This window comes from Periophthalmus magnuspinnatus, chromosome 4, assembly GCF_009829125.3.
Source record: "Periophthalmus magnuspinnatus isolate fPerMag1 chromosome 4, fPerMag1.2.pri, whole genome shotgun sequence".
In the NCBI taxonomy this organism is placed as follows: Eukaryota; Metazoa; Chordata; class Actinopteri; order Gobiiformes; family Gobiidae; genus Periophthalmus; species Periophthalmus magnuspinnatus.
The window spans coordinates 22258948-22370889 of NC_047129.1; the positions used below are offsets into that span (position 1 = coordinate 22258948).

Sequence of the window (111942 nt, forward strand, 5' to 3'; positions counted from 1 at the left end):
GATCATTTGTTACGATCACATTTTGAGTTTTAAATGCTGGAGAATATCTGACTTTGACTTTTTGTAGCTCTGAAAAAGTCAGTGAATCTCGCAGTGTGAATGTGTCAATGTGTTTTTCTCAGTTTTAACGTTCAAAATTTAAAAAAAGCACCTTGAAAATGTTCAGTGCATATATTTTCAAGCCCTCACATTTGAATTCAGTGTAAATGAATCAGTTGTTGTGAATCTTTGCTGCAAACGTTTTCACAATTCAGACTTGAAATCTGAATATGATTTGTGTTGAACGTTTAAAACTACAGGTCCGTTTTTCTTTTTGAATTTTTAAACTGAGAAGGACGCATGCAATTACATTGTTTTTTCAGGTTAAAATAGAAAAAATCACCAGCATTTAAAATTCTAAATCTGATTAAACAAATTATGTTTCAGGATTTAACTTATAGCTTTACATATTAGTAGCTTTTCAGGACTTTTTGACTGTAAATGTATGGGACTTTTTTTACAGTATGATAATTTTGTTTTGTTTTTGTTTTTGTTTTTTTGACCAGTAGATTTTGGACTTGATATGAAAGCGCAACAGCACAATGCCTTCTGCTGTGACAAGAAATGATTATGAATTATGAATATGGCTTATTTAGGGCTATGGATTCTATCATGTTTATATTATATTGTTTTATTTACTTTTGCTTTTTTTTTTTTTGGATATATATCGCTGTAGCAAAACAGGCACACAGAGATTACACGTAGAGCGGAATATATAATAATGATGAATATAGTGAATGATTTTAATGTAAAAAAAAAACTTTTAAATTGACGATTATTTTAGGGAAGCATGTGATTGGGGTTTCAAGTGTTTTTTTTGTTTTTGTTTTTGTTTTTTTTAAATGAAACTTTACAAATGATACAAGGCTTTTTGTTTCTTACAACTTCTCAGGAAAATCAACTACCTCCCGTTTTGAAGAACAACCAGGAGGGCAAGGCTGAGACGCCACTCAACTTGCACAAAAAAAAAAAAAAAAAAAAGAAAAACCAAAAAACTGAATGCTTTTTTTTCCATTATTATTATTATTTTTATTTTTTATTTTTTATTTGTATTTATTTTATTTTTTTTGCCTAAATTAAATTTTTGTATTTTTATTTTACTGTTTAATTTTTTTTGCCCAAATAAAATAAACAAAAACAAACAAAAAATAAATAAACTAAACTTTTTTTTTTTTTTTCAATTTGGGCAGTTGTGACAAGTGGACATTACGTGGCGCTCTGGCTTGCTAACTCTATGGTCAAATGTTTTTAAAGGACATTTTATACAACAGGTAACCTCCACAACAAACAGTCAATAATGCTTCGAAACCAACGGATCGCCTTCACTCTTTTAATGTGTGCTTATTCCTCATATTTCTTCTTTTTTCTATGATGAATATGAAATGATTTGATAGGATGATGATGATGTTTCCCGGTATCCACGGTAACAGTGAAGTTTCATGGCCGACTGTGCCGGGCAATGCAACCATTTGTGTCTGTTTTTACTTTGACGGGTGAAGAGCTGTTCTTGCCTATTTACTCAATCTGTGTTTGTGTGAATACGTTTATTTGGAATCTGAAATGAATAAAATATCTTCTTTCTTAAATGTAATGGGGGTTCACTTTGTTTTGCTGTGTCTGTGTTTATTCAGACCATGGAAGGCTTCAAATGGGAAATACTAAGTTATTCATGGATGTTCCAATAGCCCACTTTACACGTAATGTCACAACCGTAGAAAACCAATCCGGCACATGGCGCTCATTATATATTTAAACACTCTTTAAAACCAGAATTTGTATAAGAAAAACAAGTCAGTGTTACAGAATGTTAGAACTGGAAAAGAGATCATTTTGATGGGTTTGTTTGTCTAAGGGGGTATCCCATAATGCTTTGCAATGTGATGTCACGGTCTTGTTTAGAAACTCAAAAGCGCAGTCCTATTTCTTCATTACTCTGAAACTCATGGATAGATTAGCCTTAGAGAGTTAGAGAGCTACAGTTCTCATCCATATTACTGTGTTTTAGATGACATCACAATGTTATAGGGCAACAATATTGAATACAAATAGGGGAGAGTGAAAATGAATGGGCCTCAGTATTTATTGTCTATACATTTCCTTTGCCAAAGTGGGGTATTTTTGTTTTAATAAAAATAGACTAGCTCTAAGTATCTTTTATGGCTACTTACTGTATTGTCCAGTTAAAATGGTTTACTGGAATTGCGTCAGTGGCATAAAGTAGTTTGAGCAGCCTATTATTAAGGCTTAGGATACTCTTTATTGTCCCCGTTGGGAAATTTGTCCTCTGCATTATACCCATCCTTCATTGCAGCTTGGCCACCTCATCAGTCCCGCACCTGGGGACCCATCTCCATAACGTTGGTCAGGATTGGTTAGATTTACTTTAGCTGGAGGATTATAACTATGGTACATGTTTTGGGTTGATGGGGGAAACCCACACAGGGAGAACAGGCACACAGAAAGGCCTGGGTGACCCGGGGAGCAATATATCGTGCTTCAAAATTTGTCATTGTGACAGACCTACCCATCTCTGGACCTTCAGCCAAAATCCCGATCAGAACACAGTGAAATATTGTATCATTTAGGATGATGATAGAGACCAACGATGAAGCAAAATGATTAAACAAATACATAAAAGAGAGAAAATATAATATAATACATGATAAAATACCCCCCAAAAAGCTTGTGAATTACAGTAGAGATAGTTAGCCTTAAATCTCCAACAGACACTGACATTTAATTTGGCCTAAACAGCTGCCTAAATATGCATAAAGAATATTTCATGCACAAAGATTATTTGAACACTTTAGCCCAAAGAGGTACAGAAAAAAATGTGACTATGCTGCTCTCTTATCCTGTTTGTACTAAAACAAGGTTATGGTTTGAACTAAATTCAAATTAGATCATTTGAAAAAAATGAAATTGGTTTTACATATATTGGCCCAAAAATATCCACAGAGATTATCAACTATCGGTTTCTCTGCAGTCTATCTGCACCATGAAAAAAAAAAAAAAAACGGACATATAATTAATATAAAATATAAAATATTGTGTCCTTTGAATGGTTTGAATAAGTCCACATAAAATGAGGATATAAGACAAGTGTATTTGTAGAGCACAATTTGTACTATGCACAGTGCTTTACAAAATAAGAAAGACATTAAAACGACAATACAAACAAATAGAATATAAAATTTGTGTAATTTTAAAAGAAAAGATTGGAGATAAAAACCTTTCCGTGCACAGCCATTGTAAGAGGGATAGTCCTGGATCCAAAAACAACATTCACATGCTTTGAGAGACCACTTAGGGTATTTAAGACTAATATACATATTTTCTTTAATCTCAGTTAACAGTGCCCCATTGAATATTATGACTCGCATGTAGTGTAGACAAGCCTCCTCTCAACCTGCCTTTAGTGTGTCAATTATTTAAAATGTGTCAGAACCTCACAACTGTATCAAAGGTCAACAGACATACTGCAGTTGTCCAAGACCGCCATCAAGTGGACTGAAATAATGTACATAACACTCTCACGAAGAATAAGCACAGATCTATAGATGGGCTTTTAATAAATAGTATTTGCATGATGCACTAGGCTACAGTCAGTCTGCAGGCCTGTGTGGTTGGGTTCTGATCTGAACTAGAATCATCTCAAGTTGCATTTAGCTTTTTAATGTATTAATATGTGCCAGAACCTCATAAACTGAGAGGAAACTGTGGCAAAGGTCAACGAAGAGCGCCCCCTGGACTGAAATGAGCACAGCAGGTGAGTGAAACTATGTGGCGCCATCTGGTGGAGGAACAGAAGATGGTACTTTTTGAACACAGATAAATAAATCTGGCTAAACAAACAGGGCCATATGTGATTGCTTTGCGGATGCCAACATTTAACATTGGTTACTTATACCGTACCATTGTTCATTGCATGGCTCTATTCTATGTTTATGTTCCTACGTGGGACGAAGGGGACTATATGTAACTTTTTACCCCCAAAAGATATGTTATTTCTGCATATTTTACCCATGAAGCTATACATTTGTACTAATGAGTTGACTGAAAAGCCTACATGTAAATTGGTCTACAATACAGCCAGAGTTTGCAAAGTGGTAGCTTCCTCCAGTATCGCTTACGTCAGGCATGCCCAAACTGTGGCCCGGGAGCCGAATGCAGCCCTCAGACCATTTTTTCTTGGTCCTCAAGCTTCCAGGTGCATTGGCCCATATTACCTTAAGCAGTACTTTTTACTGTACATTTCTGAAAATCTACTTACTGTCCATATCAAATATTTAATGTGTCCCATTGAGAATGTGAGCATGAATAAAGATCTAGTACAGGGGTGCCCAAAATCTTTTCACCGAGGGCCATATCTGGAAAAATATTCGACACGGAGGGCCAGTGGTCAATACAGTGGATATTTCAGATGGGTGTATTTAACATACTTTTGATTTCATACTTTAAATAAGGCTTGACATATTAATATTAGGTCTGTGTGACAATGCAATGTGATGTTATTTAGGTTATAATGGTAGGATTACTCAAATTTGCCGTAAAAAGTACTGATTATGATCAATTGATCCAGTTCAACTGAAGGACTGAGGGCCACATTTGGGCCCCGGCCCATAGTTTGGACACCCCTGGTCTAGTGGGTCAGTCTAACTTGTAATAATAACACAGATCTGAAGTATTCATTGTATTGTCAACTAGTCTATGGTGCTCAGTGGGCCCTCAGCTTTTTCTGTGTTTTTATATGTGGCCCTTAATGAGAAAAGTTTGGACACACCTGACTTACATGTAGCCCCTAAAAAGGCCTTACTAGTTTTACAAATCTAATCAAGCTAATGAATATTTGCCAGAATATTTGATTATCCAGTTTAGACTAAAAACATACTATAGCTTAGGATGCCAACATATAGGCTAACTTTTACAGTCCCATTATTTATTGTACCGCTTTATCTCTGTTTATGCTCCTATATATGGGACATTTAATCAGCCCCTTCCAGTCAGTATGGCCCACATATGAAGCAAGAGTGAGCGGGTGCACGACGCCCCTCCCCCCGGTCTAACATATGGGCCTGGGTCGGTGCAACGTGACTGCCTCCTCACGTTGACGCCGGCGCTCCACGAAGCACCGCCCAATGGCAGAGGGGGCCGCGGCGGGCCTATGGCAGCCGGGAACATTCAAACGTTGCCCGGCCACTGCAAGCGAGCTCAATCGGGGCGGAGCTACCCACCACTAGCTTTCCGTTCCACTGTTTTTCTTCGCTCTCACAGGGGAAACATACATATTCTGAGTTTGGCTTCAATGGTCGAGAGTTTTAGGATATTTTTGACGAAGCAAAATGAGGCTGAGGTCGAAAAGAAACGTTGAATCTTTAGCGGAGACGCCGAGGACCAACCGCCGACTGCGTAACAAAGCGACGCCGAGGCGGACCCGAGTCTCCGCCGCTGCTGAAAGCCCCACACACGGCCAGGTAACGCGGCATTGTTTTGGGCCGGAGCTCCGGACAAAGGCTGAAAAACGCGTATAGTTTGTTTAAGTTACATTTATCGGGTTATATTCGCCATTTTACCGTTTGTATATTCTCCAAAACCGCGTTAACAGAAGATGGCGTCGTGTTTATCTAGAAATATCTTTATTTTTTTGAATTCATAAAGCGCGTGTAGTGAAAAGAGAGAAACCATAACGGTCTGAACGTTAATTAGCCACACAGTTTTATTATTTGTAAGCAGTGCTCTGTTTTTACCACGTGTTTAACTTGTTTTGTTTTGCTGTTTCCTGAAAGAACGTGAATTGTCCAAATTACCCCTAAAGTTAACACCAGTTCTGAATGTAGCTGAACTTTGAGCTGAACTTTGATGAAAAGACTGGCAGTCTTTTCATCAAAGTTCAGCTATTCTTGTTTTTGACGGGTTTTTTTTCCCCTCAGAATGAGATCAAATCAGGAGTAAACAAGGACTAACACGACTCGAAACTAGAATATGCAAATACTGACTCAAGGCTTAACTAAACCAGGGTTAAACTGGTCTGAAGTAGGTTTAAATTCGAACTAACAGGGTTTAATTTGGTCTACAAAAGGGCTGAAACGAGGCTAGATGGTACCAGGACTAAACGAGGGGGCTAAACTCTGTCTAAACCTGGTCTAGATTAGCCCTTTACTCCACTCTGATACATCCTGCTCTCTGGGTCGCAGTACTTTTCCACCGGGACCACACAAGTGTTTTAAAAACAATCACAAACTAGAATCGGATAGTACTACTTTTTACTAGATCAGTTCATGTCCTGTTGTCAGTAGTAGCTTTAAAGGTGCACTTTGTAACTTTTGTGGCATTGGGTCAGTCACCTGCTTGTCCCTATGGAGTATGGTGGCATACTTTGCACCAGAAAAGTTAGAGTTCAACTTTTAGCATTGGACTTGAGCTATTATCTCTTCTATTGGATACCAACAAACTTGTAACTACTAACCCTTTTAGTGGGTTTAGTGTATAGTTATAGATTTAATTAATTTTTTTGGACAAATATTGTAATGTATGGTAGAATTTAGCATTAGCATAGAATCAGCATTTGAGAGGGAAAAGGACTGTTAAACTAACACAAGAATCCCATGCATTTCAGAACATGTCTGTAGAGGTCTTAAGTGGGTTAACAGGGTTTGTAGCTTTTACACAGAATAACACCCCATGGAGACACAGGGAGGGCAAATGATACACAGTGACATTTGAGGACATGCTTGTTGAGGTCTAAACTACAGGTACATGATATTTTTGTTCTTTATAGTGGGCTTTCTACATCAAATAATTGCAGCCATTATGATTTGGTAGTTGTGTTAACTCAAATTTGGATTGGACTGTGATATATTGTGCGGGTCTAGTTTCTTGGGCTTTGCATGCATTTGTTGCAGTGACGTGCTGTCTGCCTGAGGATTACACTCTCTGGTCTAGTAGCATAGCATGCGAGGGAGGGTCGTACCTTGGTAAGTGGGTCACGCACGGCACATGTATGTTTAGCCCAGTCTCCTCGGAGGAGTGGAGTTTTACTACCACGGTCACGTGTGCTCTGTTTTTTAAAGGGTCATGGAAGGATAAGGAGAGAGGCTTTTGCAAAGAAAAAAGAACCCTGTGGAAATGATTTATCACTTCAGCATATTTTACTTAAATCTAGTGTAACTTTGTCTCCAAAATAGTGTTGTCATGATACTAAAATTTCAAACTATTTTAATACTATGGAATAGACTCGATAGGTAATACCGATTTCCAATACCGCAATGATGATTAAAAACTCTTAAGCAACACAATATATTTTTGACATTAAATATATCATAGTACTTTCTTTTATATTATGATCTGTGGTCTAATCTATGTGGTCTTGTACTATACAGCTCAAAATCATCCTAAAGCTATTCAAGAAAGGTTCATTTCTGTCCTGTGAATGTGGCTTTTTAAATATCGAGGATCTAGTTTTGATACCAGTTTTAGTATCAATTAATATCTTTTTCGATACTTTTGACAACCCTACTAGGAATTATTTGGAAATAATTTATGAAGTCTAATCTAGTATAAATTTGTCTTCGGAGTATGGGTATTGTGGTATTGATTTTCCCTCAATGACGATACTGTGACTATGTAGTTTGGGCTCTCATTAAATGTTTTACTACTTTCTACATGGACATGTTTTGAAATGGGCAACACACATATACATACTCAATGTTTTTACTTTACATATGTCTGAAAAGCCCATGAACTCCAGTCCTATCCCAATCCTATGGTTGTGTGTTCAGGTGGACAGTCCAGCAGACTGCTCGGGGGACTCTGCAGACGAGGTGCCCACTCTGAGGAGGAGAGGCCTCCCCCGAGCACGCCAGCGGAAGAGGCTCATCCCAGTGGAAGACCGTGACAGAGGTCAGGCTAACGGGGGGGATTACGCAAGAGACTTTTTGGAACTTTCTACCTCGTTAACCTCATCAAAACATGTCTGAAGTGGTTTTACATGTCATTTATGCATATTTCAGTAATTTGACCATCGCTCTTGGGCTATATTCAAACCCTCATTATGGTTAGCAGTACGATTCTGTCTGATAGGTTGTGAGAGTAAACTTCTATATTGCTGCTTTTATCATTCAGTGAAACATGAGGAAACGTGAGCATGTGATTCGTGGTTCAGTGTAGGTGTGTTCCAGGTCAGCTATGGCTACACAAGTAAAAAGGGTTTTCTTAGACCAAATGGATTAGAAGAGTGTCAAGTGCAACCTACTGTAATTGGGCTCCATTATTCTGACCATGATGTGTTCAATCAAACTGATCTGTTGAATCTTTCTTCTTCTCCAGACCTGACGTTTAAGACGCCCATCCGATCCATAATTCGTCAGGAGCGTGTGCTGTCTGAGATCGATGCTGTGACCCCCCGAAATACCACGGCCCGCAATATCTATTCCCCCATCGTACGTTTCCTCACCCCCAGCAAAGAAAGTGAGTACGCATGACTAAATATCTGTGGGGATTCTATGAATACTACAGCTCTATGGAATATATTTAAACCTTATCGTCGGGCTTTGTTAGGAAAAAATGCTCTAGTCTGTTGTCACATGAAAGATACATTTGAGATACATTTAGATGAATATGACAAGCATTGCAATTAGATTTATGTTTTCAAAGTTCATTTCAACATGTTTGTACAGATCTAAACTACATTGTTAGCTAAATCTTATTCTGCATAAAAATTGCTGTTTGTAAACATGCAAGTTATTTGATTTCTCTGATTGTTCACACCTGTGCAGGTTTTGACCATTTTGATGAGGATAACTATGGAGAAAAGGCAAACTAATGTGGCAAAGACAAAGATTGAAATGAGATTACAATCCATTGTACCTTGCCTTCCAAATTCAACAGTTCCTCTAAAAATCCACAGCTGAACTGACACATTCCACTTTGTGGTTTTGATGATCAGATTTTTGTTGTGCTGTAAACAAAACTAAATCAGGTCCAATTATTACATGTTCCCAGTGCTTTGCTATGTAGTTTTTGGTTTTGTGTTTTTCTGTTTTTGACTTGAGCTAATACTTGTGTCATTGTCGCAGATGTGAAATGTCCCGGGGCAGCCCATAACATCCTGATGAGCCCAGAGCAGGGCGTGTTCGGCTACGGCTCTATGGAGCTGCTGGTTGGAGACGACGACGACGACGTCTTCAGCCCGTAAGAACTGTAGAGTTGTTGTGGCTGAACCAGTACAATAGTTGTTAATGGTATTCTTGTGTGTTCCAGCTTCACTTTCGTCAAAAACATCCCGTCTCCATCACAACACTCCCAGCCTCAGCTCCGGGACATTCCCCCCAAAACCAGGAGCACCCCAGAAGCTACGCTGGTGCTCGATCTGGTCAGTCTACAATACACTAAAGAGATTGAATGTTTTATAAATTAACTCTAGAATCTTGGTTCTATCCATGCGGCCAGTGTGATGGAAAATGAGCACTGTTGCTATAGCAATTAACAATTGAGAACAAAATATTTTATCTTTTGAAAGTCCTCAATGTCGCCTATAAATGGGAAGCTGAGCAGTGAGGACTGGACCATATTATGTTTTGATCATTTTCAGTGTCAGTGTATTTCTAAAGTGAAAAGGCTACAGTACTAACAAGGCATATCCAAATAAGTGCAACTCTTTTGTGAACCAGGACCTAGTTGAAATTGTATCTGTTACAGTGATTACAGGTTACAGGGTTTCAGCTTCCAGTTAATTTGTGATCATCTGATGACTCTGAATAATTTAAAACAAAAAATATTATCCATTTTGAATGGGAACAGTGCTAGATTTTCCATCACTGAAATCCTTTTAAAATGCTGACAGAATTTTATAAGGGTCTTGCATAGTTAAAGATGTGTGTTGTGTTGTGTCTAGGAGGAGACACTGATGTACAGCTCTCTGACAGAGATTGAGGACGCAGAGTACTCCTTCACCACTGTGTTCCAAGACCATCAGTATAAGGTCAGAGACACATGGGTCCTCTTGAATGTACTCTGAAACACAAAACAAGCACCAAATATCCACATACTCATTAACCTAACTGATTTTAAGAGTAACATTGGAAATATAAACTTGGTTCGTTACAGCGAGTAATTCTTCATTGTGCTGACGCTGTCTGTAGAAATTTGTTACCACCAAGTGAGGGAAAGTTAAAAATTATGCAGTGTAAATCTCCTTCAAGCAGGGCTGTGCAGTTAATCGAAGTTGAATCAAAATGGACAGGGCACCAGACTACGACCACATTTTGTCCTTGAGCTCAGGCCACTCATGCTGTGTCTGCGTGGACGCGCACAGTAACCTTTGTCAAAATCATTCCACACTGTCTCCACAGAGGACAGCAGCTAGGACTGTACTTTCTATGATAAAAGTGAGGCTAAGTGTGTTAGCACAAGGCACTGACTGCATATACACAGTGAATAGCAGTACAGCTGACAACCACTGTCTGCAGTCTGTGCTTTAAGATGATCCTCATACGAAATGAAGAGTACAGAATACACCATTACTCAGGCTATATGTGAAACTACAATTGAATAATGAGAGGGGACATTGAGAGAAATATATTCGTATTCAAGTTTATAGTAAACTTGCATTCACTCAGTGATTTTTCTTGAAGCCAGTTTTACAGATGACTTGCTTCCTGTTCCTAAATAAATCTGCCTGCATTAATCACCCATTAGCTGGTTTGTCATTTGTTTGTACAGGGCACGATTACATAACTAAAAAGGAAAAGTCTTAGAAAATGATTTCAAGTAGTGTGTGGGATTGCTGATCATATATTGCTAACAATACTACACTGTGCACTATGTGCTGACTCAGATGGTCTGTTCACAGGTGTACATGGTGCTCCGTCCATTTGTCAGAGAGTTTCTGCAAGCCGTGTCCAAAAGCTACGAGGTAACACAAACTGTCATTTCTCATTTGACATGTCTGATGTAGATTTCATTTAGCACCAGCGATGCTCTGTACAAACATGCCACTGACTGTTGATGTGTGTTGCAGCTGTTTATTTATACGTGCGCCAAAAGAGAATATGCTGAGAATATCCTGGACATCCTTGACCCACACAAGAAGCTCTTCAGGTGACGCCCGGGTTTCTGGAAGACTGTTGTGTGATATGAAATGTTGATGGCTGTGCTTTCCTCCCGTAGGCACCGTCTGTACCAGGACGACTGCTCCTGTGTGCTGGGACACTACATAAAGGACCTGAGCATCCTGGGACGAGATCTGTCTAAGACCGTGGTGCTAGACAATGCCCCCCACACTTACCCCCACCACGTAAGCACACACTCACAGTAGCACAGGGCATACACACTTTAGTGTTGTCCCCATACTACAGTCTCTAACTCCAGCTAGGTACTCTGGAAAACACTAGGGCTGTAACCATATCCAACTCTTACGGTACGATATTGTCATGCTATTCATCTCACTGTAGGATAGTTATTGTGATATTGTGAAGATGTTAACAGAATTGCTTCTAGTTTTAGTATTGATTACACTGAGTATCAGGTTTTATTTAGCAACCCAATATTAGCATGCACAGTTGGTATATCAACACACATTTTGACTGTAAGAGATTTGTCTTCAGACAAGACAATTTTTACTTTGTTACATGAAAGAAGTGAAAGTGTAATAAAATCGTCAGATTTCAGCTGACTCTGATGATATTCATCATTTTGAGGACTTTTTCCTGTTCAAAAAGTATTATTTTATATTCTTAATTGCTATGGCAACTGTCCAATTGTCCATCATTCTAAAACCAGAATGATGAACTGCTTTGTCTCCTGTAGTGTCCTAAGCCTGTCTGTCTGTTGCAGCTGATGAACACCATTCCCATTAAGAGCTGGAGCGGACAGACAGAGGATCGCGAGCTGCAGAGGCTTATCCCCTACATGGACAAACTGTGCTCTGCGGTAAGTCTAGAGTCTACTGTCTACACCAGGACTACACATGGAGAGGGCTCATACTACTGCTGTCACCATACTAATATTTCAAACTCCATTTTGAAACTAAGGAATAAACTCAATACTGTTTCCGATACCATGATGATAATAAAAAACACTCATTCTTTAGACAATAGAACGTGATTTTCAACACTGCAGTAGTATTAGTACTTTCTTTTATATTGCCATGTGGCCCTTTGATCCCTCAGTCAGCCAGGTATGTTCCATAGTGGTCCATGGGTGTATACTAGTCTATGTGGTCGGGTACTTGTTCTGATACAGCTCAAGGTTGCTCTAAAGCTATTCAGGAATGTATATATATAATGTATGTATGTGTGTATATATATATATATATATATATATATATATATATATATATATATATATATATATATATATATATATATATATATATATATATATATATATATATATATATATATATATATATATATATATATATATAAACAAGACGATTGAGCAGTGACTGTTTTTGCTTTTCATGCACATACTAGCATATAAGCTTCCATTCATTCAAATTGCAATTTTGATTTGACCACCCAAGGGGAACTATAAAATGGCAGCCTTTATGATGTACCTTAATTTTCTTTTTTGTCAATTCTTCTGGATCAGTTTAAAATGGGAACTTTGAACAGAATCCTATTATTAAAACATAAATCGAAAATCTAAACACAATGCTTGTCAGAAAAATCTCAGTACTTTTCCCCAAATCGTTCAATACAAGCTTACCTAGCGGTACTGTTGTAGTGAGTGACCTGCAGGTGGCAGCGCAGGTCCTGACTCTGCTCTATCCTGGGGTGACCCTCTGAGGTGGATAGTGCTGCATTGTGTGTTTACATATGACCTCTGGTTTTAGCTCACATATTTTAGACTGCTCCTGTCCCCCTGCTCCTGTCCCCCTGTCTCTACATCTGTCCTGTCTGTGGATCTACACAGGGCACTTTTACAGTTGCATTCTGGGAATACATCAGTCACTGCCCAAATATGCCACATTCTAGTGAAAAGTGTACAGTAAAATCACCAAATAAAAGTTGAGGGTTTTTTCCAATTAACAATGACAATAAGCATTAATCATATTACTGATATTAATGGTTATGATATTTTACTAGTACCTTGTTCTTGTGCGGTTGTCAGTCTGACAATAACGAAGACATGAAATTATATATTTTAATAATTTCACATATAAGTCACACCTCTAGCCAAACTATGATTAAAAAGTGACTTATAGTCCAGAAAAAACAGTGATTTGATGTTTCTGGCATCGGTGGCAGTCAAAAAATCTTAACTTTTAAAAAGGAACTGAATATAACAATTAAGTAGTTACGTTTTTCTAAAGTCCAATTTCAATCATGCACACAAAATTGTACTACATAAAATGTGGTGGAAATCATTGCAAGTCCAGTTTGATGTTTCTTATATAAACTGAATATTATTCATTTTGTATATTCTTGTCCTTCATACCAGACCCGAGGTGAACGTTTGGGGCTGTAGTGGTGGGTTAGTTCTTTGCCCAACAGCCAAAGGTAGTGGATTCAAACCTTACCACAAGCTTTTTGTTCTACTGTCCCTCTGCACTTCACACAAACTGCACTTCAGCAAACTAATACTTAATGTGACAGGAAGGACATTTGCAGTGATGTGTTTTTTTTTTTCATGCCAAAGCTCTGAAGAAGGCAGCATGAAGAACAATCAGTTTCTCTTTTTGACAGTCCTCTTGTGTTGTTTTTTCAGGAGGACTTTCGGGAGGTGCTGAAGAAGAGGAAGGACCACTTCCACAGACTGCTGTCTGAGGACTAGCCCTGCCCCCCCATGCCCCGCCCTTCTGCCCTCAGCCCTCTCCCCTGTCCCTGCTCTGTGTACATTCCCTGAGAAAGCTGAAGTCTGCTCTCCTTCTGAAGAGCACGGTGCATTTCAAACAGCTCATCCATCACTCCCCATACAGACTCATGCTTTAACCAATAAACCTTACCTTCACCCGTATGGATGTGCAAATATTGTTTATATTATAATTTATTGATTATACTAATCAGCATTTGTTATCTCTGTATATATTTTACATATTTGCTTTTTTATGCAATAAATGTGGCCCAGATCTTGTGGGCAAAGACATGTTTGATCATTTATTTTGAACATTGATCATTTTACACACAGTTGTTTATCTGCAGCTTGAATAAAGAGGCTTCACTCAGATTTAGTGAGCTTCTATGAGGGCAGGGTCACAGATGGCACAGTGGCTGAGTGGTTGGAACCCTCACCACATGGTAAAAAGTTTCTGGTTTTGATTCCTGGACAGTGCTGGCTCAAGGATGGGATAATACAGAGGACACACTGCCCAAAGTGTCCCTTAACCTTTATGAATGACAAGCAAATGTTTAGCAAAAGCAAAAAAAAGTTTCCCTCATATGGTTTGATCACAATTTGAGTTTCTTACTTAAAATTGGTGTCATTATTCAACCCCAAAGATGTGATTATTGTCAGTTAAACAGAAGCCATAAGATTAATGGGGCAAGTTTGTGGAGCCAATCCCAAAGAAATAAACAGCATTTGTGGATCTGAAGTCTGGATATTTTTTTCAAACACAGTGAATCTCAGTTATATAGGCCCCACCCCTCCATCTGAAAGTATTACATCATCAAATTCTAACGTAAACGCAACCAATAGGCTCTGTATTATGTCAGCCGTGTAGAGACAACACCACCCTCTGGCTCAAAGGCACAAAGGCAGCAGTAGCACCCACACAGTACGCAGGTCAATGGGAAAGTCCATTATAGTGAGGTAAACAAATGAGCTGCAGGTGTGCAACAGCTGAACACAAAAGGACAATCTGCCAGAGCCTGGGTTAGGGCTGGACGTGCACTAGGCCGTTACAATGGCTTGGATTTTTATCTGGATTTAGTAGTGTTTGAGTAGCTTGTATATCATATTGCTTGGTTTTAGATGACACTGCAACATTCTATAGGCCAATCATACTTAATACAGATTGAGACAGCTAAAATAACAACAGTTGAAAGGCAGATTGTTGTTGTATAATACCATGTTCCACGGTTTAAGAGAAACGATCAGGTTAAACATTTGTAAATTAATCTTTTGGCTATTTCTTATGTGGCCGTGTAATCGGTTTGGGAAGTGTCTTCTTGCTCCCTCTGCATGATTCTATGGAAAGCTAAAACCATACTTAAAAATGCAATACAAACAAATCAAAACATAAATAATCATAAAATTAACAGTAAAAGAGAATAATGTCACAGCTTCAGGAAGGTTTTCGCTGCATTAAATTGAAATGCCCCATGTTTAGTCTTGATTCTCACACTAGGTTTAAGTTTAAAATGATTCATATGGCACTAACATGTCGGAGATGTACTTTGGTGCTTGGCCATGGAGAGACTTGTACACAAGCAGAGCTGCTTTAAAGTTTATTCTCTGAGCTACAGGAGCCAGTGAAGAGACCTGAGCACAGTACACATGTGTAAAGTACTTCCTGGTTCTAGTCAGGGCCTGAGCAGCAGCGTTCTGGATGTACTGCAGCTGTCTTAAGGCCCATAGTCTAATCTACTGGAGACAAATGCATGGTTTAAACAGTGGACCTTTGATTTTTGCAGTGTTTTTTTAGACAGTAAAAAGCTACATTGATTATTAATTTGATGTAGCTGTTAAATTTCAAGTCTGAGTCCAGTATTAAAGATAGATTTCTAGCCTGACACACTAATGTTTTAGCACCAGAGAATAAATATCTTTAGTACTCTATGTGAAAGTGGATTTCAGAATGGAACATGACTGGGACACAGCTCGACAGTGGTCAAGTGGAGAAGGGATGACCTTAGGGGGAAATACACACAAACACATCACTCATCACAACAGAAAACTGATCCATGAAGAAAAAGGCTGCAGTACACCATAAAATATGATGAAATATGAGCCAAATACTTGCACTCAAATGTCTGTGTCACTGTGTCTGGATTCTGTGTCAGGATTTTGCTCAGAACACTCCACAATGCCTACTTACTACTACATAGTACCAAACCTCCTTTACAGCACAATGTTTTGATTGATAAAACAAAGATTAGATTCCAAAATGTGTAAATAATGCATTTTAATAGGAATAAACTAATTCTAGATTCTATTTTAAAACTGTTGAACAGAATTAGCCTATGTCTAAAGTAGGGAAGGAAATTGGAAATTGTTTAACACATCAAATATAAAAACAGCACAAAGAGAAAAAAGGTGGAAGAAAATAAATCTAAACCAAGTACAAAATCTGGGCTAAAATAGGTTCTGAATCAGGACAAAATATTGATAGAAGGGACTAAACCACTACACACACACACACACACACACACACACACACACACCCCCCCACACACACACACACCCCCACACACCCCCCCCACACCCACACACACACACATTCTCTATTTTGGCGCCTATAAATTCATGTACAGTTCTCATATCCCCACACCTACACTAACATGGACACAAGCATTTTCCTTATGCTTTAATATTATAATTTGTACACTTGGTTCCTAACAGAATATGGTATCTGGACGTTTGATACGTTTATCTCTGTCCATTCGTATGCAGATATAGACAGATACATTATACTGTGTGCACGGAGTTATCTGTACAGGAGCATTTGTGGCCTTTGTCAGATCTCAGAAGCTAAGCAAGGTCAGGCCTGGTTACTAGTACTTGGATGGGAGACCACTGGGAATATCAGGTACCACAGTGGAGCACCAGTGGCAAAAACCACCATTGTGTCTTTAGGCAAGACACTTCACCCACATTGTCTCGTGTAAAAGTGGTGGGAGAGGCTGATGGTGCAGAGTGGGAGCCTCACTTCTGTCTGTTTATAATAGTAACTTATCACCAACGAGTGTGGAGAGAATGAATAATAAGTGTAAAGGACGGTCCAAAAACTCTTTATCATTCCAATGCATTATTATTATTATTATTATTATTGAATATATACGATCTTATGGACATGTGTTACTGTATAAATATAAACTAATAATGAATGCAAAAAGGGACTAAACCATCTGTAAAGCTGGACTCCATATGGTCTAAATATCTGTTCTAAATCAGTGCAAAACAAAATCTAAACCCAGGTCTGGAATAAGATCTAAAAGGTCTAAAGTTTGAACTAGATCTAAACCAGGTCTGGTCCAAGTAAATCAGCATAACAGCCTCACTGCAAAACTAATATTTACTAACTCAGTCCTGGTTTTGTTTGTCAGCGACTCAAGTGTCCACTCTGTTACGCAGTAGCTCTCCAACCATCTGCCTGTTTGGGGTCAATACCGGGATAAACTCCTCCAAGATTCCTGTTTACAGTGGTGGAAAGTAACCAAGTACAAGCTAAATTTACTGTGGCGTTTCCACAGTACTTTTACTTCAGAGCAGGTATATATACTTTTTTGAACTGGACTGAAAAGTAACTGTTGACCAAAATCAGCACCATTTTTTATCAGTATTACCACATTAAGATACTTCAATACTTGTTAAATGTACAGTATGAAACTTACATGTCATACTACATGATACTGATTCCATGAAAATAGAAAGTTAAAACCATACTTCGGAACATTCGAGATCTGTTTTATGCCATACTGTGGACAATTACAGTCAAAGGAACAATTACAGTCAAAGGAACAACATTTGACCATGGAAACAAGGAGGAGGAGGACTTCCTTTAGGCCAAATAAGAGTCAGGTTTGTGGAGATGCAAGCCCTTTTACTGTAAGGACACATGTTTTTTCTGTGTTTTTCATGCAATAAACAAAAAAAGCAAGTTTAAAAAGTTACATACTGTGACTTTAAGTAGATTTTAATGCGATACTTTTACTGGAGTAGCTTCTTGCTTTTGTATCTGTACCTTTACTACCAAAACTGAGTACTTGATCCACCTCTATCTTACCTGTGGCGGATGCTCTGGAGGCGGATGTGCCCGTGTGTCGCTCGGTATCCTCCCGCTGACCCCTCCCTCCGCGCCTCGCTCCGGTTCGCTTTTATTTGCTCCATATGGCGTTTGACATGGTACCCAGGGGAGGGAGGAAAAAACGGGCGTGGGCGGAGGAAAGCCTTGTAGTATTTGTCCGAGTTGAAATTTGATTCACAAGTTCAGAATCCGTGCGAGACAAAAAGCGACGAGGCGAGGGGGAGGGAAGAAACACACGACAATTACGCACGGAGGATCGCTTTTAAAACGCAAGTAAGCCCACATTGTACGCTTTTACGCATGGTTAAACGTGAAATCTGCTAAACCTGGTGTAACTTTCGTAACTCAAAATTGATTATTGATACCTTTATTGATTATGATAAACATATTTGAAAGTGTAAGAGTTTATAGATTGACTTAAAATCGTGTGTGTTACGACTTATTCTTGTCAACGAGCGCGCGTATTTCCCGTGGTTTCATCCAAGACTCGCATACCTTTTGTGGCGTCTGGACTGTAACCTTTTCATTGGAGAGAATAGCGGGATGTTTTTTGTCAAAGGGGGAGTGGAGTGAAAGCGCATTGCCCCCCTTGTGTACGCGCGTTTCCGTAACTAGACAAACGTTTGAACTCGAAATGCCAAAAATCCGGTTTAGGTTAAACTAGTGGATACGTGCTTCATTTTGTTTGGATATAAATACTCGGGCAAACTATGCGTGCTGGCTGCTGGAGAGTTTTGGAAGTGTGCCAAAAATCCACACGAGGAACGCTCTGAGATTCACGCGCTTTGAGGATTCTACGTGGATTTGGATGGGTACGTCGTTCGCGTCTTGGATTTTACGCACGGATTATGTGTAAAGAAGCAACAAGGTATTAAAGAAGGAGAGCGAAACTACGGAGTGAGTGAGTGTCTAATACAGAAGGAGGGCACATGGTAGCTATTATCTATCAGCCCTCGGACGTGGGTAGTACTCAGTTACAATTACTCAGCTATATTTACTTGAGTATTATTTTTAAACAAATTGTTGTTTCCGGAGTACTTTTCTAGGAGCAAACTTTTACTCCTACTTGAGTAATATTTTTATTGAAGTAACAGTACTCTTACTTGAGTAAAAGATTTGGTTATCCTCCTCACTGTGAGTAAGTCTACAAGTGACAAAAGCTTTATGTTGATAATATGAAATGATTTGAACATTTGTATTTCTTGCACCGTTCCTTCAGATATGGTTTAGTTTGTCTCATTTTTGTGCCTATAATTTGAAAATACCAGATTTTGCGCATGTTTTGTTCTTCAATTTGCATTTACGTCAATAAATCAGATGTTACATAGTGTTTTTTCCCAAATACTGACCACTACTTTGTACTTCTACAGGAGTAATATTATTTTGAAGTAGCATTACTGTTGATTACAATATTTGGTTACTCAACCCACCTCTGTTAGTCTTACACAGGTGGTGATACCTACGCAGATTGAAAACAATGTAGACAATTTTTTTTCTTTTTTTTTTTTTTAAAGGGCATTGTGTAATTTTTCTGGTGACTGGTCCGCCACCTGTTATTGCTTTTCCTGAATGTTCCACAGTCTGGCAACTTTTCTATCTCCACGCAGGCAAGGCACCAGACCAAGTTATGGGTCAGTTTTGTGAAGAGGGAAACAATGGATATTTTCAATATATAGCCTAAAAACAAGTAATTGAATACATGCTGGATAGACAAGTTTAATACCATACTGTGGAGTAGTCATGGCTCATCTAAACCAGAAAAACAAAAACAAAAAACAAACAAACAAAAAAACAGATACTAATCAATACTGCCACTTGTATCAAATGTAGACACTCAGTTGAGCAAGTATCAATACTAAAAAAGTTACATTCACAGGACAGAAATGAACCTTTCCTGAATATCTTTAGAATGATCTTGAGCTGTATCAGAACAAGTACAAGACCACATAGACGAGTATACGCCCATGAACCACTATGGAAACTACCTGGACAACTGAGGGATTACACAGGTATGTGGCCACAGGGTAATATAAAAGACAATACTATGATTTAGTGTTGAAAATCACATTCTATTGTCTAAAGAAAGTATTTTTATTAGCACCATGGTATCGGAATCAGTATTGAGTATTGAGTCTATTGTATAATATCAAAATCGCATTTGAAATTTTAGTATTGTGACAACACTAGTGTAACCTCAGCCAGAAAAGTTGCACAGTAGCTTATATTATATGATTTGCAGCTATGGTTGAGCCGAATACTTGTCCTAATCCACAAAGAATTACTGGATGTCTGGTGTTCTTTTTATCCAATCAAAAGTCAGCAAGTATCCTAGGTGTGTACAATAGACAGGTGGACGTGTACTTGTACTGTATTGTGTGTAACAAGAACAAGACCAGGATTAATGTAGGTCTACAATAGGACTGAAGCTCATTTGACCTGGAGTGAATCAGGCCTGGACCAGGGCTGAACCAGGTCTAAAACTAGACTAAAGAGGTATCCAGTTGATTCTCAGAAGGGCCAAAACAGAAACATATTATTTGTGTACCAAAGTGCCAAATGCACTCTTGATTTTTGGTACGTTAAGAACCCTATAATTGTTGTGGTATCTGTTCACTGCACAATTGAATCACAGTCAATAACTTCCACTAGCCTCCCAACCTAAGCTCTCAAGGTTTAAAACAGACAGAGTTTAAACCAGAACTATAACCAGACTAAAAGAAGATTCAACCTGCTGGTTTAAACTGAGCCTAAACCAAGTCTAACTGTGGTCTACTCAGGCTCTAAACCAGGTCTAACCCAAAAGTCCCAGGTCCTGTCATTGCTGTATACATGACACAGTCCACACAGTTGACATTCCTGTGTACAGTAGACTCAACATGGCCACTGAGTTATTAATACTACTTTTATTATTATACAAGTGAACTAACATCTATGGCGTGTAAATAGGAGCCTATAGTAGAAAGAGGTAATCGACTTTTTAATATTACATTGATAACATCAGTGAGAATGACCCGGGCTGAGATTTGATTCAAGTCAAACTCAAAAGTGGGACACGTATGTAGGCTACCCTTTGAAATCCTGTGGGAGTGGGTTGTGAGCATCACATCTCTGACTTCACACACAAAACAGCTGCTTCATAAATGGTAGGTGGCCATATAACCTTGTTAGATTTACGAAGCTAAGCAGGGCTGGGCCTGGTTAGTACCTGGATGGGAGACCACTGGTTTTACCAAGGTACTACAGTGGGACAGCAGTGTGACTATAGTGACAATAGTAGCTTACCACAACTGAATGAATGAACAAGGCATTATAAAGTGCCTTGAGAGTCCATAAAAGCACTTGAGGTCTGGTCAAAACACTCACTGCGATTACACACACTAACTCATCATTTTGTATTGATGATCCCACTGATTACTCACGTCAGATTATGTGGTTTGCATGTCATATAAGAAATCTTAAAGTTCCAGAAATTAAATAATAATCTGATTTTGGTGTGCACGCTACCATAGTGTAGTATTACATAAAGGAGCATCCTGACTTGCATTGGCCAGCAGAATATGTGGAAGTTAATGAATCTCTGACCTTTGAAATGTAGACAGATAAAAATACTTAATAGGCCCCATAATTATCATAGGTTTTCATAAATTATTCCCTGATTGTGGGAAAGATGGACTAGAGTGGGACGAGTTGTGTTTTAGTTTTTTTTTTATTTCCTCAAGTAATGCAGAAAAGAAGATTAAGTAGCATTTTCATTTGATAATTAGACTAGGTTGTACTATAGTAGGTGCCCTGTAACTCAAATTTTAGGTATCTGTACTTTACATAAATAGATTTTAAAGTGCATATTTTTTAGTTTTACTTCACTACATTTGAGAGCAGGTATCTAAGCTTTCTACTCTACTACATTTTTAACAGGACTAAAAAGTACGTTTCATATGATTTGAGGGATTATTTCTACCACGGTCGTGGTAACAGCCCAACTAAAGTTTTCAAGTTCAAACTTTGGCTTTGAGCAAAAATAAATACACAAAATTACTAAGAAAATTAAGAAATTGATTCCTGTTGCAACTACAAATTTTTTAAATCAATATCACTACATTTAACACTTTAACAAATAAACAACACTTGTGGGAAATACTTTTACATTTTTAAACGAGTATTTAAATACTTTTACAAATAAGTATTTGATACTTTTACTTGAGTAACTTTTTACCTCTGTCTGTCACTCTGTCTGTCACTATTCTTATTTCCCTTGTTAAACTCTGTAGTTTGTTTACCACTAGCAGTAGAAAGTTACATGCCTTGTATAAAAGTGAAACACCACAAACTGGTTTATCCTGGACTAAATGTTCCTGACTCATTCTCTTTAAACGTCTCTCCACATCGCACAGGGCTATAAACCCTACGGTGGCCCTGCAGGGACACAACAGCTCTAATGAGGCTTTATGAGAACAAGCATTTACACAGTGGATTGTGCCTGTTTAACTTGTGTTACCTGAGCCATCATAGACCCCCCGTTCACCTTTATGACAATGTTCACCTCAGAATCTCTTAATCTTTACACAAAATTCAATCCAAAGTAGAGGAGTGATTTATGTACAGGCAACAAATTATTCTTCCAGTTTTAATATATTAACATTTTAATATTTAAGAAAATAAGAAGCTGTTATACAATTCTATTTGCCAAGAAGTATAAATTAGACTTAGCTTTGACCCAGGAAGTAAAATTATAAACTTCCCCATAATTGGGCCTCACAGCAAGAGGATCCTTGATTAGACTCCTGGTTCCATTCTGTGTGGAGTTTGCATGTTCATTCATTCAGGGACACTGTTTCCCCCATGAACCCAAAACATGCACAAGAGGTCAAATCCTCCACAGCTAAGGTAGACCTGATCAAGACAATCTGAAAAAGGGGGTATATTGTGAAATCAACTTTTTGGAGTTTTCTATCACGTTATAATGTTCCCTCATCAAAAACATGACTGACTCACTAAAAGTGATTTTAGATGTCATCCGTGCATGTTTGAGTAATCTAAAGATCTCTCCCGAACCCTATTTGAACCCTTTTTATGATTGCACGATTCACCCATGCTCTCGCACGACCATTTCCCATAGATATACAAAAGCATGATACAAAACAATACACTACAACTTCACAAACCTGGCGAGATGTGCAGTAGTTTCATTAGCGGGATGCATGCCAATGATGTTGTTTTTGTCGAATATAGCATTTTCAAAACAATAAACAGTAACATGGTGATCTAAATATAGTATAGCAGTTAGCTCTCCATAGAAGTGCAACAACCTGTCTTCAGAGACTCTTAGTAACTTACCTGACATTGCGTGTGTCGTTCTTACAGAGGCTGAGTGACCATGAGCTCAGGCCGGCAGCTCTCCCCCCCTCCCCTTCACCCAAACCCTCCTCCGAAGGCCAAGGAGCTAGAGAGCATGAAGGAGTCCATCAGTGACATCATCAACCAGCTGCAGGACATCGACCCGTCACGCCTGTCCTTCTCGCCCTTCCTGGACCTGGACACACAGATCGTCCTGGCCCCGGTGTCCGACAGCCCCGAGTCTTCTGTGGAGGAGCTACACTCGCCCTGCTGCTCCGTGTCCGGGTCTACGCCCTCTCTGGAGCCTGTCCCCAACAACCACCACAAGAGTAAGCACCAGGCTGCAACAGAAGTAAACATGATATGCTACAGCTTTAGTTACACTGTTCAAGGTACTGGATCCAAATATGAGGGCAGTCAGAATATTAATATGAGACAGCACAGTTATTATTACATCCTCATGAAGCACATTTTGTGTTTTTGAATGTGTTCTCAGAATGCCGGTGTTTTGTTTAAGAGGAAGAGTCTAAGGCCTGTTTTAATGTGTCCTATTGGAGGTTTTTGATAATAATTATTGTAGAGTAGTAATAGAGCACAGTAGTCTATACTTTAGAGACATTTGCTTATGAGACTTTGTTAGACCAATGATCCTGTTGGTTTGGCCCTCGACCACATGCCTGGATTCTAATATGGCCCTCACCTCGGGAAAAAATAACTGCCCAGCCCTGGTCTATGGAGTCCAACTCACATAGTTTGACCTGATTCATACTCAGTAACATAGTAACTAGAAGTAACTAGAAGCACTGTAACTAAATAAAACATTTTAGTTAATATAATTTTAAACTATGAGGCTTTTAAAAACATTGTGAAAAACACACATAGTACTGAGATGTTGAATCTTTCCAGAACACGAATGTTATTTATTACAAATAATAATAATAATAAAAAACCCTATACTTAAAATGGAGGAGATCTATATGTTTTTGTTTTTTTAAATTTTCTATACGTGTCTCACTATGGTATTCTGTAGCATTAAATTCCCAGCATGTTTTTCTGAAAAATACCAGGTTCAAAGGATTTTTTTTTTTTATGTGATATATTTTCAGTATACAAAGAGTTGAGGTTGGCTCATTTCACCTGAAATTCCCCAGCCCTTTGAGTGAGATTGTATTCAAAACAGAGCACTGATCATCCTGTACAGCTGCAGAGCCTGGGTCACTCATATTTGCATAGAGTCTAACCTCTGTTTTCATTTAATGGGGTGTGTTCAACAGACATGAACAAACAAGACTGCTGCGCAACAATAAAATGTGTTACTATCACATATTTCATTTGAAATATTATACTATTTTTATTTCTACTATGAATCTGTCTATCAGCACTATCTGGTTTATCTTTCATTTATGTCCTATACAAACAAAGAGATAAGATTTTACCAATTGCTTTGAGAGCAGCGGTCCCCCAACCCACAGGTCATAGGATCGATTCGCGCTCAGCTCAGGTTCTGTTGTTGTCCTTAGGCAAGACGCGTCACCCATATTGTCTAGTATGAAAGGGGTTTGTGTGTGTGTGTGTGTGTGTGTGTGTGTGTGTGTGTGTGTGTGTGTGTGTGTGTGTGTGTGTGAGTGACTGGTGAAGGCCGGAGGGACTGATGGCACAGATTGGCAGCCTCACTTTTGTCTGTCTGTCCCAGTGCAGCTATGGATACTATATCATCTCACCACCATCAAGTAGGGAGTAAATGAATAATGCACTGTAAAGCACTGTACATGTATTATTATTATCATTATAAAGATATTAATCTAAGTTTTGACTTCCACAGGTTTACCCCGAAACTACCAGCGCCCCATTAACAACAACACTCTCCCAAAGAGCCCCCCACCAGAGGAGCCCCACTCGGCCCACCCGCGTGCACCCCCTGTCAGCCCCGCCCCCTCCACAGAGAACTGCACCTCCACCCCCCGACAGGACCCTCTCCCTAACGGAACGGACCCAGGCAGGTGGAGCCCAGAGCCCTCCACCCGCCTAGATGGCCCCAGTGACGACTCCACACGCCCCCTCATCAGCCCACCTCCCGAGAGCGTAGAGCTGAGCATGTGGACCTCTCAGGCTCCCATAGAGCCGTGTCCAGCCCCAGAGGAGGGCACAGGCGCAGGTAAGGATGGGAACATTATTTGCTAAAAGTGTGTTAGGAACCATTTAAAGGAACTGCATGTAGCTTGTTAGCCTATAGTTTTAAATAGGCACTACAATCATAACTGGACGTGGGTTGCCAGTATCTTGACCTGCAGATAGAGGTCATGTACATATTTTTCCCATTCTCAGTATATGGACAGGCCATGCCTCATGTGAAAGCTTAGAACCTGCAGAATTCAACCAATGACCTACAGAGGCTACAATAGCACTGATTGGCTGCAAGTTTAGGGTTTAGGTAATGAGGATTCAGATCAGAGAGAGTACTTTGAGGTTTAAACTAACTAGATTTCCGCATTGAACTGGCAACCTAAATGAGAGACTTGTGTGAGGCTCATTCTGCTTTCTGATTGGATAATTATCTTGACAACCAAAACACCAAATTATAACATAAAAAACCTTAGCCATCATTTCCAAAGTTTTTCTAATTAAGAAGAAATCTGCATGAGAATTGTTACCAGTAAAAGCTATATTTCATTTGAGCATGTTTACCTCATATCTAGGGACATAGATAGGCCATGTTTATTCAATTTAAATCATACAGTTCCTTCAAATGACATTAGCTGAAATAAGAAGTCAAAGCTGCCATATGCACTAAGGATTTCACAGTTGTTTGCACAAGCTGCCCATAATCATCAATAGTTGTCTAATGGTGATATTTCTTGTCAACATAAACACTAACATGTGCTATGGTGACGTCCATAGACAGTGTGCGGGGCTGCTGTTGGCGCTGTGCGTGCTGCCGTAGAGGCCGTGTCCCGGCTCTCCTCTCTGTGCTGGGCTCCCTGCTCTGCTCTGTGGGGGTCATGTATGCTCTGTACTTCCACGTGCCCCTGAAGCCGCCCCGCTTCTCTGACGTCACCAGCCGAATGGTGTTCACCTTATGCTGCTGTGCCGTGGCCTCTGTGCCCATCCTGCTGGGTAAGAGCAACAACACTGACAAGGAATGGGCCAATACAACTATTTCAGTTCCAATACTGGTCAATACTTTGGCTTTAAGTTTCTGCGAACAGCCAATATTAAAGATGGGGTATTACACTTCTATGGGGCATCAGTTGTTAACAGGTAATATACACTTTGTTAACAAATTATATAAGCTTCTCTCACTCCTGGTGCTAAATTACTCTCCCTTCAGAGCACTATCACAACATAATTGACATGCATTCCGCTAATAACTCTCAATGTAGTAGTTGTCTTGACTGATTGATTTAAGCCATGTGTCAAACTCAAGGCCCATGGGCCAGATGTGGCCCTCCATGTCATTTTATGTGGCCCGTGACAAGGTAAATTAAAAGATCTGACTGTCTTAAAATATCAGTTTATCAGGAGATACACAGTTACACAGCCATTTTTTTATATCTATGCAAATACATATGCAATATTTGTAACTTGAATAAGTATATAGAAACAGTTAATTAACAAGATTAAAAAGTAGTTGCATTTATTTTACATTACATTTGGTTACATTTAGTTACATTTATATTGTCTTAAAGTTACATCTGGCCCTTTGAGAGCAATCATTTTGTTGATATGGCCCTCTGTGAAAATTAGCTTGTCACCCCTGATTTAAAGTATTGTTTTATTATCAACCAGATTGTAATTTACACCTGACGCCCTTTCTGCTGCTTCATGTTGTAGGTCATTTAGGTGTTTACGTGAAGTGTCTTGCTCAGGGAACAGAGGTGGGTAGACTAGCCAAAAATTGTACTGTTACCTCAAAATCACATTCAATTACCACTGGATTTAACACAGAAATGAGAGTGATTAATATCTGAAGGAGTAGTGTAATTGTCAACATAAAGCTTTTGTCACTTGTAGACTTACTCACAGTGGAAAGATGAGCCAAAACCGTTACTTAAGTAAGAGTACTGTTACACTGTATAATATATCACTCATGAAGGGGGAAAAGTATTCTAGAAAAGTACTCAGAGTTGTTTGTATAGTTGTGACACTGGTTGATCTTTATCCTTCCACTCTTCCACATTCCCGGTGTCTGGGGCCAGTGACAGCTCCAGAGGGCTCAGGGGCCGCTCCTCTGCTTCTGTCTGGGAATGTGGCGCGTTTGGCCCTCTCATTTTCTCCGCCGCCTCCCTGGGCCTGGAGCAGAGCTATTCTCCCATAGTCTACTAAGTCTAGTGCTGAGTTTGAAATGGAAACTCCAGGAGACACTGGCTGGCTGCTCCTGGCTACAGGCGCTGGTCTGATGTTGAGAACTGGAATCTTGTCTCCATGTGGGACTTAACACAAAGCACTGTAGGAAAAGATGACTGAAGTATTTGATTTAAGAAGATATAATATGCTTTTAATCAGATATTTAGTATTAAATATTCCCTGTACCAGATTTTTTTCATATAATTAAATCATATTATTTCTCTCCAATAAAGATATATTACGGCTCTTAGGGTCAAAAAGAGACTGTCTGCATCTAATTAGAAAGTGCGGGAGTGTGACATCACCCATAGTGTTTGGCTCTAGGCAAATGAAGCCAGTTGAGGCTAGAAGCAGTCAGGAGCGAATTTACAATCAAGTCACATATTTGGAAATCCGGGTGCATAACCAAAAAGACAACCAGAAGCAAGGTTGTTGAATGTACTCGTCCCTTCCCGCGCCGTTGGTTTGGCAGAGGGTAGGTGCAACGCTGTCAATCAAACCTATTGCTAAAGCTAACAAGAGCATCGGTCTGTTATCATTGTTAGGCTAAGTATAAATCAACTGTTGCATGTACGTTTTAACTCCTAATTGGGTCATTTCTATGTGCCTTCTCCCCAACTTCTGACCAGAGAGGACAGGGCTTTTTTGATCAGGGCCCCAAAGCTCTGGACCACACTGCCAGAGGAGATTAGACTAGCCAACACTGTGGGTGCTTTTACATCAAATTTAAATACCTACTTTTATAAAATAGCTTACTTGTAATGTATTTTTAAATGTGTTTTTATAGCTTTTACTAGCTTTTGAAAAATGCCTTACAGATTCAATTATTATTATTATTATTATTATTATTATTATTATTATTATTATTATTATTATTATTATTATTATTATTATTATTATTATGAATTTATAAAAAAAAAAATTCTAGGACCACTGCCCGTACTACTTGAGTAATAATATTATGTAATAGCCTCTCACCTCTGATGACAAATGTTTGTAAAATAGTTGTAACATTAATAGATGATAATCTCTCCTCCCCCTCACAGCCATGATGGTGGGGGCTCTGTGCCAGTTCTGTAGTGGTTCTCTGGACCTCCATGACCCATCCTCCACACGCCGCTCTCTGCAGCAGACCTTCATCAGCTCCTCCCTGGAGCTGCTCCTGCTCTATGGCCTCAATATGCTCATCCTCTCTGCCCTCCTGCCCCACGAGTATCTCATGATCGTGCCTGTCATGGCTGTCATGTTTGTGCTGGGACGGTAAGGCTTCCACACACACCTACGACACAACCAGTGGACAGTAGATGATACTTTTCATGTGACGTTATCATTCCTTAGGGGATGAAGCTAACTGCTCTGTCTGAAGCTCTGTTACTGAAGTTAGACTTTAAAGAGGGGACACTACACTTCTATGGGGTATTAATTATTAACACATATTTAGATTGCCATGTTACTTTTATGGTGGCTAATGAAACTACTGCACATCGCATCAAGTTTGGAAAGTTGTAGTGTAGTGTTCTGTATCCTGCTTTGATATATTTATAAAGACCATAAGGAGGGTTCAAATAGTGCCCAGGAGAGATTGCTTAATTATTCAAACATGCATGGATGACATCTAAAACCATCCCTGGCAGGTTTTTGATGAGGGAGCAACGTTATAACATGGTAGAAAGCTCCATAAAGTATTTTTCATAAGAGCCTCTTTTTAAAATGAGCTGATCTGTAAAGTATCAATAGGTTGCGTTCATGTTAGAATTAGCTGAAGTCATAATTTCAGATGGAGGACAACAGCCTATGTAACTCTGTGGGAGATTGGCTGTTTTTGAAAGAATTATCCTAATGATCCATGATGAAGATTAAGGATTGGCTCCACAAACTCATATTAATCTCATAGTTTAAAGTCCTTTCAACTGACAACAGTCACATCTTTGGGGTTGAATAATGGCACCACTTTCTGAAGCTATTGTGAAATAATAATTTGACTTGACTTGATTTGAAGACATGTAACTTTGTCAGTTTTTGTTTTATGTGAATAGACCCAGTAATTACAGAGATATTAACCATAAACCAGGTCAACAAACCTACAATGTGACAGTTAAACCGCAAATCACACCATTCTGAACTATCTCCCAGCTCAGGTTAAACTAGAGGGAGTCTACAATGTTGCGATGCCATGTGAACACAACCCAGATTCAGAGAGGCTTTATATACATAGCACCTGCAGCTCTCATGGGACGAATAAACTGGAACAAACAGAAAGTATGAGCTGAAAACTTAGTGTGTGTGGAGTCTGAGGCAATGCGGTGAACAGTTAACGTGTCAGTGTTTACGCAGAGAGGACAGAGAGCAGGTCTGTTAGTTTCATCTTAAACAGTTCCATCCTGAAGGTGAAGAGTGGGACAGCTGCAGATATTTGTGTTTATGCTCTTTCAAAAGACACAACTGCAGAATGAACAACACTACTTAGGGTGGAGTCACATACAAAACTGGGACGTAACTGGGAGTTAACTTGCCTGCTCCTCCTATGGATAGCTGCAGATCACACTAGCGAATAATCGTTTGAAAAAAGAAATTGTACCAAAATGACAATGTGATCCTGCCCAATACATTGCGTATCATCGATTAAGAAAGCAATATTGAGGAGCGAAGTAAGTACAGAGCAGTGAGCATATGCCAACGGTGGTGAAAACGAGTCTTGATCGGCAATATCTTGAAAAAAAAAGATTAAAGATTGCATGAGTCACTCCAAAAATAACTTTGAGAGGGTAAATGAGAAGGAGAAACAAATATAACATGAGTAAAAGCTGTGAAAAGTCAATTTTGCATAATAGGTCTGCTTTAAATAAGACAATTTACTCCAATAAACTGTTCTGATCACGTGCAGTAGATTCATTAGACAGTGTAAATGATAATCTGAGTTTTTGTTCACAGTTGCTACATAAAATTGAGCGTGTAAAATCTTCTCACAGAAATAACACTGAGATGTCATATTGTCAACGCTCATGCAATAGCCATATAGCCATGACGTAGAATAAAATTAAACTGAGAAAGCTGATAGACTACACAGTACTAGTCCTTCTGTATAGAGAAGTGTCCTGTACATTGTGTGTGGTACAAACTCAGAGCAAGTTTGTTATAATAAACAGGCTCATTGTTCTCAGGGGTTTACTGCCTGGATATAAAGCAGCTGGGTGCCGCTGCCTAGCAACCACCATCAACAACAGCAGCAGCACAGGGTTCGCCAGTAAAACGTTTGTCATGTATAAACTTCCTCCTGCAGCATTATCAACTCCAAGACTCAAATATCCGGTTTGACCATGTACACATGCACTAGGATTTTTATTAATAAGTGACTTGTGAACTTCTGTTTATCCTGCATTTGTGGCCCACGCAATATTCTCTCTCAATGACTAATTTGACTTTTTTGTAGTTAAGATTGGCACCACAAACTTGTATTAATCTTACGGCTTGATGTCCTTTCAACTGACAACAATCACAGCTTTAGGGTTGAATAATGGCACCACTTTATGAAGCTGTTGTGAAAAATAATTCACCTTTTGTTTATTTATACTGACAGAGAAGACGTTGAGCTTTGTGCCAGTTTTTGTTTAATGTGGATAGGCCCAAGAATTACAGCAGTATTAACCATAAACCAGGTAAACAAATCTGTAATCTGACAGGTAAACAGCAAATTCCACCATAACATTCTGATATTTTGACTTACTTTATTTGACTTTAATTACTTTTGAATTTAAATGCTCCAATAAATCATAATAAGGCAGTCATTTTTACAGCAAATTTGAGTATTTCTACCACTATAACCAGTGGTGGAACGTAACAAAGTAGAAGTAGTGATGCACGGTACTTAAAAGTTTAGGTGTCTGTAGTTTACTTGAGTACATTTTAAAGTGAATACTTTTTACTTTTACTTCACTACATTTGAGAGCAAGTTTCTGTACTTTTTACTCCACAACATTTTTGAACAGGACTGAACAATAAAAGTATTTTTTGTTATTTATTATTGTATGAGACCTGCTGAAAAGTCTGAGGGTTTATTTTTTAATACGTTTGTAGTTTGAGCAAACAAAAATATACTACTTAAAACAAATCTGCACAATTTTTTTAAATCAAAATCAGTACATTTGAAGCCTTATAAGACCTCAAAATCTGCACGAAATACTTTTACTTTTTACTCTTTAAGTACATTTTTAAGCAGGTATTTTAATACTTTTAGTAGATTTTTATATGTGATACCTTTAATTAAGTAAGAAAATTGACTACTTCTTCCACCAGTGGCTATAACATAATGTTTGTCTGTCTATCTATCTATCTATCTATCTATCTATCTATCTATCTATCTATCTATCTATCTATCTATCTATCTATCTATCTATCTACCTATCTGTCTGATTGTCTGTCTGTCTATCTATCTATCCATCTGCCTATCTATTTATGTATCTATCTGTCTGTCTATCTATCTGTCTATCTGTCTGTCTATCTATCCATCCGTCTGTCTATGTATCTGTCTGATTGTCTGTCTATCTGTCTATCTATCTATCTATCTATCTATCTATCTATCTATCTATCTATCTATCTGTCTATCTGTCTATCTGTCTATCTGTCTGTCTGTCTGTCTATCCATCTGTCTATCTGTCTATCCATCTGTCTATCTATATGTCTGATTGTCTGTCTATTGGTCTATCTATCTATCTATCTATCTATCTATCTATCTATCTATCTATCTATCTATCTATCTATCTATCTATCTATCTATCTATCTGTCTGTCTGTCTATCCATCTGTCTATATATATGTCTGATTGTCTGTCTATTGGTCTATCTGTCTGTCTGTCTATCTATCTATCTATCTATCTATCTATCTATCTATCTATCTATCTATCTATCTATCTATCTATCTATCTATCTATCTATCCATCCGTCTGTCTATGTGTCTGTCTGATTATCTATCTATCTATCTATCTATCTATCTATCTATCTATCTATCTATCTATCTATCTATCTATCTATCTATCTATCTATCTGTCTATCTGTCTATCTGTCTATCTGTCTGTCTGTCTGTCTATCCATCTGTCTATCTGTCTATCCATCTGTCTATCTATATGTCTGATTGTCTGTCTATTGGTCTATCTATCTATCTATCTATCTATCTATCTATCTATCTATCTATCTATCTATCTATCTATCTATCTATCTATCTGTCTGTCTGTCTGTCTGTCTGTCTGTCTATCCATCTGTCTATATATATGTCTGATTGTCTGTCTATTGGTCTATCTGTCTGTCTATCTATCTATCTATCTATCTATCTATCTATCTATCTATCTATCTATCCATCCGTCTGTCTATGTGTCTGTCTGATTATCTATCTATCTATCTATCTATCTATCTATCTATCTATCTATCTATCTATCTATCTATCTATCTATCTATCTATCTATCTATCTATCTATCTGTCTATCTGTCTATCCATCTGTCTATATATATGTCTGATTGTCTGTCTATTGGTCTATCTGTCTATCTATCTATCTATCTATCTATCTATCTATCTATCTATCTATCTATCTATCTATCTATCCGTCTGTCTATGTGTCTGTCTGATTGTCTATCTATCTATCTATCTATCTATCTATCTATCTATCTATCTATCTATCTATCTATCTATCTATCTATCTATCTATCTATCTGTCTGTCTGTCTGTCTGTCTGTCTGTCTGTCTGTCTGTCTGTCTGTCTGTCTATCTGTCTATCTGTCTATCTGTCTATCTGTCTGTCTGTCTGTCTGTCTGTCTGTCTGTTTATTGATCATCTATATTTTTTATTTTCTCATTATTTTCATTCTGTGGTGCACTTCCTGTATCATACTCCTGACACTTGTGTTGTTGCGTCTCCACAGCCTGGTGTACTGGGTGAGTCTGAACATGTGCAGCCCCTGGAGAGGCTTCGGCTCTGGGCTCACTGTGTTCCCTTTGCTCGCCTCTGTGGCCCTTAACCTGTTCCTCATGTACAACACCCTCCAAACCAAGCAGGCCTTCTTCGGATCATAGGCGCCGGGAATACAGCCGACTCATCCGACCAGGAGAGGGCAACGTATGGGAAAACTCTGCCGCTTCAACCCCACCAGGATAAAGCCTAATGAAGGGACTGAAAAATGGTGAATTTGTTTGGGGGTAATATGTACCCAGAGCCTGATGGTGGTGAAGAGGAGATGGAGAGGCTGAGGGGGGGAGGGGTGGTTCTGCTGCTGCGGTGGAGAAAATGGAGCGTAATGTTGAACGGGAGAGAGAGTGTGTATGTGAATGGTTTGAAAGGGCTGCACAATATGAGATAAAATATATTTCATAACTACGTTTGGTAAATTCTGTATATTTTCAGTTCAGTAAAATGTATTTACTGGTCAAACTGTCAAAATAAAAACATCAGAGAGACGAAAACAAGACCAAAACCAAGCACTATTAAAGGAACTGTAAGATTGTGATTGTAAATTTCATAAACTTGACCTATTTGTGTCCCAAATACAAGGTAAACATGTTCAAATCAAATATAGCTTTGACTGATAACAATTGTAATGCTGATTTAGTCTTAAAAACATTGGGCATGATGGTTGTTTATGTTATAATTTGATGTTTTGGTTCAATCAGAGAGTCCAAACTTTAATCTCTCTCATCTGAATTGTCACTATCCAAACCCCAGCACCTGCAGCCAATGATTAATCAGTGCTAGTGCAGCCTCTGGAGCTCAGTGAGTAAATTCTGGAGGTTCTGAGCTTTAACATGAAGCATATCCTGTCCATATACTGAGAATGAGGAAAACTACATGTGTCTCTATCTGTAGGTTAAGACACTGGCAACTCAGGTTCAGTTGTGATAGTAATACCATTTTTAAAACATTAAGAACACAGGCTACATACAGTTTCTTTAAAAAATCTGTCTTATTTTCCAAAAAAAATGAAAAACCCCTTTCGGATAAAGAAACTTAACATAATAGCAACATATTTAGTTTCTTGCGATATAAAGAAGATATTACACTATTTGCTGATCAGTGTTGTCACAATACTAAAACTTCAAACTCGATAACTCAAACTCACTACTAAGACATAGACTTGATACTCAATACTGATTCCAATACCATGATTATAAAAAGCATTCTTCCTTTAAACAATAGAATGTGATTTTCAACATTATATCGTAGTACTTTCTTTTATATCTGTGTAATTCCTCAGTCGTCCAGGTAGATTCCATAGTGGTCCATGGGTGTGTACAAGTCTATGTGTCTTATACTCCTTCTGATACAGCTCAAGGTCATCCTAAAGCTGTGCAGAAAAGGTTCATTTCTGTCCTGTGAATGTGACTTTTTTAGTATCGATACCTGCTCAAATGAGTATCTAGTTTCAATATTAGTTTTAGCATCGATTAGTATCTGATTTTTGATACTTTTAACAACCATAATGCTGTTAGTCATATTTTGTGTTATATTGTGCAGCTCTAGTTGAAAGATATTTGTCTGTGATGTCAAACAAGGAAGAAACTGAGTCTTCTAGCTTTAGACCTGTTTCTGACCCGGCCTGGATTGGACTCTAAGCGGATTGTAACCGGGCCGAGAGGGGTTTTTATGCTGTTGTTATTTCCAATGGGTACAGCAGAAATAGCCCATTCCTGTGGTCTGGGCTCTCCACATGCTGGGCTGTTTTTATGTGGACTCATGCTAATTATCTGCGATGCACAAGCTAGCTGTCTGCGAACCATGCTGTAGTCTTAGTAAGCTATTCAAGTGCCTTTATTTAATGAAACAAAGTACTTACAGCTCTGTGGTATGAATACATGGATTTGGCTTGACCTTAAAGGAGAAGTAATTGACCCTTAGTTGTTTTAAAGACCCTGCGCATGATTTTTTTTTTTTGGGTGTATTTGAGCAAAATGGTGTCTTGACCCAGTGCAGACATATTGCATAAGCAGCTCTTGAGGTCAAAATAAGTTTCACTGTCCGCAAATCAGAAAGTGCACTGTTAGCATGCTAGTTGCTCTTAGCATTCCTGTGAGAGTTGTGAAAAGCGCTTATAAATTCTACACAGTGAATAATTAGGATGTTCAGATCGCATAAGGTAAGTGAGAACTCTGGACCACTGCAAACCGTTTAAAATGAACTATGAACTTCTGTTTTTCACGTTTTTAAGACAGTAAAGATCAGGTACGGCGCCTTTAAGTTATGAGGATCAACTTTTAATATTTTTTAAAGTTCTTTTCTTGTCAGGAAGGGATTTAGTGTCTTGCCCAAGGGTGATTTGACATAAGGGTGAGCAGGTATCAAACCATCAACCTTTTTATTTTTTGGACAATCTACGTCACTGTTAACATGTGCCATATTTTCAATTTTTTAAAATTTACTTCTCCTTTATAAAACAAGACGAGATTAATTTTTTTAATATGTTTTTTGTCTGTACATTGTAAAAAATAAAATAAATTTGCTGTCAATCGCAGATAAATAGACTCCACCCTCATGTTTGTTGCATTACGTTCAGACGCGGGTTGCTCTAAGACTCTAATTAAAAGCTTACAAGCCGCATCTAATGTTAGCTCGGATATTTTTACATCTGAGGATTCCATGATCTGGATTTATGAAAGAAAAGGATTACTACTTCAACGCGTGGCCCTGTTATTAAAAGGGCATCTTCCTTCTTTGTGCACAGAACAAAGTAAATCCATGTGTCCTTAACTGTCAAGGCTCCCACAGCATTCACAACATGAAGAACATTTTGAAATGTTGACTCCATACATCTTGCTTGATATATTTGATGTCTGCAGTTTGTATCTATAATGTAGAAGACACAGCCTGTCCATATACTGAGAATGAGAAAAACCTGGATGTGTCCTCTATCTGCTGGTTAACTTTTATTGTAGCACCATTTTTAAACTGTAAGATAAGCTATTCTCCCAACATTTTGATACATGTGTGTCATTTTGAATCAGCTCTATGAAACTATCAACCTGGACGTAATCATTGTACTGAATGTGGTGAAACTGGCCTCTGCAGATCTGATCAGGCCACATATTCAAACTGTAAAAAGACAAAAATGCACACATTTTGAATAGGAAAACAAAAACGTCTATTTATCACTGTACAAAAACGTATGTGTTAACCTATAGTTTAGCTGAGGGCAAATAAAGCTGCACTGTTTAATTTTTATGAGGGAGGGTTTGCCACCTCCTTGTCAACATGAAGAAGAGTTATTACTTTGCTTCTTCCACATTGTGACATTAACCTTCTTTATCCCCAGGGAGACAAGCAGATTAATTCCATATTGTGTCATGAACTTTCCAGACAGACCCACCACCAGAAGATTTAGTGCATCTTTAAAGGAAAATATTTAAAATAAAACATATTATTATGGTGTACACTACCAGTCAAAAGTATGGACACACCATCTCGTTCAGTGCTTTTTCTTCTTTATTTTTGCTACTTTACTACTTTATTCACACAGAAGACATCAAATATATGAAGTAAGATAAATTGAGTTGTATAGCAAAGAGGTAAGGTAAATAAACCATACACATTTTTTTTTACTGATTGTGTATGTTTAAACAACACCGGTGTTCTATTGTGTTCTGACATACAAATGATAGAATAATAGAAGAAATAATTTAAAATACTTATAAAATGTAAAAATGAAGCAAGAAATGTAAACCCGGCTGTCTATTTTTCTGATTTATATGTCATATATGTGCAATTTTACACATATTTACATACATATATTTTTTTTAACATATGAAAACAAAAGTTGAATTAATTTAAATTTGTTTTTGTATGTAGGTATGTTCAATATTTTTTCCCATTCTCCTGCAATGTCTCGCCTTACATTGGATTTTAGTTTGAATATGGAAAACATTTAAATTCATTTTTAGACTGGATATATTTCCCTCGTGCGCTGTCCTCGTGCCTTTAGCGCCATCAGCTGCTCGCCTCGCGCTCACACACGCACCGGAAACCCTCTGACGTCATCACTGTCTCAAAGATGGCGGCGTTGGTCGGTGAGTGATGTTTTGGCTACATTTATTTTACTATTCTGTGACTTGCCGTGATTTAACAGCTATATATACCATGTCATCTCGAAGTGAGCCCTCAGACCTTGCATTGTCTGACGTGTCTTCGCTGTCCGTGCCCTTAATGTGCAGCTTTTAACCGCTACGCGCACTGACCTTGTGTTAGCCTCGCTGCTAATCCTGTCCCACAGTCTACTTATTGCCAGACAGTAGTATCTGGACGAAATTATCTGACCGGCACAATGTATGGTTTAGTAATTGTTCATAACTTTCTCTGTTGTGAGTAGAAAATCCTCTATTGTCCAGCTCTGTGCACACATAACAGGCTCGTTGTCTCACTTGTGTAATGTTATTTTGCAGCGCCCCGCCTGGCCATGTTTGGCTCCTTTTCCACAAGGTAAGAGAGAGAAATCATTTTATAGGGCTGTCAGAAAAAGAAACATAAAATCAATACCAAAACTTGTGTTGAACTAGAAACTCATTTGTGCAGCATTTGTATTGAGGCTTTTTTAAACCAGATCAGCTGGGTTTGTTTATTTCAGCTTTTTGTGGAAATAGTCAAAGATGAATTCTGTATAAACTGACAATGCTCAAAAGGAGGCAGGAGTAAAATATGTAATAAACCCCAGTTTCCATTTTTTATAAGTTATACAGCTGTCAACTACTCACATAAACATTACATAACTTTAAGTGAAGATGTAGCTGTACAGTCCATAAACTGGGGAGAGGAGTTATATCTGTTCTACTAATTCCTCAATATGTGCTTTAGCTGATATTGATATTTGATATAGAAGAGCATTATGTGGCTGTATGTTACACAAACAACACATTATTTTACATCCCAGTTAAATACATTTTGTTACTATTTTTACAAATGTGAAACGTGGTCTTTACTTCAACTTAAGACACATTTTTGGGCCTTACTATGGATTTTAAAAGCTAAATATCGGTTATCAGCCACAGCAGCTGGGCAAATGTCCAATATCATATCAGCTCAAAAAATCTATATCAGCTCATCTCTAAATCATACATCAGTTCAGGCTACCATATATTTGAGGTTTTTATTAATTATTAAGTATAAGTAATAAAAAATATTATAGTAACAATTAGTGCCACAAGGGGGCGTAGCAAGCAGTCTGTTAATTTACATAGTTATAGTATTTGGTAATATTTAAGAATCCAGTTTGTTTAAAAATAACGGTGTATTGTATGAGTAAAGGAGTGTTCTTTTGTTTTTTATCAACATGGTATAGAAATCCAAAAAGTAAACAAGTTCGACATGTTGAGGTAAAATGTAGACCAGATTTGTACATTCAATGCATTATAACATGAATCTCTCTTAAGTTATTTAGTATTATCTTAAAGGTGCACCCTGTAACTTTTCTGGTGGAGGTCAGCCACCTCTGTGTCTCCAGGGATATATTAGTTTACCTGGAATGTTCCACAGTATGATATTAAACTTGCTCCATTTACACAAACTGCTGACACCAGGCTAGACCTGTTGAGGTGTGCCCAATGAATCACAGTAAGACTGCACACTTTTCAAGGAATTTGTAAGCAATAGACCTGTTTAATACTCTCTGTCTGCTGTTTATCTCCCATACAGTGGCACATTCCAGTAGACATGTAGTCGACTAAAGAAATTCTTGGCCAACTAAAGAGCGATAGCCGCCTAATAAGGGAGTGAAAAAGCGGGCAAAACTATCTCTGTCTCTCACCCAAAATGCTTTCACAAGACTACATCTCAATGGGAGTTCATGCAAAAACTACTATTTATGCACAAAAAAGCACTTAGAAACAATGTGTTTAAATAGATTCGTATTTCTCTCCAGGTGTTTTCTATTGCCCCCAAACTACTCACTTGTCCTGTTGTGTTTCTCCAGGCCCCTGTCCGCCCTCATAGTTCATCAGAAGAGTTTGCACAGTCATGTCAAGACCGAGAGCACATCCACCAGGTGAGGGATATCAAACTTACTCGGTTAATCAATACTCCAAAATGTAAACCTACATATAAAGTGCTGTCTGTTTAATTTGACTTTCTCATTCAGTCAATCAATAACACTTTTATTTGTCCCTGAGGGGCAATTTAAGCACATTAAAATACAATAATAGTAAAAAACTCAACAGGTAGGGACATCAGATACAGTGTCAGAGCAGTGTGAGGTGTTTAACATCCTCCTCTTCGTCCTGAAGCTCGGGCATCACAACAGTGTCCAGGGGAAGCCAGGTGAACTCTGGCCTCTTCTGCCATATTTGGTGTAGAAAGCCCATTGCATTTTTGTAAAAAGTCTCTAACTGCTCAAATCACACAATCCAAACTTTCTTAACCTGAAAAATTAGGTTAAAAATGTAAGATAAAAATGTAAAAAGTTTAAAAACTGCTCAGTGTGCCAGCCAGTCGGCTGCGAGAGCAGCGAACCACGACCATGGCAACCACAGAAAGATCAGAAAATTAGATTTGATCAAACTGGTCACAGACTAGAGCAGTGATTCTCAACCCTTTTTCAGGACTGTCAACTTTTCACCAAAGCTTGGAATGAGAATCTCAATTATACAAATAAATACAAAAATTGAGTGCTTTTATTATCATCGTCGTATCAGTATTGACTGTTGAGTCTAATGTATTGTGACAATACTATTGTACATACTTAGTAATGTTTTAGAGGATTTTTGGACATCAGTATCATTTAAAACAAGAAAATCTATAGTAATAAATGGTAATATACTATAGTAACAGATTTATTTGTGTGTTAGGGGTAGGGGGCACTTGAGACAAAACAGGTTGGAATCCACTGATTTAATAACTGAAGCATGTGCGGCTGCTCATAAAAAGTAAGAGATGAGAGCGCATTGCGCCTGTGCTGTGCAACCTGTACTGGCTCCCTATTTCATAATGGGTGAAATTTAAAATGTTACTGATTGTATTTAAAGGTCTGCACTGTATGGGTCCTCAATATTTGAGAGAGCTACTGGAGCCCAATACTCGACCCAGAGCCCTGAGGTCAGCTGACCAGCTCCTGCTTGCCGTGGTCAGGGCCAGGCTCAAAACCAGAGGAGACGGAGCATTTTCTGTGGCAGAGCCCACAATATGGAATAGTCTCTCTCTCCCCGTTAGATCCTCTTAGTCTGTAGAGCAATTTAAGGCCAGACTAAAAACCCACCTCTTCTCCCTGGCATTTGGCTCTAGCTGGGCAGGATATCTTGATGCTTTTTATTGTTTTATTGCCTATGTGTCGTATTTTATGTATATCTGTTTTTGTTTGTTGCTGTTTGTGTGAAGCACTTTGGGCAGCTTAAGTTGTATTTCAAATGTGCTATATAAATAAAATTGAGTTGAATTGCATTGAATATGCTGACCCCTGTGTATTTGCCAGTGTGGTTCCAGTACGAGAGAAGAGCATGGCGGTGGCTGCTGCCAAGCCCTCAGCGGTCAGCAGCAAAGGAGAGTACGTCATCACTAAACTGGACGACCTGGTCAACTGGGCCCGTAGGGTGAGTGACCTCTCTGCTCATTATCTACTGTAGACTTCCCAAGTCTTGTGCAATATTTTAATGTAGCATATAAAGTTTTAGGCATGTGAAATCTGGAGTTGAAGTAACATTTGCTAGTGACACTTTCCAATTCTGTGAATTTAGTTTCAATTCAATTTATTTTTGCAAAGCCCAAAATCACAACGGTAGTTGCTTCTTAGGGCTGAACATGAGAATTGATTTAACCAACAGAAAATTTGCAAAATCAACAATGAAAGAGAAACAGACAAGCAAATTAATCAATAGAAAACAAGCAAATTGAGAAATGTCCCAGAACGTCCCGTGTCCTTAGACCCTCATCTCTGCAAGGAAAAACTAAAAACAAACCCAATGGGAAAAACCTTGAGGAGAACCGCAATGAAGGAGAGATCCACTCCCATGGACGGGCAGGCTGCAGATGTGTCCAGGACTAATGTGCATCCATTTACAGATAGAGCTCAAGTCTGTAGGGCCAGAGCCCACTCAACTAAGAGACAGCCAGGCACCAGGTCACCCCAGCCAGGCACCAGGTCATCCAGCCAGGTGAGGGAAGGGAGGGTCCAGATCAGGGGGAATCTAGGGTCCAGTCATCACTGGGCGGTCAGCGGCCAAGCATCTGAAACAGTTGCACTCCCCAGAGGGGGGTGGGACAGGGAACTACATGTGACTAGCAATGAACGAACTCCAGGTGAACTGAATAGTGAATGCTGTTGACATTTTGAGAGCAGAGTGCTCTGTTTGAATAATATGGTACTATAGCATCTTGCAGTTATGATGCGGCCATGCTCTTTATGGCTTTATATGTCAGGAGGATAACTTCAAATTTAATTCTAAACTCGATAGGAAGCCAGTGAACGGACTCCAGCACTGGGGTGATGCGTTCTCTTCTCTTAGTTCCTGTTAAGAGCCTGGCTGCTGCATTTTGAACTGCAAAAACCTTGCATTTACCTTAGGTTGCAAATGAATTAGTCGCACATTTTATCTATACAACATATTGTCTAAAACTGTTGTAGAGCCTATAGGACATCATAACTGTGTCCTTCCTTTTTATGTGGTATAAAGACTAGATAAAAGTTTACATTCTGCCCTGGGGCAGACTGACAGAAGCAAGGCTGCCAATCTCCACCATCGGCCCCTCCGACCACCATTAACACACAAAGACAAAATTAATAATAGACAATGTGGGTGAAGTGTCTTGCCTAAGGACAATGTCAGTGTCAATGATATAGTTGTATATTTCTCTTAAATGCAGTGATCAAATGTGAAGCCTCTCCCCCTTCTGCTTCTCTAACTATCCATGTCTTCCCCCACAGAGCTCCCTATGGCCCATGACGTTTGGGCTCGCCTGCTGTGCTGTGGAGATGATGCACATGGCTGCTCCTCGCTATGACATGGACCGCTTCGGAGTGGTGTTCAGAGCCAGCCCGCGACAGGCTGACGTCATGATCGTAGCTGGGACACTCACAAACAAGATGGCCCCTGCTCTCCGCAAGGTTAGTATGACTCTATCTGCTCATGATGAGTCTAGGGTCTGAGCTTTCAGAAAAGGATTTATTAATAAAGAAGAGGGGTAGGTGTGGAAACAGTTCAGTATATCATTACCTCGGATGTGTTTTGATGTTTGTGAGAAAAATATGCAGGGTTTATGTGTTAAACATGTGTGAATGGAACCAAACAAAACTCTAGGTATGTTTTGATGAGGAAACAACATCATAATAGACCAGAAAATAATGCCATGTTAATTTAATTTGAATATTGCACTATTATAGATTGATTATTATTTATTTTGATCAGAGTAAAGTATCAAGTAAAATCTTAACAATGCCAGCACCCATATTCATCCATCCATCCATTTTCTTCCGCTTATCCGGGGCCGGGTCGCGGGGGCAGCAGTCTAAGCAGGGACTCCCAAACTTCCCTCACCCCAGACACGTCCTCCAGCTCCTCCGGTGGGATCCCAAGGCGTTCCCAGGCCAGCTGAGAGACATAGTCCCTCCAGCGTGTCCTGGGTCTTCCCCGGGGCCTCCTCCCGGTGGGACATGCCCAGAACACCTTCTTAGGGAGGCGTCCAGGAGGCATCCTGAGCAGATGCCCGAGCCACCTCAGCTGGTTCCTCTCAACGTGTAGGAGCAGCGGATCTACTCCGAGCTCCTCCCATGTGACTGAGCTCCTCCTAAGGGTGCGCCCTGCCACTCTGCGGAGGAAACCCATTTCAGCCGCTTGTATCCGCGATCTTGTCCTTTCGGTCATTACCCAGAGCTCATGACCATAGGTGAGGGTAGGAACGTAGATTGACCGGTAAATCGAGAGCTTCGCCTTCCGGCTCAGCTCCTCCTTCACCACAACGGACCGATACAGCGACCGCATCACTGCAGACGCTGCACCGATCCGCCTGTCAATCTCCCGCTCCATCCTTCCCTCACTCGTGAACAAGACCCCGAGATACTTGAACTCCTCCACTTGGGGCAAAGACTCACCACCCACCCGGAGAGAGCAAACCACCTTTTTCCGGTCGAGAACCATGGCCTCGGATTTGGAGGAGCTGATTCTCATCCCAGCCGCTTCACACTCGGCTGCAAACCGCCCCAGTGCCTGCTGCAGGTCCTGGCTCGATGAAGCCATCAGCACCCATATTATACTTTTATAACATATTTTAAGGGTGATATTTTCAAATAACTGTTTATTTAAACCTAAATGAGCATGAGTAATTCCTCGCTGTGCCTCCTTCAGACAGCACACAGTTGGTTGTTGCAGAGCGCAGAATGAACAGTAGATCTGTGTAAACGCAGTAGGATTAGTTGCAGCCGGCGGAGGATTGGCATAGCCGCCTTGGGGCCGTATGCAGCAGCCGTTGCACCTCTGAGTCAGAGTCTACGGTCAAATGCTGTCATCTTAAGAGGGGGCATTATGCAAAATTGCCTTTTTGGAGCTTTTTATCATGTTATAACATTGTTCCCTCATCAAAAACATGCCTAAAGACATTTTCTTATGGTTAGCAATACGAGTCTGTCCAATGCTCAGCTCACAATTCTACATCACCCAGGCTCCTGCACTGCCATTTTACATAAATATACAAAACCAGGCTACAAAACAATATCCAACAACTTCACAAACCTGATATGCTGTAATTTCAGTAGCAAATTGCACACAAATTGTAATGTGATGGCACTTTAAAGGGGGAGTGATGCGGTGGAGAGAGGGGAGACTCAGACTGTCAAAACTGAAAGTGAAACTTATTGAACATGTTAATACGTTGTTTTTGGCAATTACAGCAAGCGTATTTCTCCCACAGGTATACGACCAGATGCCCGAGCCACGCTACGTCATCTCTATGGGCAGGTATGGTTGACCACATGAGATGCACTGTGTATGGCATGATTTGTTGTTATAATATACGGTACATAAACAATAAACCGTGGGGAGCCATGTGGTAAAACTGCATAAGGCAGAGTCTTTTATTGTTTTTATTACAAATGTTAATGATGTGCTAAGTTAGTCTTATGATGTAATTGTAATTAAATGCGTACTTTTAGTATGTTCACCTGCCCAGGGACAGCAGATTTAGGAAAGTAGCAGTAGCTAAATCTGGTGCACTTCATCTTTTCTTTTGTAAGATTAATACATTGTACATGGTCCCTGACAAATAACGTGGATACATGTGTGATTAGGCTATGATGATATCTGTGAAACCATATTATGTAAAAATCTTGTATTGTGCATTGTTCTGTCTGTGCAGCTGTGCCAATGGAGGAGGCTACTACCACTACTCGTATTCTGTAGTCAGGGGATGTGATCGAATCGTACCAGTCGACATTTATGTTCCAGGTAAAGTTAAGACGGTTATAGTTACAGTGCTGACATAATCTGGGTTCTGAGGGTCCAAAGATCTCTGCCAGAGAAGTTTTGTGGGTCCCTGGACTTGCATATTTTGTGCATATTTTGAACAACGGGAGGGGGGTTACTTTTACTAACATGGGGGGATACTTTTAATAACATGAAATGCCACGTTAATACTCAAAGATACTTGAAGATTATAATGATGAATTTATCTCTTAATTCTTCTTAACTGTTTTCTTTACTTTGACTTGACTTTGACTTTTTACCATATTGTTGTGTTCTGGTGTAAGGAAACAAATTACTTCTTGTTGTTTATTTGCTGAACACAAGGGCTTCTTTAGGCCATAATCCATGCCAAAAAGAAGAACAAAACAATAGCAGTGTCAACTCCGCAGAGTAGGTCTCCTAACTGAACAATAACTAACGAATTAAACCCTTGCATGAACTTGTCGGCATAGCAATCAAGTGTCCCATACAAAAGCATTTACATTAACAGCAACGCATAAACAGTTACACAAACAACAAAAAGTGCCAACCCTGAATTTAAGACAAAATATCAGATCATCACACTATTATAACATGGTCCCCTCATCATTCTTTGTTCACCCCATGAGCCCAGGCCATGATCCCATATGGCCATTTTTTATAAATATACAAAAACGGGATACAAAACAATACACTGCAACTTCACAAACTTGATGCAACGTGCAACGGGGGGTGTCTCAAAAATAATTCAACCTTTTTGGCTTGTATAGCATTTTCACAAAAAAGTGCTTTGTATTATGTGTTAACAGTTACGTAATACCTCATAGAAGTGTAATAACTCCTCTTTAAAACCTGCATCTCCTGTATCGTGTTTACATGACATGGTCTTTATCACTGAAGATGCTATTTCCCCCCCCGCTCCTCAGGGTGTCCCCCCACAGCTGAAGCACTTCTCTACGGGACGCTACAGCTCCAGAAGAAAATCAAGCGAGAGAAAAAGATGCGGATCTGGTATCGGAAGTGATTGTGTCTATATATGTATGTGTGTACATTCTGTGTAAATTTATTCTACTTTATTTTGGGCTTTCATGTTCAGAGCAACAACACTCAGCTTCAATAAAGCCTCTATTGTCATTTACTCACTGTCCAGTCTCTTTAAAGTCATACATTTCTTTACAACTGAAAGTGGAACTAAACAATCAACTTTTCTTGTACTAAACTCTACACTAAACTGTGTATATGGTGTTTTAATAGCAATATCTACTGCTCCTAGTCCATTTTTTGTGCAATTTTACAGCAAACTATGTAAATTTGCCGCTTTCTAGTCAACAACTTAGACAACATGTGAGAAATGTGAGCTGCAATAAATAAATAACAGAATGAGCACTTAAGTAATTGGTTTGTATCTATAATAAGCATAGACATTATTTATTTCACTTTTTACAGCTCCAATCTTATCAAAAAATGGAAAAACAACAAAAGGTTCCCCAGTAGTACAAGGGAAAACTACTCACAATAAATATTTACCTTTAAAAAAATTCTTTCATCTGTCATGTATCGATATAGTAATTATCGAGACAGGCTCTGTAATAAGAAAAAGATAAAAAGGCCTTTTTTTTTTCAATTCATATAGATTTCTGTCCGTATTTCCCACTCCGATATCTGTCCTTATATACTTGAAATTCAAGTTAAGGAAAAAAAACTCAAGTGTTCTCACATTGAACACAGGGTCCATCTGACAGACTCTCTGCCACTCCCTGCTGTAACCTGCACACACGGGTCCTTGGGTCACTCCTGTCCTCTCCATGGCCTGTATAAGATCTATGTCTGTGCACTCTAACCTGTTACAGTAGTGATAAACAACACCCTTGGAAGCAATAGTTTAACTCTGGGCTTATCTTAAATTAAACACATTCAAACTTGTGGCCCTATGCTCTCGAGTCAAAGAGGGACCTGAGTTAATCTACAAACATACTGCACACTGGAATGTTAAACTGTAATGTGCAGGTTTAGGCATTGATATTTGTGTAGTACATTGTAGTTTTAACCAGTAGTTGTATTTTCTGAGTGGCTGAGGAGGTCTGAAGGTCTCATGTCATGTCAAACCTTTTAAAATGTAACTGAGTTGACTCACCACTCCACAGAATTGACCTGTATTAGCCTGGTTAGCGTTACTCTTTGTTTCCATTGTCAAAAGTATCGAAATTCAATACTAAAACTAATGTTGAAACTAGATACTTGTTTATGAAAATATCTACACTGAAATTTTAGTATCATGACAAGACTAGATGCTACTGCATGATGTTTTTATTTACTATTTATTTACTTATTTCTCGATTACAAGCAAGTAACGGCACCAGCAGGCCTGTCACGATAATCTTTTAATTTTAGATAGCTGGAACAATATATGTTTGTGCTCAGTAATTGTCGTGAGTACATTTCCTTTGCATTAATGAGGATATTTTTGTTATTTTAGTTGTAGTACTATAATATTTGGGATTATCCTGCTTTATTGTTATTACATCAGTGGCATAAAACACAGTAAGAATGCATGTTTTTCAAGGAACTTTTGAGCAATAAAACAGTATGTTCTGATCTTTAAGGGCCTATGATACAGGACAATAGAATGGTGTGATGTCCTAACTATGGAAGTCACCTTTTCTCAGATCAAGCACTGAAGGTGGAGCAGCTGCTGGTGTCTTCAGCCCAGGTTCAGAGTAGAAGTAGTGTGTAGACTCTATTGCTGTATTTCAGATGACATCACTTCATTCTATCAGCCAAAAATACTTAATACAGATGGGTCATCTACAGTTGAAAGCAGAAGTTTACATACACTATATAAAAAGACACATGTGCTTTTTTTCCTCACTGTCTGACATGAAATCAGACTAAACCTTTCCTGTTTTAGGTCAATTAGGATTACCAGAATTATTTCTGTTTGCTAAATGCCAGAATAATGTGAGAAGGATTTTTTAAGACTTTCATTACTTTCTTCAAAGTCAGAAGTTGACATGTATTTCATTAATATTTGTTACCATTGCCTTTAATCTTACTTTACTTTATCACTTGGGTCAAATGTTTTAGATTTCCTTCCACAAGTTTCTTACAATAGTTGGCAGGAATTTTGGCCCATTCCTCCTGACAGAACTGGTGTAACTGAGCCAAGTTTGTAGGCCGCCTTGCTCGCACATGCCTTTTCAGGTCTGCCCATAAATTTAGAGTAGGCTGTGCGCAGAGTAGACTGTGTGTTGAGTAGGCTCTGTGTAGAGTAGGCTGTGTATAGAATAGGCTGTGTGCAGAGTAGACTGTGTGTAGAGGAGGCTGTGTGGAGACTGTAGACCCAGAGCTGCTGTTGCCTCCTGACTTCTCAGATGATGAATGACTCGGCTCCAGCTGTGACTTATTCCAGCAGGACAGACCTGAACATGCACACTCGGCTAAATGCTGCCACACATCTGCACAAAGCCACATGAGCTACAAATGCTTTCATAAATGATTTCCATTGTGCTAAAGATTTCACATGGTGCCTATTTTAACATTTATCAGTAATACTGTAACCAGGACTGTTCATCTGTGCTGTACCTTCTATATATAGTACAGGTACCTTTAGTTCTGGGTTTGTGTATTTTAAATATACTTTTCTCACAAAATGAACAGCAAAAGAGTAAAAGAGAAGAGTGCAGAATAAAAACCTTTCTGTCGTATGCACAGCTAAACAAAACCGTTTTGAGCCTGGATTTAAACATTGTAGTAGAGGCCTGTCTCACATCTTCAGGAGGATTGTTCCAGGTTTTAGCTGCAGAAAACGGAAATGCTGATTTTCTCATGTTTAGTCCTGACTCTGGGCACCAGCAGGAGGCCTGTCCCTGAAGTCCTCAGAGTGTGAGATGGTTCATATGACACTAACATGTCGGATATGTACTTTGGTGCTTGGCCATGAAGAGACTTGTTCACAAGCAGAGCTGCTTTAAAGTCTATTCTTTGAGCTACAGGAGCCAGTGGAGAGACCTGAGCACAGGACTTATGTGCTCGTACTTCCTGGTTCTAGTCAGGACCCGAGCAGCAGTGTTCTGGATGTACTGCAGCTGTGTTAAGGCTCGTTTGGAGAGGCCAGTGAGCAGGACGTTACAGTAGTCAAACCTACTGGAGACAAATGCATGGATAAGTCTCTCTAAGTCTGGTTAGACAGCATACTTTTAATTTTTGAAATGTTTTTAGATGGTAAAAAACTGCAGATGTTATTGATTTGATGTGGCTGTTAAAGTTCAAGTCTGCATGCAGAGATTGAACAACAGCGGTCCCAGAATGGACTCCTGGGGCATCCCACAGGTCAGGGACATTTTATCTGAGACACATTTTCCAATTTCAATAAAGTATTCCCTGTTTTCTAGTTAGGACTTCAAGACTGAGACTTTGCCTGCATCAGTGTTCGGGTGGATGTAGGGAAATTTGTCCTCTGCATTTGACCACTACTACTACTATTACTTCTACTACAACATAACACAATAAAAACACACATTTGTACATTTGGACGGATGTTTTATTGATAACAGACTTTGCAGGGTGAGGGCAAGGTGAGTGTCATACTGTACAAAATGGCTTCCTCCCTCTTATTCCTTGAGGACGGTGGGCGTGATCATCTTGTGGAAGGCGTAGTACTTGCACTCGGTTGGGGGTGCAATGTCCATGGTGCTGGTGGAGATGTGGTCCTTCTTGAATCCGGCCTGGAGCAGATGGGGCACCTGCGTTTCCTGGAATCATTGACAGAAGATTGGAGGTTTTTATCTTTATCTAACACGTTCGGCTGTTTGAAGATTAACTATAACTGTGCGTGAACTCGGTAAACTCAACTGCAATCATCTGTTTCATAAATGATACAGATGTGTATATTGAGAGGGCTGATAATCTAAGGAATATTTGTCGGTTGAGTTGATAAAAGACATATATACGTAAAAAACAGATGCATAAACCTCTTTAAGTAAGTGCAAATAAAATACATTTCCACAGAAACAAGTAGGAGAAAAAAAAAATGTAACATAGAATTCCTAGCTTTAGATATCTTATGTAACAGAATTTTTTTTTTTTAATATTTAAGTTTTTTCTTTTCTTTTTTCCTCAAATATGTCTAAATTTAAACTCTTAAACTCTTGTAAATGATCTATGTGTCCCAAGTATGTGCATGTCTGGCCAATTTTACACATAAAACAATCTTTTCAAATAAACCATTGAATTATGAAAAATACATATTTACTGAATGAAGGTTAAATACAGAAAAAAATTGATTTTTCATGCGCACGGTCTGATTCTCACCCTGTGGTATATAATACTAACCTCTGTAAAGGCTCATAGTAAGGATGCATGTTTTACACAGTCGGGGTTTAATGGAGTCATTGGACACACTGCGCTAACACACTGAACTCGCTCACCTCAAACATTTTGTCGATGTTGTTGTACTTAGTCTTGAGCAGCTCTCCCCAGGACGTCAGGTTACAGTAGGTGAGCACTCCCCCGGGCTTCAGCAGCCTGTGCGCGTGACCCTGGGGTAACAACAAGCTTAGATACTATATACAAAACACTTACAATCCTATAAGGCTGTAATCGACCAAAGACATATCCTGTAGAACCATTAGTCGATTAAAAAGGGTGTGTGGCAAACTGAACTTACAAGACAAAATCTGCACAGGAGCTCATGCAAAAACTATTTATGCTGAAAAAAGTACTAGAAAACAATATATTTATATAAAGACTGATTCAACTTGTAAGTCATGATTTGAATCTACCTTTTTACATATAAATACCAAAAATTACAACATCTTCAGCCAACTCACTCACTAACTTCTAACTATCTGCTGCTGTCCCATATAAATCCTTCTAATCTAAAAAAAACAAAATTTAGTAGACTAATACAAATTTTGGTCAACTAAGACTCCATCAACCAATTAATCGACTAAAGGGCTACAGTCTTAGAATCCAATTGGACATATGCATCAAGGTTATATGAGGAATATATGTGCATACAACATACATTTGTACAAGGCCACATTTTTACAGTATAGTTTGCATTCGCACTCTAGAAATTGATGACGTTATAGATTGAAATGGAGGGCAGGGGCCTGTATGGGTTTCAGATTCCTATTATATGCATCATTTTGAGGACTTTTTCCCATTTTAAAGATATATTTTTTCTTTTAAATTGTTGATTGCTATGGCAACACTCCTAATTTTTCATCATTTTGAAACCCACAGATACAACTCTATGGGAGATGCACTGTTTTTGCAAAAAATATCCAATACTTTATCATTATTTGTTTGAGATTGGCTCCACAAATTTGCTATGCTAATCTTATGGCTTAAAGTCTTTCAGCTGACAACAATCAAGTTTTTGGGGTTGGTTGCACCACTTTTTGAAGCAAAAGTTTATTTTTTGTTTGTTTATACTGACAGAGAAGATGTTGAAGAACTTTGTGCCAGTTTTTGTTTCATGTGGATAGGCCAAATAACCATAAACCAGGTCAACAAATATGCAATCTGGTAGTTCAACAGAAAATCCACCATAGAATTCTGACCTGTCCTCCAGCTCATGTCAAACTAGAGGGGCTCAACAATGTGCTGATGTCATATGAATGCAGTCTTGAAGTTTACATTTGAGAAGACCGAAATCTGAACTTTAAACTAATCACACATTTCAGAACATGTTTGTAGAGGTCTAAACTACAGGATTAGCAGCTTTTACATGGAATAAGACCCCATGCAGACACTTTAGTTACTTCTCTAGGTAAGTCCAGTCTCTGTGAACACTGAAGCAGCCATCTTGAGACAGTTTTACCTTGATGAAGTCAAACTGGTGTGTGTGCCACTTGTCTTCTGACAGAGGGTAGGTGTCATACAGGATTCCTGCAACAAATGTATGTTCATATAACTCATATAAGGGAAGGGATATTTACATTATAAATATCCAAGACAAGGGTGTTTAGTTGGGTAGTAGTATCATTAGTTAATAATATTTCAAGTACAAGTAGAAGTACGAAGTTGTGGTCCAAGAAATTACTTAAAGGTACAGTATGTAAATTTCTGGAGGTGGCACGTCACCTGCATAGTTCCATGAAAAAAACAGCCATACTCTGGGACATTCTCCGTGGAGATAGATTTGTTTTATGCCATACTGTGGAAGATTAGAGCCAAAGGAACAACATTTTTATGGAAACAAACAGCCTTCCTCCAGGCCAAGTAAAAGTCAGGTTTGTGGAGATGCAAGCCTGTTCACAGTAAGGATGCATGATTTTCAGGTGTTTCAGTGCAATAAAATTAACGAAAATACCAACCAACAAGAACATGCTTTTTGCATGCATATTTTAGTCTATTTTTTAGCTAAAAAGTGACATACTGTGGTTTTTTGCAAGTTGAAAAGTATTTAGGGAAAATAACACTCAAGTAAGAGTAATTGTAAGAGTAACTTGACATAACATTTGATTTATATGTGGAAGTGACTGTAATTGGACAAAACATTAAATAATGAACAAAATCTGGTATTTTCAAAGGATAGACATAAAAATGAAACAAACGAAATCATATCTGAAAGAGCAGTGCAAGAAACACAAATGTTCAAATCATTTTGTATTGTCAACAAAGATTTTGTCACTTGTAGACTCAAACTCAGAAGACTAACCACAACTTTGGTTACAATGTTACACAAATATATTGTCTGATCTATATCTGAGAATTACTCTGACAAGTACAATTTTATTAAAAAGTTACTCCAGCAAATGTGATTGAGTACTACCTATTAATGTAATCTAAAATTTGAAATATTTATGACTATCCATTGTTCACTGTGTGTTATCAGCCAAAGATGTTGACCAAAGATTAACAATGTAGTGCTAAGAGTCAAGGCAAAAGCTACGTTCACACTTGTCTTAGTTTAGTCCTGGTTTAGTACTCTTCTAGACCTGGTTAAGTCCTGGTTTATTTTCTGACAGTGATAGAAAGTAGCAAATAATAAGTAGTTCCTACTACGCTTCATTTTTTAACTCGACTGAAAAGTAAAGCTACTTGAGATGTTATTTTAGAACATTCATGGCATCATGAATGTAGTAGTTCTATTCTATCTGCAAATGGATGCACATTAGTCCTGGACACATCTGCAGCCTGCCCGTCCATGGGAGTGCATCTCTCCTTCACTGTGGTTCGCCTCAAGGTTTCTCTTTTTCCACAGATGTTTTTTTTTTAGTTTTTCCTTGCCAAGAAGGAGGGTCTAAGGACAGGGGATCTTCTGGGACAGTTATCCATTTGCTTGTTTAAGTTGCTTGTCTGTTATTGACTAATGTCTGTTTCATTGTTGATTTTCTAACTTTCTGTTTGTTAAATCAATCATTATGTTCAGTCTTAAGAGGCAACTGCTGTTGTGATTTTGGGCTTTACAAAAAAAAGAGCTCAAATCCTGCCTTTGAGCAAACAAAAAATGTACATGCAAAATTCAGTAGGAAAATTAAGAAACTGATTTGTATTGCTACCAAAAATTTACAATTAAAAAAAAACTTAAGCGAGTACTTCAGTACTTTTACTTAAGTAGAAATTTTAATGCAATACGTTTACTTGAGTAACATTTTACCATTGTAGCTGTACTTTTCCTTAAATAACAAAACAGAGTGTTTCTTCCACCACTAGTTCCTAGTTTAGTCCCAAATTTGATGTGACGTGGGGATGTTGAATGCAGCCTTAGTGGGATGACGTGGTATGTGTGAAGATTGAGTTCCTACCGTCAAAGTGGTTGTCTGGCAGGGTGGGGACGACATCCTCCCATAGGCCTTTAAGAGGGACCACCTGCACCCAGAAGAAGAAGAAGAAGACAAACTATGAGACAAAATGGTGGATCATCTCATGTTTGTGTGGATGGAATCAAAATATAACTGTACGATGAAAAAAATTAGCTTTTTTATGTTTTGTTGTTTTATACCACAATAAGTTCTATCTGCCCCTCTCCTCTGCATCCTCTACTCCACCTGACCTTTGCCTTTGGATCCTCTGCTCCATCTAACACTCTCCTCTCCATCCAATTACCATCCTAGTCTTGGGAGTAAATGAAAAAAAAAAAAAAAAAGACTAGTGTTGCGTTTTGTGATGTAATGACAAATGCAAGTCATTGTAAACACACAGGCCCTTATAATTGAATGTCCACTGCTTTTTTACAATTTTTCAGAAATTTTAGTACCAGGAGACTACAATTTGATCCACTGCAAAAGATAAGTCCCAGATAATACTGCGATATTGCTATCGACTGCTATCTTAAGGAGGCCTTATCTGTAAAATAGTAAACTTTAATGAGCTTGTAACCATGTTGTAATGATGTTCCTTAGCATTAGCTTTCTCAAAGTTTTATTTTGAGTGATTCATGCATGTTTGAGTAAACCTGTACTGTCCTGGATTTGAGGCACAGGTGCTCAGAAATGTTTCACTTTGCCCCTATCTCCTGTACTGTACTTACTTAAGATATACAAACATAATAAAACATAAAGAAGAAGAAGAAATAAACTCCAGCCACAACTAGATTTCAAATAGAGCTGCTAAACTGGGCAGTACCTGGAGGACTAAAGGGGAGAGTGAGAGGAGAGGATGGTGAAGGATGGGAGGAGGAGGGGCAGGGTCTGGAGGACGTGTATCCACACTTCAAACACCACCCCTGCAGCCAGGTGTTTGTAATCAGAAACACCTGGCTGTAATCAAGGTAGTCCTGTGTGATGTCACCAACTACTGTAATTTACAGAAGCCTCTGAAGGCCGCACACACTTTGATTTAGGCATGTTTGACCAGAAAGTTGCAAATGTACCTAGTTTATATTAAAATGGCCAAAAATGACTAGGACTAGGAAGGAGACAATGCTATTCAAACACCATAAACAGTTGGGAAAAAGTGTATTAAGTGTTTAGTTTCACTTTAACATTGCCAGACCATTATAATTCCAGCCCTCATGTACACACCATGTACACGACAGATACACAGAAACAGTATGTTAATATGTACTTTGTGTGGCTGTGTTTTGGCCCAGTTCTCCAGGCGAGCGAAGACTCCGTCATTGCACTCAATGATCCAGTGCTCCTCAATGGGAAATGACTCCACTTTGGTGGCAGCGATGGCCATGCCGAAGCCGATCTCCAGGACCCGCCCACCTGCAGACAGCACCAATCACAGCATGAGAATGCAAAATTGGATGACAATTAATAGAGAAATGCCTTTTTTGTGCTGTGCCAACCCCACACTGAGAGTTCAGCCCTTGTTAACTTGGCCTACGTGATCAGAGGTGTAATAGTCCCTACAACAGAAGCAGAGACTTACTTACTCACAATGTCCAAACTTTTGTCCACTTGTATCATAATGCAATGTGATGGTACTGAGGTTACAGGGGTAAAAATATTTTAATTAGCAGCAAAAAGTACTGCCTATGATCATTTTGGGCAATTCAGCAGGAGGCCTAAGGGCCAACAAAAGTTGGTCTGAGGGCCACATTTGGTCCCCAGGCCATACTTTGGACACCCCTGCTCTCCAATCTCCCCAAAACCTGAACCATATTATTGTTTGTTTGAGATGAGCTCCACAAACTTGCCACTTAAGGCTTAAAATCTTTTCAACTCACAAGCACCACTTTCAAAAACTATTGTGAATGAATAATTTCACTTTTGTTTATCTATATTAAATATCAACAAGGTCAGTAAATTTGCCACTCACTTATAAAATTCCAAAAGTTGTAATGTCGTCTGTGTAAGATCTATTAATCAATCAGTGGGTACTGTTTTGTCTGAAGCTCTGTTACTCTAATTAAGACTTTAACCTGAGCTCTAATTTAACACAATCTGACAATAAAAAACTAATTTAGCTGGAACTACAACAGGTGAGCTAATTTGAACTATTAAAAAAGTACTTCTCAAATAACATTACAGTAACAAGTTAGCTAGGATTAGCCAACAGTTTTTTCAGTTATTCACTCACACCTAAACAGGAGGAACACTCATATTGATCACAGCCTCCTGAAAACGTAATGTTTAAATCGTAATGTATTTTTTATTGAGTTTTCACATCTTCATAAAACTTTTTTGACAGTGTTTGCTAATGTCTGCATTGTGTCACTATAGTAACTGCTGAACATACCATTCCCCCACTGCAAGGTGTCAATAATAACATTCTGTCCCATTTGTTTTAATATTGTCAGCAGGAATTGTGGTGTTGATGAAATAAAAAAAAATATTGACAAACTGTTGTGACCCACTACATTTTATACAATTTTTTTACTACTATTTTTTCAGAGTTTGTGCTGTTTGGAGGCTAACGGTAACTCCCCCATTGAAAATGCATTGGAGCGAATGAATGGAATTGTACCAGGCTTTAGAGCACAGGCATTCTGTTTACAAACACTGGGAGGATCTATATTTGTGACAAAATAGTCATAACTGCATTCTAATAATGGTAATCGTCACCTGGACTATACAGATTTGTAAACACATGCCAAAAGATTATGTTTTATAACAGACAGCAGCATCATTAAATCTGGATGTCAAATAGAATACATAAAATAAATAATACACTACTAAAATAATTGTTAGTTGCAGGTCTGATATTAATCTAATTCTCCAGGCAAAGCAGTACCCCTTTATCACTTTATCACTTTCCTCACTTTGGCTTAAAACTGGGTGTGACAATTACTAAATACACAGAGACTGGTTCTATATTTCCTAACATTAATGAAAGTGGTAAAGTTAGGCCATTCACTTCAACTCATTTTTCGTTGTAGATGTAAGAACAAAAAAATGTCTGTCTTTGTGACTCTACCGTACAAATCTAAGGGCCCTTGAGAACATAGTAGTACACATGGCCCCAGAAGCAGCCCTGCTGGACACACACAGCAGTAGAAAGGTCAGTAGCATTTATTTTCTTGAGAAGCTTATAAATAGACTTGGCATTTAAGCTGCATGTGTACTATAACAGTATAAAGTAGATTAAATATTCTCAGAGCACCACAATATGAAAATATGAAAATTATGCAACAAAAAAAAAACCCAACTAAAACTATGTCTATATGGAGGATCAGGATGCAAAGTCTCCATTTGTTTTCATGGTGCATGTTCCTTTGCACCATGTCTTGTAGAGTGCATGTTCTCATTACGGTGCTCCCTGTCCACACTAGTGTAGTAGGTGAATGTAGGGTGCCAGTTCTCACAAATTTGCCTCGCATGGACCTTTAAGGGTGCTTCATATCTCACATTATGTCTTAGGTGCATGTTCTCATAAGGGTGCACAGGATGGATTATTTTAATGCACTTGATACTGGACTGAAGTAGGTCTCTGTGGCGCAATCGGTTAGCGCGTTCGGCTGTTAACCGAAAGGTTGGAGGTTTGAACCCACCCAGGGACGATCAGTTTTTGCACCACCTCAAGTCCTTCACCTCCCCCCTCCTGGACCCTCTGCAGTTTGCCTACAGAGCCAATCGTTCTGTAGACGACGCCATTAACCTGGCCCTTAACTTCATCCTCCAGCATCTGGACTCCCCGGGAACCTACGCCAGGATCCTGTTTGTGGACTTCAGCTCTGTGCTCAACACCATCCTCCCTGCTCTGCTCCAGGACAAGCTCGCTCTGCTCAATGTGCCTGACTCCACCTGCAGGTGGATCACTGACTTCCTGACGGACAGGAGGCAGCGCGTACGGCTGGGGAAGAATGTCTCGGACACTCGGACTATCAGCACAGGATCTCCACAGGGCTGTGTACTTTCTCCCCTGCTCTTCTCCCTGTACACCAACTGCTGCACCTCCAGCCACGACTACGTCAAACTGGTTAAGTTTGCGGATGACACCACCCTCATTGAACTCATCTCGGACGGTGATGAGTCTGCCTACAGGAGGGAGGTGGACCGGCTGGTGTCCTGGTGCAGCAGCAACAACCTGGAGCTTAACGCTCAGAAGACAGTGGAGATGATTGTGGACTTCAGGAAAGTCACAGCCCTCCTGCCTCCCCTCACCCTGACAGACTCCCCCATCACCACTGTGGACTCTTTCCGCTTCCTGGGCACCTGCATCACCCAGGATTTCAAGTGGGAGCCAACTATCAGCTCCCTCATCAAGAAAGCCCATCACAGGATGTTCCACCTGCGGCAGCTGAGGAAACGCAAGCTGCCGGTCCAGATGATGGTGCAGTTTTACACGGCCATCATTGAGTCCATCCTCACCTCCTCCATCACTGTGTGGTTCGCTGGGGCCACTGCCAGGGACAGACAGAGACTGCAGCGCATTGTGCCTCTGCTGAGAAGGTGATTGGCTGCAGCCTTCCATCGCTACAGGACCTGTACGTCTCCAGGACTCGGGGGTGAGCAGGCCCTGTAGCAGCTGACACTTCTCATCCTGGACATGGACTATTCGAGCAACTTCCCCCTGGCAGGAGGCTACGGTCTATTGGGACCAGAATCGCTCATCATAAGAACAGTTTCTTCCCCTCTGCCGTTTGTGTCATGAACACTTTAGAATATTTGCACAAAACTGGACACTCAACACCGGTCACTTTAATAAGTCATGTTTGCACTGTTGTTCCGATGCTGCTGTTGAATATATTTTCTACCTTTAAGTATTTGATTTGATTTTTAAGCATATCTTTTTTTTCTTTTTTTTTACTTCGTGCATGCCCTTATTTGTATTTGTATTTATTCAGTGTGTTTTTATGTTGCACTTTATCACCAAAATAAGTTCCTAGTTTGTGAACTGTGTTTACAAATGATGGCAATAAAAGGATTATGATTCTGATTCTGAACAAGTTCCTCTGCTTTAGACTTCGGCCTGAATGCGACAGTGCAGCTTCTCTTCAGTGCATCTAAACATGATCAATCCCGCCTGTCTTCCGCTGTCTCCAAGGGCTCCCAGTGCAGTTCAGGGTCTGGCTCAGGCCCACCTCTCACATTGGCTTCCCACCATCCTATCATGGAATTGCACTCCTCTGACCACCGTCAGCACTCCTCTGACCACACCTCTTGGACCACTGTCCAATCACGGCACTGTGCTCCTCTGACCACACCCAGGTGTCCCAGGTGTAAGAAATGGATGATGGTACCTTTTCAGTTTATTCTCCCCTTCCTCCTGAACTACGCTCCATAACTGATTCAAGGGTGCATGTTCGTACACACTTGTCTCGTAGGGTGCATGTTCGAACACACTAATCTCGCAGGGTGCATGTTCATACACACTTGTCTCGTAGAGTGCATGTTCTCACACACTAGTCTCGCAGGGTGCATGTTCGTACACACTTGTCTTGTAGGGTGCATGTTCTCACACTAGTAGGGTGTGTCTGTGTCTGATTTCAAAGAGACAGATGAGCCAGTTCTCTGTAGGGTTCTGGAGGAGTGTCATGAGTGGAGCTGACAGCTGCAGAGAGTCACACCAGAGCCTCACACACACACACACACACCCCCACACACACACACACACACACACACACACACACACACACACACACACACAGAGGAGCGCCCACGTGTCTCCTACTACACGTCGCCTACTACAACTCAGATAACAGCACGTGGTCGGGATATCTCCACTAAAATCTCTTTTTGATTTGTTACATTTGAAACAACATTCAAAAATAAGTAGCTCAACATGAATTCCTGATACACACTTAGGATAGAAAGCAAATAAGCTATTTAACAACATTCAAATATGCTGTGAAATGTAGCATATGTTTGCTTTGTGCCAGCTCTCAGTAAAGAACAACTGGATAGATGAAAGTAAGCCAAGGCATAAAACTGTCAATCATATTCAACTACTTATTAACACTTAATAACAAGTTCTTCTTAAAAGGAACTACTATTCTAAGCAAACAAACAAAAAACAAAAAAACATGCACTAACTTTATTTTGTTACTTGATCAAACTACGTGCTTTATAAGAACACCAATGATTACAACTCGAGGACTGCTGCATAAATTATTTAATAATCTAAGATTTCAATTGCACATTTATAGGTTTTATTATGATCTAAAATTTGCACTAAGCATTTTTATTTGATGAACTGAAGGAAAGAGCCTTACTTACTATTTAAACTTCTTAAGAAACCAAACACTATGCAAAAAATCCGTGCATAATCTATGTAGCCTGCCGTACCATGTTTCCATTCTCGGACTCATAGCAACCCGCAGCCCCGTGTCCGATAATGGAAGTCGCGTGTCCTGAAGTTACACTACCTTTAGACGCAGCTACGGTGGCCAGCGAGTGCATGTACGGAGTCTCCCATCGCTCCATCACGGGCTTGCCCATGATCTCCAGGTGCGTGTCGGCCTCATTGTAGCCGGCGCTCGCGTCGTGCCAGGAGGCTTTGCAGTCCTCTCCCTTGGAGAAAATGGGCTGTGCAGCGGTAGTCATGTTGGAGATTACGGGAAGTCCGGAGCTCCAATCTGGGTGTAGTGGTCCTGTACGGCTCGTGTCCACTCGCAAGAGAGAGACCGAGGGCAGGAGGAGAGTTTTATCGAGCCCAAAGTGCTGACGGGACAAGAACTTAACTACAGGTCAAAAGCGCGCACACGCACGCAGCGCAGCATAGGCACAAACATGCCCGAGTGGGACTGCTGCGACCAAAGATCATCTCTAGATAAGAGGACGACTCACCTGTTGGGGGATTTGGGACTATCCCATTTGTGAAATGGGCAGGCTATGCACTGTAAATATTGAAAAAATAACCCTATGGATTTTATGGATTTGCTGCACTTATTTTTAAAGTCAATAACTAACACTTAAAGCACATACGTTTGCATGAAGGTCAAAGCATTCTTGAATAAACTTCAGTGTTCGACTGGACTCCCCAGTATGATTAATAATAATTAATATATGAAGAGTTGCTGCAGCATATCCACACCGCCAGAATGACAGAACAAAAAGTGTAAAGGCTGACGATGAACCACATGATAAGGATCAATAACCAAACATTTCTAAAGTCCAAGTAAGACGTTCCTTTGCATCTGTGTAAGTGACTACCACGTGTGGGAGTGAGCACTCTGTGTATTTTTGTTAGCTCTGTGGGGGACAGCTGAAGTCACCCATTGCACGGGTCAATAAAGCTTCTGGCAGATGGCACATGTTTGCGGCTTCTTCAGTATTACATTATCAAAAAGAAAAATCAGAAACACGTCTTGAATAGACCATGAATGCAAGTATGACAGGTACACCAGTTTAACAGCTCGGTGGTGCCATGAAACCCCAAATCAACTGTACTTGCCTGTGTCTAACACTGAAGTCATGCTTGTGTTTTATTTTCTTATTACAAACATACAATTGCTTTCAGTATTGATTTCATGACGTTTCCTTTAGTAAGTGGAATTCAATAATGATTTTTAAAAAGCAAATTGATTCACTCAAAGCTTAAAGGTATGTAGCCTGTGCTCTTGCAGTTACAAAAAAGTACTGAAGTCACAACTGAACCTGGGTTGCCAGTGCTTTAAAGGGCCCATGTTATAATGTTGTTTTCTCACCAAAAACAGACCTGGAGTTGTGTTTTGCTTCATTCACATATTCACAAAAAAACCTGCATACTTAGGCTGAGCTCTTCTCTCAAACAGAAAACACTCCGTTCCACCTTGTGATGCCATGTACAGGAAGGACTCCACTGTGTTTTTTTAAACTGCAGAGACTTCCATAATTTTGATAATTTCCACCCTGGAATTGCCAGTCTCTACTGAACAAAATGTAAAATGAGCTGTTAACTTGAAAACTACAGCTTCATCACATCACAAGGTGGAATAGAGCATTTTGAGCTTTGAGGATAATAAATAAGCATAGAATCTTACATACAGTTCTTTTAAAGATGTTTTTCTAATTATGATTTAGTTTGTTGGGATAATACCTGTGCTAAATATTTATCATGATTTTGCATCCGTTAAGTGACAGTTTATGGAAAAAAGTTGAGCAGAAAAGTAAAAAAATCAGCCTCTTTGTCTCATCTTCTTCACCACCAGTGTATGTGTATAGAAATGTTCCCTGTTCCATTCACACTTAATTGTGCATGACTGTTATTTATTCTGTATAATTGACATATCAGTATGGTTTTATACCTTTGGTTTATGATCTTGGGGTCAGGGGTTAGAGCAGGGACGTTTCATCAGGTCACGTAGATAATGCTTTTCTTCAACATCAGCTCAAAGTTCACAAAATGTTGTTACTCATTACCCAAGAATGAAAAATACTTAGTAGCCTAGTTATTTTTTAGACATGACATAATCAAACATATCTATTATGAGTCTCCTCATAATGTCAACAAAACATTAGATTACACAAAAAACATGCTTATTAATATACCTCAGTTTCTTCTATCTGAATTCAGGAATTGCATTCATTTGTTGTATCTGCTTAAACGGTGTTAGGTACGCCTCAGTAAATAGAAATATGTGTGAGTGTGTATGTGTGTGTGCCCTGGTGCCAAAACATTAATCCTACCACATCTAGACTTAAGATGCTCAGGACAGACTTTACAAAGAGCTTTCTACCACCTCAGCTGGATACAGCTTCATCTGCTTCTTCATCAAAGACTTGATCATGGGATTGAGGAGATCCTGAAAGTATTCCTTCCACTGCCTGACAACATCCCCACTGGAGGACAAGAGCTCTCCACCTGCACTGTGAACAGTGTTGGTGGAGCACTGCATCCCTTCCTGGGGCACCAAACTGATGTCCTCCTCCATGACCTCTCTATACACCTACACAACCACATGAGCTCTATTAGACTACATGTTTGCAACTTGCCTGCTTCCTCAGGAGCCCCACAGGTCGATATGGCCTGATAGGACTTCTTCTTCAGCATGTTCTATATAAGCACACAGTGTATAACACATGTACAGTGTTCTATCTATGTATACACGTGTACAGTGTTTCATATACACATGTACAGTCCATCCATCCTTCCATTTTCTTCCGCTTATCTGGAGCCGGGTCACGGGGGCAGCAGTCTAAGAAGGGATTCCCAGACTTCCCTCACCCCAGACACGTCCTCCAGCTCCTCCGGTGGGATCCCAAGGCGTTCCCAGGCCAGCCGAGAGACATAGTCCCTCCAGCGTGTCCTGGGTCTTCCCCGGGGCCTCCTCCCGGTGAGACATGCCCAGAACACCTCCCTAGGGAGGCGTCCAGGAGGCATCCTGAGCAGATGCCCGAGCCACCTCAGCTGGCTCCTCTCAACGTGTAGGAGCAGTGGCTCTACTCCGAGCTCCTCCCGTGTGACCGAGCCCCTCACCCTATCCCTAAGGGTGCGCCCGGCCACTCTGCGGAGGAAACCCATTTCAGCCGCTTGTATCCGCGATCTTGTCCTTTCGGTCATTACCCAGAGCTCATGACCATAGGTGAGGGTAGGAACGTAGATTGACCGGTAAATCGAGAGCTTCGCCTTTGGGCTCAGCTCCTTCTTCACCACAACGGACCGATACAGCGACCGCATCACTGCAGACGCTGCACCGATCCACCTGTCAATCTCACGCTCCATCCTTCCCTCACTCATGAACAAGACCCCGAGATACTTGAACTCCTCCACTTGGGGCAAAGACTCACCACCCACCCGGAGAGGGCAAACCACCTTTTTCCGGTCGAGAACCATGGCCTCGGATTTGGAGGAGCTGATTCTCATCCCAGCCGCTTCACACTCGGCTGCAAACCGCCCCAGTGCCTGCTGCAGGTCCTGCCTCGATGAAGCCATCAGGACAACATCTGCAAACAGCAGAGATGAAATCCTGTGGTTCCCGAACCAGACCCCCTCCGGCCCCCTAGAAATTCTGTCCATAAATGTAACGAACAGAATCGGTGACAAAGGGCAACCCTGGTGGAGTCCAACATGCACCGGAAACAGGTCTGACTTACTGCCGACAATGCGAACACAGCTCCTGCTCCGGTCATACAGGGACCGGACAGCCCTTAGCAAAGGGCCCCGGACCCCATACTGCTAGAGCACCCCCCAAAGGACACCACGAGGGACACGGTCGAATCACGCCCCTCCAGGTGTCACTGTCGTTACCCACATGGGCGTTGAAATCCCCCAGGAGAACAACGGAGTCCCCAGTCGGTGCACTGTCTAGTACCCCTCCCAGGGACTCCAAGAAGGCCGGCTACTCTGCACTGCTGTTTGGCCCGTAGGCCGAGACAACAGTGAGAGACCTGTCCCCGACCCGAAGGCGCAGGGACACAACTCTCTCGTTCACCGGAGTGAACCCCAACACGAAGCGGCTGAGCTGTGGGGCAATGAGCAAGCCCACACCAGCTCGCCGCCTCTCCCCGTGGGCAACGCCAGAGAAATGGAGAGTCCAACCCCTCTCAAGAAGTTGGGTTCCAGAGCCCAAACTGTGCGTGGAGATGAGGCCGACTATATCTAGTCGGTAACGCTCAACCTCCCGCACAAGCTCCGGCTCCTTCCCCCCCAGTGAGGTGACATTCCATGTCCCCAGAGCCAGTCTCCATGTCCAGAGATCCGGTCGTCGAGGCCCCTGCCTTCGACTGCCGCCCAGATCTTCATGCACCGGCCCCTTACAGATCCTCTTGCAGGTGGTGGGTCCACATGAGGACGGCCCCATGTCACTCCTTCGGGCTGAGCCCGGCCGGGCCCCGTGGGGAAAGGCACGACCACCAGGCGCTCGCTGTCAAGCACCCACCCCAGGCCTGGCTCCAGGGTGGGGCCCCGGTAATGCCGGTCCGGGCGACGTAGCTTGCCTTGATTGAACGCTCGTCATAAGGGGCTTCTGAACCGCTCTTCGTCTGACCCATCCTCCTGGACCTGTTTGCCATGGGTGACCCTACCAAGGGCATGAAGCCCCCGACATCATAGCTCCCAGGATCATTCGGGCACTCAAACTTCTCCACCATGTTAAGGTGGCGGTTCAGGGAGGGGCACATGTACAGTGTTCTATATAAACATGTGCAGTGTTAGACAAATGTACAGTGTTTTATATATACAAGTACAATATTCTATATACACATATGTACAGTGTTTCATATACACATCTACAGTGTTCTATATACACATGTACAGTGTTTCATATACACATATACAGTGTTTCATATACACATATACAGTGTTTCATATACACATGTAGAGTGAACTTTCTAAATGCATGTACAGCGTTATATGCATGCACATATGTATATACACAAGCAGTGTTCTTTAGCCTCCTAAGATCTGGAAAAAAAAAAAAAAAAAAAAAATTGGTTTTCTTCATATAAATTAAAAAGAGTATGTGGGTGTAGCATAAGAAAAAACGTATCTTTTTCAACAAAAAAAAAAAAACAAAAACAAAAAAAAAACAGAAACATTACATGTGTTCTGCAATGCACATGACTGTTCTTTGCAAATGTGAAAATAATAACCTAGAGTTTTAAGCAATGCGTCTAAACAATATTGAACATAGTCATAAATGACATGTCAACACAAGTTTACATGTAGTTAACTTGAGCTACAGAATAGTCTCTCAAGAAGCACATGGCTCGAAGGGGATTTTTTTTAACCGAACATGGATCATTTGCACAACCTAGTGGCAGACTGCAGAATATATAATATGCTATAAAGTCTACTGAGGCCTTTTAAGTGTGGCATGTTATTTTCTCGTCTCTTTCAAACTGTAGTCTAGATTTTCTGTCTTTATCCTTGTTCCATAGAGAATCTGCACCAGAACGCCTGTGTATAGACTGATAGTGCAATTTGCGCACTGCACAGATGGCAAATAATAATTATCTCGAATCTCTTAGAGATTTGCCCAGAGACAACTTTGCAGAAATAATGGCTTATATGGTTACTTTTAGCCGTGTAGCCTAATTTAAACTTGGGTGTGTGTTTAGGCAAGGAAAACCAATTTGTCCAATAACGCTCCTTTCTAGTTGGTTGAACGTGTTTCTGAGCAAAGTGAGTGGAGCAGTCCGTCTCCAGCCAATGGGAGCCGGAGTGTCCGCTGAGGTAAAGCCCGTGTGCCTTTAAAACCCGCAGCTCCTCCGCACGGCACCGGCGTCACTGCGCACACGGAGCCAGTTTAAACACGGAGCGGAGTGACCTTCTCGGCTTCAGTCCGAGTCTCCACCGGTCCCACCGACACTAGCGCTCCAGCCTCAGACATGAACAACAACTTAGTGGGAGATGAAGTCGGGTAAGACGCGTTTATTCACCCGCATTACACTCGAGCAGACGCACTGTAAACGCGATGTAATTTAAAGTTTGCGTACTCTGTCATCTGACAGCTAAAGCTAGAGCTATGCTAGCCCGCGTTAGCCCGGTGCAGAAGTAAACTTGTCTGAAGTAGTGGAGTTGGCGGTGACAGTGCGTGGTTTCCCGGGGAAAGACAGTAATGGTGTCCACGCAGCACTGTGCTTGAACCCGAGCTGTGGGGACGTGTCCTTTGAGCTTTCATTGATGTTTTAGTTAGCTCTGAGCTGCGGGCTAGCCTAGCCTCGGTTTGCAGCGAAAGTCTCCTCTTGACTTCCCGGAGCGAGGACATTTAGCGGGCACTGAAGGATGCAGCATCCCGCCGCACGCAGCCTCAGACCGCGCTCCCCTCCTACTCTCCATGCCCCATCACAGTGCACCAGACATGTACGAGAAACCACCGGCCACTCGTATATGTGGCTATTTTAAGTGCCGTGAATGTCCTCGTCCCTCTCCCAGCCTCAGCGCTCTCTCTCCGGCTGCGGAGGAGCCGACAGCCGCTCTGCTCCGGCCGGGACGGGGTTCATACAGCGGGACGTCCTGGAGATAAAGAACACAAAGCGGGACGTGGGCACGCAGATGTGCCGGCAGGAGGTCACCTCTGCTCGGGTTGGAGGGGATGCTGCTGCCCGCTCTGCCCGTGTCGTTCGGAGCCGTGTAGGTGAACGATGCCTGCGTGTGGTGCGCTGCGGTCTGTTTGTCAAAGCTCTTCATTTAGAGAAAGTAGTGCTCGTGCTCAAGGAGAACTGTCAGACATGTGTAATACTAAAGGACTGTCTCTTAGCCCTGTGTGCCTGATGCTGATAACACATCGTTTAAACGACCGCAGCGCTATATCTCATCCCTCTCTCTTTGCAGGAAACTTTTTGTTGGAGGCTTGGACTGGAGTACAACACAAGGTGAGCTCATTTACACTGGCTTTGGATTTAGTTCCAATCGTTTTACAGTCTTCTACACCTACCCCAGTAAATATGAGTTTAGAAAAAGCTGCGCTAAGGAACTTTTCTGGTGGATGGTCTGTCACCTGCTTCTCTCTATGGAGATGCTTTGCGTGGAAGGTTTCACAGTATGACATTAAACTTATCCATCTCCATGGAGGCAGACAAGTAAGCCAAGGTCAGATCTGTGGAGAGGCAAAACTGCAGAGATCCAGCTTCTTCATAGTGGCATTTCACGGTAGTATGCAGTGGACTATTATTTTTTTTTTTTAATGTTTGCTTGATATTTTTAACCCTACATTTATGACCCCGCGAAAGGATTTAAAAAAAAAAGTTATCACAAACAAGTACAGGGCTATGGGGGGATAGACGGCAGGTGAAAACTGACATTTTCTAAGATGATACAGGATTACTCAATCAATTGATATACAATATTAACTAAACTAATAATGTAGGAACACTGTTTTAACATAAAGGCTCATAAAAGTTAATTTGAGATAATACGTCCCCTTTAAGAGCAATGAGCTGCATGCATTTGTTGGAATGTTACATTTGTGTAAAAGCTGTGGTTTCTGAAGTGAACTTTTAATATGAATGCAGAAAAAGTTTGTGAGAGTAATACAAAATTCACACATTTTTAGAGTAAAACTGGACCTATTCATTTTTCTTGAGTGTAATAATAAAGAAAAAGCTAATTTTCTGGAAATGTGTGTTCCATTTTTAGTTTTGTTTTGTTCATGACATTTAGGCCAATGTTTTGTACCAAATATTTGCCTTCACTGAAGCTGATTCAAGATCTCCTTTGGAACTGAAATCTGACAGTAGATTCAGACACATGGGGTGTACTACTACTTAAATCTGCATGGAGAAAAGCAGGTGATTCCACCAAGTCAAGTTACCCAAATTACAGGTCAGATCTGTGGAGAGGCAACCCTGTAACGCTGGTTGCCCTGGCATTATTGAGGGATGGGTCAAATGCAGAGGACAAATTTCCTTATGGGGACAATACATGCTTAAACTAAACTCATAATGCTTTTTTTAAGGTAGTATTTTAACAAAAACAAAACACCTGCAACTGAATAAATGCATGATAGATACATGTAATGCCAGAAAAGTTCCATAGTGCACTGTTAATAATGCTATCAGTCTGTTACATTTTGCCTTTTAATCTTTGTTTGTTATGCTTGATGGTTTTGATGCCATTTGAATAATCTGATAACTCCAGAAATCAGATAATGATCATATTTGTGGAGCCGTTGTAAACATAGCCAATGGCCGTGTTGCCCTGCCTTTTCCATGTTAACAGCTGGTTTAATAACATTAGGAGCAGAGCATGGCCACTGGAGCTGTGTAGCTGAGAGCTCGTGTCCATGCTGCTCCCTGTAGGCTCCCTCCATGAGAAAAGCTATTAGAACATGTACACACAAACATGTACACACAGCTGGTGTGGTGGGACATGCTGTGTCTCTGCGGCCGGGTGTTCAGGGCTCATGCAGCACACAGCTGACTTAGAGGGTGACTCGCTGGGTCTTTACAATACTGATACATTACACTGTTGTTACTATAGTTTATATGCATGGCACCTCTGTTTCCTCTATTTAAAGAAGGTGGTTTAAACCTTGTCCATATGCAAACTGCCATCCTTCAGTGCTGCTGCGAGTAAGTTTAAGGTATTCTTTATTGTCCCTGTAGGGAAATTTAGCCTTAAACCTATCCAACTCTATATCTCATCTGGATCTAGGTTTGGTCAGGACTACCTTGCTGGAGGACTGTGGTGCATGTTTTGGGTTCATAGGGGTGGGTACATACAAACTCTACCAGAATTGAACTTGTTTGTCCTGTAGCTGCATATTCTAAAGGTTTGCTTTACAGAATGACCTTGGAGTTAGCATGTTTTCTTTGTTTCTGGATGCCTTCACCTCAACCTGAAACGTGCACATTAGAGGTTACCCTAGGTCCTCCTGACCCAACTGAAGGAGGAGAACCCATGGGCATAGGGATACAGGTCACCCGACCTTGACTTCAGACTCTCTAGAGACATGTGTAAGACCCTTGTTAGTGTGTCTGTTTTGTTTTGACAGAAACCCTCCGAAACTACTTCTCGCAGTATGGAGAGGTAGTAGACTGTGTCATCATGAAGGACAAAACTACAAATCAGTCACGAGGCTTCGGCTTTGTCAAATTTAAAGACCCAAATTGTGTCCGAAGTGTGCTGGAGACCAAGCCCCACAGTCTAGATGGTAGAAATGTAAGTGTTTTTTATCTTTCTGCATGTGTAGTGGGTTACTTGATGTTTGATGTTGTTTGCCTGGCTTACACCAGACTGATGTGTAGCACTGAAATAAGTTCTACACATTATCAATCTGGAATTGCTCTCGCCGAAAGTGATCGGGACCCATCGGGAGGCATGTTGCCTTTGATTCCACTCAAAACACAATACTGCTCTGTGACTGGTCCACTCTCCTGTCCACCAGTCGCCGAGCCCCACCACATCAGCGAGGGCATGCCAAGATGGATTCTCGTGCGATTGTGAACTCACAAATATGAGAATCCATCTACTGTATGTTTGGATTTTATTGAAACAACAAGTATTCACTTCCATTCTGTTTCATCCATGCTTAATTTCTATCGGTTCCAATGAAGTACAATGTTTCAGTAATACTTTAATGGTTGTGTCACCCCTGTGTAGCATTCTGCAGGTTGTCACAATGTAATTTCTTCAGTTCAGTTTTACAACACTACACTGTTGCTTCTGTTTTCTCCTCTCAAGGTCACAAAAATGCAAACCATTCTTTTCTGATTTCAAAACTGTACAGAAGGGAAGAATTGGTTGGGGAATTAGTATGGCTGATAACTACAATGCTATATTTTAAACAAGGAGGCTTATCATACTTCAGAAATTCTCCAATGAGACCTTAGTGCAGTTGTCATGAGGTAAGACTAAATAAAGTGTCATTTACTCAGCATTTGCCTTCTGAAATGGGCCATATGATGTATTTAGGTCCTACTGCTTGTAGTTACCATGCTGTCGCTGATAAAACAATGGGAGCGTACTCTGTGATATTATTTTTTTTAAACCCAACATTTCCACTACTGCTGTCACAGCCGTCTACTATGTAAAGTGATGTCATTTAAGGAATACATGGTGTTCCACTTCCATGGCGTGTGTGACATGAGACCTCTTTATTCAAATATATGTGCATATCCTAATTGTCCCATTTAGAGCTGTAACCCATTACTGGAGCAGCGCTGAAGGTGCCTTTGATTCAGTCTAATGTCGGGCATTTGTGTCTGTGCCGTCAGATTGACCCGAAGCCATGCACTCCCAGAGGAATGCAGCCGGAAAAGTCTCGTACTAAGGAGGGCTGGGTAAGACAAGCCTGCTCTACTGCTGCTGTATGCCCCACTCTCTCCTCCACTTCTCCTTCTGATACTTCTCTACACTTTTACACCTACTTTTACTTGGATTTAGAGCAATCTTATCTTAGTTAGTTGTAGTAGTCTCACAAATGGTTAAGAATAGTATAAGCATAAAACTAGGCCTGTCACGATAATATGTATATACACACACACACACGCGCATACGCACATGCACACGTTGCAGCCTTTTTATGATACTGTCTATTTAAAAATGGTTGGGGATTATCTCGCATTATTGTTATTGTATCAGTGGCATAAAGTAGTTTCAATATTATTGTTTATCACAGTATATCTCCACCATTATATCATGCTTCAAAATTTGTTATTGTGACAGGCCAACATAAAACATCTTTTTGTGAAATTTAAACAAAACCAAATGAGCATCAGGCAAAGCATCTTGGCATTAAGTGGTCCGTCAGTGACGCACTCATACTCCCATGTTAACTCTATGTGTGAGGAGCAGCAGATTTAAGTGCTCAAAATGTAATGGGGCATTTTGGTTTACAAATCAAAGTGTCACAACCAACCATATTACAGAAAAATGTTCCACATAAAACTTTATACAAAATGATAGGGATAGATGGTACTAAACACTGTAGAAAAGTCAAATGTTCCGTGTGAGCTTTGGGAGTCTTCCTGAGTGGAGCTGGAGTGTAGTGGATAGCAGTAGTGAGTAAATGGGAGCGTGCTCTGTGATGTGTGGAGACTAGTGTCTACATTGACATGACATGTTAAGAATTCTAGCCCAGGGCCAGAGAAGAGCCTGCTCTCTCTGCTCTGTCTGAATAGATGTGGGCTCACTGGCCTCTTCCCTCAGTGATCCTTTAACCACCTTCCAAACCCATCCACTCCCTGTTTTCTTTCAGAAGGGCAGCAAAGCTGATAGCAATAAATCTAAGAAGATATTTGTAGGCGGCATCCCCCATAACTGCGGAGAGCCTGAACTCAGGGACTATTTCAATCGATTCGGAGTGGTAAGTATTGGCTATGCATAGCACAAGCACCATCCTTATTTTGTCATTGGGCTGGTTTCTAGTGGAGCGCCATGGCGGAGGTCAAATCACTGCAATAACCTCTGGGCCCAAAGCACAGTGCAGTCCTTTGGTAATGTAAACGCGCCGCACGAGCCTGACTCGGGCCATAGCGCTCTAGTAGCAACCAAACTGTCATAAGCTCTGTATTTCAGTCAAATGAACAGTGGTCTGGGGGGATATGACACATGATGACACTGTATGAGACATGTGTGCTCCTAAATGCACTCAGAATGTTGAATTGCTTTATGAGCCTGGTGCATCTCTACATGCACTCACTGTTCCCTTTGTCCCATCTCAAGGTCACAGAGGTGGTAATGATCTATGATGCGGAGAAGCAGAGGCCCCGAGGTAAAAGCTGATCCCGCTCCCCCCCCTCTCCTCCTCTCCATCTTAAATCACATGACAAACTATTCTGGCCCAAACGCGCGCGCACACCAAATGTCCTGGTTACCTCTACTTTGGTTTCTCTTCTTAATTACCCTGGAATACAGATATTTTCACTACCAGCTTAACTACTTTCTATATTATACAGTTTTAAATATCTACTTTTAAATAAACCACTCTGTTCCCAGAGAAATAGTGTTTTGGCAGGGTCCTCTGCATCAGAAATGACAGAGTTGATCACAAGCTTCTCAAAGTGCTTTATACTTATATATTTTCCTTCCATGCTCTGGAGATTCTAGGCGACATCTGTGTCTTACTGTTCCCTTACATTCCACATTCACACAGGTAAGCTAAGTGAAGTGTCTTGCTCATGAACACAACATTGCATGTATTGGCCCTTAGGTATAACTGAGTGGTAGTCAGATTAGGGTGGGAAATTAATTTGTGTTTTTAGTGGACAATGTGAACATTAGCAAGCGTTTACCCGTCACTTTATTGTTAGCAGAGCAAGGTTATTATGCAATTAACAATTGGTATTGTAAAAAAAAGTTCTAATCTAACCAATACAATTAGATTACATATTGATACAAATGTTACATTTTTAATTTCTATGATAAGAATGAAAATGTAAAGCGCATCCATTGTTCAAAAAACTAGCAGTCCCTATACTGCCTTAGATTAAAATTGCAATTGTCCGGTATAGGATCCTACGCCCCAGTTTTACTTACACATTGAAAGGTGTTGCTACGCAAGACTAGAACAGTTTTATGGCTTAAGTTTTTTACGCCAATTGAGGTCTTTCAAAAAGCTCCTTTTTAACAAAGTTCGATGTAGTTCAAGTCTCTGTTTGATAGAAATTCAATGATAATGAAGTATCCAGGTTACTGAAAGTAGGTGGTTTCTCTGTGTAGGTAAAGTAACAATGTACTTCATCACAAGTTCACATACAACTGCTGGCATATTGAGAGCAGACTGGCTCTCAGAGGACTACCTCCAGATATTCAGTTTCAGACAAAGCATTTGTCCTGTCAAAGTTTAACTGCTCCACCATGGAAATCACTTACAAACCTGAGAGCTCATTTTGGAATGTATCCTCTACTATGAATGACCCAGTGGCCACAATATCTAAAGCGTCTACTCCACTCATATGTAATTAGAATCCATCCGAATAGTTTGTCATTTGGATTTAACATGACCTTTGCACTTGTTAAACTAGACTATTATTGTATCTATTAAACTAAACTAGTAGCTAAGTTTTCTTTAGCTGTAACCTGATGCATATGTAGTATAGTGTGTGTTCTCCCGCATAGACTGTTAAGTATGTGTAAGTAAGCCCTTTCTGTTTTCTTTCTCCTCTGCCCTCCTCCCTGTGAATGCTTTGGATGTGATTAACCGTGTCTCTTTAAGATGTGTCTCTTCTCCTTTAGGTCACTGCATTGACCAGTGCTACAGAGATACAGGCCAGAGCTCACATTTGTCACGCTCGCTATTACATTGGCCAAAGGGAGTGTACAGATGAGATGCTCTATTGTCACCAAAACTGTTCCTTCAGTCCAATTTCAGAAGCAACAGTATCTGATTTAAATCTATACTTGAATCTACATCAATTTAATTAGAATATCTTTAATTTTACAAAGATGGTCTCATAATGGTATAGTAATCTTATACTGTTTAAAGGACCTGTATTATGCTATTTTCTAATCTATGTTATAATGTTGTTTCCTCATCACAAACAGACCTGGAGTTGTGTTTTGTTTCATTCACACATTTAACACATAAATCCTGTATATTTAGGTTGCGTTCTCTCAAACAGAAAACACTCTGTTCCACCCTGTGATGTCATGTGGTAAAACAGGAAGAGCTCCACAGTGCTTTTAAACTCCACACACTGCCATTAGAACCATTTGGATGATTTTCAGCCCTGTATTTGGCAGCCTCTGCAGAACTATAGTTAAAGATACTTGAAAACTGCATGACATCACAAGGTTGAACAGAGTACTTCGAGCTTATAATAATAATAATAATGATAAAAACTTTTAATAACAGATTAATCAAATATGTGTGAATGAAGGAAAACACAACTCCAGGTATATTTCCATGAGGTAACAGCATTATAACATGGCTTAAAGCTCATAAGAGAAAATTATGTGTAATATTGGACCTTTTATAAATGATTCTTATTGCCAATAATTTGACCTCACTAGTTCAGTCCTCTCAAATGAGGAGTAAACTACAAATTGTACTGATATAGAACTAGTGCCGAGCCCTAGTGAAGCCTATAGAGGACATGTGAGTGTATCAAAGCAACAGCGTAATCTTATATTTGGATATGGGACGGGTCATTGACAGAAGTTATTAATAGAGATGGACCATAAGCATTGGGAGAGGCTGGCATGATACTAGAGGTCTCTGAAAAGGGACTCATCTCTGAGGATGTTTAATTGGATTCAGGTTAGGTCCCCAAGTAGAGAAATGCTCAACCCAGTTCTGCCACAGCGCAAACTTCACCCAATCACATGAAGATCGCTGCAGAGTAGGGCATCCAGGCATTTGTCACATTCAATGAGTCTAGATTTGGTCCTTTGATTGATTAAAGAGGGGATATTATGCATAATCGATCATGTTTAGCTTTCTACCATGTTATAACGTTGTTCCCTCATCATAAACATGCCTGAAGAGGTTTTCGTTGTCATCCATGCATGCTTGAGTATTTTAGCACTCTCTCCTGGGCCATAGTTGAACTGTCGTTTTGCTGTAAGGTTCTGTGCCCATGCTCCCACACGATAATACTCCATATATATATACAAAAATATGATACAGAGCTGTACACATCAACTTGATAAGCCTGATGCTATGTGCAGTAGTTTCATTAGCGAAATGTACACTAATTATGTTGCGATAGCATTCTGAAGGGAGGGGAGACTCAAAGCATCAAAAACGAAAGTGAAATTTATAAAACATGTTAACACGTTGTTTTCAGAAAATATAGCATTTTCAAAACAATAAAAGGTAACATGGTGATCTAAATATGTTATGTGTTAGCAGTTAATCCCCCCTCTTTAAATGACAAAAATGTATATTATTTACTTTGCATTGTCCCAGTAGTAGTACACTCCAAAAATGAAATCTGACTGTTTGGCCTTTATCTCTGTGGTTCTGTATGTATGTATGTATGTATGTATTATTATATTGGTAATATTTCTATTGTCCATTGTTTACCCAGACTGACTCAAAGTAAATATACTATAAACATAACTGTGTGGGAAAGCCCAGAGAAAGATTTGGACATTACATAGTTTTTTTTCCATATTTTGTGATGCATTAACAATGGCTGCTGCGAGTGTGTGCTCCACAGCGATTTACCAAAGGGCAGGTCCAGGTGGGGTTCAGATGAGACGGCACAATGAACAACTCCCACTGATCATCCCAGGAAGTCACACAAACACATTATGTTGAAAATGACAGGAAGCAGAGAAAACATCACAGATGGAGAATTCAATCCAAAAGTTTGTCGCAATTTAAACATAAGAAACACATTTTTTCTGATACTTAAAACATTATTTCTACAAAAAAAGTTGTGTTCTTATATTTTTATTTGTCAAATAATAACTTCTGTGTAAATTAGAAGAGGTTTAGCCAATCAGGAAGTCAAATTTTAAACCTAAAAACTGAGAAAAAAAGTAAGTTTTTATAGAACAGGACACAGTTAGTAATCACATAAGGTCTACTTGGATTGGAAGTTCAGATAAACATGGCTGACTTGAAAACTAAAGTGTTTCATGCTCAGTCCTTTCTGTGTCTGATCAGTGTACATGCGTGTGTGTAATATGTGCAACGTCATGTGGACCGTCACCGGGCTGCCCTCACTGCCGTAGCCCGATACTGTTTCTCATCTTGTGTTGTCACAACCCCCTGCTACCTTGATTCACTCTTGGTCGTTGGCTAGGTTTTGGATTTATTACTTTCGAGGCCGAACAATCAGTGGACCAGGCTGTCAACATGCATTTTCACGACATCATGGGCAAAAAAGTGTGTAGTTGTAGTTTTATTTTACCCTTCGAAATGAACAAAGGCTTGAGCGACCAGCAGTTTCCGACCATTGATCATTGTTTGTCAAAATAAATTTTTTATAGCATCTATGTCACATTTGCGTATAGAAATGTATTTGTTTCCTTACCTACCCTTAAGTCGCTCAAGGCTTTGTTTGAATTGACCTCTCCTTTAGGATGTGATTTTTAAAACAAAAATAAAACAATAATAGGTGTTGAAATAACTAATTATATTAATTAAATAAATGTAACAATTTGCAATATTTGTTAAAACTAGAGTCACCTACAGGATTGGTCAAAATACTTTCTTTTGTGTTTTCTAATGTTCAGTTGGCAGGTCACTTACACGTCAACATTTTTTCTTTACTTTTAAAAAATACCAGTGACCTCAGTTTAAGAATCTCCATACTGTGTCTCCCCATCACAATCCAAAATGACTTTATATCTGAGCAAAGTCCCAAAGTGCTGCTGCGAATGAGACAGGCTCCAGTCAGAATAATATTGACTTATCTGCATTTGTCATCTCACAGCCGAAGCACCAGATGCACAGGCTTTATTGCACAGAGACTATTGAGAAAGTGTCAGGTGAGCCGTTGACATGAACAAACAAGTTTAGTTTAGTTTACTGTCGCCAAAGTACACTCGACAAACCATTCAGGTTTCACTTTCAGTGATCCTCCTCCTATATATGTCCAGTAGCTTTAGCTTGACAGTATGGAATAGGTGGAAAGGATATATTTGCCTAGTTAGTTTGAGTAAATGTTGCTGAAGGTTAGTCTCTTCAACGTAAAGTCCATATGACAGGTTAGACTACATTAAAACATCGTTAACACATTCAACATTCGACTCAAAATCTTGCCTAGTCTTTTCTGTTTTTTAATTTAGGGTAAGTTTATGGTTTTACTTCCTGGTTGGATATGGGCAGCAGATATTACATGTAGAATAACATGTAGAATAAACCTAGCAACCATAATGTGAATAAGGGCCAAATCATATGAACTGCACAATAGTTATGCCACGGCGGCGTCTGGTTTACATGTAAAAGTCTGGGCTAGTCCAACGTTTCTATGGAGTATTTCAAACCTTGATGCGGCGCGCTTGAGTGATGGCACGGCACGTTTGAGCATTGCAAGAATTTAAAAACACAAGAGTTAAATCTGAACATTTGGTTAAATTTGCCATGCGTGTTTTAAACCACCCTCAAATACAAAGGGGTTCTATTTTAGAGCTCACTACGTCCTGTGTTTTATTACTTTACCTCTCAACTTTTTTCCACAAACTGCCTCTTAGCTGAGGTAAAACTATGATAAATATTTACCTACCAAACCAAGTCATAATTAGCAGTTTATCTCCATTGAGGGCTTGAGATGTCTTTTCCCTATTGATTTGTGTTTAAGAAAATGGCCACATATCCAGTCAGATCATATTAGGATAGATCTGGTTTCTGTAATGTCCTTTACTGTCGCGTCTCTATAGAACTTTGTGAATTTTGTGAAGGTCATTGTGAAATCTGATGCTTCAGCTGGCATTTAGATGGAATAGTCTCCTCTCACAATTGTATTTAACCTGGCTGAATGAAATGGATGCTCGAAGCTTATGTTATTTCAGCTTACATTATGAGAACAGACAGTACAAATGATTATAGTAAAACTGCATTATAAGGTCTAGATGTCTTCTGAGAGTAGGACTAGGACTAGTAGATTGAAAATAAAAGGGATTCAGTATTTTTTGCTTCATTAATGTAACATAATTTTCAATTTGATATTTCTTATAAAAAACAATAAATTCCATGCTCATTAATTAACATAAAAACAAGTTGGACTTTGAATTAGTGCCATTTAACAGATTTAGCAGTTTTTTTCCCCTCCACAGTCTGAACTGCTTTTATGAGGACTGGCTGTTGACCTTTCCTTTAAAGCCACAGTATGTAAATTTTTATCTAAAAATTGGCTTAAATAAAAGCATTTTTAAATTTAGTTATTTATTTATTTTTATTTTGGTTGTTTTTATTGCACTGAAAAACTTGTCCTTTACACATATCCTTATTGTGAGCAAGCTTGCACCTCCATAGACCTGACTTATTTGGTCTGGAGGAGGGCCTCCTGCTTGTTTCCATGGAAATGTTCCTTTGGCTCTAATCTTCCACAGTATGACATAAAATGTATCTATCTCCATGGAAAATGTTCTGAAGTATGGTTTCAACTTTCTGTTTCCAAGGAATCATGCAGTTGATGTGCCACCTCCAGAAAGTTGCATACTGTGCCTTTAAAAAGACCCAAACTAACCATCGATGATTTGAAATGATTTGATCTCAGTTTGATGAAAATTGTATTACTTATACAGCCCTATCTATAATTTGAACCAAACTAATGCTGTCACAATACAAAAATTTCAAATTAGATTTTGATACTAAGGAATTGACTCAGTCCCGATTAAAATACCACCAAGAAGATAAAACGTGGTCCTTTTTTAGTAATAGCATGTAATTTAATTTTTAAATGTTACTATGAGATCTTATAGTAGTTCTGATAAGGCTCAGAATGACAGTAAAACTGTTCAGGAAAGCTCAAATTGTATTATTTATTTACAATATTAGTTTTAGTATCAATTAGTATGTTACTTTCAATACTTTTGACAGCCCTAAACCAAACTCCACAAATACAACAGTTGAACCACCACTGACCACCTCACTGTTTTACCCCCCTTGACTTTGTGCTGGTCGACTTAATCCATTGTTCTTGACTTGACATTACCTTACACACCAGGACTTGAGGGAGCCGGGGAGATCGGAGTTACAAAATTAGAAATTGGAGCACATCAAACTGCGCAACAAATCCCAGTTCAGTTGTTGGGGACTGTACAGAAGTCACGGTATCCATCACCGTGAGGTGCGATGCCCAGGGGAGGGGGGCCAGGTAGCTGCCGGAAACATGTGCATGTAATTAGGTCGACAGAGAAGGAGGATGGGAGCCTACACCTTAAAGCGCCCAGGAATTTGTGATTCGTTTTCCTCCTGCAAGGTGACCCCAATAGCTCAAGCCCTCAGTCTATTTCGGGTTGGCTCTCCCTCAGTAGCAGGCTCTGGTTCTTTGCTCTGGTTAACGGCGGGAAGCTTTGCCTAGTTACAGACTCAAGTTTTTTGCAACCATTTATTTAAAAGCATGACTTATTCTCGCACCTTTACAAGGCTAAACTGCATTAAAGGTGCTGTGTAGTAAAATACCTTAGGGCAAAGAGACGTTCACCAGAATTGCATCGTTAAAGGCGCTGTACCTGATTTCTACAGTTTTAAAAGTGTGACATTTTGAAGGGCCCATATCACGTTGTTTTCTGATTTATGTTATAATCTTATTTCCTTCTCAAAAACATACCTGGAGTTGTGTTTTGTTTAAATCACGGTTAACACAAACCCTGCATATTTAGGCTGAGTTATTCACAGTGATGAGTTAGTAAGCACTTTGCTCAACTCTTATAGACCAAAGCGGGTTTTTTTTTGTTTTGCCGGTAAAGCTAACAACTAGCATGCTAACGCAATAAAACCCTTTTTAATTAGAGGCATACAGCACGCAGTGGACATATTTTGACCTCAAGAGCTCCTTATATGATATATCTGTACTGGGGCAAAACAAATTTAACTCAAATACATTGGCAAAAAGTGGGTACATGACCTATAAATTCAATTGAAATCAATTTTTCAATACAAGACACAGTATGAAGATGATGAATTTTCTGTTTTATGAAACACATTTCTTTTACTATCTGCATGTTTACCTTATAATCTATCAGATCTGAGATACAAATTTCTCTCTATTTGTCCATCCCCTGCTAAAACTTAAGTGACAGTTAAAATGGAATTTTAAAAGCGTTAGCTGAAGAGAGGTAAGTCTTGACCTTCATTAGATGCCTTTAAATAAATAGTGTAGTTTTCAAGGACCTACCCTGTGTTTCTCGGGTACAGCTTACTCTTCAGGATTTCTTCTTTTTTTAATGGTAATATCAGTTTTCTCCTAATACTTCAGTAGTACCTGCGAAACACAGTTATAGACTTTCTTAGTTAGTCAGAAATAAAGTAAACGTTACTGACCCTGGCCCACATAAAGATCTAAAGATAAATGTGTGATATTTTGGCCCAAACGTTGAGTATAAATAAGGAGGGAGCTCAGGTGTGTGTGTTCTGCAGGGCTGTGGTTATGGTGTTACCAAATGTGCTTTGTGTCCTTTGTCCAGGTGGAAGTGAAAAAAGCCGAACCTCGTGACAGTAAAGCTCCAGGGCAGCTGGGCCCGGGCCAGTGGGCTCCCAGGGGCATCCTGACTGCAGCCAATGGGTGGACAGCACAACCTGCCCAGAGCTGGACACAGGCGTACGGTCCACAGGGTAAGTGGGCACCGGGCCACATGCTCAAACTGTGGCTAGCCTACTTTATATCAACCCGCTGGCTTTGCAACTAACCTTCTGTGTGTACAAGATCACTGCTGGACATTATTTATGCTGTCAGTGAGCCAGTATTTTAACACAAATCCAAACTTGCTAATTTCACTAGAATTAGAGTTATGTGTTATATTTGCTGTTTTTAAATTGTACAGCCTTAAAGGGCCCACATTTTGTTATTTTCTCATGCATGTTTAACACACAAATCCTGCATATTTAGGCTGAGTTCTTCTCTCAAACTGAAAACACTTTGGTCCACCTTGTGATGTCATATGGTAATACAAGAAGTGCTCCATTGTGTTTTTAAACTCCATACACCTTCACTAGTATCATATTTTCAGCCCTGGAATTGCTAATCTCTACTGAACAAAAGGTAAAAGGCAGCTGTTAACTTGAAAATGACCAGTACATGTCATTACAAGGTGGAACAGAGCATTTTCAGCTTTGAGTAACCCTTTATTATTAGTCTGTCTACATCTCCAAACATGCATGAATGAAATTCATTCATGACACTGGGGATGAGATAACAACATTATCACATGGCTTAAAGCTCACAAGAGTCAATTATGCTTTAAAGCAATAAGGGAAAATTTCTATTAAAGAATGAAAAAAATGAATTTACCTCCAGTTTGCCTCCATGTAGTCAGTAAATTGAAAGTTCAAATTTTATCAACTAATTTTGTCAGAAGGAACAGAAGATACTTGCTTTTCACTTCTTCATCTTAGTTTAAAGCCCTACTGCGTAAGATTTCAGCCAAAAACATGTTTCTCCACAGATCTGACTTGTAATTGGCCATGGTGGAGGGAACACTACCTAAAACCTAAAACTGCTCTATCTCCATGGTATTGATCATGATAGACTGATATATAGGGTGGTCGATATTTGTACTTTTTAAATCTTGAGCACAGACTGGTATTTAGTTTGGGTCGACTTGCTGCCTAAAGAGTACACACAAAGAGTACAAACACTTTAATGCAAGGTAACTACACAAAACGTGACTACACAGCTCTCTTAAAAGTTTATGGTAAAAAAGGGGTTGTGGGTGAGTTTGTAGTAAAATTAAATTACATAATTTGGGGACATCAAAATTAGTCCTACATATTGCCCCAAAAGTATCGGCAGAGCTCATTGGCCATTGGTTCCTCTAGATTCTAAACAATTGGCATCGGCCATGAGAATAGCCATAAATAACCCCATCAGTTCTGGGAAGAACTGAAGAAGCGGCTTGGATGAGCAGTGAAATATCTTCACTCAAACAACTTTTTGTCCAGTTGACAGATTTGAATTTTTCTTTTACTATGATGGGGGCAGCAGTAGAAAGAAATCCTTCATATTCAGAATGTGACTAATATTTAACCCTGTTTTTCTTTTCTCTAAAGGAGTGTGGGTATCAACTACAGGCCAGCCCATAGGTGAGTGTTACCCCTACCCCGTACAGTCTTGTAATGAGCCGCCTCACTGACTCTGTAGTTATCTGCACTATTGCTTAAGCATGTATTGATGTGGTGTAGATGCTTCCGTGTAGAGTGTTTATCTGGACGGGCCTGTGTCAGAGCGGCTCAAACGGTGCAGCCTGCAGACAGTTAGCGTGTTATCGCTGAGGCTGCTGCTGATAGTGTGCTTCAGAGACAGATGGCAGCCTTGAATGGATCCCGCTCTCCCCCTGCTATTGGTCAGGCTCTGCTTCCTATCAGCACCTCCAGGTCAACACGCAGCCAGGCTCTGCAGTGTCAGCCACAAATACTCACTTCATTCCTGTTTTGGCTCTCAATATACGGTCCTCTACTTATTTCTAGGGCTGTAGTTGACTTCAGAAATTATTTGTTAACTAGACATATCATGTAGATTGATTAATCGGCTAAAAAAAAGTTGTGTGTATCTGCACTCACAAGACCCACGACCCCCCTGCACTACTATTTATCCAGAAAAAGTACTAGGAAACAATGTATTATATAAAAACCTTAATGTGTCTTTTTACATATAAATACCAAAAAAAACTCTCTAACTTCTCCTTTGTGCTGTTATATAATCTAAATAAAATAATTTAGTCGACCAAAATTTGTATTAGTTGACTAGACACCATCAATCGATTAAACAACTAAATGACTTAAGGACTACACCCCGACTAGAATGTTTCCATGGTGTGGCATTGAGCTTATCTCCTTGGAGACAACCAGCAGTGACACCATCAGACCAAGTTACAGATCAGATCTGTGGAGAGGTGACCCTGCTAACTGTAACAATACAATACCAGTAATTAGATATATGGAAGATATACATGTTTAATGCTACACTATGGAATGTTCAGGGCAATGATTTGACAGGGACAATGCAGTCATAGTCAAGACAACCATGCAGTTGATGTGACACATGCAAAGTGTATGGCTCGTGCTAATTCTCAGCTCCTGTCCCTGGTTGGGCTTTTCTCTACACAAAATATTTAATGGGTTGAAATGAAAAGCTGTTTGTAAGACGGTAAATACAATATCTGCAGGCTAAACTGATCAACAGAGCCAATTTTGAGCACTGATAATCAGGACAATTTGGTGAAGATGGTGGAAATGAGCATCTTGGACATATTGTCATATTTACACTGTTAGAGAGAAGTTCATTAATATTCACTGTCCCGATCAAATAAATTAATAGGACATGCTGGTGTAGGGCAGTCACAGGGAGGTGTTCTGAGCTATGGAGAGATTAAATACAGACTAACTAAATATACAGGATTACTGAGATGTGTGTGAATGAAACAAGACAACTCCAGCTATAATTTTTGAAAAGGATACACCATTCAAGCATATATCATAAAGGTCAGTTATATAGACCCTTGCGATTCAACGAGTTATTAGACTGGACAAACACTACATGGAGAGGAACCATATGAATTGTTATTCACTGAGCAGCGTGCAACAACATTAACTAATAGTGTATTGACTGTATGAGAAGTGAGGCTAAGAGGCTGTTTTGTACCAGCACTTAATGAAGCAGGAGGCCAGGACTGTGGTTACTCATTCAAGGTTGAAGAATTGATTTGTCAGAGAGTTAGTGTTTAACACAGAGGATCATTATTGTTCATCAACAGGCCTAAAGTGACGGTACTTGTCTCTTGGCAGGTGGCTACGCTCCAGCACTGACAGCCGCTCGAGGGACCCCCACACAGCCCCCTTCACCTTTCAATGCCTTCCTGGTGACCACTCCAGCGGCCAGCTTCGCACCTCAGGGCTATCCTCAGCAGGGCTACAGCACAGCACCACAGTTCGGTCAGTACTGCTCTCACTACTGTGTACTTTTCAGAGGACATTAGGCCATTGCATCTACACCGTTATATCTCTGTGAATCTGGAGCTGGACAGGCGTTCTGTCAGGGAGGGTCCATCTTATCTCTGAGGGACAGCACTTATTCTATCATAGGCTGAACCAACTATTGTGTAGAGCTGCTTCAGTGAACTTTAGCAAGTACTTTTAGAAAGTAGTTTTAGAATAATCATGATATATGTCAGAATTAGTATACAACTACATGGCAATATTAACAATTCTATTTTTAACATTGAAAATTGGATTTCATCTTTCCTGACCACCAGAGGGTGGTGCAGAAAGTACTGAATATTCCCTTCACGCATGGCGGCGCATGTGTGATTCATAGAACCCTAGTTACATATGTAACTTTAGTTTTTACTATACTTGTAATAACAAAATTATGATGGGGCGTGTCCAAACTATGGCCAGTTGGCCAAATGCAGACCGATTTTTTGTTGGCCCTCAGGCTTCCTGCTGAATTGCCCCTAATGTTCATATGCAATACTTTTTATCATAGATTTAAGTAATTCTGTCCCCAGATAGGCTATAGGTATGGTGGCATAGTCAAAGCTAAATTATTCACTGTATTAATGACATATTGTTAAAATATGTATTGAGCCTTTTCCTTAGATACAGTACTGAAGTAAAATAAAAATTCTGATGCTAAGTGCTGAGTGTTAGACCATGCTATGGCTCTGTGGTATTAAAATATGATGGGGCAACAAAATCATTTAGATTTTCAAGGAGTTGATACATGGACTTGATCATGTTCGACATTTGTGGGTTTTACTTCTGGATATTCTTATAAATATACCAAATAATTCGTGATCTGAAAACAATCAAATATATTCAGTATTTATCTTAACTTGGATAAACAATATAATAGAAAAAATACATACAAATGATTGGTGTAAATTGATTTGTCCCAACAGGAAAATTATTCTTCTGTAACTGTATTTGACATGACTGTATTAAAAATGAACATGTTTGTCTGTTTCAGCAGGTTACAGTTTTGCCACAGCGCAGGCCGAGCAGTTCGCCGCACAGGTCCCTCCTCCCCCCACCACTCCTGGGACCGCTCCTCTGGGCTTTGCTCCGGCCACCACACCAACTCAGGACCTCAGCAAGGCGCCGACCGGCCAACCCGAGTTCCCCTACAGCCAGTATGGTAAGCCCTGCAATGTGGAAGAGCCCTCCGCACTAGGTGTTAGACTCTTTATTTTGTTCCTTGGAGCTCCATGCATACAGCCTGAGCAGCCATCCCCACCTTTTTACAGGCTTGTGCACATGAGCTATGGCTGTGACACTCACTACATTCACATGCACAGAGAACAACCAAATTCAAGTCGTCTTTGCCCCAAAACCTGTCAGACCACTTTTGTCCCAGTATACAGCAGGTCAAAGAACCAAATTGATACTTGGTTTTGACATCACGCTGTGGGTGTTCTACATGTATAACATTTCTATGGAGGAATGTTCAGCAGTTACCATGGTGACACATTAGAAAACACTGACTGACTGATTAATTTTTTAAGCAGACCTACTATGCAGAGCTTTTAACCATGTTATAGTTGTTTCTCATTTACCCTCTCAAAGTTTTTGAGTCATCTTTATACATATATTCTCTATTCAAGACGTAATTTCTCCGATCAACCCTGAGTTTCACCACCAATTTAATTTTCTTTATTGATTATACGCGTAGAACTCAGTAGCGTCACATAGTAATTTTGCTAGTGTGATGTTCAGCTACCCATATGAGATGCCGGCAGCTGCATGGCTCTTTGTTGTGATGACGTTTTATGCTCCCATTGGGCACAGCAGTTTTCTAATGTGTAAATCAGCTGACTTGTTTCTTTTTAGATGAATATTGCAGTTAAAATATCCAAATTCACTGGGAATGTTGATGACATCAGCTGCAAAGTATCAATAGGTGTGAACGGGGGCTACGAGACATTCAGGGGCACCTAGTAATATAGCCTTAGCACTACAACTTTGCAGCTATAAATTGCTCATCGTACATATAACCACACTTTTGGCAGAAAAAGATAATCAACATCTCATTTACATTGATCAAATAAGCAAAATGACGCTCCAGAAGGTTTTGCATTCGCTTTAATATAGTGGACCAAAACAAAACATGTGCTAGTCTGCTATGGAGAGACTGTAATTAATCATCACTGCTAAAATTAGTGAGTAAATGTCCGAAACCAATCTAATCGTGGCTGTTTCTTACCCCGTGCAGTTGAATTCCTCTCCTACTTTGCGCCTAATATAAATCGAACTGTGTACCAGCTTCTCCAGATGTGTTATTGAGATCTCAAAGATTTGTACATATGACTGACTACGTTTAAATGCACGGCAGGAAAACTGGAAAACTGGCCTATTCCAATTTAAACAGAATTTTCAAAATGCATGTAAACCTGGGAACTACGAATGAGGTGTTGAGTTATTGGGATCTTTGAGATTCAATTCACATCTGGAGAAGCCGGTACACAGTCCGATTTATATTCTTCTAAGACTGTCTTGTACTCTGATGCTCACAAATGCAAATATTAGACTTGTATTTGGACATGTACTCACTCATTTTTGATGAGCTGAGATGAACAACTACAGTCCCTCCACTGAGCACGTTTTGTTTTGATCCGCTATATTAAAGTGAAGCAAAACTTACCAGAGCTTCAATGTTATTGTGCTGCAGAGGGCGTGTGATTAACGCAGTTGGTAGCATCTCTGAAAATCAATGAGAGTAAATGAGACGTCTCTTATTTATTTCTGCCAAAAATGTGGTTTTCTGCATGATAGCTGTATTTATTAGCAATTATAGCTGCAAAGTTTTCATTGCGAGACACCTCTGAACGCCTCGGTATCTGTGGCCCTGTAACATCTATTCGAACCCATTTGGTTCTTTATCCTACTGTAGACTGGGACAAGAGTGGTCTGACAGGTTTTGGGGCAAAGACTATTTGAATTCGATTGTTTTGCGCGCTCAGATTTCCCTGTGCATGTAAACATAGTGAGTGTGACACTGCCCCTGGTTCAGCCGTGAACATTAGGGTTACTGTTTGGGGCTGTCCGCCTACCCTTACGTATGTCTCTGGGTTGAATTAGATCATCCTGTGCAGTGTTTTGAATCTGTTTGTGGTATTTGCTTTTCCTTGACTAATTCCAGTTTCTGCCAGCATGAGAGCTCTCCCTCAAACCTTAATTCTGCCTGTTTAGCTGTAAAGCCCTAACCAGCCGTTTCTCCACACTTCAAATACTGCTCCAATGCAAACAGGGTTCCCACTTAGCCTTTAGATTTGAACTTTTTAAAACATTTCATTAACCAAAAGTGTTAAATGTTCATTGTCTATATATATTCATTCTTATGCACTATCATCATCATTTTCTTTTTCAAGACCAAGCTGGGACTAGGCCTGTCACAATAATTACTATCGACTTATCGTTAATATATGAAAGCTGGAACAATATTTTTTGTGTGTGCATTTTCTTTGCACTACTTGGAAATTTTGGCCTATTTCTTGGCTAAATTATAAGATTCAAGATGCAAAAGGTTTAATTGCTAATGAGTCATTACAGATGCAAACTACTAAAGTGCTTTATTCTATTTATTTATTGTAACTCATGATTTTTTAACGATATTGTAAATTTAGAATAGTTTTTGTGTTTTAAATCTGCTTGTTTTATTGTGTCAGTGGCATAAATTAGCTTCAGTATTATCATTTATCTATATTTACTTCTACAATACAGTATATTGAACTTCAGAATATGTTATCATGACAGGCCTAGTTGAGACTTTGTGTTCTGAGTGAGAGCAGAGCAGTAGGGACAGACAGGTGCTGCAATGGCTATAGGGTTATGTAATTTATAACTTTTTATAACTATAAAATATGTGTATGAAAAGAGTATTCAAACTACAAATAAAAAATATTTTAATGTACCTTTTAGTGAAGGCAGATCAAAATTCATTATTTCAGGTTACAATTTCTTTAAACAGAAATGGCAATCCTTCAGAAATGTGTTCAAATGTCACACAGGACATGAATGGACCATCACATTAGAAGGTCCTATATGATACAAAACTGACTTTTGTGTAGGCCTGTCACAATAATAACGATTGATACATCGTTCAATACATGATAGATAGAACAAACATTTTTTATTCTTTCTTGAATATGATAAGATTTGAACTGTTGAAAGTTGAATTATGAACTAAAATTACAACATTAATTAATTAACAATATTGTAGAATTGTAGACTACTTTTTTAGAGATAATTCTGCTTTATGGTTTGGTTTCAATATTATTGTTTAGCTTCTATATTTACTTAATATATTGCACTTCAAAATTTGTTAATTTGTTACATGCCTCTGTTGAATTACTTTATTCTGTAATACTCTAGAATAACCAGAAATTGTTCCTTTTCATTTTTCAATATTTTCTACTTTTTACATAGTTGAGATTGTCATTGATTCTAGTGAAGGTGTACGGATTTTAAAAACACAGTGGAGCACTTCCTGTATTACCACTTTAGAGTGTTTTCAGTTTGAGAGAAGGACTCTTAACCACAAATATGGATATACCTCCCGCCTTTAAATCTAATGCTTCACTAAAGGTTTTGATGAAAAAATAATAATAAAGAGAGTGTAGTTTTTGATTGAATATGAAGAAGCCTCCTTGTATGAAATCAGTTGTTCCATAGCGGCTGTGATAAGACGCTCAGATGTTTGTGCTGCAGCGAGTGGATTTTGCCGAGACGTGCTGTGTACTCAGGCAAGATTAAGAGTCTGAGACCAGGCTGTGCGCACACATGGAGCCTCCAGCCTCTTTTCAGCTCAAGAAAGGGCCCAGGCTGGCTCTTCTTTTACCTCCTCTCCTCCTCTGCATCTCTCAGCCCCTCTCTCTCTTTCTGTGGCCCTCTCTACTACTCTGTCTGCCCCTCCCTCCTCTCTCTCTCTTCCCCTTCCATCCCTTCTCTCCTCTCTTGCTCTCCTCCTCTTTCAGCCCCTCTTTCTCACTTCTTCTTTCCTCCTCTCTGCCTCTTTCACATATTTCTCTCTCTCCTACCCTTAATTTAATTTCTTCTATTAGTCCTTTTCGCTCCCTCTCTCAGCCCCTCTTTCTGCTCTTCTTTTCTCCTTTCTCTACTCCTTTCAGCTTCTCTCTCTGTCAGGCCCTCGCACTCCTCCTCTCTAAGCCTGTCTTTCACTTTCAGCTCCTCTTCTCTTTTCCACTCTCCTCTCTACACATTTTCTGCTCTCAGCCCACCTCTCTCTCCCCTCCTCTCAACCCATCTCTCTCATCCTCTCTCTTCCCTTCTCTCTACTCTGTCTCTCAGCCCATCTCTCTCCTCCTCTGTCCTCTTTATGCCCATCACACCTCCTTTCTTCTCCAGCCTCTCTTTTCCGCTCTCTCCTCGTCTGTTATCCAGTCTCTCTCTTCTTCTTCCTCTTTCAGCCCTTCTCTTCTCCTCTCTCAACCCCTCTCTGCCCGTATCTCTACCCCCCCCCCCTTCTCAGCTCCAGCCCGGTCCGGTCCCCTCCGCTCACAGGCAGATGCTCTCCCTCTCTCTCTCTCTCTCTGCTTGTCTTATTCAGGGCTCTGGGCTCACAGCTGCAACTCCACACGTGCACAGCTTGTTCACTGTTTCCTGCCTCTCCTTTCACCATTCAGCCTGTTCATCCAGTCAGCTGTTCATGTAGATGCCAGCTTTAAAGGAGACACATTAGCAAACTAAATGGACTTTTTTTTTAAAACCGTGAATCGACTCAAAATTAGGCAAAAACTAGAACCAAAGAGGACTCCAGAACAAGCATGCATACCAACGCTTGTACAGAGTGTAGTTTAGATGTTAGGTTGCATTCCTGAATTTGATTTCAGTTGGAGAGCAGGGGCCTATATAACTATGATTCACAGAAGAAATATCCAACAGAAATTTCGCAAATGTTGAATCTCATCATACTTTTTGGGGGATTGGCGCCACAAACTTGGTATATTAATCTTGTGGTTTAAGATCCTTTTAACTCTAATCTGTGGGGTTGGATAATAGCACTGCTTTTTGGAGCTGAAAATTCACTTTTGTTTATTTATACTGGCATGGAAAACAATGAACTTTGCACCCGTTTTTGTTTCATGTGGATAGGCTCAGTAATTGATGGTTTTCAGCTTCTATAACGTGATGTCATACCCCCAGATGGGGGCAAGAGCCAGCTTGTCCTATTGATTGCATTGTACTTTGTCATGAACTATCCAAAAGTAAAGTAAATTCACAGTTGTTGAATCTGATCATTTTTTATCATTGACTCAACTCTTTGAACTCACATTTTTTTAGCTGTAATATTGGCCTATGTAATGTTGTAATGTCAGAGAGTATTAATTACAGATTTATTAACCATATACCAGGTCAACACATCTGCAATCTGCTCTGTTTAAACTACAGGGATTATAAAATGTTTTGATGTTACGTGAATGCACCCTTTTGGCTCTCATGATGCGTCCTCACTGATCTACACTAAAGGGGCACCATCCCGTCTCATTTTGTTCGCTTATCTCCTGATCATTATGTGTTCTATTGCTGTCCCCATCCACACATTCTTCTGTCTTGTTCAAATTGCAGATCCACATGATTGTCCACAGCTTTGTGTCCGCTCTTCATGTGGAAAAGCACACTCCACCACTGTTTGACATTTGTATAACCTATGCATGAAAGATTCAAAACAGCTCAGACTGTCCCATCACACATGCAAAGCCACTCAAGTGTCAGACTTGGGTGCTCCTGCCACGCCCATTCATACTATCTTTTCTGCCACTAAATTATGTTTAGTGGTTATTAGTGGATAACTCACAGTGTAGAGTAATAAACTTAAAGAGGGGATATTATGCAAAATCGACATATTGGAGGTTTCGAACATGTTGTTTCCTCATCAAAAACATGCGGTGGCTTTAGATGTCATTCACGCATGTTTGAGTAATCTTGCAATCTCTACTGGGCCCTGTTTAAACCCCCTTACAGTTACCTATACCTTACCTATACAAGACTCAACATGCAAGCCGGCGTTACCCATGCTCCTGTTCAGCAATTTTACATAAATATACAAAAGCAGGATGCAAAACAGCTACACTACAACTTCACAAACCTGATATGATGTATAGTAGTTTTATTAGCACTCTAAAAGGAGAGGGATTTAGTACAAAGAGCAAGGAGAAGGGGGAACTCAGCATCAAAAACTACAGTGAAACTTATTAAACATATTAATACTTTGTTTTTTCACAAATATAGCATTTTGATAACAATAACAAAAGAAGTGTAATACCTCATTTTTAAACATATATAAAGACGGACAGTTTCTGCACACAATGTATAAAAAACAGTTATGCGATAATGGGAGATGCAGATAATTGTCTGAGAATTTTAGTTTTTGATTCTCTGGGGCTCATGTACTCTACTGTAATGAGCTAAAGCAGAGTTAAATTATCTTTTTTATAAATGGGGAAAAGTCATAAATCCCACAAGACAAAACTAGATATCATATTGGGTTCATAAAGAATATGACCAGACAATTCATATTGTTTCTACTTATTGCTCTTTTTATCATAATATATTATTTATACGTTATTTTCAGTAAAATTATTAATGGGATTATTGCATTCTTTACCTGTCTAATGTAACCTAACCTATATTGGTTGTCAATTGGTATTGGATTTATTCAATTCAATGTATTTTTGTATACTCCAAAATCACAGCAGCAGCGCGTCACACAGATTTAAAATATTTAATCAACAGAAATTTAGAGAAAGCAGTCACATTTAAAACGAAAGATATTACTAAGATAATTTTCCAGATAATCTTTTGATCTCGTCCCATGCTCATGATCTATCCGTGCTTGCCCCCTCTGTGGTTAACGCTTTTTTTTTTTTTTTCAAATTTATGTTATGTCTGCATATTAAATTATTCACATAACTATGCACATGCAAGTTAAGAATTGCTATCAATACATTATCCCCAATTCTTACTGAGTGGGAACCCTGTACAAGCCATCATAAGGTGCTAAATGCAAGTTAGCCTTCAGTTAGCCGTGCGTAGCTTGGCTGGTAGTGTGTGGTCAGTGACAATAGTTGGTTGGGTCCAGTCATCCTTGGTGTGCTCGTCTGTCCTGATAGGCCTTGGTAACTACCCCCAGGACCCCTCGGCCTACGGACCCACACGCCCCACTCACACTTATGGTCAGGAAGAGCAGGGAGGCTATAGCGCAGGTAGGTGATCACTCTAGACTCTGCTCTCTCTGCGTTAGTGCATTAGACTCTGGGTGCTTGGTGTTTTTGTGCATGTCCATTCTGCATGTGCGTCCTAATGACATAATCCTGGTGCAGTGGGCCACAGCCACACCGGGCCGTTCCGCTCCGGTGCGTGTAAAAAAGAGATGAGCCCTCTCAAAAGGCTGGGGTCGGCTGCACTCGGACATGTCCTCCTTCTCCTCCTTCTCTTGCGTTGCTTTGCTGATTACAGACCAAAGGATGATCTAATTGTCAGACACTTGTTCATGGTTGAGTTGTCAGTGCATCATCAGGCATTCATTCACCCATTGTGTTCTCTTCTCCCTGTGCTGTCTCCACATTTCAGCTAAAGGGCTGGCAAAAGAAAGAAGACTTAAGAAAGCCCGAGATGACCGTAAATCCTTCTATTTCAGATTTGTTCTCTACTTCCTGGTTCTAATGGGAACCCTCTTTATCTGTTTTAGTGTGAACTCCATAGCACATTCTCTTTGGCAGCCTTTGCCTTCTCTGCTGTTTCCATGGAGTGGTATGGAAATGAAAGTGGTCAGTCGGATAGGACACCTCAACTGACAAAATGGCATTGGGATGAATTTTGCTAATAAGTTTATAACAAGTTAAACAGTTTATAATATTATATTGAAGCTTGAATGTATTTCATGATGGCCCAAAATGAGATCAACATTCTCACCATTCTGCTCTTCAAAAGAATTAATCTAGCGTTTGTACAATAAACTGATATAAATAAATCAGGGCATCTAAATAACAAAAACATATTTCACTAGCTTATAACTGATAAAAAAAAACTAGTGTGTAGTACAAAGAAAAGCAATTAACTCAAGAGATTTCTTTATGAAAATGCAATTTTAAAAAGTCCTTTTCTAATCGCAAAATAATTTATTCCCATGATTTTCTCCTGTGTGCAGCTTTTATAGTGTCAACAAAAAAATCTGACCGATACCATACCATACTACTCCAGTGAAAACCTTAGTTAGCTCCTCAGTCCAGTAAGCAAATCCATTTTTACTGCTCTCCTCCCTGTGTCTTTCGGGGAAATACTGCCATCTACTGTTCATAGAAAATAATAATTTAATGCCTATAGTTTTCCTTCATAGATTCATATATAGTTTGATATATTTTTTAAAGTTATCTTTTAGGAAAATTAAGAAAAATCCACCATGAAGTGTAAGTTAGCAATGAATCAGAAATGTTCAGGTATGTTCTTTAGAATTTTGAATTAAATGCTATATCTGTTAAACCTCTTAAAATTAAAGCCTGGTCAGCCATCTGCCTCTGTAAACCTTCCCCCAGCTGTGACTGGTCCAGTTCTCCTCCAGAAGAACCTGAATGGAGCGACACCAGACACACTTTGTATTGACAGACAATACAATGAGAAAGCTGTGCCCCAGACCAGGCTATTAAAATGATAATGAATGAGGCTACAAAACTAAACGTTTTCTTAAATATGGTGGATTTTTCCTCATCTTTACATAGGTATCCCTGTTTACCCTGTATTTGCCTGATAATCCCAAAGCTCCTCTGTTGTCTTGTGTCTCGTCCTGTGCAGGTTATGGCCAGGAGCTGACAGCGTTCACCCACAGTTTTGCAGACCCCACACAGCCCCCCGCCTCCTACGGCACACCAACAGCACAGGCACCTGCTCCCGCCCCTCAGCCCGCCCCCAGCGCCTTCGGACGGGGACAGAACCACAACGTACAGGGCTTCCACCCGTACAGGCGCTGACCCCACGCTCCGCCCGCGCCACAGGGACTACTGCAGGAGGCAGGGACATGTGTGACACATGTCTAACACATATGTCACACATGCGGGCTGTTGGCAAACACTGTATGCACAGGTGTGGCGGCGCAGGTGTGTCTCACAGGTGCGCAGTCGCACAGGTGTGGTGGCACAGGTGATGTCACACAGGTGATGTCACACAGGGATCCAGGACTTTTCAGTGGCTCTAAAGACCGTCAGCAGAAAAAGCTTTTCCCCCTCCCCTCCTCCGTGTTTTATAGTAGAACTACTTTGCAATAATTTTGATTGTCTGGTCAAACACTAGCACAGAGAATATATGTGAAGAGACTTGATAAAATGTATGTATATTTATGGTGGACAAAAAGTCAAAACAGGGTCTCAAGTTTTCTCAGCTTTAAATTCTTGGGAAAATGTTTTTATTTTTCATTTGATGAATTTTGTTTACTTTCTGAGCCTTTAAAGTTTGTTTAAAATGGAGATTATGAATATATATTATACACAAACTGTGCAATTTTTTAAAAAGAGAATTTTGTACTATAAATGTACACTTTGCTTGTTTTTTATTTAAAGATGTAGACTTCCCTCAGGTGGCTGTTCGGGTGCATTTTGCACTTATGCAAAAAGAAAAAAGGACAAATTATTACAAAATAAATGTTTTAACAAAGCTATGTCTTTGTCTCATGTTTGTCTGTGAAGTACACAACCTGCTTTTTATGTTCAGAATTTACAGGACATTCACAACATTCACAGCATGACATAGAGCGCTAGGGTAAACTGTTCATGTGTCAGACTTAATTTGACATAAATGACGGTCAGCCATAAAACTGAAACCAACTGTTAATTTTACTTTCAACTACTTTCACGACAGTGTCTCTGCTGGCAACAGTGGCATTTACAACTTCAAATAGGCTCCAAGATGTCCAAAAGTGCAATATATGACCTGTTTAGAACTGAACTTTTCTTGTGGTGTTTGTGCTTTTCAGTTTCTCAGAACAGGGGACCCCGGACAGAGTTACCTCAGAAACAACAGTTAGACTCTGGTGTCCCGCAGGGTACCATACTTGGGCCGTTACGATGACTGACTTAGCTCTACACACAAGACTATTTGCTGATGATTGTCTGATTTACAGACAAATTCTGGCCAGCACAGATCAGGATGTCCTTCAGCATGACCTTCCTGCTCTGCAGAACTGGTCAGATACTTGGTGTATACATTTTAATCCAGCAGAATGCACCATAATATGGTCTCATTGCTCATGTGGTCAAGTATTGTCAGAGTCAGACCAAACCAAGTGCCTGGGTGTGCATTTACAGCAGAAGACACAAGTTAACACAGTGTCACAGAGGCAAGCAACACCCTGAAGTTTGTTGGTGTCAGCACTTCAAAGTGTCCCTGAATGGAATCGATGAACAACTGACGTAGTTTTAAGACCGACTGGATACCTTTAAAAGTCAGCTGACAAAACCATTACATCACACACTCTCTCAACCTTCATGGGTGTGATATTCATTTGCAGTTTGCAGATTAAAGAACCAGAACTACAGAATGAGGACTACAGATGGAGATGAGGATAACAAAATGAAAACTACAAAACAAGCACAGAACAAAATCTGTTTCTATTTTATGTTTTTCCTCTGATTTGACTTGATTGACTTTAAGTTTTTTGTATTTTAGTAATAAGGTGAAATTGAGCATTTAACCTTTTGTTGTTCTTTTTATTGTTCTCTTTGGCTGTGCAGCACTTAGAAACAGTTTTTTTTTTTTTGTAAATTGTGCTATATAAATAAAGTGGATTTGGAATGAAGCTGCTCCCACAGTACAGTGTATTCTGTGAGCTTACATCTGACTCTATTTGTTACAGACTTCTATAGATCTTTTGTAACTTTGTACTGGCAGGCATAGTTTTCAGCTTTTTGACTAGATATTGATATTAAAGAAAAAACACTATATAGCCTGCGCTCTTACAGTACCTTCAAAAAAGTATTATAATCACAACTGAGCGTGGGTTACCAGTGCTTTAACCTGCAGATAGAGAACACATACAAGTTCTCATTCTCAGTATATGGACATCCACAATGCCCATGCCTCATGTTAAAGCTCAGAGCCTCCACAATTCACTGAGCTGCAGAGGCTGCACTAGCGCTGGTTGGCTGTAGGCATTGAGGTTAAGGTAGTGATAATACAGATCAGAGAGTCCTTTTAGGTTGCATTGCATTTGATACCAGTAAGAGCTGTGTTTGATTTGACCATGTCTAACTCCATATCTGGAGACACAGGTCAGATTATAAACATACAGTTTCATTAAGTTTTTTTAACCTTTCCACAGACAAAAATGTTACATACTTACAGAGATGAGCAGTTTAAATCACAGTTACTTATTCTCCACTCCAGGTGCACTTTTGAAGGGAAAATATCTGGCATGGCATCAACCAGTCATCAACACCAGACTATAGTTTGCATGTTGAATTTAAGGAGGCATATACAAAATCATCACATTTCACATTAAATGACGTAGTTAGATTTTTCCTTCAAAATTTTTGGTTGTTACTGTGGGATGTGCATCACCCTTGTTGTCCAGCAGGTGTCACTGAGCAAGTATCACAGATTTTCACTTTGACACGCTCCTCTACTGAAAATGGACATTTGCAAAACAGCTCACAAATAATCCCAAACAGGGTTACAGTTTTCCTAAACAAAATTTTATCTTAGGAAAATAAAGTTTTACATTCAGGTATGATCAATTGTTCTCCAAAAACAAGTTTTACCTTTCAAAACTCTCAGACTTTGGGCATGTGTTTTTTCTGTGCTCTTTCATTTGACAATATGCCTCAAAAAACAATTGTGTGATTGTGACCAGACAATCACTGGTTTAGTGCAGTCTGACATGGGGGTTCATAAACTTTACACACATGAATCTGGGGCAGAAAGAGCCCCAGTCAATATATTCAAACATTGTTTTAAAAATATATCATTTATAAATATAGGTGCACATTATCAGTTTGCAATCTGGATGTTGTATTTGTATTTTATAATAGTGTGCACCTCAGTGCAGTGTCTGGGGGACCCATCAAACCTGTTTTTTCTATTTTATTTTCATGTTCCTACACTTCCTAGTGTGTTTTACATCATTACACTTGTACTCTAATAGTGTCTGGAAGCTGGTGTTCAATTAATCACAGTAATGATTTAAATAAAAAAAAATCATGACCCTGCCATTAGCTGATCCATTTGTTTGCACATATCATTTCTTGGCCTTTGCTTTTGCACTTCCTGTGGCAAATATAACTGAAGGAGAAGAACAAAAGGAGGGTCAGCAGCCGTTCATAACCCCAAGAGCCACCAGTGGGAATATGACGCCAGTTGACGAGACAGCAGGGCACCTCCCAACACCAGAGCAGGACTCTCGTGAGGCAGAGTGTATCATACTGCTACGATTATTGACTCATGTTATGTTTATTTAAATGACACTCCGCTGAAGGCTCACATTTGTGACAACACTGCAGAGCATTTGATTCAGGAGCCCAGATGCCCAGGCCCCTGTCAAATCACCTGCCATGTCACCTGCTGCTTCATCTGCCTCTCGGTCCCATTCCCTCCTCCTGTGCTCCTGCTCCATCAGGTGTGCAGGCTCACTGGCTCTTCTAGTGAAGTAGTTTACAACAACATGCCTACGATTAACCATTCTATGACCTCATCAACACTGTGCATCAAGGGTCAAAAGGAGGAGAACTCTAGTGGTGCAGCAGCCCGAGGTAGAACAGGCGCTCCTGGAGGTGCTTCTGGAGGCCCTCAGGGAGCAGCCGCTGTGGAGCATTTTCTCCGCAGCTTAGCTCCTTCCCTGGAAAGATTGGAGATAAAATACTGAAACTCAAAATTAAATAAATGTATAAAAAACAAACAAACAAACAGTCTCTCCATGGCAGAGCAAAGGTTAAATAATCAGGATTCTCTCACACGTTTCATTTTTTGGACATTAGTCTAAAATCTAACTAACCTTGTACCACATTTATGTAGAACATTTCTGGAATGCAACACGTCTAAGTAACTTCTAGACTTAAACTAAACATTTTAACTTGTGTCCCCAGAAACAAGGTAGTCCAAATCAAATATAGCTGCAACAATTCCAATGCTGACTTTATTCTTAATTACAAAAACATGGGACATGATGGCCAAGTTGTCATAATTTGATGTTGTGGTTCTCAAACTGAAACAATCTGAAATCAGAATGAGCCTCACACGTTTATCATTTGGGTTGCCGTTTCAATACTGAAATGCAGTTTATTTGTCACTACCTAAACACCAGCACCTGCAGCCAATCATTAGTCAGTGCTAATGCAGCCTCTGCAGCTCAGTGGGAGAATTCTGGAGGTTCTGACCTTTCACAAAGTATCATCAGCATGTCATTGTTGTATTTGATGATGTGTCATGGTGACCTCTGACCTTACAGTCCTTTAAAGAAAAGAAAAAAAGCAGTTAAAGATTTGAAAAAAAGTGAATTAAAGTGAAAGTTTAAAAAGGTGACAGCATTAAAGAAATCTGCTCTACCACAGTGTTGGGGATGTTAATCTAGATTGCACTGAAAGACGGCTGTGTTACTCCCAAATTGTTGCACAGGAAACATATTTTAATTAAAGCCGCAAGCGATGACAGCCCCCGGTGTGCCCTCTCATGTGACCGCCAGAGACTGTGACCATGCCTGCATTGCATTTTCTGTGCTTGACCACTGTCCTGGCCAGTATCTGACCCTCTTCAAGCTAAATATAGTCAGCCAAACGAACTTGCATAGGTGATAGATATTTCCACACTCTAGTCTATAAAGAATATGATGTTGGTGCCATTGACTTTTTTGCATATTATGGTGAATGGTGGATAAAAAAATGAATCTTTAATGAATCTTAAAAAAAAAAAAAAAGTATAACTTGATCATCAACATTTGTAGATGTGGCATGTGGAGTCTGAGCTCATGTGGATCAAAAATCTATGAGTCCTGCCCCAGCATCATTTCCTTTTAAGCAGCTCAGACTGATCTCTCTTTTTATACTGTATTGTGCCAATTGCTTTAGGTCGGTGGTGTTTGTGGCTTTGAACCAGTGACCTTGGGCATAATAGAGCTATAATGTAATTTTTTTTGATTGAATTAAGGAGTGTTTGTGTCAGTTTTCATAAAGCATAAAGTAATTTATGTCTGTATCTAGACTTGTTTCATACTGTTTCAATGAATGCACTGTTCAAATGATAAATATGACAATGGTCTCGTTGACTTTTTGTATGTTACAGTGAATATAATTATTTCCCAGGTTTTGTGACCATTAGATAATTTGACCTTTATGTGTATTATTGGTTGTGCTCATTACTCTGCTCTATTCAGGGTTCGCAGTGTTGGTTACATTTTTTGTTCTGTAGGTTAATGTAAACAAATATCAAAGAAATAGGAAATAAAGACATATTGTGAGAGCTTGAAGCGCTAGTCATTACTATATGAATTGAATTATTGTGGTCCTAGCAGTCTGAGAATATAAACAAGTGGTACTATTTTTAATGATTGTTTATTAAATCTTTGGCACATTAGATACAAACAGTAGTAAAGTAAAGTAGTATATACATAAAAAGATAACATGTTTCAAAAATGTTATGAATGCATATGTGTTTTTACATGCAGAGCAGAAATTTGAAAGCAACTGAATTGAAAACACATTTAAGATATGTACATTTTTACAGTTAAGGAAAATCCACATGATAAACAAGCAATGTTTGGGCAGAGAGTCTGGCACCACCCACTACTCACCTGCAGCCCATCACCAGACTACACTCTGCTCACTTCTCCACACTCAGATGATCAGTTTATCCTCCTGTGATCCTGTTTTTGGACCCAGCTCCCAACACCCAGACTTTGTATTCTCTTTGAAATAAACTAAACAAAGTACACACCAGTCTGCTTAAAGGACAAGAGAGTAAGGCAAAAATATACTTAAAGGCACTGAGAAATGGAGAATATAGAATGTCTGAGGTGGTTTTATATCTAAAAGAACATGTTATCCCCTCATGGTCACTGAAGTAAGTTGGTACCATCAAGCTGTGAGGATTTTAAGTACATGTGATCAATTAAAGCGCCTCTTTCTGGAGAGGGAGAGGCGACACACTGAGCAACTCCATTTTTTACATGAAACTGCAAATACTAATATGTTGTCATTAGTCCCCCACAATAGCCATGTTATTGTTTGAGTCAAGCCTATTTACTAGTTTATGTAAATGTTTAAATAGAGTCATTGTGTTTGGAGGGCAGTAAATGACAGCAATGAGAATGTCATGATCAGTAAAATGTTTAGCCAAACATTCCAGATTAGAATAATGTAATGAGACAACGCTGAAGAAATTATTTTGACCATATATTCCAATTCTACCATGTTCTTGCGTCTGCAAAGTCACAAGTGCAGGGTGATGGCTTCTTTGATATGATAAACTGACTATCGAAGTAGTAGCCTGTAATACCAGGGGATTGTTCCTGTAACTGCACAGTCATGTTTCTGTAACAGCAACACAATTAGGTTGCAATTGTTAAATCCCTGGGAGGAGATTGTTAAAATGCGACATCAGCAAAAACACTGACTATGCATTTCGGAATTTTCAAACCAAGATGGCCACCGTCTGATTTCTCATAATATTACTATGGCAACGCCCCCTGAAAAAGTTGACGTTGGGATGTCTCCCACTGACGCAATGTATTTTGACTTTTGCAGTGAAATGACGAGTGCTGATGTGCTCATCATTCGCCATCACGTCAGGGTCGTCCATTGACTTCCATTCATTTTAGCAGTACTAAATATGGCCCATGCCTGCAGCATGGGTGCTTGGATAGGGCTTTATGACAGGAGTGTGTTTGGGGACATGAGCACTTTGCACTACCTTTGTCATTGAGTGACACTGAGTGTCATCATGTTGATGAGTTGCTAGCAAGAACAAATATGCATATGGCATGTGTTGCTGTAGGCATGGGATATGCAACGCAGGGGGGAACGAGAGAACTTCAAAGAGCAGAATTGTAGAGTGGAACTCGAGTTGAAAATATTATTAGTCTGTCTACATCTTCAAACCTCAAAAAAGAGTTTTGGAATTCCATGGCTGAAATCATCTCAGTGACTTTAATAAAGGTGCATGGAGTTTAAAAACACAGTGAAGAACTTCAAGTATTACCCCATGACATCACAAGGTGGATCAGAGTGTTCTCTGTTTGAGAGAAGAACTCAGCCTAAATAAGCAGTTTGTGCGTTAAAGATGTGTGAATGAAACAAAACACAACTCAGATGAGAAAAAAACATAACAGCCCAGAAAATCTGAGCCCTTTAAAACTACTCTACTAAAAGTATTTACTATGTCATTTATTTTTATTACCTTTTTTTAGCTATTCATATGTCAGATTGCATACATTTTCTACTACTATAAAAGCAACACATCTGAAAGGTAAATAAACAAAAGTGAGTCCATGTGGTGTGTGTGGTTTGTAGGTGAAGGTTCATGTGGCTGTGACTCACGTGCGCACTCGTACAGATGCTGAGGAAGGAGGAGGAAAGTGGGTGAAGGTTCACGGTGATGCAGGGCCCTGAACGCCCCTGAGCACCCCAGGCTCATGTAAGCAGCAGCTGTTTTTAGTCTGAGCGGAACATGAAGGCCCCATGACGTAAGCCTGAGGGAGGACCAACGTGAACTTTCACACACTTCCAAAGCAGCCAGGGAACGACCACCAGGAACCACCACAGCTTCAAATTCAAATGTTTTGTTTTGTTGTATGTGTAAAATTAAAATAAAAAGTATCTAGAAAGGGAAATGAGTAAAAAATTAAAGTTATAATCATGGTGGTGGTGTCACAGTACTAAAATGTCATACTTGATTTCGATACTAAGGAATACTCAATACTGATTCTGATACAATGATGATAATAAAAAACCCTCTTTCTTTAGACAACAGAATGTGTTTTAACATTAAATCATAGAGCTTTCTTTTATATAACCACATGGCCTTATACCTGTAATCCCTCAGTTGCCCAGGTAGGTAGTGGCCCACGAGCACATACTAGTCTATGTGGTCTTGCTCTGATACAACTCAAAATCATTCTAAAGCTCTCCACAAAAGGTTAATTTCTGTCCGGTGAATGTTACTTTTATAGAATCAATATTTGCTCAAATGAGTGACTAGTTTTAGTATTGATTAGGGTCTAATTTTGACATTTTTGCCAACCCTAAATCATGATCAAAACAAATTGAAGAACTTCTAAATGAATAATGACTAGTCTAAAGACTCAACTGTACTTTAAATGTGCTGTACTTGATTTTTTGTCTTAAAAAACTGAAAAACAACTAGTTCATTTTAAACAGTTTGCAGTGGTCCGGAGTTCATCACTTATCTTATGCATTCAGAGCATCATAATTATTCACTGTGATGAGTTTATGAGTGTATTTCACAACTGTCAGACCAGAGTTGAGTATTGTCATGACTATAAAGCTAATAACAACTAGTATGCTAATGCACACTTCCTGATTATTGGACAATAAAATGCTTAGATGCAAGACAGACCACAGCTGACTAATTCTGACACTAAGAGCTGCTTATACAATATATCTGTACTGGGGCAAGACAAATTTTGATCAAAAACACTAAAAATAATCAGGTACAGGCCCTTTAAAGGGATTGTGTTTAGCCTGCGCTCTCCTTCTTTTGCAACGAGGAGGCCAGTCAGTCATTTTGGTTCAATTGACCATTTTTATTGAATTACCCTGACTATTGTTTTTAATGCTGTTTCTGTGTAACACTATAAGAGTGATTCATGCACGGGGCCAGTGCTCTGACTTTTGCCTGTTATTTCCTGTCTTATCTTTTTAGCTTTGATTACATAATTACTACAGTGATCAAAGTTCATAGTTCTACAGCATGGTGTCCCTGAATTCCCTCTTTGTAACTTTGAACTGTTTCACTGTTAATAATCCCTTTTGTCATTTTTTCCTTGTTTTTTGACAATTAATCTTCAAGGGGGGGTATTACACTTCCATGGGGTATTAACTCATAACACATAACATATTGAGATCATCAGGTTACCTTCAGAGCGCTATCACAACACAATTATCATGCATCTCACTAATGAAACTACTGCACATCACATCAGGTTTGTGAAGCTGTAGTGTATTGTTTTGTATCCTGCTGTTGTATATTTATGGAAAACGTGTGAGAGCATGGATGACATAGGCTTGTGGGCTGAGCGTTGGACAGAATCCTACAGCTAAACATAAGGAGGATTCGAATAGGACCTGGAAGAGATCACTAGATTACTCAAACATGCATGGATGACATATAAAACTGCTACAGGCATGTGCTTAATCAGGAAAGAACATTATAGCATGGTAGAAAGCTCCGAAAAGTCATTCCATAATACTTCTTTTTTAACTTCTTAAAAATATACCAGATCACTTCTAATAGTTTTCTTTATGTATTTGATTAGGACAATGCATGCTGATGAACAGACATGATACAACATGAATGTAAACACACTGGATAATAGCCAAAGACTAATTTTGATCTGTTGTCTCCAGGGCTGGGGTCAAAAAAGAGCCAAAATAAAAATGACACACTACACTCATATCTTGGTAATCTTCCTCTCCACTTGGTTCCATCTTGTGACACTATTTCGCCCACCACCCAGGAAGGGTGTTTTCCAGACGCATTTGTCAGACTTGCTAAATTCTACTGAACTCAAATGGTAATCTTCGCCCAAATATGAATCATCGCTCTGCTTGTAAATTCTGCATCTTTGGATAGAATTTTCAGTGTTGATGACATGGTTAGAGGTATTCACTGCTACTTCCTGTATTTTGGTAATTTTCTTCTCAGCTTTTTCCCACAAACTGCCACTACACTGATGTAAAACTATGATCAATATTCACCACAAGGTTTACCACCAAATCAATTCAGAATTAGAAAACATGAAAATCTGTCTTGGACTTTATCTCTATTTAAAATATTCTATTGTGAAGCCCCTTATAATCTGTAAGCCTAAATGTTGTAATTGTAGTTGTGTTGCATTCTGACTGTGTTCAAATGTGAATCTGTGCCCTTTTTTTCACATGTGCTTTATCTGGGGGAAAGTTCAGGCAGTTCCTGAATGTCGTGTCCAAAACAAACCCACGTGCGCAAAGGAGGGAGACGGGGAAAGGAGGAAGAGGAGATGGGAGGGAGCTGGGGGAGAGGGAGGGCAGGAGGGGAGTGTGTGTGCATGGTGTGTGTGTGGGGTGGGGAGTAGGGAGGAAAAGACTGAGGCAACAGAGTCATGTGACCAGTGTTCACCTTTCACACACTAACCCAGTGTGGGCCACTCACCGCTACACCACTGCCCCGGGACAGGGGGAGAGGAGGGGAGGGGATGGACTGTACAGTTGGAACTGACGGGACACGTCCGTATGTCGAGCTCATACTTGAACTTTGTAACTCCTCAAAAATGTGTGGACATGTGGCATGAAGATGTCAAAAACATCTTTTCTAACTTTCTAATCACTGATGATCACAACACATCGGCATGCATTGTCACGGTTGGTGTGGCGTTTTTGGTCAGGTGACCTGCTTAGCAACGCTGGTCGCCAAATTTAATGAAAGGGAAAAATTCAATGGAAAGTAATGGACAATCTCACCCAACTCATCAAATTCTCCCAAAATTGCACACAACAGTAGATCAAATCATCAGGAAGCAATACAAGGCTAAACATCACTAACCTGGCCGTTGTACAGGTTCATATTCTACTTTTCTCAAGTGTTCATATTGTATAATCAGACTATCTATTTTTCTCTCTGAAGTGACCATGTTGGTTGCGGGAAAGCCATTTATAGGAATGATCATGAGGGTGCAGATTCAAGTTGGCTGTAGCCAGTTTGGCACTGTTTAGTTTAGCGTACAAATGCAGCTAAAAGTGCTAAAGTTGTCAACTATCGTCAGTGTTTCAAACCTCTAATGCTGAAATATAAGAATACACTACCATCCAATTCACCTGTGAGGAATTGCTCTGAGAATACACAGCAGCAGCCTTTCTTTGGTAGCTTTACAACGTTTTTTTTCTCACTTTTGTCATGCATTTGTGATAAGTCTATTTTCAGATGAGGTTACTGTCTTTATAGTCACACTTCACCACACAGCAGTTGTTTTACAAAATATTTGAGCATCTACTCTAGTTGTGTCATGCTTTCCTATGGACTGCTCTCTATTGTATTCCCATTTGCCGTGGTTCCCAAGCCATGCAAAGCATCAGCCAAGTACGGAATACCTGGAAAATCAACAATGAGACTCCCGCGACTGACTCTACTGTACGTCATATCAGGTTTGTCAAGTTGTTGTGCACAGTTTTGTATCATGTTTTTGTATTTTTATGGAGGACCCAGGAGAGATTGCTAAAATACTCAAACATGTGTGGATGAGATATAAAACCTCTTCAGGCATGTTTTTGATGAGGGAACTACGTTATAACATAGTAGAAAGCTTAACAAAATCAATTTTGCATAATACTCTCTTTAACAAGATAGACTTTAATTCAGTACCATTTACTACAAAAATAGCCCAATTTCTTCCTCTAAAGTCTTCCATCCATTCTGCTTTTACTGACAGAGGACAGGCTGTAGACCTCTACTAAAAACCCCAACCACATCATTGACCATTTGACATGACTGAATCCTGCTGGTTTGCAGTCCCTGTCTTACCGAAGTTAAAGGAGAGTGAACATGCTGTGGGACCAGTTTATTTCTGATGGCCTCATGTTTAAGTCGTTAACACGTCTTACTCATCCACAAATGTACAATGTGTTTCTCTGCACATTTTTCAAAGCCAAAGTAATCTGTATTTCTGCTAAAATAGGCCGAAATACGTCTGTCAGCGTCGCCATGTTTGCTTTGTTAGTTCAATGCTGCTTCTGCACAAACCACAGAGCTGCCTTAGTTTATTTTTTTGGATAAAAAGTTACATACTATGACTGATCGCGGTTGGCTGCTCTTGTGGCTGACTAGCTGGCACACTGAGCAGTTTTTAAACTTTTTTCATTTTTATAGTACTTTACTTCTGGGCGGAAGTGCAGCTTGTGCAGTTTAAAATATGGAAGAATTATTGTATTTTGTTATTTGGGGTTGTTTTTCCTTTATCCATGGTAACCCTGCATGGAGCTAGCTATGCTATCTATCTAGCTCTGAAATGCTACACACCAAATGTGCCGCAGAAGATGTTCCAGAAGAAACACTTCAAGGGCACTTCATCAGTTTGTGGAAAAAAGTTTAACAATATACAAGAAGGGAGGTCTAAAACAGAATATCTCAACCTAAATCATCAAGAAGCCATTCATGCATGACATATGAACTGTTTTATGTAACTACAAAGAATAATAGACTATCCTGAGATCGCATAAGCCTTTGACAGCATGCAGCCACTTGGGACAGGGGCATAGAAACACAACTAGGACTTTAAGGTTTTAAAGGTGCTACACCTGAATTTAACACCTGATCTTAAAATGGTGAAAAACAGAGCTAGTGCATTTTAAACAGTTTGCAGTGGTCCAAAGTTATTCCTCACTTACCTTATACATTTTGAGCATCCTAATTATTCACCACGATGAGTTTATAAGCACTTTTTACAACTCCCTGAGATCAGAAGGAATTTTCCCTTCACAGTAATGCTAACACCAGATACCTGCTTATACAATGTATCTGTATGGGTCAAATTTTGCTCAAATACATGACAAAAACATATACACATGCTTATACTTAAATTCACAGTAACAAAGCACATGTAAGATGGAAATTTTCAACATGATTCCAAGGCTCAAATGTATGTGACACAAAAGCCACAAAAGCCTGAGGCCTTTCCCTCACATCCCACAAAACCCATTCACCTCTGTTCTTGGCTGGACTCCTATTCTATCACGTAGAGCTGGTGTACCAACAGGAAACTGCTGCTTTTGTTAGTGAACCAGCTCACACGTCAGATCACACACGTAACACAGAGGCATCTGGGGAGCTGAAGGTACGTGCAGAACGTTGCAGAGCCAGAAGACGTGCACAGGTTGGACACAGAGCGTACACGTAGTTCAACAAGGACAGAGATAGACTGTCTACATGACTGTAGACACGACCAGAGTCACTGCACAAACACGTCTGGAGTTTATGAGGCCATCTAAAGTTACATAGGGATAAACTGATTCTGTTAGCACAAAGATCTGCTGTAGCCACTGTGCATTCACTGTGAACACAGTTTGACTGCAGAATGAGTCCAGAGATAGCTTATGGACTTCACAACTGCATAAGAAGTCTGGATTTTTACCTGTGATGCAACTATTTGGGTAAAATGCAAACTGAGCATTTTTAAGTGCTCAGAGAAGATGACTTTGAATTAATGAAACAAGCATGAAACAAGCAAAAATACAGCTCTAGCAATGTGTTTGACTTTTTGGAGTTTAACCGTGTTATACTGTTATCTGTCCATCAATTTTGCATAATATGTGTCCTGTAAAGGTTTCGTTGGGTTTCAGATGACATCATTCTATAGGACAATGTTATTTAATATAGAGGGCAGCTAAAATGTATATTGTTCAAATCAGATTTCTGTTGTAATATACTGAGTTCTTGTGGCTAGTCACTAATAGAAATGATCAGGTTCAACATTTGCGCATTTACCTTATGGACATTTGATAGATATTGTAATGAAAAGGGAAAACTGGCCCTGCCCCTTCATCTGAGTTTATGACATCACCACCACCATCCTTCTGTAATCTGAAAACCACCAATACAATCTCCACGGATCTGACCTGTACCTTTACATTTTTGCGAGTATTCCACAGTGTTCTATTATAGGCAAGCTCTGAGTTAGAAGACTGCCTGACCAAACGCACGTCTACTGTCGGGAATGATGCAGGCTTCCCTCACTGCCTCTCTCCTCATATAAGGAAAGGCACCATTTTCCAAGGTGTCCATCTTTGAACTAGAGCCGTACTGGCCAGTGGAGTGCTGAGTGAGTATGGTGTTGACAGGACGTCCCGAGCCCCCCTCCCTCTTCCATACCTCCCCTCCCACCCCTCTGTGTACAGTACTAACCCCCCTCCTCGTACCGCCGGTGCATCCCTCTACCGCGTGGCCCTTGTGTGCTCAGGGAGTGACTGTAACATGGTGAACTTTTACCCACTTCTCACACGGCCCAGCGCTCCGCATTCCTCCACATTCATAAAAGAGGAGGAAAGAGGAGCACAGGTTTGGGATGACTGCTGTGTTGGGACCTGTCTGCTGCTGTCAACATCTGTCTGAGGACCATGAGTGATAGTTAGTAGTCTTAATACCACATAAGACCTTACCATACTTGTTTTGATCTACTACATAGAGCAAAATAAAGCTAATTTTCCACTAAACCATGGAAAAATTATCCCTCCCTTAAAGCAAAATTGACTTCTGTGAGCTTCAAGCCATGTTAGAATGTTGTTGCCTCCTCAAAAACATACCTGAAGTTGTGTTTTGTTTCATTCACACTGCATTACTAGCCTGTCTACATCTCCAAATCTCCAAATATTCTTCTCTACCATGTGATGTTATGTAGTTGTAGTTTTCAAGCCAACCGCTACGTTTTACCTTTAGTTCAATAGAGATCGGAAATTCCAGGGCCGACATTATCCAAACGATTCTAGTGAAGGTGTATGGAGTTTGAAAACACAGTGGAGAATTTCCTATATTACCACATGACATCACCAGGGGAACAGAGTGTTTTTTGTTTCAGAAAAGAACTCAACCTAAACATGCACGATTTGTGAGTTGAACATGTGAATTAAACAAAACATTTCCACTTATGTTTTTGATGAGGAAACAACTATTTAATCTTGTAAATAAAAATAAACTCAAAATAACTCAAAACTTCAATAAGATTTAAAGATTTTAAAAAATGGCCTTTACCCTTTGCTTTGATTCCTGCTTTGCACTTTTGGGAATTTTTAACCCTGAAAAGGCGCCATGACCTGTGAAGTGAAAACCATTTCAGGAGACTTCATCATGAATAAGACCAAAAATTTATATTGCTGTCAACAAAGCAAAGAGTGTCAGGAATTTGAATGTAAAATATTCAGTTAAGTTATTCATCTTTTTTCTTTACTACATAATTCCATTCATCTTGCTTCATATATTTAATGGCTTCTGTATGAATATAATATGACAAAAGTCGTAAACAAGAAGAAAAAAAAAAAAACACTGAGAAGGGTGTCCAAACTTTTGACTGGTAGTTGTTGTGGAAATATGACTTCTAAAAGGTAAAATAATCACACAATATTTTAATTTCCTTTACATAGTGTATATCTATTCTGGGTGTATGCAGTTTATACATAGTTATTCTTACCATATTTTAGCTAATCTAATTGTCTAAATCTAATTGTGAAATATTTAAAGCATTGCATTTGTATTAAATGGTCTAGTTGAGTCCATCTAATCAAACCTGTAAACAAGTAAGTTAGGGTTAAGGGTGTCCAAATTTTTGTCTTAGAGGGAAAAAACTTTCAAAAAGCCTTGGAAATATTGATTAAATTTGGGCTACAATTCGTCCCTAGGTCACACTTTGGGCACCACACAATGTATTCTTTCATATACAATAGGATGTGAAGACTATTACACATTTTCAATATTTTTTGGTTGAAATTCTGATTGGAATTACATCATAAAGGCACTACTTTTCCAAATTGGAAAAGTACAATTATACAATTATACAAGGAGATTATGCATGGTTAAACTTGGTAAGCAATGATTACACACTCATATGTACTTTTACAAAATCCTGTTTAAATACTGACTTCACTCCCCTGGGATATTTTCTTTCTTCGTAATACATTGCTTCTCTTGCATCATGGGCCCCCCTACTGTCCCTTCCTCACAACCAACCCCTGCCCTCCCCTCACCCCCTCTCCCCGCCCCTCATCTCCAAAGCCCCTCCCATGGGCTCCTCAGTGGATATATACACACTCCCATCGCACTCTGCTCTCCAAACCACTCTAGAAACCTAAATATATCCTAAAACGACCAAAAACGCTACGATGACCACTACCCACTTGACCATGGCGGTGCTCCTGACTGCCCTCACCGCAACCGGGTACCCCACAGGCGGCCGGGACAAGCAGCACGCCTCCTGGGACGAGATGAATGTGGTGGCCCATGGACTGCTGCAGCTGGGGCAGGCGCTGAAGGAGCACGTCGATAAGAGTAAAGTCCAGATGAGGGAGCTGAACGCGGGGTTGAGGAGCATGAACGAGACCCTGAGGAACCTGGAGATGGAGAGGGGGACTAGGCTGAGCGAGGCGAGCGGAGCTAAGGGCAAGGAGCTGAGCGACAGGGTGGAGAGGCTGGAGCAGAGGGTGGAGGAGGTGCTTGGAAAACCAATGCCGGACAGTAACTCCAGTGATGATACAAAGGTGCCGCTTGTACAGGTAAGGATGTAATACTGTTACTACTACAAATACTACTACTACTACTACTACTACTGCTTCTACTAAAACTGTTACTACTACAACTACTATTACTACAGTATTAACAACTACATCGTTACTGTTACTTCTACAGCTGGTTTCACTGCTAGTGTTGCTGTTACTGCTTTTACTACAAATACTGCTGTTAGAGCTACTACTACTACTACTACTACCAATAATTTTGCTTTGTCAACTGGTCAAATTATGAAAAGGTTTTAAGGTATGGAAATTCATCCTCAACATTTGCCCCACTGCTGGGACCCATCTCCAGATCTTGAGCTAGTCTTGGTCAGTACTACCGTAGCTGGAGAGTTTGGCCCACCCAGACACAGGGAGAACATACAAACTCCACACATTGGTGGGGTCAGACCCAGAACCTTCTCGTTGGGGTGCAATACTGCTAGCCACTTAACCACTGTGGTAGTAACCCATGAAACCCAAGACCAGTAGAAGCAGTAGTAATGGAAGTAGTATTTTCTGTGTTTGTGGTATGATACATTACGAAGTATAAATGGTCTAAAAATGTGTTGCGTTGTTGTGCAGAGGATGATGGCAGCACAGAACCGGCGCATCGATCAACTGATGGAGAAGATCAAGCAGCAGCAGGACAAACTGGAGAAGCAGAGTGTGCATCTTCAGGCGCTCCAGAGCAAGGTCAGCCCTGGCATAAACATACATTCTGAAAGATTTACCCAGCTGGGATTCTTAAGTTGAATGTCTTTTGCTTAATTGTATCCAGGTTGGACAAAAGAGGATGAAGTCTTTCAGGCGCAGACATGACATGATGATGCAGAACGAGGAGAAACAGAAAAAAGGTGAGGCGGGTTTCATTTTGTATGGTTTTATTTTATGCATAGTTCTTTTCAGTACCTCATATACAAGCACTGTTATGAATGTGCACAAAATATTGAATCTTGCTTCCAAAAAAATAAATAAATAAAAAAAAAAAAAAAATAAAATATATAAACATGAAAAAAAAAACTAAACAAAAAACAACAACAAAAAAGTGTGTTTTTTTATTATTATATGAGACTGAAACTTATAGACATACATAAAAATAATAAATAAATAAAAGCACTGGAAAAAATTTACCAAAAACTTTATAGTAAAAAAAAAAAAAAAAAGTCTTCATTTAATGTTATTTTTTATTACCTAAGATAGAAACTAATAGACATGAAAAAATAGAAAAAAAAATATATGTATAACCTGAGCACACCAATATTTTACTGTAAATCATGTAAATTTTGACTTCTGCATTTTTACAGCATCTTAACAGTACCTAAATGTAACTACTTATTTGAAATTCAGCATACTCTTCATTTCCATTGTCAAGTTCTCAAGTCTAATAACGGGACTGTACATGTCGAATGATTTGAAAACAGCTGAGGTCAATCAATCATCTCTAAACCAACCTTTGTGAGTTTGTTGACATAAAGTGGTCGCGCCCAGTCGAGAGGCCAATACTTGTACAAAACAACTTTTACACTATCCTCCGCGTGGGGGTTAAGTTTTACGCAACAATAGCTTCACCTTTGCACTCAGCATTATGTTTTCCGACCTGTTGTCAGAGTGCTGTCCAAAGATTACTGAGAGGGAGGGGAGTGCAGTTAAAAAACAACCCGTGAAACCAAAACAATGTGATCAATCTGGCAGTTTGACTAATAGTTTTGTTTG

At 39.8% G+C, this 111942-nt stretch overlaps 6 protein-coding genes and 1 non-coding gene across 14 annotated transcripts in view; 6 read left to right on the top strand and 1 right to left on the bottom strand.

Annotated features, from left to right (window-relative positions):
- Positions 1-5233: 5233 nt before the first annotated feature.
- Positions 5234-14120, top strand: ctdspl3 (CTD (carboxy-terminal domain, RNA polymerase II, polypeptide A) small phosphatase like 3). Its single transcript, XM_033965409.2, has 11 exons — positions 5234-5513; positions 7818-7938; positions 8365-8505; positions 9114-9228; positions 9298-9409; positions 9932-10018; positions 10889-10951; positions 11057-11136; positions 11206-11332; positions 11872-11967; positions 13750-14120. The coding sequence occupies exons 1-11, from the start codon at positions 5382-5384 to the stop codon at positions 13813-13815; spliced, it is 1140 nt and encodes a 379-aa protein (XP_033821300.1). The 5' UTR covers positions 5234-5381; the 3' UTR covers positions 13816-14120.
- A 3963-nt stretch (positions 14121-18083) lies between these two features.
- Positions 18084-36115, top strand: LOC117369879 (transmembrane protein 79-like). 4 transcript variants are annotated; one of them, XM_055221467.1, is made up of 6 exons: positions 18084-18223; positions 23312-23613; positions 25107-25439; positions 26183-26398; positions 28675-28888; positions 33537-36115. In XM_055221467.1, exons 2-6 carry the CDS (start codon positions 23325-23327, stop codon positions 33685-33687), a joined length of 1203 nt encoding a protein of 400 aa, XP_055077442.1. In that variant the 5' UTR covers positions 18084-18223; positions 23312-23324; the 3' UTR covers positions 33688-36115. The 4 variants fall into 4 exon arrangements, with proteins under 4 accessions (XP_055077442.1, XP_055077443.1, XP_055077444.1 ...); XM_055221468.1 differs by lacking the exon at positions 18084-18223 and adding an exon at positions 18443-18818 and having other exon boundaries at positions 33537-35006; XM_055221469.1 differs by lacking the exon at positions 18084-18223 and adding an exon at positions 18443-18762 and having other exon boundaries at positions 33537-35006.
- A 1482-nt stretch (positions 36116-37597) lies between these two features.
- On the top strand, positions 37598-46141 carry ndufs7 (NADH:ubiquinone oxidoreductase core subunit S7). The gene is made up of 8 exons (XM_033965411.2): positions 37598-37665; positions 38038-38074; positions 39561-39632; positions 41052-41169; positions 42501-42680; positions 44480-44526; positions 44924-45012; positions 45936-46141. The coding sequence occupies exons 1-8, from the start codon at positions 37650-37652 to the stop codon at positions 46031-46033; spliced, it is 657 nt and encodes a 218-aa protein (XP_033821302.1). The 5' UTR covers positions 37598-37649; the 3' UTR covers positions 46034-46141.
- A 3386-nt stretch (positions 46142-49527) lies between these two features.
- On the bottom strand, positions 49528-60583 carry gamt (guanidinoacetate N-methyltransferase). Its single transcript, XM_033965669.2, has 6 exons — positions 60218-60583; positions 55027-55172; positions 53766-53829; positions 51836-51903; positions 50436-50546; positions 49528-49760 (listed from the first exon to the last, which is right to left on the bottom strand). The coding sequence occupies exons 1-6, from the start codon at positions 60393-60395 to the stop codon at positions 49620-49622; spliced, it is 708 nt and encodes a 235-aa protein (XP_033821560.1). The 5' UTR covers positions 60396-60583; the 3' UTR covers positions 49528-49619.
- Positions 57336-57409, top strand: trnan-guu (transfer RNA asparagine (anticodon GUU)). The gene has a single exon. It is a non-coding gene; the product is annotated as a tRNA-Asn (tRNA).
- Positions 60584-65967: 5384 nt separating the features above from the next.
- dazap1 (DAZ associated protein 1) lies at positions 65968-94436 on the top strand. Of its 5 annotated transcripts, none has more exons than XM_033965548.2 (13): positions 65968-66133; positions 67048-67088; positions 69209-69375; positions 70431-70496; positions 71414-71521; positions 71881-71929; positions 75912-75994; positions 80242-80389; positions 81824-81856; positions 83558-83704; positions 84741-84908; positions 91900-91992; positions 93578-94436. In XM_033965548.2, the coding sequence occupies exons 1-13, from the start codon at positions 66102-66104 to the stop codon at positions 93751-93753; spliced, it is 1311 nt and encodes a 436-aa protein (XP_033821439.1). In that variant the 5' UTR covers positions 65968-66101; the 3' UTR covers positions 93754-94436. The 5 variants fall into 5 exon arrangements, with proteins under 5 accessions (XP_033821439.1, XP_033821441.1, XP_033821442.1 ...); XM_033965550.2 differs by having other exon boundaries at positions 71417-71521; XM_033965549.2 differs by having other exon boundaries at positions 66025-66133; positions 84744-84908; positions 93578-93840.
- A 15356-nt stretch (positions 94437-109792) lies between these two features.
- Positions 109793-111942, top strand: part of LOC117369711 (angiopoietin-related protein 4-like) — a 4223-nt gene continuing 2073 nt past the window's right edge. The window contains exons 1-3 of the mRNA XM_055221252.1: positions 109793-110229; positions 110812-110922; positions 111008-111083. Coding sequence (XP_055077227.1) covers positions 109840-110229; positions 110812-110922; positions 111008-111083 — 577 coding nt within the window. The 5' untranslated portion in view covers positions 109793-109839. The remainder of the gene's footprint in view (positions 110230-110811; positions 110923-111007; positions 111084-111942) is intronic.

What these genes read in the sequence shown, in the direction of transcription:
- LOC117369879 (XM_055221467.1), top strand. Translation starts at nt 23,325, where the DNA reads ATGAGCTCAGGCCGGCAGCTCTCCCCCCCTCCCCTTCACCCAAACCCT. An exon ending in AGAGGAGGGCACAGGCGCAG is followed by an intron (nt 25,440 to 26,182) that starts GTAAGGATGGGA and finishes TGACGTCCATAG; the next exon opens with ACAGTGTGCGGGGCTGCTGT. An exon ending in GTCATGTTTGTGCTGGGACG is followed by an intron (nt 28,889 to 33,536) that starts GTAAGGCTTCCA and finishes GCGTCTCCACAG; the next exon opens with CCTGGTGTACTGGGTGAGTC.
- dazap1 (XM_033965548.2), top strand. Translation starts at nt 66,102, where the DNA reads ATGAACAACAACTTAGTGGGAGATGAAGTCGG. An exon ending in ACAGTCTAGATGGTAGAAAT is followed by an intron (nt 69,376 to 70,430) that starts GTAAGTGTTTTT and finishes CTGTGCCGTCAG; the next exon opens with ATTGACCCGAAGCCATGCAC. An exon ending in GTTCCCCTACAGCCAGTATG is followed by an intron (nt 84,909 to 91,899) that starts GTAAGCCCTGCA and finishes CTGTCCTGATAG; the next exon opens with GCCTTGGTAACTACCCCCAG.
- gamt (XM_033965669.2), bottom strand. Translation starts at nt 60,395, where the DNA reads ATGACTACCGCTGCACAGCCCATTTTCTCCAAGGGAGAGGACTGCAAA. An exon ending in CACCGTAGCTGCGTCTAAAG is followed by an intron (nt 55,173 to 60,217) that starts GTAGTGTAACTT and finishes TGCTGTCTGCAG; the next exon opens with GTGGGCGGGTCCTGGAGATC. An exon ending in ACATCGACAAAATGTTTGAG is followed by an intron (nt 49,761 to 50,435) that starts GTGAGCGAGTTC and finishes CAATGATTCCAG; the next exon opens with GAAACGCAGGTGCCCCATCT.
- ndufs7 (XM_033965411.2), top strand. An exon ending in TGGTCAACTGGGCCCGTAGG is followed by an intron (nt 41,170 to 42,500) that starts GTGAGTGACCTC and finishes CTTCCCCCACAG; the next exon opens with AGCTCCCTATGGCCCATGAC. An exon ending in AGTCGACATTTATGTTCCAG is followed by an intron (nt 45,013 to 45,935) that starts GTAAAGTTAAGA and finishes CCCGCTCCTCAG; the next exon opens with GGTGTCCCCCCACAGCTGAA.
- ctdspl3 (XM_033965409.2), top strand. Translation starts at nt 5,382, where the DNA reads ATGAGGCTGAGGTCGAAAAGAAACGTTGAATCTTTAGCGGAGACGCCG. An exon ending in GACGACGACGTCTTCAGCCC is followed by an intron (nt 9,229 to 9,297) that starts GTAAGAACTGTA and finishes TGTGTGTTCCAG; the next exon opens with CTTCACTTTCGTCAAAAACA. An exon ending in CCGTGTCCAAAAGCTACGAG is followed by an intron (nt 10,952 to 11,056) that starts GTAACACAAACT and finishes TGTGTGTTGCAG; the next exon opens with CTGTTTATTTATACGTGCGC.